The following is a 144,179-nucleotide window of genomic DNA, read 5'->3' on the forward strand; positions in this document are numbered from 1 at the left end:
TTTTTTCGAGTACTTTTGTTGTCACGGGTTTTCTTTTGGTGCACAAGTTTTAATTTCGTTAATTTACTCTCGCTGCGAAGCTTGAGTCGATATGAAAAATTTTACTTTCTCGAAAAGATTTGCCTTTAATATGGAAATTAACTTCGAGACTAGGCTTGGTCGCAAAGTTTCTCCTTTCGCTGTGTACGATTTTCAGCATAGGACTGAACCAATCTAGAGAATAGAATCTTTCATCGTTACTACTCTGTACTAATTCCTCATAAAAATTGAGTTTGAAAGGTTCGTATAATATTACTCCGTCGTAATTTTATACATTAGAAGAGGGAAAAAAATCTGTTCTAGTGCTTGGTTCCGTGCTGACAGTGACTGGTCATTTGTGACTTTGTTGGATCATTTTTTTTAACCACTGTAAAACGTAAAATGTGTGCGACGGATGGATAAAAAGGTAGAAATTTCTTTGTCAATCCCTTGGATACCCTTTGAAAGACAAGAGAATTCGATTGACGATATTTTTGAGGAAGTGTACAATCCACTAACTATTTTTAGAAGACCTGCTAAAAACATCCCAAGAGCCGTTGAAAGGTAAAAAGAGAAAGAAATTCTTGGAAAACTGACATTCTAAGAAAATTATCTGCGAATTTTTTAAGGAATATTCTTTGTCACTTAAAGTTGCGATTATCTGCTTTATTAAAATGCGGACAGCAAAATTTCTGCCAAATTTCTTTTTCATTAGATTTTAGTCTGTCAATTTTTCCATTTCTTTAAATAATTTTGACGATCACTCAACGATCAGTATCAATCAGGACATATTTTTAGGAATTTATTTCATTAAAATGTCTTAAAAATACTTTTAAAAAATGCTTAAAAATTCCTTAATTTTTTTTAGGAATTTAAAGGTTTTTTTTTTTAATTTTTAATGAAATTTTAGGAATTAAATGCGTAAAAATAGGCCCTGGTATTTATACGAAAAATGTCACGTCCGATTTCACAGATCATTTTTTGCTCTTTCTTTTCGTCATTACAAACACTTATTAAATCGTTCAATCGATATTTCCGATATTTTAACAAAAAAACAAAATTCAGATGTGAGGTCGACCAAAATCAATATTGTGACAAATATCGAGATAAGTGAGAGAGAGAGAGAGAAAGAGAAAAAGGCTTTCCAAAGCAAACAAAGCACACGTTTCGTATTTTAACTTTAGTTTTACAATTAATTTCTTTTTGCATTTTAAGTTTTCTTGTTTAAATATCATTATAGCATCACTTCAGCGCTTATTTTTAGTTTTATTTCCATGTAAAAATCAACTCATTAAATTGTTCACTTGGTGTGGATCAGTTTTTTGTCTTCTTTTCTTCTTTTTTCTCAGAAAATGAAAAGAATTTTCTTTTTGGCCACAAAAACAAAATAAAATTTTTCACGTTTCAAACACAAATCAATTTTTTCTCTAAATTTTCATTTTTATCGATCCCATTAATTTTCTTTCAATTATTTTTTTCTTGTTTTTCATTTTTAAACTTTTAAATTTGTTGGACATTTATAATTCATGTTGTTCCTCAACTGAGTCTAGCCTACATCTAGCATCTTTATTCACTAATTTGCTTAATTTACCGTGCCGCAATGGCATTGAAATTATTTGTTACGGACTGTGAGGATAATCAAAAATTTTCTTATTTGTTAGCGGTGATTGGAGATGTCGATGCGGTATTATTTCGCGCTCCGCAGGTAGTGGCCATAATTCCTGTTTTTTTGTGTGTATCGCATTAGGGAAAAAATCAATTGTTTGTTCAAAAAGTAAATTGAAATTTGTACCTGCAGAGATTTGGCCCGTTCTCAGGAGGTGGACTTATCCTTTTTGGATGTGAATGTGTTCATTAAGTTTTTTAACGTTGCACCAATGCCTTTGCTTGGCGTACTGGATTCGGATGATAAACGATTTTCCGGATGCGCATCCAAACACTTTTGGTAGCGGAGCTGCAAAGTTTAGGAAAAGAACTCAATTGTTTGGCGTACTGGCAATCAATCAAGATTAAAGAATTCAAATCCAAAAACTAACAATTTTAACGGCTAACATTCTACCTTCAATCCAATCAATTTTATTACCTTGCAAGCAGCTTCAATTGTCTTGCACAATGCTCCACTGGATGGTTCGCATAGGAACGCATGACAAACAAATTTGTCTTCAGCAGTATGCATGATGAACGCACAATTTTTCACATTTTGACCAATGCCCATAAAGCTTAAGTAACGCACCCGACATTCAGCTATGAGTCGACCTTCATCCTGTAAATTAATCTGTTGAATTTCGTACTGCCACGAAATGAAATGAACAATTACCCCCGAACTGTGTATGCTTATCATACTTGGTGCCACAGAAACATTGACATGTTCCCATTGTTCAGGTTTTGTGTCTCTAAGCGCCGTATCAATAGCTGCATTAAGTACATCCATACCAGTTGGCTGGTTCACTTCTGTCGAACCCAAGTACTGAGCCTTCAGCACTTTTTTCGGTTCCTCCATTGGGGTTGGAAATGATTGAGCTGAAAATTCAAATTCAATTTTAGCAAACAAAAATGCACAACGGTCATTCGACTGCATGTATTGCACACTTACGATGTCTCACCCATCTCCGATTTTCAGTTGGTAAATCTGTTGGACGTGTTGCACATCTAGCACCGTTTACATTCACCCCATTTGCATCCAACTGGAGTGATCGTTCAATCATTATCCGTTTGCATATATCTCTGCATCATGAATGGATAAATGATTCAGTTAACTCAAACATTTTCATTGAATTTTAACACATCCGTAATTGGATCATATACCCACCTTAATGTATTCGCAATTGTCCTAGCTGCTGTATCACACCTGAATACGTGACACATATGGATCCGTGTTAAGCGGTCACGTGCTACATAAGCAAAATCCCTATAATGGAAATTTCGTAGAAATTTTAATTTAAAATCTAAAAAAGGATTATGAGACAATGTTGACTGTAACAGTCGGTTCTTCTTCATTACATCCATTTCGTATGGATTATGAAGCGACATGCACGTGCACACTGCACACAAGTTAAGTAGTTCAAATAGAGAACTGGATGCTATTTTTAGTAACGAAAAATTCAACATAAAAACGCAGGCACGGACGGTGTATCGACAGTAAAGTCAATAAAACGTTCGATTCGTGAGGACTATTTAAATTACAATTAGTCACAGTAGTGGGAGGAAATGCCATGATTGAATTTGTGGCTTAGACGAATTATATATAGACTGGAAATTATGAACAAAATTACGTAAAAATTGTGTCCCCGACATGAAAAACGAAATATTTCATAGTGTGAGAATTGGTGGGCAAATTAGCGCGAATAATTCTAATTTTTGTTCTACACAAATCATTTCAATAGATTGTGGATTTGAGCACTATTTCACAGGACTCTCAATGGTTGACGCTGTCGGCATGTCGGTCAATTCTGTCACTTCATCGAACAATATTTTCATGGACCGATCGATCGAAAATTGAATTTCCTAACAAATGATTTTGATTTTTAAATTTCGTATCTCAAAAGACTGACTCGAATGGCTGATTTTTGCGGTAGTGACAATAACCATTTCCACAATCTAATAGAATGAAAATATCGGAACGATTAACGTGGTGGTGAAGTTGGAAACTTTCAGAAACTGGAAGGGTACTCCAAGAAGAATGATTTTTTCCAATGGCTTAATAAATAAGCAAAAGGTTTTCGTAAAAAAATATTTTTGAATTCACACAATTTTAACACAATTCATAAAAAACACTTGAAAGTTCAGCCCTTTTCACTTCTCGTAAGCCACACTCGAAATACCTGTCTAGGAATAATTCGTCTAACATTTCTTCCAGGTGGATTTTGTGATGGTTAGTCATCTGTTATCGAAAGCGACCGACAAAAATAAGCGATGAGCTCCGGTTAATGTTTTATTATATAGCAAAATATTCGTTTAAACAAACGAAATAAAAGATTTTGTATCAACTACTCAGTGCCGCCACTTCACACGGACAATCCGGACATTTGCCTAGGGCGCAGCGATCTGAGGGGCGGAAAACTCGCAGTTTTAAGGGTGCGAAATCGTTGTAGGAATATTGTTGTGGAAGAAAGTCTGTAATAATAACCCAACTTTGCCTAGGGCGCCAAAAACCTGGTGGCGGCACTGTGGACCACAAAACCGTCGTCAAACAAAGGAAGAAGCAGAGTAGCTAAGCGAAATTAGATTTTTATGTCTTTTTGGTTTTCGAAATTGAAATCATCAAGGAATTGATGAAAACTTGAGTTGATTGCATCTTTTCTTGAACAGAAGCAATGCTGTGGTATGAACAAAATGCATACGTAATTTAGTTAGCAAACTCCACGGGTGATGGAACCGAATAACCTTTCTGAACGGATAATCCTAAATACAAGCCACACAATTGTAATTTCAGCTATGTTCTGTCTTATAATGTCAGTAGGGAAAGCGATATTTTCGATTACAGGAAAGGGCAATCAAAATTCAGCCTTAGTTTGCTTCAGCTGATTTGCAGCTGGTTCGCATATACAAACAAAACTGGTTTTAAGTGTTTATACGAATTTACCAGTTTACTCATGCGTGTAAACATGCTTAGGGGCCATTCACAAATTACGCACGCTCTTAAGGGGGGAGGGGGGGTTTGACAACAGCGTACGCTTCATACATTTTTGAAATTTTCTCCATACATTTTCGCGTGCAAGGGGGGAGGGGGGTCTGAAATTTCGAATTTGGTGCGTGCGTAATTTGTGAATGGCCCCTTAGTCAGTTTTGTTTGTGTGTACAAATTAGCTTAAAATCGGCTGAAGCAAATTTCGGCTGAAATTTGCTTGCTTTCCTACAATAAACATGAAGTCTGTATTCAGTTTCAATTTTTACGAAGGAATCGATGCGAGATTAAGTTCAAGATTACGAAATCCTATCTCACGTAAGCTGAGGATTTATTGCTAATATATCTGAATCCACTTTTCAACACGGTATTCCACCTGCAGTAGCTAACAATGACTATCTCTCTCGAACATATTTATCATATCGCATGAAAGATTCAGAAAATATGTGACGGTTTTTGTGACTCAAAAAAATACGGAATTCAATTACGGGCATGGTCAGACTTATAAATTCGCTATTTTCAATAAATTTATCGTCAAACACAGCACCGAGTTTTCCCTAATATACGACCATGTATCTACGTCAGCGACGAGTTTGCCATAAATTCTCTCTGCAACACTCATAAATTTCAAATAGAAAAAAATTCACGAAATGTGGCATGCGAATTACATTCTCAAGACTCGAAAACAGATGCATTTATGATTCAGATTTTATGTTACCGATTTTCGTTATACGATTTACTACTGACATGCATTATTAGTAAAAATGTTTTTAGTTTTTCTCAACGAATTCATTACGAGAAAGACTGCAATTTTCAACACCATTCACTTAGGATTGTCTACATCAATTTTGTTTTTACCTTTCTCTGTTTATATAGCCAATATAGGGTGAGCATACGGTTCAAAAGAAACATAAATTTGAAAGTTAGTAAAAATATTCTCCATAATATTCAAAATCTACTGTAAATATACTCTAAATCTATGTAATATATCGAATCTAAATTCCAATAAACGATGTGAACCAATCGAAAACAAAATTACTCACCGTCCATTGTCTCTGCCCACGCCCCACACTCGAATCGTATGAATCGGTTGTGTATTTAATATTGTCAAATTTTCCGGATCAATTAATTTTAAAGCACCTTCATCTAAATCCATGAATAAATCTTTTCCCTACGAAAATAGTAAACAAATTTAGACACGGAGTCACCAAATCGAAATTTTATTTTTACATCGCCCCATCGTCCGACAACGTCCAACAAATCGTTTCGTCCCAGGGACAGATCAACGATGCATTTGTTTACAGCCTTTGATGATCGTTCGGGCGTCAGATCATCTTCAGCTATTTCCACCCAGCCTAGCGACCGCACAGCAAACCTAATTGGTCTATCTGATTCGGATTTTAATGGATAGCTACGGCGTCTGGAAATAGTCATTTAATTTTAATTTCCATTCGAAAGCAAACTTCTTTAATCTACGAGATCTTTCTAAAGCGACTAGTCATTTGTTATCGACAGAAACGAAAGAAATAAGCGATGACATTGGTTCAGGAGGTATTATATAGGAGAATTTATGTTAAAACAAATGAAGTAAAAGATTTTCTATCAAAAATTAAGCGATATTTGAACAATAGAAGTAGAAGCTTAAATGATATATTGCGAATCGCTTGCTGCTGTTGATAAAGGAATGACAAAAATCGTCAGGAAAAATAGTTTTTTGTTTTTTTTTTTAACGAAAACTGTCCAGCAATTACATCAATTTCACTCATCTTCATGTGTAGCATGTCATTAAACATTGTAGATTCAGAACAAGGCGAACCCCGGAACGGGTGTAAAGAAAAGTGGGGTGTTGTGTCACATAGCTTTAACTTAAAGCTTGTTTCGTAATGCATTTTCTGTTGGCACTACTTTTACATGTGACATCAGGTAAACGACTAGCACGAAATGGTTCATTTTGTTGAATGTCTCTGCATATTTTCTTGCGAATTTCGTAACGTAATATATGCAGCATTACTGGCACAAATTCTGTCATTCGCGATGCATTAACAACACAGACGTTTCGCTGCTGCAAAATACTTTTGGAAAGATATCTGGTTATACCTTCAAAGCACATAAAACCCTGCACTTAATATCGCATTTTCATTGGACTTTTTAAGACTTTATTTTATTTGGACTTGAATTTTGCATAAACTGCCACCAACGATTATCGCTTGAAAACTACAACAGCTGTGGCATTCAATTCATCGAACGGAAGCCAACAAAAAGGTAAAGTTTCAAATTTATTCGTTTCAGTTGGATCGATACCAAGCACGCAAGGGCACACAAGAGTGCTATTAAAATGTCGTTTCAAATGTACACTCACTTAAAAGCTAAATCCTCTTTTTGTCGTCGGTCCTCATCAAAATCCAATGCTGAGCTAGTATTGCTTCTTGTTACCGATAAACTTTGAGATTCCTGTTGGATTTGAATTTGTGAGTTAAAGACTGAAATGCGATTGTCCGCTGGAAACGTTACCTGTATTCTATTTCCTATACAATCCTTAGATCCGTAAAAATTTGAAAACGAATTATTATTTATTGGACTTTTAATGGCTGTGGTCAAAAATTGTTGTGTCGTAACCGGTGTTTTAAGTTCTTTGGGCGTTTCTTTGCACCAGAGTGGTGGCTCTCTCTGTATAGTGCCCGATTTTATATGCCAGTAATAAGGCCCATTATTATCTGAAAATGGACACACATTTCAAGCAAAAACGTTAACTTGAAACCGTTACACACACAAACCTTCATGTTTTTCCCATCCAGGCGGTAAATCCTTGTTCGCATCCTTATCTTCGAAGCCATCGCTTTCCTCTTTGCCACCCTTTTCCTCCTCTTCGCACTCTTCCTCCGATCCGATTTCGTACACTTTTCCATCACCGTCGTGATGTTTCCGTTTGTTCGGCAATGCATACAAATCATCTGAATTTAAATCACCAGAAATATGTTTTATATTTGCAGTGCTATCGTCTACATCTTTCGATTTGCAATCGTCCTTTTCGGGACGTTGATCTGATTTTGTTTTCGATTCCGATGGGGACGTATCTAGTAGACTTTGCTTGTCTGCCGTACTGAATTGAGACCATGAAATTTAAACATTTTTCGATATTGACCAATAAGCAAAATTACCTAAAATTCTCTTTGAGATCAACTCCCATCGAACCGATGTCCAGTCGGGCATAGTCTTTCCTATTGCTAACAATATGCGATTTCGATGAACGCATTGAATTTTGTTGCTGCAATTCGGATAGGATTTCTTCGTATAAATGAGAGTTACGTTCAATGCGTTGTGGATCCATGTGATAGTTGGGATTCTCGTAGCTGAGAAGTCCGTTTTCTGGTTAAGAAAATTACACAACGGTTACATTGAGGTCGTTGGCTGGGTGGTCTAAATCAAAAATGAAAGAACAGAACGAAAAAGGAAAATAAAGTAAAATGAAATAAACTGAAAAGTCATGAAGAGAACGGATGGGCTATTATTTGATTCAATTTGAATCCGACATATTACAGGTGGTAGAACCTTTCTTACCGGCTTAATCGTCTGTTAAATAGTTTGTTCAACAAGGGAAGAAGAGTTGGAAATTGCATTTCGAGGATATTTTCACAACAAAGGTTTCCAAAGTTACAGCGGAGGGGAGAAAATGACTATTTTCTCGCCTGCGTTGTGAAAAATGTTTTCCTTTAAGCATTACATAACACATCCCCCTCCCTCGTTTCTTAAAGTCAATTTTGCCAACCCATCTACCAATCAATTTGCAATATGAATGTTAGCGACATATCGATTAAAAATGAATCGGTGCGTTCAACTAACGGCTTCGTTCAATCAAATTAATTGCCAATTTAGTACTCTCCAGCGTCATAACAATTTCCTTCATTCTCAAATAATTCGACTCATAAATAATAAACATGTCACAGCACAAGTATATATATGTGCTCGGCTGTGTAGCATTTCCCACAATAAATGAAATTCGAATTGACCTAATTCAGCAAATCATTCAACTCATTTCCATCCAGATATAGATTTACAATGATGTATGTAGAGAGTGTAATGTATATAGAGCGATAGCGAAACAACATACATCAGCTAACACTACAAAATGTTGGACAATTTACTTTTCTGTAACATAGTACTTCGTATCTGTCATCTATATGGCATTATACCCGACGATGTCATGGAAAATTTAATGTGACTCACCAATTTTCCCCATTTAGTATTAATGCTATTATAATCTACCGTTTATGTGTATGATAATATTTTCCATCAAAGAGTAGCTTATTCCAAGTTAAAACAACAACAGAAAATAATTGGCGCCAGACATTCTGCCTGCCAACCCTATTACGTGTATGACTGAATAGATTGCTATATTATACGTTGTAGTAATCAAAAAAGCTTTCCATGCTGCTGACGATGTGTACATGTATATCTATAACGTGTACGTAAACAATTTTAACAAAAACATAAATTTTCCTAACTGTGAAAACCATTTGTATAAACGGAATGTATATATACGAACGTTCGTATCTATAACCGTACCTCCCGTACCTAATGTGTAAGCTTTGACCGATGAATTTTGGTTTTCGTGTTCTCGTGTCTTCACGGTGGCTTGTATATTATACACATGCATTGTGCTAGCGATTACACATTTGTTGTATCGAGACTACAAGGTGAATATCCTACTGTTTTTCGATGTGAAATTGGCAACAGTAGCAACGGAGGAACAGGGTTCATTGTATGAAATTTAATTAAAATTAAAATTTCGACAAGTATAAAGATCGTATCGGGGCGGAAAGTTTCTGAATTTCTGAATTATACATTCGTACTGCATGTTCGCTACTCGGTAAATAATATCGAAAATGGGACAGTTTTTTTCGTTCGGAAAATGCTTTAACCAATTTGTTGATGTGAGAAAATGCAGTTGGAAAGCTTCCAAGAAGTTACAGTAATTTACGCGAAGGAAGTAGACTGAGTCAAATAATTGTTGTAGACATATAGCCGAGCAGAGTTATTGTATGGTAATTACACAGAAGTACTAAATTATTTACGACGGCAATCGATAAATAAAATACATGATGTGACATTAGAGATCGTCCATCAAGTATCTACTCACCGTATATTTAAAGTGTAAACGTACAATTTCCAGCAAATGATAAATTGTCATTGATAATGAAGGTGTAAGTAAACAAGATTTTTATTGTTTCAACACACCCTTCCCCAGGGACTATTTTGAGAAATCGAATTTCTCAAAATTTCTCAATTATTTCTCAATTATTTCTCAAAGAATTTCTCAAAAATTTCTCAAATTTCTCAAATTTCTCAAATTTCTCAAATTTCTCAAAAATATAAAAAATTTCTCAAAAATTTCTCAAAGATTTCTCAAAGAATTTCTCAAGAATTTCTCAAATTTCTCAAAATTTCTCAAAGAATTTCTCAAAAATAGTCCCTGCCCTTCCCCCATGTCTCTGCTCTCTAAAACCGTATCTGGATCACAAACTTCATCCTTTTCTTTGTATACTCAGGTTAGACGAAGACCTCATTTATGTAAGTCAGCAATTACATATCAAGGGTAGTGAAGGGCGTAACTACAAAGCTACAAAACTACAAATCAATTTCGATGAACTTTTTTTTCCCTTGTTAAGGACGAAAACGTTAAACGACGAAAGTGACATAAAAAGAGTTGCAAAAAAAAACACTCGCGGAATTTTGAAAACCGATACATTTCCTGTTTTGGGGTTTACTGGTTTTTTGTGAATTTTGCATGTATTTTTACATGGAGGAATCAGAAACGTAAAACACAGAAACAAAAATTGTGTTGGTTTTCAAAATTCCGTGTCTGCAAGTTCTTTAAGATTTTTTTTTAGAACGTCGTTTGAGAGATGTTTTTGAGGCATTCTTTTGAAAAACAACCGACCGTAATCGGACGAATTTTAGAGTGAAATTTTTATATGTGATGTGCCCAGAAATGTATTCAACCCTACAACCCTACTTTCAAAAAATTTTCAGGAAGCTTGTGTGGCTAGTGTGAGGTGGTCAAAAGCCGAAAACATGCACTTTTCTTACAGAAATTTATCCAGTTACCTCTGTATGGGGTTGGGTGTCATTAGATAGGTAATTGCATGTACTTCCGGGCCAAGCAGGGTCTTATTAGGTTTCAAATTTATCAACACTGAGATATGTGCAGTTGAAGTTTTCAACCGAAAACGTCTGAAAACTTAGGTGTCATTAGAAAGGTAATTTTATGGCAAATATGGTCTTATGGGGGTTTGGATTCATCTACGATAAAAAATGAGAAGTTCAAATGTTAAAGTTCCAAGCTCATATAAAACCCCATTTGCCCTGAAAGAACGTGCAAATTTGAAATGAATTCGCATTGCGTCCGATTTTGGTTGGTTGTACTTCGAAAAATCACTCTTATAAAAATTGCTCCTCATGGCACCTACCTCGCAAAGTGGGCTCACGGCAAAATCTTCATTGAGTGATAATCTACTAATATCAGATACTAATATCAGGTACTAATTTGCGAATAGTGACGAGAAGGGGGTGTCTTCAAGTTCTCCGAAATTTTCAGGTTTTTCGACTATATCTTCGGACCTATTAATCGTATTGACACTGTACGTGACTCAAAAGACCACAAACAACTCTAACCCTCTCCAAGAAAAGTTCATGAAAATCGGATGAGTAGCTCCAGAGATATAGTAGTTACGTTCTTTGGTGATTTTTCCCTCATGTACATATCGCTGTTTCTAATTGAATTGTACACTTAAGGTCTGACAGTAGCCCTGTGTGAGTACACAGGAAGGATGAAACCTACCAATATAAAAGTTCAAACGTTTTCACCCACGTCACTGTAAATCGATTTTAATACCTTCGCAACGAAAACTATTCGAACAGATTGAAGTGAAAAGTGGCGATAAAAGCTCATTGCTTCCGACTATCAATCCGAAACTCGCAGGAAAAGCGAATCCATCCAACCAAAATAATTCCATTTCTCTGTATTTTCTTGAACTTTCTTGCGAAACAGATTTCCATAATTCATACGAAATGAGGAAAAAATTGAAATTCAAACACACAAAGTTGTTGTATTTTTCCAGATTATCGACTTTCATTTGATCTGACTTTCTAAAGGTAAAAATCGCTTGACATCAAATAAGAACGTTATGTTTTACTGTCTTACACTGTTTATGTCTTCGACTCTTTTTGAACCTCATATAACCTTTACACTTATAACGTCAGAAAATTACTGGCTACGAACATAGAAAATATATCAATTTGTCAGAAGTTTATAGTATACACATTTTGGTTAAGGTTAAATTTATCATATAAACGTCTACGTGACTTGAGATTATTACAACTTATCTTGACATTTCCATTCCCTATTAACATCGATGGCATTATATATATACTACTGTATTGTGTCCCTCAAAGGTCACGCTATTCACCCATAATATAAAATATAAACTCCTCAGTCCTCAATAATACACCGCACCTGGTCCCCATACTAACATATAAAAAAAAATGTATAAATAAAGTACCGGAGGAACCATCAGCATACAACACTTTTTTGAAGGATAAAAAAAAATATTCAAGGAATTTTGCGTGGTAAAGGGGCGAAATTGGATAATAAAAAAAATGTCTTAACCGCAGGTATTTTACTGGTTCTCGTCTTCATATTATTGCTATGCAAATAACCAAACTGTTTACAGAACGGAGAGACGATATTCATTTCTGTATCACGAACATTTACATTAAAATAAAAATATCTGATTAACCGAACCTACGACATTCAATATTTGTCATTCGGTGTGGAAAAGAGAAAAGCGAAAAATATTAACAGCAAACGAATTTCTCAGGTGTTTGATTAGGAATATGTCAACAGAATTTACATTCCTTTTTTATAAATAAAGTCCTTGGATGGATGATTCGATTTGTAAAATTTTTGATTTGGCATGGCAATGATTGTGCGCTTAGACACGGTTCGGTTTGACAATTTGTTCCGATCAAAAATTCCCAGTCTAGACATGAAAAAGTGCAACTCAAGTAGAACAAACATTCGTCTTCATTCCCCCTTTCGCGTCTATTCGTCTCGTCCATTATTTCTTGAAAGAATTGAAGAATTGCAAACATGCATGGAATGGCAGACGAGAGAAATAAATAATTCAGAGATGTATGCAGAATTTAATTTCTGTCAATCCTATGACATAATCATATTTTAGCTGGTGCATGGGATGCCAGCAGTGAAAAGTCAACGTTCATTTTATATTTTATGTGATTTCATTTGCTCATGTAAATGGACTTTGTTGGGAGGAGGACGTCGTATTACATATAGAGTGAGAAATTGGTATTTCTAATGAGAAATACCACAAAGTTTTTACATTTTAAAATATGCTTCCGGCAGTCACTACGTTATGTAATGGAAATTTTAAAAATTCCTTCCCTTATCTGGGTTTAAAATGGGAAAAAAAAATGTTTTCGCTTCCATTCTCAGTTTTGGTGTCGTAACTTCTTGAAACTTTAAATTCTCATTTAAATTTCAACGAATTTTCCGCCAAAACCATATATCTCATAGCTCTTTAACGTCTCAAGTAATGTGCTGTGAATCCAATTCGAAATCGTACAGTTTCGTTCATTAATTTCCCACACACATGCTACATCCCAATATAATAATACAATTTTCCACCTCATCACTGCCTAACAGAAAAACAATTGACTTTTCACAAAAGGTTACACTCGATACAAACATGTTAGACGTTTAGACTTAAGCTTGGCTTTCGCAAATAATATTCTCCACATAGAGGTTCGTCTATATGTACTTACTATATACACACACATCAGTCAAGCATTCTACAAAAACAATAGCGACGACGACGACAACAACAACAACTTAATTATTGTAAACGGAAATTGCCCTCCGCTCTTGATAGGAAAATGGTTCAAACGGTGGCAATATTGTAACATACAATTTTATCTGTATACGTTTATGCCACTGTAAAACCGAAAATACATACAAAAAGACTTAGATTTATGGCTGACGGCATGGGGTTCCATTCAGCCCATATATACATAGACATGTTTAACTATAATACAGGGAACGCTAATGTAGCAAATTGTTGCTTTAATTACATGGCGATGTAAGACACCATAAAGATAAATTTATATCCTATAAACTGGTTAGGTACACGTTTACATTCCTAAATATAATATATATTAACACTATGGGATAGATCGTGGGGAGATGGGCAACAGCAACAACAAAAAGACGAAAGAAAGAAAGATTCTTGATTTTCGTTTTTCCTGTTCGATGTACATGTGAAACTGAGATAAATTATTTACTCTGCAGCGACTTTAAGGATTGCGGTGCAATATCGTTCATTCGATCGTTCTAATTGGGAAAGTTTAATAAGCTTCTTTATTTGACGATTTAATGTTATGTCCGAATTAAACTTTATTGTCAACACATATGACATTATGCTGAACCGTGTTAAAGCTTCCCATTATATTATGGTTGGTTTTCTATATAGCGACGCGGGTAATGAGACAAAAAATCGTATAAAATTGATGTTTGTTTGGTTAAAGTTTTATGCAAGTCATTAACTTGTCTGGTTTTGTTAAGTTCGGTCGCATTTTCAGTGACACCATTAGAGATGCGAAGTACTTTCCACTATTAACAGCCAAAAAAAATTAATTCAAAATAAAAAAGCAAGAGAGCAGCTACTCATCTGTAACTGACAATCACGACAAAAAATAAACGATAAACTCTGATTGGCATTCCCATTTATAGGAATATTTGTGCTGAACCAAGTGAAGTAAAAGATTTTGTTTCAAACTCTTGAATCTACTTTAAGTACTGTGCCGCGTGTGCACACATGCTGAAAGGTCTTTTTTTTAGCGAATGAGAGATTTGCAGCACCAACCGGAGGCGAGTTCTGGGATCGAATTCGTTGTTCCTACATTTTTCCTAAACGATACAGAAAATACGCGATGAAGTCAATTTGATTCAACCTTAGCTTCGACTCGTGTTGTCAATTTTCACATCGTTTTACTTGATAGGATAAAATATTTAATCGAGCGAAGAAAGACTCTTGTCATTAAAGCTCCATTATTTTGGCCGGTTTTCTATATAACGACACGGGTAATGAGACAAAAAATCGTATAAAATTGATGTTTTTGCTGGTTAAAATTTTATGCAAGTCATTTACTTGTCTGACGTGTTTAGTTCGGTCGCATTTTCAGTGACACCATTAGAAATGCGAAGTCCTTTCGACTATAAATAATAAAAGAAAGTGAATAATCGAAGGAGCAGTCATCTGTCACTGACAATCAGGACAACAAAAAATAAACGATAAACTCCGATTGGTATGCCCATTTATAGGAAAATTTGTGCTGAATCATATAAAGTAAAAGATTTTACTTTTGAATCTATTCTATGTACTGTTTGTGAAACAAACTTCACGGCTATGACATTTCATAGATATTTACCAGTGTGAAGTTATGTCACCTGAAAATACTCCCGTAATTTGTATAAGGGACTTAGTGACGTCATCGTCCCATTTCAATTACACGTAGCGATGACGTCACATTACAGTCGATACATTTCATATTGATTCATGGAATTGGAGTGTATCCATCATTTTGTATAAGCGTTTCTAATGTTTCGTGAATGAGGAAACAAATTGGGAGCATTTTAAACTTATCACATACGGCTATTCAGCTGTTATTGATAACGACGACAAAAATAGTGACAAGCTCTGGGTAATATGGTCCTTAATATAGTGAAATCCATGTAACAAAAATTGAAGTACAAGATTTGAAATCAACCGAATACTTTGATCGATGGAAGTAATAAACCCGATAATAATACTGGTCATATGCTTGCCGTATGTAACAGGTTAAGGAACCTATTTTTCCACTGGTTCACTTCTAACTTTTTGATCAACAGTTATTTACAGTAAAAGATAAAGGACGAAGCTTCAGTTTAATTATATATTTGATGGCAATTAGTGCAAAAACGTAAGGACAGGAGGTTATCTGCGTTTAAACATGTTTCACTATCAAAATTGATGGAAATGCTTAAGTAAATAACTAATTGAAAATACTATAGACTTTGGTTGTTTGGTTTAATCTGAAATGGCTAATTACTTATGTACTGAATTTCTTGTGCTGCTTAGAGGTAACATAAAATTTTGATTTAAATTTGTATTGTGGAACTTGCCAAAGAAATAAAACGGAACTGCCCCGCTATGTATGGAAATTCTAACTCTATGTTCTGATTCTGTGTTGGAAACATCGACACGGTACTATTTTCGTCATCTGTTATTGAAAAATCAAGACAAAAACTAAACGATAAGCTCTGGCTGATGTTGTATTATGTAGCAAAACGCTTACTAAAATAAATGAAGTAAAAGATTGTGTGATTCAAAGTCCCATAATTTTTACTAAACATGTGAAGTAACAGATGGATTGAATGAATTCCGACATTCATATTAAAAAATTCAACGTTGCGAATAAAATTTAGAGAAAAAAAGCCAAAAACGGAGTTAATTCCTTTGCTTTCTTTGTAATTCAAATTATTTAAAAAATAAATCACACTTGTGACATGAATGATCAATTATCCATTTAGTTCAGTTCATTAAATCCCACTAAAAATGTGTCTATGAATACCAATTCCAAACAAAATTGTGAATTTAGTGTAAAATACTTGAATATAATTTGCCCGAACAACCGAATAAATCGGAATTTAATTCCCATTTATGGTCATAAGTCACGCATACAGACATTTAACAACTAGTTTTTCCATCAAAATCAAACAAATAAAAAATAATTTTATTTAAAAAAAAAGTCAACAACATCAAACCACATGGGGTAAATTACGTTATTTAACCATGTATCAAGAGTCCAACAGCGATATTTTGACAAATCGATCAAATTATTTAACATAACATTTCCGAATTTAAAATTGTTTGAAAATTCAAATTATTGGCAACAAAATCGATACAATTCCGAATTTCGTTCACTATGCGGCTATAAAAATCAAGGTGAGATAACAGCAGGGAATATGAATTTCGGATGAGACATAAAACATATAAATAAAATTGTTGATCGTGTCGTTTCTGTTTAATATTAAAAAATTGTAAAAATTAATTTACCTAAATAAATATCATCATCATCAATATTCTGCTGATTGGCAAGCGTGGCGATAGCTGCCATTGCTTTACACAATTGAATCAACGAGGGAGGCGGCAAAATTGCCACGCTCAATGGTGTTCGACTTAATATTTCGCCTGACAACATTCAAGATACCAACCACCTCTTACCTGGAAAAGAAATAGAAAAATGGAAAATATTAGATTGGTTTTGCTTTCTTAGTCATTTCGTGAACGTGAATTTTCGCTTAGATTGCTTGCCAATGTTATTGGTATGAATGGAAGTATGGAATATATTGCAGTTCATGATGAAAGTAGAAGAAGCTGATGTGTACCGGTTAAATTAGATATTTTTTTTGCATATGAAAGGTAATGGTCGATTTTCATCCAATATGGTTGTCATGAATGTCGAAATTTTTTTAAAGAAAATATGAACTTGAGTGAAATGGTTTCTGGGAAAAGTTTGATTGAGTCGAAAGGATGATTTTCTACGTTTTATATAACAAAACTAATGAAACATCTGACAGGAATCCCTCTTTTTGTGAAGTTGATATTTTGAAAGTACTGAAGAACTGAGGAAATCGTGTAATCTTTAAATGTTGATTCCTAGAATCGGCAAACGAATCGTCATCGTCATATGTAACGATTTAATCTCCTACTTCCTTTCTTCAAAGTATCGGCTCATATCTGATACAAAATCTTTTACTTCATTCGTTTATCTTACATTCACTTTCAATTTTTCAATTGAAATTGAAAAATTGAAAAATTGAATTGAATTGAAATTGAATACATTCAATTTCAAAAGATTACGTTAAACCGCAAAAATGTCGATGATATTTGTTAAATCTGCGCTTATACTGACAAATGTATACTTAAACAAAGGACGTAGTTGATTCTGTATCCATCATTAAGCGGCAATTTGAACTTGAGAAGTAAAAGTTTACATCAAGATACGTCTGCCATTTATTAAAAGGTCAACCGGAGATCTTAATTCGGTTTTTGTTGTCGATAACAGATCATTAGTGGAGTTTCTGAGAGGTTGCAAACAAATTTGCATTTTCACGCCATTTTAACGACTTTTGGTCCTACTATAAATACTTCATTAGTAATTGTTAGACGAGTACGAAGTACTCGGTTATAGTTAAATGACGATATGTATTGCACTATACATCGTCTATCGAGCTGGTTACCAGTGCATGTATCATAAGGGTCTGGTATGAGTGTGGTTTTCAACATAAGAATGCTACACCAACATTCATAAGCCCAACGAGAAGCTTAAACACATTTATCAAAAGTTTTGGTATTTAATTCTCGCTATATCGCAAGTACAACCTATAAATGCACACAGATCCGACCCCATTCATTAAAATGAAATTTCACCAACCTGCGAAAAAATTTGCCTTCTTTAAGCCCATTGTAGAAATTGAATCGGTTGCTATCTTGATGGTTATCAATAATCCCGTCGTCAAAATGTTCAATTTTATTAGGGCTTCCAACAGCACCGTGTTAATGGAACTTATAATCAAGCACACCGAAACCAGAGCAGTTGAATATTCAACCGGATACTTTGAGGGCGCCACTTTGATTGATTTTTTCAATATTACATTTCATCCACTTAAAAAAGAAATGTATAAATATAGCAGTCACAGCAGCGTAGTATATAAACCGGGTACGTTAACTAAATATATTCAGATTTTATGCTGATTCATTTGCATTATAACTGAGTGTCGAGTATTATGTTCTGCTCAAATGCTTTTTATAGCGTCAGTGTGGATATAGCAGCACAATGTTGTGATTTTCACTCTTAATGAAACAAACAACAGCAACAAAAAAAAAACCACCCAGACAGTCAGTCATAAATAGTATTGGCTTGTTGAAATTTAATACGAACTCAATTGAAATTTTTTGTATTGACTTTAGAAACAAAAGCCATCAAATAAAACGACCACAGTCATTTACGCGATCCAGTATTCAATTTTTTGGCATAGAAAATCTTTATCGTTAACTGGCATCAACGACTTCAAGAACAATAATAACAATGAAACTTTCAGAATTAAAAGCGATATAATCAATAGTGTCGTCTGGATTTACATCTATATGTTCGCCGGGTTTATTTACAGAAATTTCCGATTTAATAAACCGCTTTTCGTATTTCGGGACAATTTTCAGTCTCGATATAAAACGACAATTACACAACAAAGAACAACACACAATTTATCTATTCGATATACCGAATCGAAGTCACGTCGTCCGATTATAGAGGGCGTCACAACATAACTAGCTGAAGATTTAATACACCCCAACGTAGTTTGCACTCAAGGATAGACTTTCGGCGAATATACATTCTCTTCAGATGAACTAGCGCAGAAAATGTTATAAAAAATGTATTCGGAGAGTTGTGTATACACAAACTCTTTGTTGAACGAATTCTGAGAGAAAATTTCGAGCATAGCTAATTTCACTGCCGAAATAGCTTGTACCGTAATCTATATACGTACACAATTTCAATATATAATGCAAAAAATATGGATGTACATTCGCGAGAACACCGACCGAAAACTACAAAATGAGCAGAGCTTTCCGATATAGGAAAACTTTATATGACTTACTCGTGATGTTGTGTCGTATTATTTATACACAGAGCTTGTTGTATGTAAACTAAACACCCCAACAAAAAGCCGGATGAGTCACACATTTATTGGCAGTAAAATTCGGGTTGTCTAATAAAAAAATTTAATGGAGTGTCTGCCTTGTATTATGTATTACGGCTGGTGAAATGTTTCAGACGTTAAAAGTCAGAAAATTTATTTTTTATGTGGAATGTTTTGCAATGACCGAAAAAAAGCCCGGAGAGAATGGGTAAAATTGAATCGTTAGAACCGGGAAGGAAACGTTAAAATGGTTGTCATGTCGCTGCTAAGTATATATTGAAATGGATGCCATGTCTATGCGTAAAAGGTGAACATAAATGGACCGATGAATTTTTAATCGGAGAGAGAGTTTTGGCTTGTGAAGTAACCAAATGGAGTTTTGAACCGAGCACATTGAAAATGAATGAAAGCTCTTGCAGCCGAATAAAATCTTAGTTATGATCAATAAAATTTCACAAGAATCCACTGCACCTCGCAATGCACTAATTAACAAAACCGTTCACAGTAACCATTAGAAGTGTTATTACACCAGTATACCTCAGTCATACGATACACTACGACCACACACACCTCCTTCTCAAGAATAAAGTTTCTTCTCAACAATGTTGAATCATCATATGCATGGAAAATGAAGTGTATTACCCTTTTAGTGATACTACCTTCAGTAACATTATTTCATAATAATGACTGAGGTGTTCATTACCATGAAATTTATTTTAATTGGCATCCTCAGCTTCAATGGTGTGTGTATGTGAATAAATTCCATGTATAATTGGACCGAAAAACCGGGCATCATGATGGTGTTGGGCTGTAGATTATTACCCCATCATGGAGCTCCTAAGATAATATTTATTTATATTTTCATTGTGATACGATGAATTTGAATGAAATACAATTTTCTTTACCGGGTGCAAAAGCAATTTCTTTTGGGACACATAATTTTGGGGAGGAAAAGTTTAGCATGTGGCTATGATATGGAGATAGAATACAATTTTCTTGCTGGAAATTTATGGTTTTTATCCATTTTAAGTTATATATACAACGCCTTCGTCTTCATCTCTTCTAGCCCCGAAAGTCTTGGAACAATTTTTTTTCCAAATAAATTTCATTCCAAAAAATATAATTGTATGTAACATATTTGTCTTCATTAGGGCAAAAAAAAGGAGAGAAGCAAAATATATTAATGGAACTTTATTGTTGAATCAGTTTTTTGTGTTCGTTTTACTTTTTCGCCGACAAAACTTTTATAAAATTTCTTCAACAACAAGCGCAATCGATGCTCGAAAACCAACGACACACGATACATGCTAGCGATATTATTGTGTAGAACAAAAGAAGTGAAATAGCAATTCGGATTGGATTAGGGATTACACATCTAGACAGATTTTATCATTGTAATGGAAAAGTTTAATAAACTGAAGAGAGAAATTCGAAAATTTCGTATTAATTTTAATAATGCAGACGATGCTAGGCGACATAGCAACATTATTTTTACGATGACATTTTGCAGGAAGTAAATTTAAGTTTATTTTTTTGGAATTATGTCGGTACATGACATCTTTGAGTAATTTGGTATCTTAGCCTCAATAAAAGTTTGCGGAATAAAAATGGCAATGAGCTTAATATTTATTGAAGAGCTTTATTGTAAGCCTCACAACAAGTCCTTCGCTTACTTTTGAAATCCATTGATATTCCAAAGCGTTTGCGTTTCACCTGGTACTAATTTCAATTTTTTACATTAACTGAAAACGTTCAAAGAAAGATTGATGTATAGTCTGGTACGGATTTAAAAATTTGAAATGCAAAAACATGAGCGAGTCCGTTTGACTGAAAGTAGCGGTTGCCGAATTTTTAAAAGAATTGTAAGACTTACAGTGAACGACATCTCAAATGTCTCACTGTCATTTTTTTCAGAGAATGTCATTGTGAATTTGCAATGACACAATAAAATTCTCAGAAAAATTTGACAGTGAGACATTTGAGATGTCGTTCACTGTACAATGGGTTTTCTTAGTTCTGTGAACATTTTGGAGATTTTTTTAGAGTTTTTATAAAGTCATCGATATTCCCAGTCAATTAAGTGTACAACTTTTTTGGTATAACTTTTACGATTAACGGCTAAACATCTGTAACGACAGCAATGACAAAACATAAACTTTGATGTACAATTCACCTCGTCTTCTACAGAGCAAATTAACTGTTATAACAAACGAAGTAAAAGATATTGTATCAAATACTACGCGATATTTTGAACAATAGAAGTAACAGATTTGAAGCATTTGAATGGAGTGGACGTCAATTTTCTTGTGCCGTTTCTCAGCTGATCCACTCACACAAACAAAACTGCTCATACAACTTTATATGGTTTTACCACTTCCACGCGCGTGTATGTGGCTTTTTCACCCGTATCAAAACGTTTAAGCACTTTTATTCGTATGAGTGGACGATCTGAAGCAAATTCATGTCTTAATTTCACTGACGTCACGAAACAGATTAATTTCACGTTGGGAAATTAATTCAATCGTCGTTTCAAAAGCGACGGTGGACGAAAGTAGCACGACTACACGACTGTTAGATCGGCAATAGATTTTGTATAAGACGACATGTAAAATAGCAAACGTAAATCTTGTACTTCAAAATGTTTCCCCCATTAACAAATGAAGATCAACTAAAAAATCCCATGTTTAGACATTTTTTACCTCATACAAAAATTAAATTTTAAACCAGGAGTCGGATCACCCTTACATTCACAGACCTATGGATGATCCCTCGTATGCTATTTGAAAATTTCGTATTCATTTTAATAATGCCGACGATAGGTGAAATTGAAATGTGAATATTAACGCTCCATCTTCAACTAACGCCTTACCGTTTCCGTTTCCATAAATGGGAATTTATCTGGACGAAAATCTTTGCAAAAAGAAACGTACTCCTAATGAGTATCGCCTTAAGAGCACTAAATTTCAAATTTTATCCGAAAACTGATAACAATTTTCATTACACTTAACATTTGTTAAGCATGTTACAGTTACGTGTACGAACATTTCCGTTTTAATGATCTTTAATTCATAAACAATCTTCTACGACCGTTTTAACATAATGAAATTTTCATTTGAATCGCACCCTGTTGAGTTGTTGCGAATGAATTTGTTCTTATGGCGTTCAAGTAGTACATTTAACAAACAAAAAATTTCTGTCGAATGAATCGCTATCATCCATGCTTGTAGCTTTCTGGTATTAGCTTATGTATCTTGTGTTTTCGTAACGCATTGCATGTAGGCCGGTAAAATGTATAAAGAAGATGGTTTATTCGCATTATACATCAAGTCAAGAGTTTATATTGACATACAAAGTGGAAAACGTGAAAATTTTGGAATGAGAACACACTTGCCGAACATATTTTCGCTGGTGAAATATACTTGTGAGAAATCAACAAGTTTTTTTTTCACGTTTTTCTACACTTTTGGGTTATATGCAAATCCGAAAACAGTAAATTTCTTGAATCGTTCTCATTTCGGTGACGTCGGTTGATTGATGAGAAATTTTTACGGAGGGAATATCGTTGAAGGAGTTCGTTATTAAGTCTCAAAACATGAAGAATTATTCAAAGGGAGCTGGAAACAACCTACAAACACTTCAAACACAACTACTATCAACGAATGAAGCTAGGTAAAAAGTTCGTTTGTTGAGTAGTGTACGTGAAAGTATCCTTTCCAACAAAAAGCCTTTAAATTGTTTAAGCGAAATATTTGCTCAATTAACTAAAAGCTAGGTGAATTTGACGGCATTAGACGGGGGCTTAAGAACGAAGGAATGAATCAAATTTTCCAAAGTTCTTTAACCTGGTAATAACCATGACAGACATAGTTCGTTGAGCACTACACATCGAACACAGTACATTATTGAACATTAAGAATGGCAAACTATATTCGTTCCATTGCCATTCTCCAAAGAAATTTCCTATCGATAGAGCGAGGAAAAGTCGCACGAATAATGGGAACGTTGCCAAAATCAGAATCCCTTGACGAGGTTCGTTATTTACGAAATTTATTTTTAAAATGGCTCTGTTATCTAACAGTTCCTCTCCTCTAAATTTTCGCTTTTATCTTACTCATTCCGGTAGTAATAAAAACTACGTGAGTGATGATGGAAATGACGCTACGTCTACCTGTCTTTATTAGAAGACAAAGGAACGCTGCTGCTTCGTTAACCGTTTGAAAAATTGAACATTCAAAGTTTCCATTGCAAGCCAATGCAAAACATTTCATTTTGCACGTAGACTAGGTCTAATATGCTAAAATTTGTCATGAAATTCTGCATGTGTGCCATTTATTACCTTATCCGTCTGCAGAAAAATCACCTAAAACTCCGTATTTTGTTTCCCTTAAGGCAACATTTCCTGGCTCATGGAGCTGCTTTTTTATGTTACATTATATGCACCGTCGTTTTTTGTGCTTATTTACATTGTATATTATCACTATCTTTACCGATTTTGCCATTCGACCTCATGCACATACATTTCACTTACGTAAAAGCTTCAAGTATGCATGATATATACAAGGTACACTCAGTATTATATACATGATTCCAACGAAAATATAGATTTTCTCTCTCGCTCGTTCTCTTGGAAAATAAAAGTCATGCGGTGGCTTGCAGGTTCATCACCGATCGATTGGAGAGTAGACAATGTGGCGCCCATATATCGTTCAACTCACATTTATGAAGAACAATTTTTAAGCTCTCTTCAGCATAAAGCTTTTCAACTACATAAGCTACAAATTTATTCCCGACCAACACCAACGAACGTCAACGTAAGCAAGTACATAACGAAGAAATAGTATCCTCTACTAAGTCTATTAAAATTTATTGACAACTATAATAAGTTAAGAACACTGGAATTCGTTCCAGCGAAATGCGAAACTTTGGCTCACAGTTGTTGCTGTTACTTCGTTGTAATAGTCTTAAAAGAGATTATAGTGGGTTATACGCGACATGAACCGATTTCAGTCAGTATATGCTAGGAGTACTTCTCGATTTATTTCGAATACAATTAGTTATATTGGCAATTGATTGTTTTTACGAAATGTAATGTTAAGTGAGTAGGTAGGCATGACGTTGCACAAACTTTGTAGACTGAGTTTAAATGTGGAAGCTAATAAAGCTTCGAAATAAACAGACTACACATACAGTCAATCATATTTTCCGGTAATATATTTGCGTTTACTTCTTCAAAATCAATAAATTTCTGAACTGGGACAAGTAGATTTATAGAACATTCAAATTTTTGCAAGAATTTATGACTTTGTGAGTGAATGTAGATGTAACATGCAATAAAGTTGCCGTCGAACTTACATATGAAAAGTTTTTCGGTAAATGACTCATACAAAAAAGCTACTTTATGATTCTCGTCACTTGCTTTTTTTTAAAAGTATTCAACAAATAAGCTAGAGAGAGTTTTAAATAACTATTTCATGATTCATCACTCTCGAAAGATGATAGTAAAATCTTTTATCCAGATCGTACAGAATTTTTTTTTTATCTACTCCCAAAGTGTAAGGGCAAGTCCAAAGTTAGTTAAGTTACAAATTTCGCCATTTTTGAAGCATAAAGTGAGCTGTGTTGGCTATGTTTTGCGGTAACAAATCAGTCTATTGTTTTTCTAATATTCATCAGCAGACCGAATGCTTTCATACCAACAAGAATTTGAATTTTTAATCCTGCGAAGCGGGACCTGTGCGATCGAAGAATTCGGCCATTAGTTGCGTATTTGTCATATTTCGAGATATTTTCACTAAACCTGAACTGATTTTGGCAAACTTTTTTTTCCTTAAAAGCTATTGATAAGACTCGTAGTTTAAGCATCAAATATGTGTGGTTTGTGGCCACAATTCACCAGAGAAAATGCAATTTCCAACTTTTTTCCCGAGTTAAACACAACGTTAATCCAACAATAAAGGCTTGCGCAGTTTCCGCTGAGGTGCGAAAATGACTATTTTCTTGCCTCCGTTGTGAGAAAATAAGTTCGGCAATGGTTGGATCGAGGTGACTTTACGCTACTTCGCCGCAGAATGAACCAGAAATCTTCTAAAAATGTATTTTCGTGTTAATTGTGCAAGTATAACGTGAGGGAGGATCTGTAGGGCAAAGATATACGCATGTGGCTTCAAGGAAAAAAAATGACAAACGATGTGGACTGTTCCATATCATCTGTTATCAACGGCGACGCCAAAAATAAACCAACAGTAGTGACTTATTTGATTTTATGCAGCATAAAAGGTATTTCAACAAATGAAGTAAAAGATTTTGCATCAGTCTATTGAAAATATTTAGAATGATTGTAGTGCCAGATGCGATAATAGTGTTTGTTATGGTTATGGTCAGCGAAGGCTTGCAAAATCCAGTTACATAGAGCGGTGAAGAATATCTTTTGCAAAAGATTAATACCATTTCTTAAATGCCAAATTAATTTTTGGAAGAATTAATTTTCGTTGTCGTTTTTCATGTTAAATGAATGGAATTTGGAATTCGGGTCGGATTGTGTTGATATAATCCCAAAGTTATGGAGTTCCTTTTTTCAGCTTACATTTTGTTAGTACTTGGTTGAAAAAATGGATTCCAACAGTCATCGCATAATCCACATTTCAATGAAAAATTAAATGAAATTTTCTCTCTGTTCTAGTTAAACTTTGAAAGTAAATAAAGGGATTCATATGAAGTAATAAGGAATCGCTCCAGTTTCCACATTGATAAATATGTTCAGCCGAATTCAAAGGATTTATACAAAAAATATCATTGCGCCCCATTAATTCTTATAAACACAAAGGCAAACTGTCTTAAAATACCATTTGAATCAAAACAGCGGTCGCTATATATTACATTACTCGTAATCGCCTCTTCATTATCTTTCCTGTACAATGAAAAAAAAAATTGAATGGAACTTGGTCCTTTTTGTTGGCTATATTATGTTACAGAATAGATAAATAGAGGATCATTGTCTTAAATACCTGAACCATGGATAATGGTTATTGATATGTTTTGCGGGATAGGGCTATTCTAGTCCATTTTTTTCATTACATCAAGCCGTTCCATTATATTTTTCATTTATATTAATGTAGCCATAAACAATATTCAATGGATTTTCACGCAACAATGTACAAATTGGAGTTATGAGTTAAACGAGTAGAGTAATAATGAGACGGTGATACGTTGAATTGTAGTTCTTCAGAAGTTCTTTGAAGTAGATGGCGAAATATACAGAAAAGAATTCATAACTGTGATGAATCAAGAATAAATGAAAACAAGATGTCTAGAGGGTAGTATCCACATATTTCGCCATAGGTTAAGGGGATGGGTTTACTCGTAAAGTTGCCAAAAATAATAACAATGTATGGGGTCTTAATACAATCGTGTACAGAGCCAAATTATGAATAAAACTTAAAATTTCGAATAATTAGAGAAAAATGCGTGGAAGTTGCCTCTCTGAATCGCTATGGGAATGCGCTGCAAGAGGAAATCAAGCGATCTGTTCTCACCGGTCTTCTTCACTGTGGAGATCATTTATGCATCTATAAAACTCAAAGATCATCTGCTAGCGAAATTCTGGACAAAAATGAATGAGCATATCTAAGTGTTCCGTCATATGTATAGCAAAGCGATGTTGAAACAAATGAAGTAAAAGATTTTGTATCGAATATCAAAAAAATATTTTCAACAAAAAATGTAACAGATCTGATGATTACACCGTGATGCGCTTGCCATTTCTTAAAGGTGTTAATTAAAGCACTGGTGTGGAAACATTTTTGACTTTCAAGCTAAACACACATGGGATGTGCGTATCATAAAATAATTTTGCACGCTTGTGGTTTTTCTTGCCATCAAAAAACTTTTTTTTTTGTTATTTGATGAAAGCGTCACGCACGAAAGTGTACACACAACCCGGCCCGGGCCAAGAAACAACATACATTATTATATATCTATATATTGCTCAGAATTTCTTTTATTTAGTGCTTTGCAGGATATGACTCATATAATACCGTGCTGATTGTGCTGGTGAGCACAAAATTGATTTTCCGATTTCCGATGGTAATCACTGAATATTCTGCTGTGACGTCGCATTTAATAAATTAATTAAATATTTATCACAAAAGTTTTATTATTTGAAACCGAAATGGTTTTCTCGATTTTATATTGTGTGTGATAAAAAATTATGATTGAACAGCCTAATACAACACAAAAACACCATTTGACTGGTACTTTCGTCTCTCTGATATACTGGTTGTCGGTGCCGTTCTTTCACCTTGAACAAAGGGAAAAAAAGGTCAAGGATACTGAATACGAATATAAAAAAAACAAACAGTGTTGGATGAGTCATCCGAACGAAGAAAAAAAAAATAAAATGTAGCGAGCTTTTATTGGGTGGAAGTAAGGAAGGTATATCTCTCAATATACATAATTTGTGTGTATATGCTACACGCATATTTGCGTTTTGTTTCATGTGTATTTACACTGTACACTGTATATAACTATCTACGTATATACGAATGAGGAATTGTCGTAGAGGTGTACTTAAAGCAGCGATGTACGCTATGTAAATAATTCAAACATAATTTTGCTTTTATTTTTTTATGTGGAGAGAAAAGTATACACTTTTTCACTTGTACATAAATATTTTTTTTTGTTCGTTCTCTGCCTGTTCCTCCTTTAGTTTGGCCATTGGGAAAACCGACAGCAAAATTTATTCTCACGAATTTTGATGTAGTTGTATTGAGCGAAGTGTCTGCCTGATAAATTCTTAACAAAGATAAATTGAATTAGGGCTGTTTGTTAAAGGGAATAAAATGGTTTGGCGTAGAGTGAAGACAGTACAAGAATAATACAAATTCGGCAGTTATGTGTGCTGTTTTTAGAAAGAGCGTCGGAGATTTTAGATGAAATTTATTGGCCTATATAAATAACCCCGAAATTGAACTTCTTCAACGTAAATTGCGAACAAACACTTGAATAATTTTCGACGAAAATGAAATGAACTCGCTTGGCTATGGATACCAAACCAATTGAAATGTTCTTGAGACTGACGAAAGATTAGCAGCATAATAACGGTAACCCTAACTCACAATAAATAATGTTAATAAAACGATCCCAAAAAAAAGAACTTTGCTCCCTTTTCTTTTGCTTTATCCATTTTTTTACGGAAAATTAATTTATACTTCCGATCCAATAATATTTCTGCTGTAAAAACAAGAAGAAAGAGACGAACTTAAGACATAGACCGAACCAAACAGCACCCATGGGATACCTGTCATCAGCAATTTTCTTCTCTTTTCTTTATAAAATTCCAAAATTTCGATACGAGCAAAACAAATATTTTCTCTGCTTCTAATGCTCCACATATAATCGTAGATGCTTTGTTCACATCTTCACATATCCATTGTGATGGTATTTTATTTGATATTTGTTTCTCGGCAATATTTGTTCCGAAACGACCAGCATAGAAATCGTTAATTGCGCTCGGTGAAATGTAATTTTTCATAGACATTTCAATAAGATTAATGTAGCGACAAATAATGACACGGAACGGTGTATTGTGTTTCTAGCCACAACGTGTTTCATAAAGAAAAGCGATTATCCAGAAACGGTTAGTCATCTGTTTATCGAGAACGATGTCAAAAATAAGAAATGAGATTCAACCATGTGTTCTCAAATAATAGCAAAATGTACAGCACAGCTAAACTAATGAAGTAGCAGATTTGTTAGAATTCCAATAAGGCTGATTAAGGTAGTAATAGTTGACGGACGTGAACAAAAATATGATTTTGAATACATGGCTCTGTATTCTCTCTAGACCTTTCACTGTTCCACAATGGCTTTGGTTGTCAATTAAATGGAATGAATTGAACAGTGCAATATTAATGGTTTTAATCAAAATGTATCGTTTCGTTACAGTCGACAATGAAGCAGGTAAATAATTAATAACATCGCAATATAACGTTGAAATGTCTAACTTTGCATGACTATGTGACTGTGGGGAACTATTGATCTTCCCAATGATTCGGGGCTACAAACTTATTTCATCTTTGGTTTGACTGGCAAGGAAACATAACATCAAAAAAGGAAACATAGTCCCTTCTCCCGATTCTCCCTTCGTAGGTCCATCAAAAATCTCATTATTGGTAATTTATGATGTTAAAACGACTACCAGCACTGATCTCACCACGGAACGAAGTATGACAGTTGTCAAGAAAAGAGCAAATGCAAATGGTCGATACAATTTGCGAATCAAATAAGAAAAGTGAAGCGAAAGCGTCAGTGAGTCATCCAACGTAATCGAGCCTAATTTTCAATTTAAATCGAAGGAAATTAATTCATAGTTTTGTGTGTGCCGACAAATTCGGTTATTTGCCGTTGTTTCATAATTGTAAGCCATATTTTCGATGATTCATGTTGTCGACGATCCGATAAAATTTAGATTTCATTTGAAAATTGTTTTTCAGTAATTTCGGCATTCGGGAAAAGAATCTTTGTCGTATCAACAGGTCTTAGTGAACGACAAGAACTCGTAACGTAAGAAAAATTTTCCATCGCCTTTAGCGACATGATTTGTAAATTGTGAATTTCAATTTAAGGTTATCGTCGGTCACACACATTGAACTAGAGAACATTGGAGGTTGAGTCGAGGTTTGAAACGTAGGATATTAGATGTAAGATAAAACTATTTGATTTGCTCGGCGCTACATTTAGCTAACTTTTGTATATTATCTAGGAATTTGTAGCAAACAATATACGAAGTGCAATCATACGTCGTATTGGTTTCAATTAGCTGACAAACTATTATCCAACTGCGTTGTCCGCTCAACCGTCCCTTTCCTGTCCAAGTTACAAGCCCAACAGTCTACAAATTCATCTATTTGGAAAGCCAGAGGCTGAGCTGTCAGGAAATGGCACCCAAAAGGAACAAAAAGAAAACGAAAAGCAAGAGATACTCATGCGAGCTGTGTGCAGACATCAATAATAATCGAATGATCCAGTGCGACAAATGCCAAGCAAAGTTTCATCTGGAATGTTTGGATGAATTGCCAAGTCAGGTCAATACAAGTGACAAATGGTTCTGTTTGGTCTGTGAGAAGAGGAGAAAATCGGTATCAATTGCAAATCAAGGTCAATCGAAGAACTCCGAATCTCAAATCAAGGCTACAAATCAAGCAGATGGTTCAAAGAGCAAGAAAGATCAAGATGCGGACATCGTAGATGTTCAAAGTCGAAGCTCCACAACTAAATCGACCGGAAACCGAAAAGCGTTAATAGAATTGCAACGTATCGAAGAGGAACGATCGCTAAAAGCAAAACGCGATGAAGAATACCTCGACAGCAAATACAAAATTCTAATGGAGAACTGTGAAAACAAATCGGATGGGTCAGTTAGTGAGAAAGACAACATCGAGAGAGAGGCGTATACACAGCAATGGGTACATCAACAAGCACGTAAATCGAATTCAGCAAATGTTCCGAAATTTCCGCCAACAAATCAAAGTGAAGATGGTCGAGAACTCTACGATCGATTGATGAAATCGTTCTCGAAAACGATCGATGCCTTTCATTTCGATGAAACGTCACCAATGGATCAACGAGCGAAAACCTCTTTGAGAAGCGAGCATCCACCGAAACGCAGTCAAATGAATGAAGAAAGTCGATCCGTTACAGAACACGATAGAGAGAACCCATCAAAAGGGTTTGAGGGTGTAGGTGAACCGAATTACAATTCAACGTTCGCCGCTCCCCGAGATGGTCAAGCGAAAGTTTCAAATCAAGGTTTTGTCGGCCCATTCAACTTCAACCGAATGGATGCTGCAGCAAGGGAACGTTTCAAAGCATTATTTCCAGAAACTGCTAAAAAGTTGCTGAAAGAAACTCCTAAAAGCCCGTTACTACACGAAGATCACGATGAAAATCCTGTGGGGAATGCAACAAGTGTAGAGTTTCAAGAATTAAATGATGCCAACACACTCGAATGGGATAACTATATCGGATCGCAAAACAACACCATAAATCTATATCGTCAGCTCCAAAATACGATGATGAACCAACTGAAAGAGTTCTATGACGAGCACTACAAATCGACACCAAATCCCCATCGAAATGAGTCAAATGGAACCAGGTTTCACCGATCGAATGCTACAAGCTTAAATGGTGATGAAGACGTACATGAAAGAATTGACGGCGAATTCCAGTCATTCAATAATCCGTCGAATGACCGTCAAAATAATCGTCAGGAATTTCGAGACTCGTTAGAAGATCTTCAAAATCGGTCTATTCCTCCGACCGTAAATAATAGAAGCAACCGGCGAGTTGAATTTGAAGAGCCACCAGATCAATCCCGAAATCAGCCAAGATCCTCGAACACCAGCAAAGGTCCAAGAAACAGTTTCGATATTACGGAACCCGAGGAGACGAATGACGACTTCCAAAGTCAATCGAATAGGCGTAACGGAAATAATCGATCGGGAGTAATGAATCAACCGACGTCAGCGGATGATGGCGGAATCTCAAAAAAGCAGATAGCGTCAAGACAAGTCATCAAAGAAAAACTACATAATTTCTTCGGTGATCCATGCGAATGGCTGATATGGTACCATCAATTCAAAGACAGTTCCGAACTATGCGGTTATTCAAACGCAGAAAATATGAACAGGCTAAGGGGATGTCTACAGGGTAAAGCGAAGAAAGCTGTTGCAGGTTTTCTATTCCACCCTGATGCAGTTTCAACAGTCATCGATACACTAAGAAAATTATTTGGGAGGCCCGAAGTGATAATCAAAGCGATAAGTCAGAAAATCAGAGACCAACAGCCGATTAAAGCCGATAATTTGGAAGATTTGATGAGCTACGCATTTGAAGTTAAGACGATTACGACAACGATTGAATTACTAGAACGCCCGAGCTATTTAACCGACCCATCGCTGGTTGACGATCTGGTGAGCAAGCTGCCAATGCAAGAGAAGAAAGATTGGGCTCATTTCAGTGCTCGGTTACCGAACTGTACTTTAAAAACGTTATCGAGGTGGCTGTACGATATGGCCATGATATTGAGCACCGTATCAACGCCAACAACATCAAAATCCAGCGACCGTAAAGCGGAAAAGGGGAAGTTTGACAAAAATGAAAAGGTTTCAGGCCTGGAGTTAGTCAATGTCCATGTCGATAGAAATCAAAACGGCAACAAGTCATGCTTGGTGTGTCAAAATGAGTGCAGCAACGCTGAGAATTGCTCGAAATTCAAGTCGCTCGATGTCAACGCTAAATGGAAGGCAGTTATCGAAAACAAACTATGTCGAAGATGTCTGCGTAAGCATAAAAATCCTTGCAAAGCCACAAATGTATGTGGGAAAAATGGTTGCACATACAAGCATCACTTCCTCCTACACAACGATGAACGACACTCACCGAATAAGAATTCCAGTAATGGTTCAACAGTAGCCAACACTAACACCACAGCTTCATCGAATTTTCACAATATGCCACAAGTTTCAACAATGCTCCGAATCGTTCCAGTAATTTTACACAATGGCTCCAAATCAATCGCTACATTTGCCTTCCTCGATGAAGGAACAACAGTAACAATGATGGAGAAACGATTAGCCGATTTGCTTGGTTTGAAAGGAACGTCTGAACAAATTTGTTTGATCTGGACAAAGAAAATTCATCGGCGTGAACAAGCTGAAAGAGTTTCACTGGAAATATCCGGAACTGGAGATTCATACAAACGATACGAGCTGAAGGGTGTGCGAACTGTAGAAGATTTAAATCTGCCAGTTCAATCGATCGATAAAGACGAATTAATCACGAAATACCCGCACTTGAAAAATGTTCCCTTCGTGAGCTATAACAACGCCATCCCGGGGATCATGATTGGTTCCGATATGCCGAAATTTGGATCGCAACTGCAAGTTGTAGAATCAGAAATGATGGAAATAAACGGTTACAACGGGCCGATAGCAACAAGAACACGTCTTGGATGGACAGTGCATGGGCCAAGAGATAATTCAACACTAAACGAACATATGAACGTACATCAGATCGAAATTTGCCCTCATCACAATGATTTGGACAGCGACATACATCAACGGGTGAAAGACTTTTTCAGTATTGAAAATTTTGGAGTTCAAGCAATTGGCAAATTCAGTTTAAACTCAAAGGATGAAGAAAGAGCATTGGAAATGCTGGAAAAACTTACCCGAAAAGTCAATGGCAAATACGAAACCGGACTTCTATGGAAAAGTGAAAATATAAATCTGCCGGACAGTTATCCAATGGCTTTGAAACGTCTCGTCAGTCTTGAGAGACATGGCCCCGAAATGGTTCGAACAATGAGTGCAAAGGTCGCCGACTATGTATCGAAAGGTTATGCAAGAAAATTAACGCCTGCAGACTTATTATATGATGGACCTGTTTGGTATCTACCATTGTTTGGCGTAATACATCCAAAAAAACCAGAGAAAATTCGTATGGTTTTCGATGCCGCCGCCAAAGTGAAAAACGTCTCGTTGAATTCAGCATTGTTAAAGGGTCCCGATCTGTACACGTCACTCATCGATATTTTAAGGCGATTTCGTGAAAGGTTGGTCACAGGTGGAGGTGACATTGCCGAAATGTTTCATCAAGTGGGAATAATCCAAAAGGATCGGCATTTTCAACGATTTCTGTTCCGCGAAAATAGTACGAAGAAACCAGATGTTTACCAAATGGAAGTGTTAACGTTCGGAGCCAGTTGTAGTCCTTCATCGGCTCAGTTCGTCAAAAATAAGAATGCAAAGGAGCATATCAATACACATCCGCGAGCTGTGAGTGCTATACTGGATAATCATTACGTGGATGATATGATGGAAAGCGAGCACTCTGAGAGAGAAATGATTCAGCTGATACGTGACGTTAAAATGATTCATGCAAAAGCCGGTTTCAACATTCGCAATTTCATATCAAATTCGTCAAATGTCCTGAAAGCAATCGGTGAAAGTGAATCGAACAACGTTAAAGACATCGCACCGAAAACGGAACTCAAAGTAGAACGAGTACTTGGAATGTGGTATAATACGAAGAATGACAACTTTACCTTCTCGTTAAAGTACACACTGATCGATGAGAAAATTTTCAAAGGACACAAGCTGCCAACGAAACGAGAAATTCTAAGAACGCTGATGAGCATATTTGATCCACTGGGATTTTTATCGAACTTCCTAATCCACCTGAAAATATTAATCCAAGAAATCTGGAAATCACAACTGGACTGGGACACACAAATAACATCAAAACATCTTGTTGATCGATGGAAACGATGGTTGTCAGTATTGCCAGGAGTGGAAAACGTGAATGTACCGAGACTCTACTCGCCAAGAATGTCACCGAATTTGCCTAAGTCAATCCAGATGCATGTATTCGTGGACGCAAGCGAAGAAGCGTTCGCAGCGGTAATATACTTACGTATCGAAGACAACAATGGCATAGACGTTGCTTTCGTGGGATCGAAAGCTAGAGCCGCTCCAATAAAGTATCTGTCGATACCAAGAAAGGAACTCCAAGGCAGTATTCTTGGAACTAGACTGTCAACAAGTATCAAAAATGCTCAAAGATTCGTCATAGACAAACGTGTAATGTGGACGGACTCAGCAACAGTCATCAGTTGGTTGAATTCCGAAAACCGAAAGTACACTCAATTCGTTGCACATCGGGTGGGAGAAATTCTGGAAAGTACGGATGTGAACGAATGGAGGTGGATACCCACCAATGAGAACGTAGCAGATGAAGCAACGAAATGGACAAAAACACCGAATTTCGAGCCGACTAACCGCTGGTTCCATGGGCCAGATTTTCTCCGTCTAAGTGAAGATAAATGGCCAGAGAAGAAACCGATCAAAATCGACATCGAGGAGGAAATGAAAGCGAATTTTCTTCATTCAAGTCTGGTGTTACCTAAGATCATCGATCCAGATCGTTTCTCGAATTATAATCGGATGATCCGATCACTCGCGTACGCAATCAGATTCATCAACCTGTTCACCGGCAAAGCAAAAAAAGGTGAACCGTTAAAACAAGAAGAGCTGCGCAAAGCAGAAAATTTGATAATTCGTCAAGCACAATTCGAAGGATATCCGACGGAAATGGTAACTCTGCTGAGAAATGAAATTCTTCCAATCGAACAACAAAAGTGTATCGAAAAGCCAAGTCTGTTATATGAAAGCACACCATTCTTAGATGCCGATAAAATTCTACGTATGAAAGGTCGAATTGATGGCGCGCGAGAATTATCAATGGATACGAAACGTCCAATTGCCTTACCTAAGAATGGAAGAATTACCGAGCTACTGCTGACCGAATATCACTCCAAATTTTTCCATCAAAATCATGAAACAGTCGTGAACGAAGTACGACAGAAATTCTACATTCCTCGTTTACGAGAGGTGCTAAAAAGAATCCGGAAAAATTGTCAAAGTTGCAAGATCAAGAAGGCTCATCCTATTCCACCACAAATGGCGGATTTACCACAAGCAAGATTGGCGACAAGATTCATTCCGTTCTCATTTGTCGGAATTGATTTTTTTGGTCCGATTTATGTGTCAGTTGGACGTCGCAGAGAGAAGAGGTGGGGTGTGCTATTCACATGCCTCACTATAAGAGCAGTACATATCGAAATAGCGTCAGGATTGGATACGAACTCGTGTATACTGTGCATTCAAACCTTCGTTGCTGATCGAGGACCAGTTGTCGAATTCCACAGTGATTGGGGTACGAATTTCAAAGGAAGCAATAACGAACTCCAAGAAGAAATCAAGAAAATCGACTTTGAACGATTGCAAACCGAATTCACATCAACGTACACAAAATGGATATTCAATCCGCCAGCGTCGCCACATATGGGTGGGAGTTGGGAAAGACTGATACGCTCTGTCAAGTCATCAATTAATGAAATCATGCCAACTCGCACACCGAAGGAAGACATGTTACGCAATCTGATGAAGCAAGTGCAGAACGTCATCAACTCAAGGCCGTTGACATTTATTCCATTGGATGTGGAGGAAGACGAAGCATTGACTCCCAACCACTTCATTAGACTTTCGTCGAACGGTCTAAAGCCACCATGTGAGATCGAATTGGACGGTGCATATTTGAGAAGAAGCTGGAAAGAATCTCAACGGTTGACCGAATTGTTTTGGAAACGTTTCATCAGAGAATATCTACCGTCAATAACTCGACGAACTAAATGGCATCAGAAGGTGGCACCGTTGAAAGTTGGCGATTTGGTTTTGATAGTCGACGTGAATAACCCGAGAAACACATATCCTAAGGCAAAGATTATCAAAACCGTCGTCGGATCAAACAATCAGGTACGTCGGGCAAAAGTGGAATTGATTGCGGGTACGAAGTCTACCTCCGACGGGAAAATTTACGAGGTGAAGAAAGGAAATTTATGGAGATCTGCTCACAAGCTAGCACTGCTGGACGTCGAGACAAAGAATGGTTTAGCTACTCCCAAATTGGATAGCGAAACGGGTGGGAGTGTTAAAACGACTACCAGCACTGATCTCACCACGGAACGAAGTATGACAGTTGTCAAGAAAAGAGCAAATGCAAATGGTCGATACAATTTGCGAATCAAATAAGAAAAGTGAAGCGAAAGCGTCAGTGAGTCATCCAACGTAATCGAGCCTAATTTTCAATTTAAATCGAAGGAAATTAATTCATAGTTTTGTGTGTGCCGACAAATTCGGTTATTTGCCGTTGTTTCATAATTGTAAGCCATATTTTCGATGATTCATGTTGTCGACGATCCGATAAAATTTAGATTTCATTTGAAAATTGTTTTTCAGTAATTTCGGCATTCGGGAAAAGAATCTTTGTCGTATCAACAGGTCTTAGTGAACGACAAGAACTCGTAACGTAAGAAAAATTTTCCATCGCCTTTAGCGACATGATTTGTAAATTGTGAATTTCAATTTAAGGTTATCGTCGGTCACACACATTGAACTAGAGAACATTGGAGGTTGAGTCGAGGTTTGAAACGTAGGATATTAGATGTAAGATAAAACTATTTGATTTGCTCGGCGCTACATTTAGCTAACTTTTGTATATTATCTAGGAATTTGTAGCAAACAATATACGAAGTGCAATCATACGTCGTATTGGTTTCAATTAGCTGACAAACTATTATCCAACTGCGTTGTCCGCTCAACCGTCCCTTTCCTGTCCAAGTTACAAGCCCAACATATGACGTTAAATCATCAGGAGTAAATCTGTCAAGCAATTTTCTGTTGACATTGTCTTTTTTGCAGCGACATCTTTCAGTGTAATAGTGAATCGTACTCTATCGGTAGAGTTGAGATAGAATTGAGAAAAGAGAACTGATGTCTAATCTTTCTCCAGGGAAAATTATCAAGAATTATTGATCGATAAAAACATTTCTGTTTATAAACGTGAATGAAATTCAATCGAAAATACACCAGAACTAAAACTGTAGCTGTTAGTTGATTTACAACGAAAAAATTGGATTCAAATCCGTGGAATTTATAATTTTACGTCCGCATTCATTTGGATATGATTTTTAAATCCAATTTGTTTAAGATCTGCCCGTGTCCCTACAGAACTTTGGCATAAGAACTTGCGTCCGTACTCTTCAAGAGAGATTTAGTCACAACAGTCGCAACACCTGTCTCTTGAAACAAGAGTTCTTCACCTTCTACATAGAGCGTGTAGACAAAAGTTAAAAGTTAAATTACCAAATTCACAAATCTAGGGATTCAGAGTCTAAAAAGTGTAAGTGACATTTGTTATCGACAGCCACGCCACCAAATAAACTTAAATCATTTGAAATGTGTTTTTACATTGGGAAGGCCGAACCAACTTATGTGTGCTATATCTCGGATTGGATAGAGCATGGATTGGATATGCAGACGTGGTTGGTTTTTTCGAGCTGTGTTGTGTCCACTTCGTCAAAGTGATTGAAAATGGCCCATTAATAAATAAAGAAACACTAGCTTCCGGCTAGTGTGGTCTTATATAGCAAAATTTATTTCAACATCAATGAAGTAATAGATTTTATCACATACGCGCGGTGTTCGGATGTCAAAATTACTTACCTAGAAGTTTAATTCAAAAATTACACTTCAATTCTATGTTGTCTCGTTTTCGCTTATGTGATAATAATACATTACTATACCAGTGAAGTTGTGAAGTAATTTGATATCTCGTATCTAGATGAGTAAAAGTATCCGAGGGCTTCAGCCCGAGGTACTTTTACTCATCGTGATACGAGATATCAAATTATTTCACGTGTAAAGTATAACGTTTTACTTTACGAGCGAGGGAAAAGGTTTTCACTAGTGAGGGAATAGCCACTTTACCTCACTAGTAAAGTAAAATAGAGTACACACTTGTCACTATCAGTCTCGGCAAGCCTCGACTTCTTCGTGACAAGTGTGTAATATATATTATATCGCTGCGTGGTTGATCAAAAGAAGTATTAGAAGCGATATTTATTTAATGCAACGATTGAGAGCAAACATCTATTTTCGAAACATACTTCAACAGCTGCCTGAAATCTGAATTTTCTACATCCCATAGAGATCGAAAAATAAATGGAACTTTCGTGCTGTTTCAAAGTAAATTTAATTCACTTCGAATGGGTCAAATGTTCATCTACGCTTCTCCAACTTATTAAATTAAATTCTTCAAGCAATAACTGTTTCGTTTAATTTTCTGTAAAACATGAACGGAATAATTGTTAAATGGCTAAGTAAATGAGAGAATGGAAATTACAATTGTAAAAGCTTGAATGCAAACATCGCCAACATAGATGCTGTTATATCCGTACATAAACGGTATTTCTATATCTACTCAATTGTGGTCCCTCATATATATGTACATTCTAATGAGGTCAATTCGATCGATGTACAATATTAAATATTTAAAATAATTTGAACTTTAGATTCCTCGTGGAATAAAAGCCATTAGTTTTTATGATATGAAAAGCTGGTATGGGATCCATGAACTATTTTGATACAGCACCGTTATGTGGTTAGGAGCACTGGGTATATATATAGCTTATGGATATTTTAGTACATAACAGTTTGCATTCGATATTGTTTTAGATGTTATATACCGAGAGCTTATGATGCTGGTTGTTTTTCGGAGAGTTTCGATTTTCAATTCAACATTTTTTCTCCCATCCATACCACCGAAAACCAATAACGATGCAAATTGCGCGCAATGTTTTGTGGTTTATACATTTTATGTGTTTTAGAAAAAAATACAATAAAATTTTGTGGAATATATGATGAGGTTGATGTGTCAGGTTTTATTTTATGTACAGCAACAACAACCATAAAGCGTTTGAAGCAGCAAATTTTTAATTAACTCGAAACATATAAACAACAGCGACAGACTGGCGTATCAATATTCAATCTTTAATTTGAGCGTTGAAATAGTGAACTGGTAGCTGATTTTATTGATCGGTAAGTTAGACTCAACATTTTGAGCAGAACTGACGTTCGCAAAAAATTGGGTTCGTTGAAAGCGTAGTATGTACCTGACATGGACATTGTGCTAATTTTATGCATCGAACATGACAATGTACAATTGTGGTTGTATCAGCAACACAAAAATGTCTAACATTCTGAACAGGTCAGAGGACATCCTGAATTTTAACTTGGATTTACCTGAAACCTGATTGAACTGAAACCTGATCAAATAAATTTTGACCTCACCTAAATTATGATTTCGGATTTCAGGTCCGACCTGTCATGACGGTCAGGATCCAAGTCGAAATTTTTGACAAATTTGTATGAAAATTCCTTAAACTTTCAGGTCAGCCTTCAAACCAAAAACCTGACCTGAACTGAAATTGCAGGTCCTTCTTCGAGCTTTAAAAGTGTAAGCAATTGTTGAACATGGTATATGAGGACCTAAGTTATTACACGAAGGGACCATCATCGAGAGACTTATAGATCTTAATTTAAACCTCTTATTTGTCCTTTCTATTTTTATTGTTTTGAATTTAAAATTCTTTCTTTTGCTAACGTTGGGGGTTGTAGACGCTAAATAGACGATAGACGATAAATAAATCATGTAGCAACAGCTGTGTATTTATGAATAATCAATTCATCATTTTATTCGGATGCATATATGTGTGTGTGTGTTTCTTGCATAAACTTCACACCCCACCTAATACAACACGTTTGTGGGGTGTAAAATGTCTTCTTTCATCAGAAAACTAAATCGATTCTTCGATCAATTCAATGTTACATTGAATCACAAGCGTATGGATATGAATGCATACGTTCATGTAATGTATACCCATACACTAACCCAACCAAATAAAATACAACAGTATATGATACTCGTCTCTATCCCGTATCCCAATAAAAAAATAAACTGAGGAAAATCAATGTTTCGTATCGAAACCAAACAACAACGCCATATAATACATCCATAACTCACCCACCGTCTATTCGAAAATCCCTGAAATATATATGGAATTTTATACACCTCAGGTCTTTTCGGTTAATGTAAAAGAATCTATTTGTACAAACAAACTTCATAGTACACACCGAAATACATTTTTTTTTTTCGTTTTGAAATGAGTGTTTTGTCAACAAAATATAAAATCTTTTGCACACACACAGCCAGTCACTTTTCCTTTCTTTTTAAACAGTATCTTTCACCCCAAAATTTATGGCGAAGGGAAAAAAAATAGAAAAGTTGATACTCACCTAAATAACATCTAAGGAATTGTGTATAATGTAACTTGAGAACTTCGTCAGTTGATACTGGTAATATGAATGAATGTGCGAAAAGTGTATATATATACAAAGGAAATGAAGAATATTGTTAAATTGGATTAACAAGTTTTTGTGTCATTTTTCTTAATATCTCTGGCCTTCGGCATTAATAAACATGCGTGGAAAAACGAAACAATTTTCCATTTTAAATACAATGTTTGAGCTTCTGAGCAATCAAAAAATTAATCTGTCACATAAGGTAAGCGAGGGTATAGCTGACCGTGCAGGTTTACCTGACCAGCTACATTATTTATCAGTTTTGGAAAATAATTACGAATGATTTCATGATTTCATGAAAATAATTCGATTATTATGTTTACTTATTTGATAAAACCATAAAATGAAACCAGTGCACCATCTCAGTACAAAGTTGCACATTTCTTAAGAAAATCGTAAGATCGGTGTGGTCTAATTTAAGGTTTTTATTGACAAAAGAATTATTAACGGACAAAGTTTTGGTGTTTTTAGGTAGCAAATAGTTCGACAATTAATATTATTAACATAAATAGCGTCTAAAAGTTAATATTTGATTAATTACACGGTGGTCAAAACATTGCATCAAAAATATGCCATGTTTGTGTAGTTGACCGAACCAAATTCCATACATTTTTCTTCATGTGACAAATTCACCTTCCATGTGCATTGTTGTGTACGAAATGATGTGATTAAAATTCGTTGATATTTTGTGTTTTTATGAGTTTTTATCATTGAAATTGGTTAATATCAGTGAATTAAGAGTGAAAATGTGTCGAATAATGCGAAATTATTGCGAAAAATGTGAAAAATGTCTTAATTTTGTAGCGGTCAGCTACTGCAACAAGACTGGTCAGGTATAAAAACATCCGTATTTTAGTGGTCAGCTACTGCATCAAAGTGCTTCAGTAAAATCAGTTTTTTACAATAAAAATTAATTAATTGTCAATATTTCTGATATTCTACGGAATGGGAACAGATCAAATTAAATTCTGACGAAGGAAAGACTTAGCTTCATCGAAATCATCCTGAGATACTGATGACCAAAGTTGAAAAATTGCTTAGCCGGTCAGCTACTACCTCGCTTACCTTACGGCTATTCATCTGTTATCGATAACGACGACAAAAATAATGACAAGCTCTGTGTGATATGGTCCTCTATACAGTAAAATGCATGTTAAAATTGAAGTACAAGATTTGAAATCAACAAATTAAAAATACTTTGATCGATGGAAGTAATAGACACGATAATAATACTGGTCATATGCTTGCCGTCTGTAAGAGTGTAAATAGTACAGACACCAAAAAAACAGGATAAGAGGTCAACGCACTAAAGTGAAAGAAACAGGCATGACCCAAAACTGAAAACAAATCACTTTATCTCGGGTTATCGAGTTCGGGTCTTCGAAAATTGATTTTGGTGTAGTGTCCGGCTGGGATTTGGTTACGGTAAACATATTTGCTACATTTTTACAATGAGAGCAAGAAAATGAACTATAAATTAGTGAAAATGGGTTCAGGGCAAAACAGCATCACCTAAAGGTTCAAATCGAACATAAAAAATGTTGACGTAAATGCACCGTGGACAAAAAATACATAGCCAAGTCATAAATCATACGTAGAAAATAATAACGAATGACGACACCTGGGCGTTCAGATCGCCGATCGTTTTGAAATCGGTTTTAGAACTTCTTTCGCAGGATGACGAACGGAAAAACTCAAATGTTTAGCCTCTGACCTAAACAGAACTCGAACTATTTGAATCGATCGATTCTCAAATTCAATGTGTTCCCGGAAAGGAAAACACTGAAAAGCGAACGTTCTTTCATAGTTCCTTGTAACATCTATAGAAATAGATAAAGCCAACACTTTCATATCGCATATAATATGACAACGATAAAGTTTTGTTAACGACACAATGAATGACCAAATAGTTTCCCGGAAATCACACCATTCTGTCCATTTTCGTCCATAAATAAATTATGACGACGATAGATAATCTCTAACGTCTAAATGCAATGTTCCTCATAACGAGCGTACCGCCATAAAATTTATCCAAATTAATGTGAGATTGAAATCGAAATCCATAGAAACAATGAAAGAACCATTTTCCCAAAACGGACGTCATAACAAGTCTACTCTGAATCTGCCGTTCGTTTGCTCGTAATTTAATCAAAAGTAACAAAACGAAATGCCGCGTCGTTCTATTCGTCGGCTATATGAAAAGAAGCAGTGAAAATATAAAAAAAAAAACTTTTACCAGAGCAACGGCAGCAATTTCCCAAATATTGTAATGCGAAGTATATATAAAATTCGTATCGTATCCTATGCCAGTTCTAAAGGTAATTTTCATATAATACACACAATACATATAACTAAACAACAATAAAAAAATATGGAAAAATTCTCTACAGAAAAATGGAGTGTTTCGTTTGTTTTTATGAAAATTTTATGTAGTTAAGGTCGACAAATAGACGCCAATAATATTATAATGTGCTATATAAATGTCATTGATATATACATGCGTCTAGTTATTACTGGGACGATATAATACACCGATAAAAAATCATGTGAATAGGATGTAAAATATAGTATATTATGAAGGAAAACGTTAAAGAGAATTAATAAATGTTGATTGTTTGTCAATATTGAAACGACGGAGCACCAATTCTGGGTTGTGTTTATAGCACATTGAGAGTTTAATTTGCTAAAATTACGCAGAATATCTACTCGTAAATAAACAATTGAAAATTCGGAACGACAGTATGACGCATTAACGAATTATAAGAAAAATGAAAATATTTTTAATTTTTCCTTGAAGCTATACACGATGTACAGTTCGTTCATTTTTAGAAAACACAATTTTAGGTTTATGAGAGCTTTAAATGACATTAATGTTCCGAGACAATTAAGTGATTCCCAGTCCCAGTTTATGATATTTTGGCACAACATTCGAATTTAATAAGGTGTACAGTTAGAGACAGTGAAATTTTAGCATGACTTTTCTTCAGCTGTTTTTCAGCTGATACACACAAACAATCAAAACTGTTTAAACGTCTTTGTTCAAATGAGCCAAAATACCATAGACTGGAAACACTTAATTCACCGGTAAAATCTCGATAACTTGTACAACTCTAAAGAAAACTGTCAAATGTGTTTTTCTAGGATGAACAGATTGTAAGTAGAGTGCCTTTGGGATTATTGATCGTAAAGGTGAAATTCTGTAGTATAAAAAACCCAACACCGCCCCCAATCTCATTTTCAAAACGCTTCTACGCTTCTTCGACCTACACTATAGAACACAATTCGTGAAAAATGTCTCGAAATTGCATGAAAAATAGACCCATGAAAAATGCTTGCACAATGTTGTCAGAAAATGTATGAGCCATCTGTCAAATTTTTAATACTTGATGTAGGCCTGGGCCTGATTTAAACGCTTATTTTTCAGACAATTGTACTAGCCTTCACAATTAATGTAGATAATATAAATCACAGTAATTGCAATTCGAACTCGAGTTCCCACATATTTCACACTTTACAAACAAGCTGTACATTCTTATAGGCTATGGTAATAATGCATTCTTCATACAAAGCTGGATTGATAGTGCTAAAGGGAACGGAAAATGTAGATTGTTTATAAACGAATTTATTTCAAACGAAAAATAATTACAATTTTGAATTTTCCAACGACCAGTCCCTACTCTACCTGCAAGTGAAAAACATCCTAGAATTTCTAAAGCACGTTGTTATGCAACTGTCTGCACTCCGAAAGTTTCCACTTTCGCTCCGAGTATCTACTGCTTTTCATTAAATTCTAGTTCAGAATAACATCATATTACGTTGCTTTCTAACTGGTTAATTTTTTAATTTAATTGCTGCATGGTCCCAGAGGAGCATTTCCCAATATATATTCCTCATTTTTTATATTAAATTACGTACAAGTTGAAGTGGAATATAACTGTCTAATAATGGTAAATCATGAATTGTTGGAACACTTCAACAAATAAATTTCCACATTTTCTCGTATTATCCTTTTACCCTAAATTCAGTAAATTTATAGCTGGTTGTCAAAACTATTAAATAAACTGTTCCTCCAATTTAAACAATATTCGAAAACTTTATTATCCCGACCTACACAATGCCCTTATTATAAGATGTTAAACCGTATGCTGCTGCTGCAGTGTAGGAAAATTTCCGCTTTCTGTTGCAACGTAATATGTTGAAGAAAATTCAATTATTAATTTTACAACACAAAACTTGAAGGGTTTCCATTGCAATATTTTCGTATTTTATTTTTATGACGTCGATTCGATAAAATTTTGCAACCATGCTCTCCGAAATTTGGTGTAAATTTAAAATAAAGTGGGTTAGACTACGGTATTATACATTGTTTTGAACACACAAAAAAAGTTGAGAGTTGAGCTGAACGATATATCACGAAATATGAAGAATAACCAACAGTTTAAACGAAATGGTTTTTTTCCTCTCCTCTTCGGCAAAAAAAGAACGTCATGGCATTTTTCAAAGCGGTTAAATTTAAGCTTCACATTATTAGGGTATTACAGATAAATGATTTTTCTTTTGCGTTTTTCGTTTAAACGGGAAATCGATCAAATAAATTGTGAAAAGTGACGCTTGATTGTAGCACAGTACTGTATGCCTCGTTTTGTTATGATTTTATCGAGAAATTTTAATTGGAAAAAGTGAGGTCTATCAATTTTGACTAAGACCAAGGCTACATAGTGAAGTGGGTGTTACAGGGTACCTTTTCAAGGTATTTTAAGTTGGTTTTTGCCACGACAAAAAAAAAACGCATCCATTAAAGCTTACCACCCACAAATCTTCATTTTTACAAGGCCAATATTTTAGAAATGGCAGACGCATCGCGATATAATCATTGAATCTGTCATTTCATTTGGTAAGAATATCACCTGATTGAAAAATCAAAAATGTATACTTCATTTGTTAACATACATTTTGCGATACTCATAAGACTAAGCAAATTCAACCGCTCTAAAAGGTGAATTGGAGTGATTTCTTGAACATTGTGAATGGACACGAAACCTTTAAATGGATTCAGGATTCTGTAATTTAATAAGGATTTTCACATTGGAAATTTATTTAGCTTGTCTATGATATTGCACTAAGCATACGACTAATTGGAGTTGAATTCTGAGCAAGAAATTTTTGATTTAAATTTATTTAAAAAAAACGGTTCCTGCATTGTGTGCAATCAGATTTGTTTGTGAAAAGAGAGAACTTTTAGTGGTATTTCTTGCCTGATAAGTTAAAAAAATTCTATCAACGAAAGTGTTATTCGTCCCCAAGCCGATATAGGGCCGATTGAAAAACTGATTACCGTTTCGGAGTCCTGAGATCATGTGATGCACGATCGCATTTTATTTGACTAAAATCCGTCGAGCAAAAAATTTATTATTTTTCTGATGACATTGGTTTTGTTGCAGCGACATCTTTCAATGAGATAGTGAATCGTTCTCTATCGGTAGAGTTTTGATTGAATAGAGAAAAGATAACTGATGTCGTAATCCCTCTTCAGGGCCTATTATTGGTATATTTACTCGCTGAATTTCACAAAATATTCGCTACCGAATTTTTGACAGTTTTAACTGGGCTACCCATATCGCAGATATGGGTAGAAAAGAGAGATGGATAGTGAACTTTGACAGTTCTAACTTACCGAAAAACAATTGCTGTACGCGCCCACAAATTTGGTAACTTTCTGTCAAACACAATATATTGCAACTATACCACCATTAAATTATATTTATTCAACTTACCAGCTGATATCTCTGCATTTAAATTATCATTCATAATCTGTAACGAAAGAGAAGAAAGAAAAAACGAATTAAAATAGAACGAAGCTAGCTTAACAGTTTAAAATGTTTAAATCCTAAATGAAGACAGGCGTATAATATAACAATAAGAAGCTTTTATTACGAGTAGTTTAGCAATAAATGACGGTTTATACGCTGAACAAAGCCATCAATTAATGTTGCCCATTAAACAAGTTTACTTTATGTGGATTTGTGTTAACAACGATTTTGATATCCTTGAAAAGAATGTGGCAAATTATTTTTAATTTTATTAACCTCAGCCCTTCTCTAACCCACGTTTTTTATCTATGCTCTCTGATATAAAAAAGTCTAATTTTTGTCTACTTTCAAAATTATTATCATCCATTAAAGCTTAATTATGTAATTTACTTGGCATTTCGGAACAAATTATCCACGTTATATAAACGAAATGGCTCATTGACGTATAATATTCTCTATACGCTATAAAATAGAGAGATCGTTTGTGTATCCAATGACTCTCTAGCATACACTGCATACACACAACCAACCGACTATATATTTATTGTGTTTATATATAACACAAACAACGGAAAACCATAATTTTTAACATTATCGCGATATTCTTCTTCTTCCATGGTGCAATATTTTTCCATTTTCTTCCGGCACGCTATTATAACTTCCACATAACAGACAGACTGAGTGGCATTATTTTACTGGGAAAACGAAATGAATGTGGAAAAAATGAACGAAAATTAAGTTTAAAAGAAAAACTCGCCAATTAATTACCGCCACAAAACGATCAAAGTATACAGCAAAATCCATTTTAGAATTAAAAGCTTTTCCTTAACACCATTTCTACGATCTCTTATAACACGATTTTCCACACCGCATCAGGGAAGAAGAAGAAAAAAAACCACCCTCCGGTTCATAAAGCTTTTTGTTGTTACTTCATACAAAAACCAGTACATCGTGTACTTAAATAAATACAAGTCAATGGATGGAATGAATACAAAAAAAAAGTGTGTACAGGAACGGAAAATACATCTGAAAAACTTATTCAAACATACCCCAACATAAAACGCGAAGAGGAGAGAGATGATATTGCGTGTGATGAGCCAGCCAAAACGATATTCTATATATCGGTTAGAATGAATTGATATAAAAAGCGCTATGGATTCGGAACACTTTTTTTTGTGTGTGCGAAAATGAAATTTAGTTTGATGGGAGAAAATATTTTTATTGCTTTTAAATAGAGGATTTGTGGCTTGGAAACAGCTTGTTCGATTGAATGGATTTGAGGTTATAGCGGCATTTTCGTGTTCATAAACGTAAAATAAGTACACCCGGAAATAAATGGCAAAAAATTCAGATATATATTTTTAGGTTGGTCGGTCATTATTACGTCGATAGATACGCAGTAATGAAGCGTTAAATTAAATTTGGTGGAAAAATTCTTCGTTTTTTTTCGTATTTAAATTTCTGAGATTCTTTGCTTCTACTTTCAATTTAAGGAAACCATTAAAAGTGTAAGAAATTTGTTGACATTTCAGGACCGTAGCTCAGGGGTTGCTCAAGGTGTGCTGAGCACATCCTGGACTATTAAATATTAACATAATTAATTAATTAATTAATTAATCGTCGCACTTTGTCTCCTTCGAATATGAAAAATATTATTCGTACCACGGACTAAAAGTCTTTTTTAACGTATTCGATTCCAGACCTCGCCTTCGGCTCTGTCTGGAAACCTCTCGCACGCTAAAAAAGACTTTTAGTCTTAGGTACGAAGTAAACTATTTTGACATTGATTATAACAAGTTTTTGTGGACTACACCAGTCTAAACCCTTTATCCATCACACACCTCTAATATTAACCCAATAAACTTTCTTTTCAATAGACTCTTTTTTAGTCTATTGACACACCCAATAAAAGCGGCCTAGCTGCGACCCTGTGACCTTTGACTCTCGTCATTGCGCCTCATGTTCAACACGTTCAACGAAGACTCGAAAAATCTCAATGAGGACTTCTTTTGAAAATGTTCCTACCGAAATTGGACGCCTCCTCCAGCGGGCTTTTTTATATGGACTCTGTAACTTAATGGCCCCTAAAGTCAAAAGTGACCGTCAAAAAGAATTACTTGATGTGTGGCTAGTGGGAGATGCACTTTTGTTATGGGGTTCTTTCCAGAACAGTATGCTAGAGAATTCGTTCGTTGATATCGAAAACGTAAGTCAGCAGCCACACATGCTCTTCAAGTATAAAGGAACCTACTCCAAAATGTACATTTATTGTCTCACTACCCATGCATGTTTGGTTTCTTTGGAAAGCTGAAGCCAGTAGAAATCAGAAAAAGCTGTTTTTGGCTCTTTTGTTGTTTTTCGGTTACAGAGAGACCGTTTTAATTTCGACAAATTAGCCCAATTTGTCCTTTATTTTCAGTGAAGGTTAATTTTTAACCCAAAGGGATTTTATCTGCCCCGAAAGTACTCACAATTACCTTTCCAACGACACCCCTTACAAGAACGTAGCTTTCACGGATCTGGAAAGAACTCCACAAGAAAAGTGCGTGTTTTCGGGTCTTGATTATCTCCCACTACACACAAGCATCGAGGAATTTTTTGACAGCATTTTTGGCTTCTAAGGACCAAATTTTTGTAAGAAAATTTCATTTTTTTCGGTTTTTGATTACCTCCGACCAGCCACACAAGCTTCGTAGAATTTTTTTGAAAGTGGTTTCGGCTTCTAAGGTCGAAAAGATTCCAGACATAAAAAATCAATCATGAAAATCCGTCCGATTTCGGTAAGTTTTCAAAAGAATCTCTCCAAGTGAAAAGAAACCCTTCTCTGGATTTGATGCGCATCATATATGTTCGCTTACATTGACCACGTCATTACGACTTACGACCCAAAGTTCAATCAATTTAAGTAAAATAATTTCACGTTCACAATATGTAGGTGGGTAGGTACCGCATGTTATTACTTTCGTACTTTCGTAATACACCAGCTACACAAATGTACAGACAAATAAAAAAAAGGAAAAACTTTTTCCTTTTTTTTTCTTCTGTAAAACATCAGTGATTTTATATCGATGTAATGAGTTTCACGTGTACAACGAAGACGAGCAACAAAATGCTACACAAGCTGTGTCACTTTATACGTATATAGATAGGTTATATGTGTGTCTCTGCTGTGTATCTGTGCCCAGTTGAATTCAAATAAACTTCGCTCAAAAAATACCATGCCTTTAAGCTGTGTCATGTACAAATTCAGAAGCGTATGTGTGGTAATATTGATTTTTTATATATTTTTATTAAATTTGTTCCATACCGTAATATGTATACGTATATTACACCCAGCGCCAGCCTCAAGTGTATATTTCTCGGAAAAATATGTTTTCCTTTGCTTAATTCGTCCTTTACACACATAAACTGAATTGTTATGGACGAACCATTCCGTCTTTTCTTCTCTCGCTTTTTTTCCCTTGTATTTCAGACCAAATCTGTAAATTGGCTAAACCTAAAATCTATGTGAGGAGCTTGGGAGAAAAGAACAAAAATGAAAACGTAACGATAGAGACACACACACACAATATTGTGTCTTTATTTGTTCATAAAATAAGTCGCCTGGTAATCTAATAATGTTATTTTCGTTAATTTGAACGAAAGTTTCCCTTAGATGAGAAGTGGTTAAATATGGAGATATAAAATTGGAGCCTTAATTATGGACGAAATCTTGACTAAATTGGATGATATGACAATATTTTCATGTTCAGGTGTTGGTTTCATTCGATTTTTATCGTTTATTCATGCTGTCTTATATACCAGTGAGTGTCTCTAATGTTCAAGCAAACATTTTCGGACTAAATCGAGAATCAGTTCAGCACGTGAGATCATAAAACATCCATTGCTTTACCATCAATATTGCAGAAGAAGAAGAAAAAAAATGTGGCAATTCTTAACGCTACATTGCTTTCGGTATAACACAGATTATAGGATACTCTACATGCTATCTGAGATTTACCAACCATCCAACTCAACATTATCTATCCATAAATAAAGTTGTTTCCGATATCGATAGCAAACAAGTTGGAAAAAAGAAGAAGAGGAAGAAAGTACTGTGTGTCGAGGGTTGTAAGGGTTTCTTGAAAAAGTCACCACATGGTGAGGGGGGGGGGCATATTTCGGAATTTCTAATGCAAACATGAAATCTGAACATATTTTTGCTGGTGTGGAAGTGATGTGTGTCTACGACGACACATGTATCAAAAAATATTGTAAAATGCTAAAAAGTTCTTGCATCTTGTTTAACTTACATAAAGTGTGAACAAGTCGAGCTTGTTAGGTTACAACTACGTGATTAAACCAGGAAATGTGTGCGGTCGTTCTGGAGAGAAGTGAACATTACTGTACGATAAATTCTCACACATCATGCTAATGGGCGGTCGGTTATATGAGATATCATATAAAACCAGCCATAATTGCTCAATAAATAGACGTACCCTGGAGCAAATTAATAATGGCTTGGATATTATGGCATATTATGTTAATTGTAATTGGTTTTAATGAAACTTTATTGTGTGTAGGTTTTTCTGGGGTGGGTTTCGAATGTCGTTAGCCGGGAAAGAGATCGAAAAATGTGCTTGTGTACTTTGTGGTGTAATAAATGAAATCCGAAAAGCTTTGTTTTTATTAATTGTAGTCATTTGACCGGAATCACTGACACGCTCGGAATAGATTTTCCGGTTCGGCCATTACCTTTTTTGTTGGGAAAACGTTCGACGTATTGTAAGAATTAAATTCCTTCGATGGATCTTTAGATATACACAGCAGGATAATGAACATATTGTTTTGTTGAAACAATAAGTAACAGTTTTACATCGAGTTGGACCATACTTTCGATGTAAACTCTGCACTGCACGTACGTTCTTGGTTGAAGTAACGTTTTTACAACGGAGAAATTTTTAACTGGAGCTTACGTAACCAACATAATTCGACGAATCGTGATCGAAATTCCGTATGACAAATTTACGTAATGAAATCGATATAGTTCAAAAATGCAGCGGAATGAATTTAGGTCACATACGGTCTGCCAAAATCGAATTTTAATTCATGATTGTCGGTACGAAAATCGCAATTTTCTTGGAATGACTGCAATCCCCATCAATGAACGTTGTGAATGTTTTTTTTTAAAGTTAATTGATTTCGCAGTAAAACGTTTCGTAAATGAATTAATTAAATGGTGAGTCCAGACGAGATATTTAATTATACTGCGGAGTTCACTTATCTTTTCTGAATTTATTATCTCGACAAGAAGCAATTAATTTTGACAAATCGATTCGTAAAGCGTAACTGTTCAACGTAATTAACAATTGTTGATTGACATTCAACGAAACAAAGTTTAAAATTGGATTTCAACGTCAATTCTCCGAACGTTATTGCTGTGTGTGTTTTTTTAAGATTAACAATGAATTCGAAAACCGTTTGCCATAAAAAATGTGCATAGAACCATACCACCATTTTAACTATCAAAAACATTCATTGCTTTCCCAAACCAATCGTAATTGAGAATTTTTATTACAAGACGATGCGAGAGAAAAAAAATACCGTAATTAACGATCAATACCATCAATTATTGGGTCTGCTTATTTTCGTAGACGTTGCAGACGTGGTGCATCGTTTTCCGAATCAATAAAATCGAAAATTTATGGGAGAAAGAGTAATGGAATGACATAAATTTACAGCCTTTTAGCCGGGGTTACAGACATTATGTGTACGACATTTTATGGCAGATTATTGTTGAAAGGCAATATATAGAAGGCTCAGACTGAAAATGAGTGGGAAGACTTTTATTTTTCCACGCCGAAGCTTTACCAGTTCGGTGAAATTTTACTCCTTATGTAATAATGGGATCAACACTAGCTGCCTTAGGCGTCAGTCATGGAGTATGTCACGCCAAAACCTACGTTCTTTTTTTCAGATCCCTTCTCCTGTCACGCAATAATATATGAAAACTTAAAAAATGTATTTGCTGTCACGCAAGGCCAGACCCTCTATACTCACTCGGACCGTGACATAGTTTATAAAACGGGGTCTTATCATTATCATAAATGACACTTACCTGAATGAAGATAACAGTTTATTGGTAAATCCTCAACAGGTCAAATTTTTTCTGACAACGAAACACAATTTACGTCCAAGAAACTTTTATTTTTTTATGTCGATCAATTAACTTAAGTGTTCCAAAATAGCACGTTACCTCTAAAACGTATTGCTTTCAATAAAAATTCACAGAGTCCATTCGGTACAAAAGATTATTTCAATAAAAGTGTTCCAGTATATATAGGCTGTTTCGAACCAACACTTCAATATAACTTCTATCACTCAATCATCTAATAGACTGGTAAATAATGTTCTAATAAAGTACAGCCCTAAAATTACCCAATTTTATTGTCCTTTTTACATCAGTTTCGGAGATGGTATAAGAGCCATAAAATGCCTTATTGTGTGTAAATATGTAATGTGTCTGTGTACAACGAAGAAATGAAGCATTACACGCTTTTCATGACTCTACATCCGTAGAATGAATTTATTTTTCCATTGGAACTGTATGGAGGATATGTTATATATTGTACATCAAAAAGGAACACCAACGACGACGATTGATTACGATACAGTTATATTTTTTCTCAACAAATTGTTGCGAATAACACACAGCTACGAACGTCTATGATAAGATTATCTGATTATACACAAATATGTTCGGTTATGAATGTATTGAAACACTTAACTATAATCACTTTTCTTCGTCAAAAATTGTCTATACGAACATAACATTCGACAACGATAACATTCGAGTCATGAAAATCAAATGTCTCTAATTACGTCACACACAATTTCGTGGCACAAGAAAAAAAAAACAACGACGAATATTCAAGTCACAGGCGGGGGATGATGTGCAATATATATGTAGAATCCTCACTGATCACACATGAAAATTAAAAAAGAAAAAAGAAAATTTATTCCGAGATCCCTTTACGTAATGCTTTATACGGCACGAAAGCTGATGACTTTTTAAAATCAAGTTGCATTCATCGAATAACTCCACCCGACCAGAAAGAGGGAAGGAAAATCGCAGCACGTGTCGTTGAAAAAAGACGTGAATTAATTGTGTGTGTACGAACAAGACAATAATATGACGGAAAAACGAAATGGCTATACGGTTTCAGTAAGGGAATATGACGGTGGTTGAGAATGTGAGAATTTGCGTTAGAATCCCATGCAGGGCGAAGAAAAGGTTCCCGAAAATGTGATGTAATTTTGCTCGACCGATCGAACACATTGAACTAATTGTCAGTGTTCACATTCAAAGCTCTACCTGAAAATATTTTTCTTTCGAATCATTCTAATACGAAAACGTTGCACTACGTTTTTCACAACAAAAAAATATCACTCTCCTTAATCAATAGCTGTACGTACATACTCCACTGGACGAAACCGCACAATTTTACCTATACATGCGATAGGGCGGTGCTTGCATATTGATTCGCATTTGTTCGTGACAGTACTGTCAAAATGAGCGGAAACTAAATACATTGATACGGAGAGACGTCACATTATATCCTTACATAACAAAAATGTTATACACACACGCACAACCACACAGGGAAAATGTCAATGGGGAAAATAGGAAAATTTTTAGCGCATGCGTTTTCGTATGTTCCACCGTTACCACTAACGAAGAAATCAAATGAATTATGTTGTAAGGTAGGACATACGGAATTCTGGGCCACAAAAACGTTTACAGAGCTTACCGGTATTGTTATGAAGTCCAAACATAAATTTATGGTTGTTTGTGATGCAGAAGTAAATTTTTCCATGCTTGTGGTCAGAAAAAGTGTCATTGCCGCCTCCTTAAAAAAAGGATTTTAGAATTTTCTGGCCACAAACATGAAAAATACTGTTCTTCCTTGCTTGGTAATTTGTTCCTTTAATATATGGGTCATAGTCCTCGCACTCGGCTTGAACTACAGACTTCCCTCGCGTCAAAACAATAAATATCGAAGCAAGACAGTAATGTACTATGAATTCGAACTTTTTCTTATTAATATTTACGTCTTTCGTCCATAAATCAGAGGGCACATTGTAAGTTCATTAATTTGTGGGTTAAAATAATTTCCATATTTTCAACGTGAAAATGAGATATTACTGTGGCTGTTAGTGTTGTCTACATTATATATATTTATCGAACTCCACAGTATTGTTAGAAAATGTTCTATCATCGAACTAAATATTTGTTCAAGACGGTCAATAAGTAATTCTACAAAAAATAGAAACAAAAATTAAAACCACGACTGTTTAGAAACACGCTGATCATGATAAAAATTCATAAAATAATGATGAGCTATCAGTGAGTCATCAAGTAATTTAGTCATTTATATGTATACAGATGTATACAGCCGGTAGTATAAGCAGAGGTAACAAAATACCATAGCCAGGCATCCGCTTACATCTTCTGTAAAATAACTTTTGTCGACTCTATATATCCTCCCTAAATGTTAATCTAATTTTAATTGCACACGAAATGTCGCATCGAAAGTTTTCGTTTCGTTAGGAAATGTTTTTAGCCTTTTACGTAGAACATACCTTGTTTAGAGCATTAAGGTATGCCATGAACACATACACTACGACTGAACGAATATTGTGTAACACACAAAGTGCATATTACGTCGCGACATAAAAGTGAAGACATTTTTCCAGCAGAATATGTTTATGGCAACGACTCTTGTATTATTTAAATAAGTTTTCACCCCATAAGTTAGGATGTCATAAAATGAAGTATGACGACTGAAAACATTTAATATTTTTTTTATTGAGATATGTGTATCAGGTTAATGTTTGTTAAAGTGTGCCATAAATTCTAGTGTTAAATTTATAAAGTACGGGAGTAGTATTACGATCATATCATTACATACTGGTTTGTATCTTTCGCCGAATTTGATGATGCTCGTGTAGAATTTAAGCGTCTTTCTATTTTGAATTTATTAAAATCGTTGAAAGTATCACATTTCGAAAGCCTAATATCCCATTATTCACGTCCTCAAACGAGTGAGACAGATTTGGGAGCGAGAGGTCGTTACTAAAAATGACAGAATTACGGGCCTTAGCATTTCAAATGTATCACTGTCATTTTTTTCAAAGAATGTCATTGTGAATCTCAGAAAAATTTGAAATGTTAAAGACTGTAGTTTAATCATTGCACAACTAACGACTTCACATTACGGCCTTTTCTTTCGTTGAAGAAAATACTGAAGTATGAATCGAATAGGAAAGACATTCCTTCTGTCGACATATCAGATTTAAAATTCAAATAATTTTTTTCATTCACATCAAGATCATTGACATTTTCTATTGATTGTTTCTCACACATTAACTGTTCTTCTTACCAATGTTGTTGACGGAAAAGAAATTTTGTATTGCAAAAAGAGGATACTCTGTCTCTGATATACTTTCGGGAAAATTACCTTTGTAACAATTTTTTTTACATCCAAATGAGCTGAAATACTTTGATTTGTAATTATAGTTAACCCCAATCCTCCTTATTCTGATCCTGCTTAACGGTTTCAGTCGTCATTCCGTGAACAGGACTACTCAATGATCTATAAATCTAGTCTTTTGACCTGTACTCCAAAAACACCTTAATTGAACAAGTTTGGTTTAAAATGGTGAGATCTCAGGCTATGAGATATAGCAGGAATTGATGAGTTAGACAGGGCCAGAAACCTTTCCGATGGTGAAAAAATCGATGAAAATTGACAAAGTAAAAATGTTAAAATACTGATTGGTGCATATAGTTCTTCACCATTCATTTAATTTTTAGTCAAACTTCCATACATTTTCTTTAAAAAAGTATCTGTCTCTGGCATATGGATACTCAAAAAAACGTTTTTTAAGATTTTTCGAAAAAAATTGAAAAACTTACTCCCCATTTTTTGATGTGTTAATTGGGATGTGTCAGCCTTTATTTTAAGCCAATAAAATAAAGGAAGAGACTATTGGCACCGGGTGCCAATAGTCTCTTTATAATACTGTTGCTAATGGCACCGGGTGCCAATAGTCTCTTTATCATACTAATGCTAATCGCACCCGGTGCCATTAGCCACAGTATTATAAAGAGACTATTGGCACCCGGTGCCATTAGCCACAGTATTATAAAAAGACTATTGGCACCCGGAAAAATTAAAATTTGAATAAAAAATCCGGACATTTTGAAAATTAAACTTGTTTTGTGCACAATTCTAGGGAATTCATATTTTTACAAAATGTAAGGTAAAGGCTGATTGTTCGATCCTGAGGAACTCATCGTTTTACAAAATGTAACGTAAAGGTAGTTTGTTCGATCTTAGGGAACTTGTCCTTTTACGAAATTTAACGTAAAGGCGGATTGTTCGATCCTAAGGAATTAATCCTTTTACGAAATGTAACGTAAAGACGGGTTGTTCGATACTAGGGAATTAATCCCTTAACGAAATATAACGCAAATGCGTTTTGTAGAATACTAGGGAATTCATCTTTCTACGAAATTTAACGTAAAGGCGGTTTGTTCAATCCTGAGGAATTATTACTTTACGAAATTTAACGTAAAGGTAGTTTCATCGATCTTAGGGAATTCATCGTATTGAGATATGTAATGTGAAGGCGGATTGTTCGATACCTTTACGTTACATTTCGTAAAAGGATGAATTCCTCAGGATCGAACGATCCGCCTTTACGTTAAATTTCGTAAAAAAACGAATTCCCTAAGATCGAACAAACTACCCCTACGTTACAATTCGTAAAAGGATTTATTCCTTAGGATCGAACGATCCGGCTTTACGTTAAATTTCGTAAAAGGATTTATTCCTTAGGATCGAACGATCCGCCTTTACGTTAAATTTCGTAAAAGGACGAATTCCCTAAGATCGAACAAACTACCCCTACGTTACATTTTTAAAACGATGGATTCCCTAGTATTGTGTAAAGTTTAGTTTTCAAAATATTCGGATTTTTTATTTAGATTTAAATTTTTCCGGGTGCCAATAGACTCTTTATAATACTGTGGCTAATGGCACCAGGTGCCAATAGTCTCTTTATAATACTATGGCTAATGGCACCGGGTGCGATTAGCATTAGTATAATAAAGAGACTATTGGCACCTGGTGCCATTAGCCACAGTATAATAAAGAGACTATTGGCACCAGGTGCCATCAGCCACAGTATTATAAAGAGACTATTGGTACCCGGTGCCAATAGCGTATTCGTAAAATGAAAAATCGGTTAGTGCTTATTGCCAAAACACTACATGTGTACTTTGATGTCTCACCCTGATTCACAGTTATAGCCTCCCTGGGAGGTAAGGGAAAACCCGATTTTCTTACAAATAATAATATTTTGTTTCGTCTCGTCAATACACGCACTAAACCAGAACCCTTTGCCGAATCAGTAAGAGCTGAATTTCACCAGCTGATCAACAAACACATTCTACTTCTATAATATACAATCTAAACTCCAAACTTCTTTTCGACAAACACGCCGACTGTTTTGAGACCAAACATAAATAACAATTATGAGCTTTACGTTGCTTAAATCTATTTTGTGTGTCCACCTAACTTTCTAGCGTAAAAACGCTTCCACGACCCGACGGGAAGTGCTCCAAAACAGCAATAGAAGTATGTAGTCAAGTTTCGACATATTCATTTTAACTCACAGTGAATGTTGTTTCGTGTTGTTTTGATTTCTTTTGCGATACATCAAACAAAAGACATTGTCAAGACGAATTCGAATACAGTTTGTCGATAAGTAGATACTGTTTTGCACTAGTTTTTCAAGCATATCTCTGGATGTTTTAACACAAGAATTGTGTGCGATATGTGAAATAAAAGGTATTGATAAGACGAAACAAAATATTTAATTTTTAATAAGATCGAGACAACATTAGCTATTGGTGAGAAAGCAAGAAAAACTACAAAAGATATTTTTATTAGAAACGTCCATCAATTCTCCACGAACGCAAAATTAGGCGCAAAATCGCCCGGGTAGCTTAATTCCAGTGTAAATTTTTTTGAAAAAGTTAATATTTTGAAATTTTTTAAATTTTCCAAGGGTCACCCAAGTCGGAGAGGTTCTTTTTTTTAAGTTCTTTTACGAAATTATTACCTCGAAATTCCCTATCGATGGCACCATAAAGTCCAAAAGCAAAAATTTTGGCACGGATTAATGTGAATCGCGAAATATTTGGCTTTTAAAAAAGTATTTTTACACTTGCAAATACTTAAAAGCTTCTAGAAACAATTAGTCATTTGTTATCGAAAAAGACGACAAAAATTAGATAAGAACGCTTCCAAGTGGTATTAAAATAGTAAATCAAATGTTGAAACAAATGAAATTGAAGATTTTGGTATTCAACACAAGGCGATACTTGAAATTAAATAAAGTAAAAGATCTGATAATACACTTGCTGTTTATATTGTAAACAAAAAGGATATTTGGTGTTCAGTACATACCGTAGGTGGATGGACAACAGTAATTAAACAACTAGCAGTTCAGTTGTTCAGGTAATTTATTGTAGCCGTTATACTTGCCAAAGAGCAGCACCGAGCTGTCAATTGAAATAGTTCTTATCAGTGGAACAAATTATGCAACTGGTAGTTTAACGACCCGAGGCGAAGTCGAGGCGGGTAAACACTCAATAAATCATTTTCATCATTCGTCCCATGTGAGGTGTTTAAAAAAAAAAAAATTGAGGTAAAGTATCACAGCCACTCAAGCAAATTCAACCTCAGCTCAAGTTTTATGAGTTAACTATGTTGCTCTCATGCATATTGCCTTTCTGATCGGAATTTGCGGACGATACCTTAATGTTTACTTTACGGAGCTGGTGCGATAAAATTCATCGACAGGCAGTGGAACGTTCAAAAGACGAATGATGTACACACTTTCAAATTTAGCTACGTCAACTTCAACAGCATCGCGATGGTTCAGAATAAAATCAAAGCGCGTTTCCCGAACGTCGAAAATTTTGTGTTCCGCGAAACAAACATCACGAATCTCGGCCAGTTGAATGCATTGAGCGAACTTCAAGGCATTTCTTCGTTGATTCCCGAGTGAAATTCCGGTCTCATTGGGATCGTCAATTTAGGTCCCTCAACATTCTCGTTTTGATCTCAATTATTCTTTCGTCCAATTTCGGTCTCAATATTTTTTGGATAAGTTAAATTTGCTGTTCATTGCAGTTTGTGAGACTGTTTGAGATGGCTGAGTAGTCTGAATTTCGAATAATATGAAGAAAAAATAAATAACATTTCCAGAGACTGTGTGAGGAGTCCGAGGGGTGACTCACTTCCATTAAATCCATTAAATCCATTTAATCAAAAAAAAAAAAATAGTTTTACCGAAATAATTAGGCTACCCACCTAAAAAATTTGTAAACTAATTACGAAAATTAGATCTGCCCGATCTCCAGGGCGTTTAAGTACTCGTGAGGTATAGAAAAAAAAAATTGGTAAAAATGGTATTAAATTTATTTAATCCATTTAATCCATTTATTCCACTTTACACCAAAAACTTCCAAAAGTGGAATTTTACGCTTTCTAACGTTGTAGTATGAGTTGTAGTACGTCGTTCAATCAAAATCAATTTTTATTCCATTTAATCCATTAAATCCATTAAATGCATTTAATCCATTAAATGCATTTAATCCATTTAATCCATTAAATCCATTTAATACCATTTAATCTAGAAGTGAGTAACCCCTCGGAGATTGTATGTTATCAATATCTATACTACCTCATTGGGGCATTTAGTGACATGATCGCATTCGATACAAAAGCGAGAAAAGCATATATCATCGACCCAACAATCCGATACGAAATCAATGATCTAGATCAAGATTCAAAAATTGTTGAAGAGAAGCGTGTGATTTACGAAAAGTGTGTTCCGTTTTATAAGGAAAAATACAAAGACAATTATGATTATGACGACTGGACCGTGAAAGGATTATGGTTCGGTAGCAGAGGAACGTTTGGAAAGAGTGTTTTACAATTTTTCGACCATTTCAAACTTAACAAGTCAAAATTAAAGTCAATAACCGAAGAAATTTTAAGTAATACGATTCATATAATCCATAACCACATTTATAATTAATTTAAAGAACCAAAAATCTAAATTCGACTTATTGTTAGCAATTCTAATATCTTTATGACCGATCGATATGCTGTGTATGTAAGCAACCTACCTTAAGTGGGCAGCAGATTTATTGTTTCAATAAATATTCTTCTTCATAAACGGCGAAGATGTTACAACAGAGGAAATTGAAGAAGCTCTTGTCGAATGTGCAGGGCTTTCCGACTCGAGACTGTGGTCACTACCGGACTCTTAATTGGAACCACTACTGGACGAATTTTTTTTGAACGTTTGAACATTCACTGGTTTTTAAGGGTTTTGTGGAATGTAAACATAGAATGTATACAATATTGTGAATCATTGACCGTGTATTATTGCAATTTAACACATACATGTAGCTATATCAAAGCAGCAAAATATCTGCTTCATCTTGAACTTTAAAAAATTATCTAATCATTCCGTCTCGAGAAGTGAAGAATAGTTTATCAATTCTACTGCGTCTTCCATTTGAATTAAACGTGATTGCTGGTTCATTCTCTTTCGTTTTGAATCTAAGAACAGAGCAGTTTTTTTCCTAACCAAATGGGATACGAAGTAACGCGTTTCATTCATAAAGTTGATGACGAATTTCGTTGCGCAATTTGCTTGGACATCTTTCAAGATCCTGTGCAAACGGAGTGTGAACATGCATTTTGTCGGGAATGCATAACGAAATCGTTAGCCATCAACAATTGCTGTCCAGTCGATCGACGTCGAATAAGATCGAATGAGTTGAACGCGCCGCCAAGAATTTGGTTGAATTTTTTGAACAAATTGGAGATGAAATGCGATTTCCGTAAGTAAATTTATGTCGTAGCCATTGACCTTACATCGTTTCTTTTAAAGGATCGAAAGGTTGCAAAGACATTGTGAAATTGGAGAATTTTCAACAACATTTGAACAACTGCCAATACGACCCTGATATTATTGTGTGTGATAAAGGCTGTAAGCTTCAGATCACTCGTCGTGAATATGACCACAACAATTGTTTGCAACATTCATTGAACCGAGTGAGACGTTTAGAAGAGCAAATTAACAAGTTGAACATCGACAAAACGAAAAATTCGTCAGCTACTGCACTGGTGGTGAATACACCATCAAACGAACCAATGTGGAAGAGAAAGGTCAATATGTTCATTACTATGGATCAATCGAATTACATTTTGAAAGCCCACGACGAGGCTTATAAAAATATCAGGCCTGTTGCTCAAGCCAATTATTCCCTGACACCAGCAAACTCTTCTTTTCATGTAAATTTTGACTCGCATGGTTTCATAGGACTGGCTTGTAAGGAATTTGAAACTTCAGGCGATTGGTTTCCTCAGTCACATGGATATATCTTTGCGCATATTTATAGGAATTGGGATAAAATTCGATTGTATCACAATACTACCAATAGTCCGCATGAAGACTTTGATAAGTATGAGTTAGATAATGGGCCCGTCAAATGTAGCATTACATTCCAGCACGATTTCGACGCTAGTCGGGATAATTTCGTTGAAGTGTGCTTCTCTATCAATAATGTAATTCATGCGCGGAAAATAATGAAAATGCCTCGTGACGGATTATTTCCAACAATTTATTTAAACAAAGGCAACACATGTACGTATTTTATGAATTAAAAAGTCAGAACTGGAGAAGACGTTTCATTTTACTTAGTTAGTTTTAGGGGGGCTGCTAGGAATCTCGCGCCGGAGAGATTCACAATGATACACAAATTGGCATATTTTGTAAAATGGAGAATGTCACTTTACGAGTGCCTAAGCACTTCGCAGTCGATGCCATAAATAACTCTTTCATTCTTCGGATTTATTTTCGCAACACATTTTCTATACGAAATTTTACTATTTTTACCTTGGGTGGCAATCGCCATAATTTAAAATGAACAGAGGAAAAGTCCTAGATTTTCGTGGCCAAGGATGTGGATAACAAGGACCGTTTAATTGACTGGATCCCAATTACAGCCTCAAGAACTAGAACGACAACGATCGATGTTTGATGCAACAAGAGAAACGTTTAGTTACCTCTTTCTGATGGGTTTTTGATAACTTCAAAAACAACCACTGAGTTCACTGAGTACGCAGGATCACATGTAACCAATTTTCTATCCCAATCGAATGCATATCTCAGGTCGACCATCAGTAGTTGATCTTTAACATCTTTCATTTGTGTAATGCTTTGGCTCGTCACATCGGCTGATACGTTCCGCTGATGATTGGCTGCATTGTCAATTGACAATTCCAACCCATCGGATGAAGAACACTCCACTCGAAACGAAGTTCCATTAAAAATAACACCATTTTTCCAGTGATATTTTCCTTACAGCGATATTGTGTAAAACATTATTTATGTTTCACGCTTGTACGATTCTCAACAACTGTGTGTTGCATGATATATAAATATGTGCGGCGAAACAGTACAATTTTGAAACATTCATATGTTACACGTTATAGTGTAACGGAGGTTGTAAAAGATTCTGGATGAAAACTGCTGTGCAATTTCCTCGAACAAAACAACTGAAATATTTACAGTCACATATTACAGCAATTCGGTGTCATAAGAGAAATGCGTTTTTCGTATTTTGTATCCAGCAGCAAGGCGAGAAAAATACGACGTTAAGGTTAATAAGAAAAATACTTTGCTACAATTTATTTGAGCATTGCATTAGAGAACTGTAATGTAGGATAGAGGAGCAACAAAGTGATTCGTTCTAAAGCCAACGATGAGGAATGAGGAGCTCCTTTTTCAAATTATACAGCTCTTACGTGAACAGCATAGCAGCACACAGTTTGTAATTTGAATACGTACGAAACATTCGACTTTTCGGACCAGAATGCCGACTTCTAAGGAAAAGTGAAGCTTGAGCACCTTGAGCACCATTATACTCGAAGTTTGATTGATACTGGGCACTTGTAATTTTACAGCAAAATCAATGAAAAGTGTCTCGTGGGCACCACTACTCACAAATACAAGTAGTCGGCGCATCGGACAATCTAGGTGGTGTAAAAAACTTCCGATGAGAGGCACATAGAAGGGCCAAGAATAATCAAAAGATCGTTAACGTAATCTGTCAAAAATTATAACCAGGCAAGCCCTACTTTACCCTTTATAAATTAACCTTCAACCCTTATATGAAAGGAATAATGCAGATTGTTCAGAAATTTTAATTGTGCCAAGTGTGAGAATTGCAAACAATTGTAACCGCTCATGCCGATGAAGTAATGACTTTTTAGAGTATCCGAGGCGTAGCCTCACACTAACACAATAAAACTAGGCGTTTCATTTTTATCCCGAGTTATGTAATGAATTTTACATGCTGAGGCCGTCGAAAGTAATGGTTTAAACAAGAATTTCTTATCTAATATGCATCAGTTGTCGAATGAACACATTTATATGTCTGCTGAACATTCTCTGCTACACAGTTGTTATAGTCTCTACTTTTATATCTGTCAAGCTTAGGGCAGCTTAACGCAGCTGGAAAATTCATCCGACAGAGCGACATACATTTTCAATGTACTCTGTAAAAATGTGTCCCTAAGAAACTCATCTTTCGTGGACTTTTCCTTAAGTTTTGCAGACTATCGATTTTCCATTAAAATTATTAGAGTGATACCTACGAAGCGTTTTTCAACCAACAAATCCCATTTTTATGAACGAAATTGCACAAGTGACTAAAGCGACAGAGAATTACCTATCCAAAACACTGTCTTACTCTCTTTAGATTAATTTGACTTTGATATAAAATAGCGTAACAACCTGTACCCAGTGCAATACCAACTGATTATAATCGTAACAAGATTCGTATTTTCCATTTCTGGATCAAAACCGAATTCCATTTACCATCGAGATAAATTTTGAGATATTGATTGAATTTTTCCTTTGTAATGATGTAATAATGAAAGCAACATTTATACATCGGCGATAACACCAACAACACGACGCATACCCACAGGGGATTGTCTCTTTTTCGAGAGCGTAAAAAATGATAAGCTTTTGCGCGAAGCGAAACAATCAACGTGAAATAATATATCGAATCGATTGCTTGGAAAAACTTGGAATTCGGAATGAATAATTGTGAAAATAAAACATTTAATTAGAAACAATTAAGCTAAGATACCATCAAGTTTCCCTTGAGGATATAAAAGTTTTATTGTCCATTATTAAATAAGGGATTTATTTGTAATAAGTTGATGTGTGTTTAACACAAACGCTGCAGATGAATATTGTGTACATGTTATAGATTGCAAAACCCACCGGGCTATAAGTAAATACACTCCTTATATGTTCGTTCCAAGCACACACGCTTTGATGAATCAATGTAGAGTATGGACGTCGTTGTATACACATATGCGAATATTATAATAGACGTCGCCTTGTGCTACGAACGTAAGTTTGCTTAAAGTTCACAAAACAACAAATAAGGATAATCCCTACCCGAACACATCTAACTTAAACAACAAATCTACAGAGCTTTTACGGGGCACGTAGCATTCATTGTTAAGATTTTTATCAATCGAATAAAAGTTTGTTCAGTTTGTTGTTGTTTTCATTATTTATAATTATTTATGTATTGACCGTTGCATTCGTAAGTGGAACACAACCAGTAACTACAGTCCAGCAATTTTCATTTTAAATTTAGGTTAGCAGTAGAAATACCAATCTTGTTTCCTTGTCGGACACGTACGTGATCTTTTACTACAAAGTTCGAAACAGTCATTGGCTCAGATCATCATCTGATATCGACCTATTCGTTTAAAATAAGCCGTTGATATGGCTTGTGGTCTTTTATATAACAAGTTTCATGTGAAAACTAATGAAGTAAAAGATTTGTGTCTAACACTAGACTGCAGATTTTATACAAACGAAGTAACAGATTTGATTATTACAAATTACGAGTTAAGTTTTGAGAAGACATCGACTGGAAAATGGTAATAGATTGACCGAAACTAGTTGAATCGTTTACCCTACTTTCGAACCACATAGCCAAGCTAATGGCCTAGTCCCTAAAACTGTTTACCTGTACGTACCGAACACTCCGACTAATTTTATTACCAACAAAAAGACCTGGAGCGGTATTATGTCGCATCGCTATTTCAAACAAGATGTCGTTGCAATAACCCGGTGTCAGTATAATGTCAACAGAAAAATAATTAAATTTTCACTAGACGGATTTTAGTCAATGTCAGCAGTCAGCGTATAGCGCATGATCTCCGGACTCCGGAATAGTAATTAGTATTTCAATCGGCCGAATAGTTGCTACGCGATAAGAGTTTAGAAATCCGTTTGCTACTTCTCCGTGTCCTTTTTCCAAACTCTTACCGCGAAGCAGATACTGGACCGACTGAAATACTAATTGCTATTCCGGAGTCCGGAGATCATGCGCTATACGCTGACCTTATATTTTATATTCAATAATTCGCCGAAAAAAAAAATTAATTATTTTTCTGTTGACGTTATACCGACACCGGATTGGTGACACCAGTGACACAATTACCAGAGAACGTTGAAAATAAGTTAACTTTCCACCAGTTTTCAGCCATCTAAAAGACTTTATTTGTCTATAAGAAAATCGTTGTTAAAAGAGACATTACATGACGCTCACTGGCCTAAAAAACAAAATTCTAAATTCAGCCTGTCACCAATTCAAAGGGTTCTATTTTGTTACAAAACGCTTTCACTTTTCTTAATAAAAACATTCACAATCGCATCGATTTTGTATAACTTCAAATATTGGATTTCCCACTGAGAATATAAAACAGCACATCCCAGTAGCTATGCCAGTTAGTTTATAGTAAAAAACATGCTAAGCCACCATAAGAACGTTACAATGTATACCAATATATGCTTGATGGTAATATTTCGCATTCAGACCCATAATCCATTTGTCAAGTATTTTCTTCTCCCATCCTATTCCTATTCCACCTACATGCTACATGCATTTGTCTTTATATATTGTGTGCATGTACCATATAAAATGCTTTGCTTGGATGATAAGCACAATAACAGCGAATGAAATTCTTTAAATAAAATTTTAAAACGAACACTGAATTGTGTACACACACTTTTTACAAGAAATGAATGATATTTTAACGAGAGATAAGAGGGTTGCTACTGAAACATTCATGTTCATTAGTGTCATTCTTCCAGACACGGTGGCCTTTTGTTTTCGGTTCCATTTCCATTCCTCTTCCATACGCGAGAGAAAAGTGTTTGCGGGCATCATCCAACGAAGAATATATGAATTTAAAATAAAAATTAATAATGAAAAGCCTACACGCAGTGATTCAGATATTGTACTCAGACGGCACCTACTACCATAGTATATGGGGGTATGGAAACAACAGAACAGAATATTTCACAGACTTTTTCAAAGTTGGTAATTGGAAGACTATAATGTAAGGGAGAACGTACGAACAGAAAAATGAAATATGAAAATGTGGGATGTTATTCGCATGATATAATAGCTCTTATTATTGTTGGTGCTTTTCTTGTAAAAATGTGAACTAGTTCTGTGAAATACACAGTTCGAAATAGCGTTTCCATTATTTCTACAACTGAAGTCTGAGTTTTCAGATTGGTATTTGTTTAGCTTGGGGACATATTGCAAACAAACATTTTGTTGAATTTTCATTTTACAGAACGTTTGTGGAATTATTTCCTCTTTTCGAAAGCATATACTGCCATGTAACGATTATAATCTGATCTTTTGTTTCGAGTTATTCGTTTTAAAATTTTATTGTAAAAACATTGCAGCTTTACAATACGTTTTTGCTGTAGGAAAACACTGGTCAGAGCACGTCGCTTATTTTTAACATCGTTGTCGTTGACTAGTCGTTATGACTAAAATAATAATGATGGCATATTTACGTCGAAAAAGGATTTTTTTAAAACATGGCAGAGCAGCGCCGAACTAAAGCCCTTCTTTGGAAAACGTCTAAAGTACTTTTACTTTGAGTAAAATGACATTGCTCATCGGATTTCCTTTGAATGTCAGCGCCTTCTCAAAGTTTTGGGGATTTTTTTTACATTTATCCGTTCCTCACTTTAGGTCTGTCATCAACTTTCCAATTCCAATTTTTCGTCTCCAGCAGGTTGGTAACTTTATTTACCGAAATTTTCGGAGTATATTAATAAATTTTGGCAAATTTTCGCCAATTCAGTAAATAAACTTATCAATAATAGGTCCTGCTAGAGACGAAAAATTTGAATTATTTTTTAAACATGGTCGAGCAAAGTCCACAGTACCCATGTAATGAACTTCTTGGGAAAACGTCTAAAGGTAACCGTGAGTGAAATAGTATGTTGTGTTACAAGTATTGTAATGTTGATTTTTCCGCTCGTAAGGAAAACTTGGGTCGTGTGCTGAAAAAATCTCATTACAATACGTCTAACACATCATGCTTTGTGCCAACCGAGAATTGAAATAGACAAATGCACAAAAATTCAGAAATTTCATTGTAAACAATCACTCTTCGAATTTGATCGATCACGTTGCTTTGCATTTTTTTTAAACGAATGCTGTAATAACTCATACGAATTTCATTTCAACACTGGTTTGAGTGTTGTAATAAGCCATGAAAACGGGTGTTGTAATTTTGGACATTTCAATCTAGTTATCGATATTGAAATACGACTCTTTTCAGCACTCATTTTAGTGTTGTAAAGTGACTTATTTCAGCACCCATTTGATGTGATATTACAACACTCAATGCAGTGTTGATATGGAATTTGTATGAGTTGTTACAGCATTCGTTTGAGAAAATGCAAAGCAATGTGATCGATCAAATTTGAAGAGTGATTGTTTATAATGAAAATTATGATTTTTTGGGCATTTGTCTATTTCAATTCTCGGTTGGCACAAAGCATGATGTGTTTCACATATTGTAATGAGATTTTTTCAGCACACGACCCAATTTTCCTTACTCGCTCCGCTCGTAAGGAAAACTTGGGTCTAGTGCTGAAAAAATCAACATTACAATACTTGTAACACAACATACTATTTTTTAATCCGTACAGGAAGCTTATAGGATTTCTTTTGAATGTTAGCGGATTGCCTTCGCAAAGTTTTTGGGGATTTTCTGCAACTTTAGTAGGTTTTCTGGACAATTTTCAGATTTTCAACAAAGGACTTTTTACATTTATACGCCCCTGACTTTAAGTCTGTCATAGACTTCAAATCCAACTTTTCGTCTCTACCTGGGTCTATTGTTGGTAAATTTAATTACCGAATTTACTGAAATTTACCAAAATTTTCCGAAATTTCTTGTTGGTGAATGCAATTATTTGAGTACGTTTTTTTGCATTTACTGACCAGAAGCATGCAAAGCACTGTACGTACGAGGTTCCAAATTTTCATTTTGATGAGTGGAAATACAGTTCTCCCCTTCGGGTGGAACCTCGGACGAAATGTACTATTACCAACAAGATGCTCTGGTCTCTAGTTATGTAACTGACTACTTCATTTACTGTTTTCACAATGAAAGTACAAAGGTAGCCATTGAAACTGAAAATATTTTTCTTTTCAATTTGCTGTCGACTTGTACAGCATCAACATTTCTTTTTGTTCGTTAATTCAAGTCATCCAACTGATTACTTAAAATCAAATTAATTTTTTATATTTTCCTCGCACAATCACAGATGTACACTGTTCCCTATAAAAAAAAGGGTCTATGATGCCTCTTTGTCATTCAGACACAGTTCAAATGAGACGGCATCTGGATTCTAATTACGTTGCGAGAAGAATTTTAAATTCCATAGAGTGTGCATCTGTGGAGTAATGTTTTAATTAGAATTCATGTAGTTGGCAGTCGGTTTTATGAATGTTAAATTAGGGAAAAATGGGAATCTTTAGTTTTTTTTTTTTAAATAACTAAACAGACTCAGACAGAATACTATAGAGCCAGCGACCAGCTCAAGTGAATGGATTTTGATTAGAATATGAATATTGTTACCATTCATTACGAACGTAATGTCTCACATTCAAATTCATACAAAAAGAAACAACAGAAAGACGGACCTCTAACGAATATAGAGGAATGCTGTTTGGAAATTGTAATAGATTTTCGTATTTAATGTCAGCGCGCTATTTATTCGTGAACCAACTTCACAACTAAAACATTTCATGGAATGTTTTACCAGAGTGAAGTTATATCACTTGAAAATAGAACTCAAGGAATGAAGTATAGAAAAAAAAATTGTGGTCCCTCCACAGGCCAACCGAGGTTTCTTATAGGTGGTGTAGGGTGGTCTACTCCAATTTAAAAAAAATTATTTCAATTTTATGAGAATGTTAATGACATTTTGTGGTGGAAATATTTTTTTGAAAATTCCCTTTCGGTCTGTGAAAATTTACGATCGTAAATGCCCTACAATTCATTTCATGTGTGAAACGAATAATTGCACCACAAAAGCATTACCCTGGTTATAAAGAAGAAAAAAAAAGTTATTTTGATATCACGATTTCGAAAATAAAACGAAATTATGGCTGGATGGAAAAATAAATCTTTTTATTGCGAAAAAACTACTGCAATAACCGCAAACAAATCCAGCGCTTACCACATCGAGCCATTGACTTTGCTATTAACAATAATTACGCCCAAATAATGGGGAAAATCATAACCAAAAGCCGCAAATGGGAAATGGAATTTTCATCGTTCATCATATCAATTTACTGATACATAATGTAATAGTTCGCCTCGAGGCTCATCTTAATTAATATTTTCATATATGCAGATGGAATGTTTTGTAAAGTGCTTTGTGTGTTTGTGTGTGAAACCAGGATTCTTATTTGGCCCGAATCTAAAATTCTAATTTACAAAACAACCAACAAACGGCTTTACACAATACACTAAAAGTTTTGTTTCATTCCGTTTAATATTGAAACATTTTTTGTTATACACTTAATACGTATATATACATTATACACTTGTTCGGCTGTACAAAGTATTTCCCAGAGCTTTTTTTTGCATTTCCATTTTTATTTTTATCTTACCTGAATGTATTCCGAATTCTGTGTTTTTTTGTTCCTTCTTCATCCACATATATAAATTCATTTCATCGTTTATATACCACGTACCTTTATACAGAATTTATATTTTTTTTATACATGTTCAACAGAGGGCTATGTTCTGAACATGCGATAGTATTTTCTGTTATGTTATTCGGTGTATAAAAGAGACTTAAATAATGCATTGACTGACATCAAACTTTGTGTTCTTCCTTTGGCATAACATAACGTCTATTCCTCCCTCGATTCGACACGACCAGAGCGATTCCATAACCCATATGTAGCAGTTAGATCACACGTACTCGGATACACGTCGATATATATGTACAGAAAAAGCGTTGTGTAACGTTATATTTTTTGTGTTTGGATGCTATGGCTCCGTGTGTCCCAAAGGTTTTATGAAGGTTAATTCAAAAACGATATGTACTATGGGCTCTTCGTCATGATGTGTATGGGGTAGGTTTATCTTTTGGATTTTGTTTTTATTTGATTTGAGAGCATTTTTCTAGAAGTCGGGAAAGGCAAAAAAAAAAGAAGTTTTGCTGCTTAGTACATGTTTTATACTTCAGATGAAATGAAATAATAATAAAAATCTCATTGGATTTGGATGGTTTTGAATTTTTTTGAATGGAATTTTTCGTTTGGTGATTCTATAAATTTGATGAAATGATGAGTGCTTTGATATTATGGGTATTATGTCCTCAAGGTTGAAATGTATGAACAATTTTTTTTTATTATTTTAGACAGAATAGATGCTCTCCATTTCAACAGTCGGAGCCGTTTGGAATAAAAAAAATATTTTTATGATCGGGCAAAAAAAAATCAGTGACTGGGAAACGGAAGAGTATGTTGACTGAGTATCGTCTCGCAAAAAGTTTTTTCCCGGCAAAGTAATCTTTACGTTTCGAGACCAATTCCTGAGCAAACAATTCTTCTGTTCAAATTTTACACAGCAGAGCTGTAATTAAAGGATACAACATCCTGTACAATACAACACAATGTAATCTAATATATCCAATTATATTCGTTGATCCATTTCTGCCACAAAGCACACATGAAGTTTAATTTAGCAAACAATATAGCAAATCATAATACCATAATTTCACCTTGCTAATAAATTCGGTCCGTGTGGTATTTCGCTTCAGGTATTGTTTGTTCATTCCATACGATTTTAGCAACATTATACTCAAGAAATGTATTTGTGAGTCTTCGGTTTACGAAAGTATTCGAAATTTTACTATAGTTTTGTACATAAGGTTTATGGTCAAACGTACAGTGTTCCCTTGAAATATTTTTACTGACATATTAAGCGTCTTTGTTGTAAGACTACCGGTCTCAGTGAGGTGAAATATCTAGTAATCCCAAGTAATTTAAGTTGTAAAATCGGTTGTGAAGTCAGGGTGGCTAGTAGGAATCTCGCGCCGGTGTGACTCACAAGGACAATATAGTATTACCATCAGGGTGAATTCAGTATTGAATGACCAGCGAAGTGAAATGATTGCAAATCCGACAACGACTAACGAAAGAAACTTTGTTTCTAATCTATACCAAAATGTATGTTCAAAGTAATGAAGTAGTAGATTCGATAGATTTGATACCTAAAAATACTTTGAACAAGTGAAATAACAAATTCAGTTATTTCAAGGTGAAACGTCTGCTGTTTCTTAAAGGTTAAAAATCAATATAAGGGATCATTGTGACGGAGCCTATTTGAAACCGGGTCGAGCTGACTGTCCAAAAACCCTTCGTGTGTTGAATGACGAATATTTGTAAAAGACCCTTTTGTTCATACAAAAAATCAAAGAGCCTGATTTGTAACACAATCACTCGATGCAAGCAACCTAGCGCTTTCGTTTTTTGAATGCATCTGTTAGCAAAGCGAATGTTACTTCAGTTCAGTAGGAAGTAGTAGCATCAGCCACAACAGGCGATAATTAAAACAAAGGAAGGGAAAGATTTAGTGACAAAATAGCTTTACTTATTGAAGAAGATAAGACTTTTCAATTTCGAAGGTTTATTTATTCTGACGATCAGACGATAAATTATAGATTACTTAAATTCAGTATGCAGGTGTCTACGCACGATGGAACTTCATAATGAATATGGTTTTATGTGTAATGTGTCTTTTAACAATGCTAATTTTCACTTTATTAGGTTTCGATAGTAAAACGGAAGAGGAGTGATGACCTAATCAAGGTACCGGTTTTATATTCGTAAAAAGTCAGAAGCAAAATTTATGAAATTGAATGAAATCATTGAGCTATTTAGTTACATGATTTGTTCGAGATACGAGTAAATAATATGCCATTCCCATCCCAACATCAACAAATAACACCAGCACACACAATGCATACCGATACTTAATGCCAAAAATTTGCAGGTCTTCGTATCATTTCTTCAATGTCCGTATTTCGAAATGAAAGAAAACCGTTGGGTGTATTCACCGATATTCGATATCCTAAATCGATGCTCTATAATATTTGTTGAGCTTTGTATTGAATATCATTCGCAAATATCATGATGTGAATAATACATTTTGGATTTCTCTGGATATTTTTGCTAGGAGAAAAGGGAAAAATTTATCGAAAGAAAATCGTTTCAACGGAATTCCGATAATTCCCATTTGCAATTCTGGGGCGATATCTGTGCTAATGAGATTCGTAGTCTTTTTCCTGGACATCTCAAGATACATTTTGGCCCAAAAGCATTTCGAAGCTTTTGCTCAGACATTAGGTTATGATGGCGCACAAATGTATTATTAGAATTTATAAGCTAGCGATATATTCTGTCATTCACTCTCCATTGTTGTACAAATCACACGAAATCTGCAAATATTTTTGAAAGGTCAATCAGATCTTAGCTTAATATAATGCCAAAACTTATATTCTCTCAGTACAACCTACAAACTCTAATGTTGAAGCTGTACCTAATTATGCATGAAAATCGATGAAAATTCTTAAGAGAACTTCACCTGTTACAGACGGCTGTCATCTGTTATCGACAACGACAGCAATAATTAACGACAAGGTCCGACTAATAAGCAAAAACCATGTTCAAAACAAATGAAGTAAAAGATTTCTGAAAATCTTCTATCAAATGATGTAATAGATTGAATAGTAAAACTGTTAGTATGCTTGCCGTCTGTGACAGGTTAAAAGTCATTGTCATCTCGATAATGGCTATGCTCAATTGTTGCTTAATTACAAAGATTGCTTGAAGTTTGGCTTCGTTTATTGTAAAAACACTCTTCATTCACGTAATTTTAACTATAATTACACGCAAGTCCGTGGCAGTGGTAACTACTTTTATTGTATGAGTGAACCAACCGAAACCAACCGAAAGATGAAGCAAAGTCTTAATTTCACTAACGTCGACTGTAAGAATATCGACAAAGTAATTATTTAACGAACCGAATGATAAATGCTTTTTTTAAGCGCTGGATTACAGAACGACTGTGACAATATACGTCTAGGGTCTAAAAAAATCATCCATGGTTTGCATACAACGTTTTTGTCTGTATTGGCAACGAAAATTTTACTTTTCTCAACTCAGTGACGAAAAGTAAAAGTTTCGTTGCCATTGCTGAGTTAACCCGATGAGACCGACTGGGATACTTGTTGTCCCAGCTTGCATCCCTTTGCATCTTTGCTGCATCCTGTAGGCATCTTTCACAAGATTTTGCATCCCAAAAAAATTTTTTAAAAAGAAATGAATTTATAGGGTTAAACGTTGATAAATGCTTTTTAGGCTCGAAACACTCAAAATGTTGTTCATACCTCGACAGGAAATGGATTTTTTCAGCACACGTCCTAATTTTCTTTACTCGCTTCGCTTGCGCTGGTGCTAAAAAAATCGTCATTTCCTGTCTTGGTACGAAAAATACTATTTTATGCTACTGAGTAACAACTGCTACTCGAAGCCACAGGCTATACAATACAAAGTTCTTTCAGAACCTTGATACAATCAATACACATAGTGTGCCGAAAAATCAACTCTGTGACGAAAGGTACAACTTTCGTTGCCATTATTGAGAAAATCGTTTTATGCAACTTGGTGATAAATACACACTTGGCCTGCGGCTTCGAATGTCAATCTACACATCTAGTGCCTAAAAAAAGGATTTACCTATCGGTGGTATAAATAACTATTTTCTATAATTGGTTCGGTTCCTACATAAAACCGTAATGAAATGCCATATATCTCCATATACCTTTTAAAACGAAAACTCGGAGGAAAATTCAATATTTACGTCTAGCCAAATTAAATTGTTAAATCAGAAATTTCTAATATCCGTCCAACGATAATGAAATTTTGATTTTCATTCTGGTTAACAAATTAAATCCGCTTTTGTATGTAGGATTGTAGGAAATGTAAAATTCGCGTATCGATATAGAACCAGCACCATATATATTTGCTGTAATATTGGCAAATACCAAGCGCTGCTATATAAAATAGAAAACACATTTGTTTGTGTTGAAAGCTACGTGTAACGCATAATCTTACGCAACCTTTTGAATCCTTGAGAGTACAAAATGTTAGGTGAAATATAAACGTGGTCGATAAGATATATATGTGTGTAGAGCTGCGTTATTTATGAATATACAGCGGCAATACATTGTCATGATTCATGCGACAGAGAAATTATAATCAAATTATTCCGATTTATCGATTTTATGTCGTCGCTAAGCTTTTGTACTCAAAATGACATTATCGGTGATAGAGGGAAATACAACAAATGAAAGAAGCATACGTTATGTACACGGTATAATTTTCCATTGTTCCACAGCAGGTAAACATACTATCGATACTGCACCTTTAACGCAGAACAAGATTGGAAAAGCTTATTCATTCATACGTAGTGTTTTATGGCGTTTTTGTCACTCAGTCTATCGAAAGTCTGCTTTGCAACACGAGGGAAGCTGGAACGATTTCTAATGAAAATATTAAGCGTTCAATAAACATACTGTGAGAGGGAACACCGTTTGATGAATTGTTTATTTTGGAACAATTAAGAAGTTCCAGCGAACGATTTTATCTTCTCGAACATTGAGAAAGTTTGAACTTTTCTCGTTGGCCTTATCAAGGCCATTGTGAGCGAAGTGTGCATTAATTATGTAATTACCCTTATAAAAACATAATGGCTGGTTTTTACGACGAATGAAATGCAATCTACTTTTAGCACAATATGAACTGTGTGTAGTAACGTTCTGATTCAACAGAGGTTATGATACGGTAAAATATGTATAAAAAAACAGTCGTAAAAATGTACTTGAAAATATTCACCATAAAAAGTAAAAGTTAAGTTTATTAATCATTCAAATTACGAAAAACGTAAATCGTGATAACAATCCTCTAAACACAACCAAGTATCTACCAATTCATTTTTTTGATCGACGTAGGAATGCCGCATTTGTCGAATTTGCAAAATGAATCCCAGTCGTTTAAAAACGAGATACGATCGCAGATCGCCTTGATATTAGTAGTCTCAATTCGGTTACCTAATTATTTTTCGCGATATTTCCAAGAACATCGTGAGTTGTCGACAAGAGGTTAAATGTGTAGATTTATTGACACTGATGCTACCCTTTTAGAACTGGTCATCGACCACTAAAATAAGCGATATGCTGTGGCTAATGTCTTTTTATATAGCAATGTGTTATGGAAGAAGTGACAGATTTTCTATCAAATATGAGACAGTTCTTTTTGATCAAATGGAGTAACAGATCAAATTATTATATTGCAATAGATTAAGGTTAGCTCTTTTAGTATGTGTTTATTACGTAGGTGGAAGCACTGGTTTTTAGGGGGTATTACGTACCAATGTATGTGTGCAAACATGTAAAAATAACATATTACAATCTATTACTGACTGGTGAAGACCGAAAAAATGCGAGAGCAAAATCCTTACTCTATTCGCTTTTGATGGCAGAAAGGCTAAAAGCTCGATGTGACGAGTAAATATTTCTCAGGGTTCGAAACATTTGTTCATCGGATAAGTCGAAAATGTGAAGAAAACGAAAGTCTATTCGAAATTACTGATGGAATGTGGTCTTCTTATTGCTTGACAACGAACCAATATTAACCGATTTCCTGACGTCTTCCTTGTAGAGAAAAGAAGAGGGTATGGAGATAACAGGTCCAAATGTTCCTAGTGTTTCGAGAATTAGTTAGGCATTGCAACGACAACAAGTTGAATAGACAATTCAGTGAGTTATTGGAAAAAGCGTTTCACCTCCATCCTTACATTACTAGATTTTCAAGATACTCTTCTATCATATGTTATTGACAGTGATAAGTAAAATGTAGTCGTTTATATTAAAATGCGTCCTTGTCCAGTCCAGTCTATCGAAAATATTTGGAACAAAAGAAGTAACAGATCCAATAATTACATAAGAAGACTAGCAATGTGTATGCCGTCAGTGGAAGGTTAAGTATAGTCTCGTTTCTTTGTCCAGCGAGAAGAGAAAAATAATTTAATAATTTAAAATCTAGTCAAATCTCTTCGATAAATTCATAAAAAAATTACTTACCACGCAACATTGAACATTCAATAGATTTTTACACTTATGTCGTATTATCTAATGATACGAATTTAAATGATGATGGAATTCTAAATACACCAAATGAATAAGATCTTTCAGTGATTAATAATTTCCTTCCTAATACCAATAAGATTCAAAAAAAATTCAAATCGAAGCTTAGTTTGTTACAATTCTTCGTGATAATCAGAGACATTTTGCTGACAGGACACAAAGGATTTTTATCAATGATGTAGTTTTAGTTTGCACAACACACATAAACAAGGTCTAATCCCTGAACAGTTCGCTCTATCATTCTATTCTGTTGCAATTACGTCATTTTAAAGTTTATTTGAAAGACGACAACATCTTCACATTTTTGACGATTGATACAAATTGAAGTTTAGGAATAGAGACGAATGGAAAAGTCATAAATCATATTAGCCTCCCGGTACATAGCATGGTATATTATGTTATGTTAAATTATGTGTCTCGAAATTGTTGAATAACCATTTTTCCCAAGCTTTTTAATTTGATCCATTCATAGCGGGTCGTCATTGTAGGTACTCGGTGGTACGTGAGTAAAATGGTTAAAATATATATTCGTAAAGAGCATCTCTAGATGAAATGGAAAAGGACACCGTAATATCCTTTTAACATAGCTAACCAACATTTTATGTATATAAGTGACGAGCACTCTACGAACGAACATTAATTAGGGACTACTGACTTAATCAATATACCGCAACAGAAAAACTTTGGTAATTTATTTGAAGCCTCCAATTGGTATGTTCGCTGACAAAATACATTAGGAACATTTTTTTGAAGGAATTAACTTTTTATTTATGAAAAGTCTGGTTAATATTTTGGGGTAATATTTAGCGATGATTGCTGGAGTGTACAGTATATTACGCCCCCTCCCAAATTACACCAGGAAAACTATATTGTATAAAAATCAATAAATGGAAATTTGAATTATTAATCACTGAAATGGTTGATCTTTTACGAATTTTCGTTACTTTGCTAGATTGTTCTATTAATTCACACTTTGCTGTCCATTTATTTTAAATGTTTATTTGAAATTTTACTTTAATTTTTTCATAACATACACTTCATCACTGTTTGAGCTGTCACTACTTCAATCCAAAAAAAAATATGTTCAGTGACTGTACTCACCACGGCTCAAAATGGATGGTGCGACTTCAGAAATTTTTTGTTGGAATATTTGAATTTTTGCGCGGGAAATTAGAATTGTGAATAGTCAATGTATTGTTCCAACGAATATCTGTCTTTATTTTTTGGAATATGTAGCCTTCCCTATTATTTAATTGAATATGCCAACGACAGCAATTACTATGCTTTTCCGTAAAATGTTATATTCAGTAAAAGATTTAGCACAATACTTAAGTAACCAGATGAAAAGAAGAAACGGAGTCGATACTTGTATTTTGTTAATATGTTTGCCTCCCAAAGAAGTTATATGTAGTATTACTATAAATAACTTCTTTTGCTACTACCTGTAAAAAGTCAGCCGCTGCTCATATTATGGAAAAGACGAAAAAGGAGAGAGATTACCAGAAAAAACTGTGATTATAGTAAATAAATGTTGTCTTTATTATTATTGAGGATAAACTAGTCGAGCTTAACCTTGTTGTGGGAATTGTCCTTGTGGTGGGAATTGTCCTTGTGGTGGGAATTGACCCTGTGGTGGAAATTGTCCTTGTGGTGGGAATTGTCCTTGTGGTGGAAATTGTCCTTGTGGTGGAAATTGTCCTTGTGGTGGCAATTGACCTTGTTGTGGGAATTGACCCTGTTGTGGGAATTGACCCTGTTGTGGGAATTGTCCCTGTTGTGGGAATTGTCCCTGTTGTGGGAATTGTCCCTGTTGTGGGAATTGTCCCTGTTGTGGGAATTGTCCCTGTTGTGGGAATTGACCCTGTGGTGGGTATGGTGGTCGTTGTCCCCGCGAACATGGTCGTTGACCTTGTCCATTAACGTTGGTGACCTGTTTAGTTTTGGTTAAAATTTGCATTTATTACTTATCAAAATCCATCGAACTATTTTAGCTCAGCATTACCTGTAGTAAAACTACGGCGAGAGCGACGCACAATATAAGTTTCATTTTTAATTACTTGTTTTGTAAACTGTGCCTCATTTGTAGATTCCACTCCCTTTTATACTCAGAAGAACATTTAATTTTCGTTATTGTTTATTCAACTTGAATTATTTTACTTGGATATTTCTTGAAAATTTTGAATTACAGAATGGCATGTGTATGCTAATTAAAAATTTAGTACGCACGCAAATGTTTTCGGATTTTTCTGATGTTATTGTTTGCAAAATGACAAAGCTTTAATCCTATCATCCTCAGAACTCATGTTCGCTTCATACCTAGTACGGGCGTACGTCATTGTCTGGTTTCTAGAAGTACTACCCAGATTTGCTTCTGCTTATGATAAAACGGAATTTTAACTAAAGTTGATTTTTCTAATGATTACTGGAATATTTGTCTTTTGATGATTTTCATTTAATTTTTTAATTTTGATTAAGAGCAATCACCACTTGCCAATTTCATTGCCTACATTTGTGCGCGAAAACATTCGTTTTTCGATGATAATTTTGTACTCTTTACGCGTGTGCAAATAATGTGTATCCTTGGTATCCAGGATACCGGGAAACTTTTTTGCCGAAAAACTGGATACCGGGAAATCTACCTGGCCTAACGGGAAGAAATATGGAAAAATAGAAACAGGCAAATGACAAGAAATGGGAAATGACCAGGTCAGGAAATAACCAAAAATCAGGAAATGACCAGAAATCGGGAAATGTCTAGAAATCGGGAAATGTCTAGAAATCGGGAAATAACTAGAAATCGGGAAATGACTACAAATATGGAAACGGACTGAAATCGGGAAATGACTAGAGATCAGAAAATGACTAGAGTTCCGCAAGTGACCAGAAATCAGGAATTGGCAAAAATCCAAAATTACTAGAAAAATGGAAACGGACATCGGGTAATGACCAGAAAATTGACAAATTATCTAAAAAAACGAGCCATCAGAACAGTCGGAGCGTTTGCTGCGACTGAGCCCCGTACAAACCCGTATATCTATTGCGTACGTGACCCTAGTGCGTCTGTCACCCTACTTTGACCGTTAGCCTATTGCGCCGGTTAATGTAGTTAAAGTAAAATTATTATGTAATATGTACATCTTACAAATTGCGCATAGCGCAATTACGAAGCCCCGTACGACGTTCCTTTCAAATGAAACAAAAATTTCAAATCGCCCTAAAATTTTATTTTTTTGAAGGGCCTAGTATCGGCCTCAGTCCGAGGACCCAAATTTAAAATTTTTTTCAACTACATTCTATTCGGCCTTTGATTACCTTCCAAATGAAACAAAAATTACGAAAAACGGATGAAATTTGCTCGAGTTATATGTAAAATATAAAAATGAGATCGATTACATCATAACTGGCTGTAAGTCAACCGTTAAGAACGTTACGGTCCTAAACAATTTTTCAACCGGTAGTGATCACCGAATGGTTCGTGCAAGAGTCACGTTAAATACCAGATTTCAAAGATCACAACTAGTTCAGAAAAGTGAAAGGATTGACGTACAACGGCTTTACACACAAAATGAAGAATTTGCTACGAAAATGACTGCCGAATTAGATAACGTCAACAATCAATGTGAAACATTGGACGAATTGAATACCAAAATCGTCGATACAATAATGGGTTTCATGAAATCCAAATGCAAATCCGTCCAAGGGAAAGAATCAAAACTAAGCAGAGAAACATTAGACCTGATCGCAAGCAGAGCAGAGTTGGTAAAAAACGGAGGACGAGATTCGGTGGAATACCGGAACCTGTCTAAAAGTATCAACAAAGCAAGGAGATCAGATGAAAGAAAATATAATGTCCAATTGGCTCAAAACATAATTGAAGCTAACTGCAATATGAAAGTCCTACGGAGAAAAATGACAAACGCCAAAAAAGAAATCTTCAAATTACGAGACAAAACAGGAACGATCCAAACGGATCGAAATGCGATATTAAACATTGCAACAGAATTTTATGAGAATTTGTTTTCTTCAGCAAGACAGAGCCCAACGGAAGAAACCGAAGATAGACCAATAATAAGAAACGTGGGATCGGAGGATATGCCCGACATAACTGTTGATGAAGTCAAAGCTGCAGTAGCCGAGATGAAAAACAAAAAGTCTCCCGGAGAAGATGGTGTTCAAGTGGAAGCCATTAAACTAGGTGGAGACTCATTATTAAAGGCAATCACGGCTTTGTTTAATCAATGTCTCCAATGGGAAGAAGTACCAGAAGCCTGGGAAAATGCGGTAATTACATTGCTGCATAAAAAAGGAGACATAACAAAGCTGGAAAATTACCGACCCATAAGCCTATTGTCAACACTCTACAAGTTGTTTATGAAAATCATTACGAAGAGGAACACTAACAAGTTCGACTTCTACCAACCTGTTGAACAAGCTGCTTTCAGATCTGGTTTCAGCACAAACGACCATTTGCAGGTGATGAGAACGCTTATTGAGAAGTGTCGTGAATACAACATCGACATAGTCTTGCTATTCATAGACTTCGAAAAAGCTTTCGATTCAGTGGAAACATGGTCGATATTGGACGCATTAGACGAATGTAGAGTAGACTCAAGGTACTCCAACACAATTCGATATGTGTACAAAAATGCTACTTCATGTATAAAACTTCATAAGAGCACGGAGAAATTCAGAATCGGCCGAGGTGTAAGGCAGGGTGACACTATTTCACCGAAATTATTCACGGCGATTCTGCAGAGTATTTTTAGGAAGTTAAACTGGAGTAAAATGGGAATAAATATAAATGGAGAGTACCTGAGCAATCTCCGCTTCGCTGATGACATTGTACCGATAGCAGCGAATCTAGGTCAGGCTCAGCTTATGCTACAACAGTTAAGTGAAGAGGCGAGCAAAGTTGGCCTCAAGATGAACTTATCGAAAACAAAAATCATGACCAACATCGGGGACGATAGAGAAATCAAAATTGGTGACACTGTCATTGAACGAGTCGACAGCTATGTATATCTAGGACATAAACTGAAGTTAGGTCTGGACAACCAAACTGCAGAAATAAGACGTAGGATTGGTCTTGCATGGGCAGCGTTCGGAAAACTCAGACTAATTTTCAAAAGCAGAATGAATAATAGTCTGAAACGCAAAGTTTTCGACACTTGTGTCCTTCCAGTGCTCACTTATGGAGCGGAAACGTTAACTTTAACGAAAGCATCCGAAGATAAATTGGGAGTGACACAAAGAGCCATGGAACGGAGTATGCTTGGAATAACACTCAGAGACAGAATGACGAATCAATGGATTCGACAACAAACCAGGGTCGTTGATGTCATGGAAAGAATAGCATCTCTGAAATGGAGCTGGGCGGGACATATTGCAAGAAGGACAGACGAACGTTGGACCAAAAAGATCATGAACTGGCGACCATATAAAAGACGAGCTATAGGTAGACCACCAGAGAGATGGACAAACGGAATTAAGAATATTGCAGGTACAAACTGGCAGCAAATGGCAATGGATCGTACGAAATGGAAAGAAAATGGAGAGGCCTACATCCAGCAGTGGATAGAAACAGGCTGAAAAAGAAGAAGAAGAAGAGATATGTAAAATACACGTAGAGCCCTAGTATCGGCCTCAGTCCGAGGACCCAAATTTAAATTTTTTTCAACTACATTCTATTCGGCCTTTGATTACCTCCCAAATGAAACAAAAATTACGAAAAACGGATGAAATTTGCTCGAGTTATATGTAAAATACACATAGGGCCCTAGTAGTGGCCTTAGTCCAAGGACCCAAATTTAATTTTTTTTCAACAACATTCTATTCGGCCTTTGATTACCTTCCAAATGAAACAAAAATTACGAAAAACGGATGAAATTTACTCGAGTTACATGTGAAATACACATAGGGCCCTAGTAGCGGCCTTAGGCCAAGGACCCAAATTTAATTTTTTTTCAACAACATTCTATTCGGCATTCGATTACCTTCCAAATCAAACAAAAATTACGAAAAACGAATGAAATTTACTCGAGTTCTATGTAAAATACACATAGGGCCCTAGTAGCATTTCACTTCTAAGGCCCTAACTCACGGTCCACTCACCCGATTTTAAAAAACTTTTTTTTCCTGGATTGGTATTGACAATATCTATCATTTGCCGTGTCATTTACATTTCCATCGTTTATTTTGCCATAAATATCACCAAAAGACTTTAAATCACTTAGGTGGCCCTAACTCACGAAGGGCCGACCCGAATATGCCTATCTTCGAACTTAGCCTCACTATTTCGACTATCTTTCAGGGAAAAAAATTTTTGAAATCGGGTTTGATTTACTCAAGATATCGACGTGACAGACGGACAGACGGACAGACAAAATTTTTATTGCAGATTCGTCATCTATGAACATAGGCAAACACTTTGCCCTTACCGTCTGCTTCGAATTCCATCAATTACACACGGCATCGTAATCCTATAAGCCCCTTTCTAAAAACAGAAATTGAAAAACTAGAAAATCGTAAAAACAACGAAATGAGTGGTAAACGATCAGGAATTAAGATGATTAGTTGATAACATTTGGGTTGTTGAGTACACAGCGGGAAGCGAATCGCGATCCTTTTTAGGAAAATGAAAAAAGGTTTGTCATTGCCCGCTTCGCTCGCGATTTCAGATTTTAAAACGTCGGTAATCAATTTTCTTCACTTCGGAAACGTTGAAATACTTAAGTAGCTTTAGTCAATATACTCTTTCCTATGTACTCGCGTCATTTCAAATGAACAGAATTCAAATGTCTGGACAATTTACGAATCCATTTAAATCGATCGCTCCGCTCGCGCTATTTCTCTTGATTAGTACATTTCATTTATCCGAAAGGCTTCATTCATAAATTTTTCGTCCGCTCCGCTCGGATTATATAAAGAAAACATCATCGAAAAATTATGATGAAATGATGCACGGAAAAAACGGAAAATGTCAATGTACGTCTGATTCGATCACGATTTACGTGTGAGTCGCAAATACTACATCTCCTACGTAGTATGTACATCGAAGTCGTGAAATTTTACGTCTAAATCGTACAATAAACGACTGAGTGAACCGTATCCAGATGAGTAAAAGTATCCGAGGGCTTCAGCCGGTACTTTTACTCATCGTGATACGAGATATAAAATTATTTCACGTGTAAAGTATGGCGTTTTACTTTACGAGCGAGGGAAAGGGTCTTTACTAGTGAGGGAAAGGCCACATTACCTCACTAGTAAAGTAAATTTTCTTTACCGGGACATCCCAACATTTGTACCGCGGAAAAACCTAATATTACTACTGGGAAATTTCGTCGAATTTTAGAGGATACCGGGAAAAATCGGGAAATCGGATCTGGATACCGGGAAGAAAACATTATTTCCTTTTTGGAATAAGTTGGCTTTCAGTAAAAAATAGAAATGTTTGTGGAACATAAGTCAGAGATAATCAGAGAAAACTTAATATTCTACGAAAATTTACACATATTTTGAATTTTGTCATACCCAGGTCATCGAGCACAAATGTAGGCTATAAATTTGGCAAGTGGTGATTGTAATTATATTAATAATTATTACCTGTTGCTTTCTCACATCGTGAAGAAAGGGGTGAACAAAATTGCTTAGTAGTGAAAGTAATCGTTGTTGTTGGGAATCTCACAACAGTTGTATTTAATTGTATTTATTTAACATCACTTAAGGATGTTGTCACTGGGGATTTTGACGCTATTTAGATGGGTCTTGTGACTGTTGTTGTCCCTGAGAACCTTGTTGAGATGATGCTTGTTCTTGTGAACTTCGATTCTGTGACCGTTGCTCTTGATTATTTTTAGCATGTGGGGGTGGTCCTTGGGAATATGAATGCTCCGGACGTTGTCCCTGATGTTTCGTTTGTCCTTTTGACCCTTGTGAACTATCTTGGTCTTGCCCATAAACGTTGGTGATCTGTTCGGTTTTTGTTAAATTTTTAATGAATTTATTTATATCAAAAATCCATTGAATTATACCTGTAGTACGACTACAGCGAGAGCGATGCACAATATTATCTTCATTGTTACTGGTTTAATAAACTGTGTATCATTGGTAGTGCAATACTGCCTTTTATACTTCAAACAACATGGAATTTTTATGTCACTTGAATTATTTTAATTAGACATTCATTTGATTACAATTTTTAATTGAAGGATGACATGCACAGTTCATGGTATGTTAAAATCAGGTGCGCGTGCAATTTTTTCCAGATGTTTTTATTTACAAAATTGTAAAAGTGTCTTCAAACTCATAATCATTTTATAACTAAAACATCAATTATTTTGTGTCGAATCGATATTACAATGAATGCTGATTATAATGGTTGCATTTTGAATACTATTTTATTTTTCGCCACGGCTTTGAAAAATTTCTCAAGTTAAGAAGACAAACTAATAGCAGACAGAATATAGAGATTGCGATTTTCAGTTATTGTAATATAATAAGGTGACAACTAGAAAATTTGAAGTGAAAATCGTATTCTCCCTAATAACAATGTCCAAACGTAAATTAATTTTCTCAACTCAGTAATGAAACTTTTGATGTTTTTTTTTTTAGAAAAGCTTTGTGATTAATGATTTTCTAGGCACGATAGGTGTAATCCACACATTATTAGATTAAGGATTGATAGCTGGTTGAACATCTCAAATGTTTAATGTGACATCTGGCTTTCTTCAAGGTAGCCATCTCGGACCCCTTTTGTTCTTATTGTTTATGGATGACGCTACGACAGTTTTCTCATCTTCCACTTATACCTGTTATACGCGAACGATCTAAAAATCTTCAAGGTAATTAAAAACGGCTCTAGGGCACGTGCTTGATACCAGGGCGACGATTCTCAAAACATTCGTAATTTTAAGAATTTGTAACTTGACACAAATCACCATACATTACCAAAAAATTACAACCAAATCGACATTTTCGCATTCTCGAAAAAATGTTCGTAACCATACGATCAAAATTTTGAACTTAAGAGTGATATCGGCAAAACTTGAATCAATTTGAAAACAATGGTTCGGCGATCCAGGCTAGCTATAGCTCGTCTTTCAATTCTAAGAAATAGGTATCTTTTAGTTTTACTGTTAGTTTCCCATTTTCGGGGTAAACACGTGAAAAGTGATAGCATGTCAAGGGGTGGTGGAAACAGTTTTTTGGTGATAGCTCGAGATAGACACGTTTATAAAAGTTGAAATGTTGTAGGAATATAGGCCTTTGACAGACTTTCATAAAGAGTATAATCATCGGTATGGGCCGCCACCCGTTCTGGATTTATGACTCAAAATATGGTCATTGGACAGTCCTACTGGCTTGCAACAGAATTTATCCGCGGAAGTGACTATAGGGTTTTGTAGCTGGACTTACCCTCTTTCGTTCCACGTATAAAAAACCCCAGATAAATTCTGTTGCAAGCCATAAAGTTAGTCGATGTAAAATGTCGCTCCAGGAGACCAGCATTTTTGAGTGTTTTCAACTTGTTTTTGGTCTTCAAACAGGCTGGAGCGATGGGAACGAAATAAACTTAGGGGCCATTCACAAATTACCAACTTACCTAAGGGGGGGGTCAGAAATTAGACATTTTTATATGAAAAACGCGTGCGAAACGGGGGGGGGGGTCAAAAATGACACGTCCACCGCGTGCGTAATTTATGGCCCCTTAATCAAAATTCATGTTCAGCTCGAAATTTTCTTGAGCCGAGTTATCGTTGGCCTTGAAAATGTTGCTTTCCACCTACTTCGCAGTAGGTGAAAACCTCATTTACTTGACTTCACAAAATGAACAGAAACTGAATTTTTTGCTACGAATATAGGTTTATTGAAGGCCGCTGCTATTTGTCCGTCGTGCAAAAAGTGCCTCTTGGGTGCCATTTACACATCGTAAAAATCTCTGCTATTAAGTACTGGACGATGATATCGTCAAGATTGTTTTTAAAAAAATAAATTTTAAATGATATTATTTGTTCTGGATTATTATTTTAGTGAAGACGAAATTTAAATTTGCCAAAATGGAGCACGTTTCTTGACAAAAAAAATTTTTGTATGGAAATTTTAGTGAAGACGAAATTTAAATTTGCCAAAATGGAGCACGTTTCTTGACAAAAAAAAATTTTTGTATGGAAATTTTTGTGAAGACGAAAACTTAAAATTTGCCAAAATGGAGCATGTTTCTTAAAAAAAAATTTTGTATGGAAATTTTTGTGAAGACGAAAACCTAAAATTTGCCAAAATGGAGCATGTTTCTTGAAAAAAAAAATTTCTATGGAAATTTTTGTGAAGACGAAAACTTAAAATTTGCCAAAATGGAGCATGTTTCTTGAAAAAAAAAAATTTGTATGGAAGTTTTTGTGAAGACGAAAACTTAAAATTTGCCAAAATGGAACATCTTTCTTGACAAAAATTTTTTTTATGGAAATACTAAAATGTCGGCGGTATTCTTAAAAACTACGCTTTAGCGGAAATATTTCAGTTTAAATGTGTGTACGTTTCATGAGAAAATGGATACAAATAATTACGTTTTTTTGTTGTAATAGGATACCGCGACTCGTGAGAATTACGACCCTCGCTTCGCTCGGGCCGCAAACTTCGCTCTATCTATCCCCCAAAAGTTTTAGTTGTTCGCCCTTATACCCCGCAGTCCGCTCATGGTAAATTTTCAAAGCCTTAAAAAATCATTCATTAGCATGAATTTTAGTGGTGGACAACTTGCCTGAGACGATAGAGCATAAAAAACCGTGGAACAAATTCGTTTCCGCCCATAAAATATGTTGATTGCAGAAATCGTCGTAGAATATTCAAATAGAAAATAAGGCCTTCGCCTCGTGCATTAGTGTTGCATGACCGGTTCACTCAGATCAAATTTACAACAAGTTCAGAAAATAAATAAAGGATCACTTTTTTGACAGAACTACGTTATTAGCGGGACTTACTAAATTTAGTAGAGGCACAAATTAAATTCGGAATATCCGTCAATATAGGAAATTTATGAAAAAGACCAGGTCCGGGCCTGGTACAATTAAAAGTGATGTTTTGTGATTTTACGACGTAATTAATAAACCAACATGAGCCCTTTCAATCTAGGAAATAAGAATATTGTTGCATTCGATAAATAAAATTCTAAATTTTGTTTTTTGTTTGGTTTTCCACATTACCATTGAAATCGTTGAAATAAATAGAGTCTTGCATGCAAATTCATTCTATTTTTTTTTTTTGGCAAAAAAAATGCTGTTCAAACAGCACAGCCAGTAGCTTAGATAGGTTATAAAGAATTTTTGGATTATATGATATTTACGTCCATTCTTTGGAAATTTTCATTTGAGAGTCATAACTTTCCTTGAAAATTCAAACGGATTCCAATTAATTTAAGAAATTTAGTGAATTCCCGAAATCTATCTCACTGATGTTCGTATGTCTGCTAAATATAATTTTAATCGGAATTTTTCAGCCCTAGAACCAGTCGATAAAATTTATATTTAGTGAATATTGTTCTTTTTACCAGTAAATAACAAGTAGATATACCAGAAGCAGGAGAACTCTTCAATCATTTTTTTTTACTTTCCAGTCAGACACTGAATGAAATTCACTATTTTTTCTCACGTATCTCGTATATTTTGACTAAATGTCTTTCTTCACTCAATTACACAAACAACTTATTTAGAAATGGTATCGTCCCCGATTAGCAATAGATTGCCGGTATGTTTGTGGCCTGCTAGTTGTAGCGAATGGTGATCTGTAGACTTGTGGTTTGGCAAATGCTTGATAGGTGGATTTGACTGGTTTCGGTGTGTAAACCTTTGTCTCATAGACTGGATCAGGTTGGTGCACATAAGCGTAAGGATCGTTTTTGTTTGGGTGCGATTCAATGTAAGCTAAAGCTCTCAAGATATAATCTGGAATTGGAGGAGCTACGGGAAGATGAGCGCCTTGTGGATGATATCCATTTTCGTCAGCAGTGTAGGTCAATTCGATGGGTGTTCCATCGTTATCGACCCATTTGGCTGAACCGGAAACTGATACACCGGCAACTCCTGACTCTTCGACTTCGATTCCATTATCAGCTTCGTATCCGTACTGATAACTGCCGTCTGGGTAGATATCGTTGTCAGATCGTAAAATCCTGGCATTAGCATCACGTTCACGCGCAAAGCTGAATGCTTGCGTGGAAGCGACCAATAACATACAGCAGACCAACTATCGAGATATGGAAACCACAGTTAGACTAATATTTTTGCACTGCTTTTGATTTTAGCACAGATTTTTGTTCCACTTACCAATTTCATTTTTACTAAAGATATGTTTACTTTGAAGCGTTTGAGCACTAAACGTGAACTGATTTGTTTAACCACATGCGATGCTCAATTTATATACTTTGCCATTTTGATGATGAAAATAATAAATCTCATTGGTTTTCGTATATACTTTTTTAAAGGTTGGACCACAAGACAATCATCATCAAACAACAGTCAAGGCCGTTAAATAGTTTAAAATTTGAAAAAATTGTCTTCTCTTTTCCATTCCAACTGTGATTGGAATGGTGTGGTATAATTTACAGACGAGAATAATTTGCATTTTATCTGTCGACTAAGGATCATATTAGACAAGATTGCGTGAAGAACAAGCTACAGATAATCATTAGCCCACAAACCGAACATAGTTATGGCACCACTTATGTCGGCATTGCGTATAATTTTCATGTTTTCTAGAAATGGAGAATTCAGAATCAATTTACTATACAAACCGATTGTCTGCAGCCAAAATATCTTTGGGCATTTAGTGGAAATTATTCAAAAAATCGATTTTAATTCATTTTTGAACTGGTTTCCCGAATAATCAGAAACCCATGAGAGTATGCTTTATATTATACACGTTGCCGCGCTAGTCTACATACTGAAAGTGCACATAGTCTGGTCACTGTTGTAAAATTCGGTTTTCTTGTCGCTGAAAATGATCTCGTGAAGATACAAGTTCTTCTGATATTTCTGGTAATTTTTTTTCGAAATTTTGGGTAAATAAATGTCTTGGAATAATTTGAATTGAATTACTGGTCGGTATACCTCAATTATGAGACACACTTTAATTTTCCAGACACGGGCCGATTAGTAATCGATTGTAATATTATTCAACAAAACCCCCAAAATGAGTTATGTATCTAGTCTAGGTATCATAAAAATTCGAATTTTATTCAGCTACAATTCGTAAGCTTTTCTGATTAACTCATTAAAATTCAATTGTTTGTATTTCAAACGACGTTCGAGAATAACACACTTCGCGAAAAAGTTGCAGATACGAAGTTAAATTTACATTTGTCTGTTTTAAAAAAGGCGTCTGGATGATTAAATAAGGCAAAACACTCATGAAACAATAACTATTCACAGAAGAAAATAGACTCAATCTTTCGAATTAATATTGTCTTTTACTGGCAAGGCTTTATGTAAAATATTTATCTTACCTTGGGTGCCGTGCCATAAACAAATGATGTCACGTTATTTAATAGAATTTTCTCTTATTTTCTTCCATTGTCACGAAAAGAGGATCCAATTGAACGTTTGTTAGAACCGTCACATATTTTCAAACATTCCTCCCTAATGTCATAACGTCATTTCGGTTTGCTTATCGATTAGAAACTTAAGAGTCATAGGTGCTTAGCTAAAATTGTAGCCTACATAAGCGTGTTTCGTATTTCATTTTTGGTGATATCTTTTCATCAGAATCCTTTTCGAAAAATGTACGACAACTACAACACTACAACTACAACAACCAAATCTATTTTCTTCTGAAAGTTTTCATATTCGTGGTCGTTATTGTGGTCTTTATTGTGGTCTTACATTATTGAAAATGAATTCTGGTTTAAATGATACACTCGGAATTTTGAAAACCGACACATTTTCTGTTTTGTGGTTTATTGGTTTTTTGTGAATTTTGCATGTATTTTTATATGGAGAGGAGAAATCAGAAACTCAAGTGAAACACATGAACAGAAAATGTGTCGGTTTTCAAAATTCCGTGCTTGTATCTTTACACCAAAATTCATTTTCATTTTCAAAAGTAAACTAAAATCCAGTATTTAAAAAACGCCCAAATGTACGCTTTTCAGCAAAGCATCGATGAGGAATCAATACATCGCTAAATTGTAGCCTAAATTTGTGAGCAAAAATCATATATTTTCGATGATAACTTCGTATGCGCGTCCTTTCTGGAAAGGGTGGGATTGTCAAAATGTGTTGACTCAGAGTAAAAATAATAAATGTGCGTGATGGTGTAACCTATTTCGAGAAAACGCAATACTTCATAAAAATTGGCTCAAATTTTGAGTTTTTTCGTAGCACACTAAATACATCACCACAAACATTTATCACTGTTACTGAAAGTAAAAACTTCTTGACACAAAACGATGATCCCATTATTAGACTCGTACGAAGTACTGGGGTCTTATAGGTTTACGCATACGTTTGTAACACGTCGAATTGGACTCCCTGAGTAAGGGGAAACCTATTGTGGTTGTCTAGAGATGCCAAATTAGTGAAGAAAAAAAATCCGTCTGTCTGTATGTCTGTCTGTCTGTCTGTCTGTCTGTCTGTCTGTCTGTCTGTCTGTTCTCTAACTTGAGTAAAACACATCCGATTTCTAAAATTCTTTTTTCCCTCGTTTGGTAATGTCAAAAGACAGGCTAAGTTCGAAGATGGGTGATTTCGGATCGACCTCTCCGGAGCTGGGGCCCAATAAGTGCCTAAGTGTTTTTTGACGATATCTCCAGACATTTAAGCACTACACTTGTCAGTGATACGTCAAATAAAAGGTATTTACAATACCGATCGACAAAAAAAAGTTTATGGAAATCGGATGACCGACTCGTGAGTTAGACCCCTTGGTGTGAAACAGGCACAGGGCGGCAAGCAGTTTTAGCTTGTAGGTCGGCCACATTTGAACATATGTCGTCTGTTTTAGCTTTATTAGATAGGTATTGACCGTACCAATCAGGGAAGGACGCGCATACGAAGTTATCATCGAAAATACACTACGTAACGCCCAAATGTAAGCTATAATTTCAGCTAAGTTATGATGCCTCTTAAGGACGATGGACCCTTTGCAACTTTTTAGCCTACATTTGGGCAGAAAAATATTCGTTTTTTGATGATTTCTCCAAAACCAAAACCTTTTTTTTGAAAAAGTAAAACCATTAAAGCACGCAAAAATTTGTTACTTTTAAAGGAAAAATTGGCTTATGGGTGATACCTTATCCCACTTGGAGAAACCTTTGCAAACGTGTAAAATTATGTGCTTTGCAAAGGTTTCTACACAGAGCCGGATTAACCATATGGGCTTGGGGGGGCCCGGCCCACTGGCGCTGGAAAAAAGTGGCGCTGGAATTTTAATCATGATGACAGAAAATTGTACTTTTGTGTACAAATTCGTAAGGCTCAAATGTGAGAAAAGATTGGGTTCTTCCTGAGTATAATCGAAATTTTGGTCAGTCTGTCACAAACTCGCAATCAAAATGTATATGGTAGAAGTTCTGACCACAGAGCCTAATGTTAACATTCAAATCCATCTAAATTATGTCCTCCGCAAAGTATTGTTTCGACGTGAAGCTATATATGTTGAGATGAATCGTTGTTGTGTAAAACGCCCAGCCAACATTTATGAGGAAAACAAGTAAACTTTCGAAAATATTCGAGTAACATTTGAAGAAAAATAAAACAGTCAGAACCATCATTTGGTGTCAAAGTATGTACTTTGCAAACGTACTTCCAAGGATGAGAACTGAAAGTGAACAGTGCACGGTGCGGCTGAACAACTTTTTTTTGACAAGTTCGTAAACATTGGGTTTCTCGTCGGGAAATTGTTTTTCTATATCGCTCAAATGAAGTACCGAATTCTACAAAAATTGCAGACAGAATTAGTGATATAAAAAAAACTACGACTTTTGGAGGCATGCCGTAGAACAATTTTTTGTTTAAAATGATGTTGTCTATCGATAAAAAGAAAGCGTTTGTACGCAACAATTTTTTTTCGTCACTTTCAGCAACACAAGGAAAATGTATGGAGAAACGTCGTTTTTATCACTTTTCTCGAACATGCACAAGCAGCCGATTTTGAGCCAGAACAAAAAAGTTTTGTTTGGTTCCCAAAAACAATTTCCCGACGAGAAACCCAATGTTTACGAACTTGTCAAAAAAAAGTTGTTCAACCGCACCGTGAGTGTAGCAAACAAATTTATGACACTGTAAAAAAATTGGGACGAAAATTTTCATTCAAAATATCACTCTATTTGCCAGCTGTCCCTATGTTTGACGTTACACTTGGCCAAAAAATACAGATTTGCGTTGCAAAGCAGTCCAATCCAAAGAAACTCAAACCGCGAACTGAGAAAGTTTTCGAGGACAATTGAGTTTTCACCTAAATTTTTCAGTGAAAAACAATGCATTTCGGCATTAAAGGTTGGTTTCATCCTTCCAAGAAAGGCTCAACTGCAAAATTATTCTCGAAAGCATACTTGTCCTCCACACAGATGCAGCCTAATTCTTTACACTGAGATGACTCGTCCTCAACCTCAACAATCAAAAACACTCTGTCTGATGATAGGCATTTTTGACGCTACATTCTCACCAAAAAAAATATTTTATAAGAAAAAGTCGAAAAAATTATTTTAGCCCATAGAAAAATCGAATAGCATGGAAAAGCAACGAAAATGACTAAGTTAGAATTTAAAAAATGTTAAGTGGTCGCCCTTCTATATGCTCCTCGGTTATTCTAAGTTTAGTAACCAATAAATTTGTCAATTGGTTGTACTTCACTTCATTACGAAATTATTATCGTCCGAATGGATCGTACAATTAGGCGTTTTTACTGTTTAGAAATTTGTGATTTTCTTTCAAGTTAACATTTTTCATTTGTTTGTTTGAAAATTTTACATCGAAAGCTAATTTTTCCCTTATTTATCATCATTATCAATTAGAACTTCAAAATTCCTAATTTTCTCCTTACTTTAGCTCGAAATCCTACTAAATTCCTTAATAAGGTGGCTTAATGTTGCATGTGAGGCCTGATCATGAACCAATTTGAGGGAATACAAAAACACAATAGATTTCCGTCAAAAATTTAAATTTTGGTATTGGCGCTAAATTATCACTTGGCCCATGGCGCTGGAAACGATAATCCAGCCCTGTTTCTACAAATGGGTTAAGTTATGACTCACAAACCAATTTTTCCTTTAAAAGTAAAACTTTTTTGCGTGCTTTAATGGTTTTACTTTTTCAATAAAAGGTAAAGATAAATCATCAAAAAACGAATATTTTTCCGCCCAAATGTAGGCTACAATTTTGCAAAGGGTCCATTCCTCTTAAAATCATTTTGTCAATACAACGAAGAACTATGCTCGTATCATTTAAAGTGTGATATAAAGCTTGTGTGGAATTAATTGGACTGAAGCTCAGAGCGTTGATTAGCCACCACTTTACAATCTCTCTCTAATTGTAAACAAATCTTTAAAGCTCCCAAAATAATAGCTATTTTCATAACAGGTGCCTAAACGGAATTATTTTTCAATACTTGTCAAAATTGTTAACTCGAGGCGAAGCCGATCATATGCGCAAAATTCCAGCTAAGGCACAAGATTTGATGTACAGGAGGACATCCTCATTTTTCCAAACGTCACTTTTACGCACTAGTGCGTACATGAAAAGCAAGACAACAACAAAAATATTTGTTAGCCTCGAGAGGATATCTTCTTTCTCCGAAATTTTGTATTCAAACAAAAACCATTTCGCTGCTAGACTATATATAATAAGAGAGATGGGACTACGATGGCATAGCCAAAGATATAACATGCAGGATGACATATATACATATATGTATAACGTAACATATTCAAATTCCGAAATACACATTTCATACTCATACTATACAGTGTATAATGATCTATACACCTACCTCCATATAATATAAATTAAATCCCATTGTTTACGTTCGGTTTTGTTCAAAAATATTTCGCAGGAAATCAATTTCCATATCATTTTGGAAGACCCATATTAACGGCTGCAAATCATCCAATTTTATCTCTTATCTTACTTGAAAATCAAGATTTTTTTCGTTGATAAAACGGCTTCTAATGTGAGCTGAAACAAAACACTAATTCTTCTACTTGGTCATTTACATCGCGTGTGTTGTGATATTCAATACCCAACAACGGGCAACATGATGTATGGTTATCGGTTTGGAATCGAATTTTAATTAATTGATATTTGGCGGTTAATCCGATTGTTTGTTGGATTTTGGATGGACAATAAAATGGTTTTTTTATTTGAAATCGCGAAATTTATGTAACGAAAATTAATTACCCGAAGTATGAAAGGATTATGATTTTGGAGATCGCTCAATAAGGCAAATCATTGTTTATCTTATCATCAGTGTTGTGTGGGTAGGTGCGTAAAATTAGTAACATTTACCACATTTTACAGATTCCAATTGTAAAGTAGTGAACCAAGAAAACAAATCAATAAATTTTTACAATTGAGACGTCTATTTTTTAGCAGTGAACGGGTGGGAGTATTTTCTGCCTCTGCATGTGTTAAATGGAATGGAGGAAAAGGTGAAATGTTCATCTGATGTCGACTAAAAGGCCATAAATAAACAATGGACAATAGCTGTTATGATAATAATCGATGCAACATCACTTCAGGGCGTAACTACCGTTAGAGTTATTTGTGATTTTGTGAACTTCATATAAAGTCAAGATATGTTTGAAAATTCGAAAAAAAAATATTCTGCGAACGTTGGGGACATCAAATTCCCGTAACTTAAGTAATTAGTTATTTATGCCACCCAGCATCATAATATGCAAAATTTGCAAACTTTCGATGCCTCTGTGGCATAAAACGTTGTATGAATCTCGGTGCGAAGAACTTTATTAGGCTCACGATCAAGATTTATTAGGCTCTAGATGTGTAATTTATTAATTATGACACGAGGCCAGAGGGATCTAAAGTTCGTATTTTTCGAAGATTATGATCTCGAGTTGCATAAATAAAGTTGTTCAGCCCCACCGTCGGTTTTTCCTATGTGTGATCTCCTGTTTTTTTTCCATGAAGCAAGAGTTATTTACGTATTTGTTATGGACACTTCGTTCGGCCTGCAACTCGCGAAATTGCCCAAAACAACTTTTCCTGTCGAAGCTTTAAATTACGAGAAAAATTCTGAAACTTATGGCCCAAAACATGAAAAAAACACGAATTCACGATACCATTTTTGAAAACATAAACAAAGTGACAGGTCCAGTGAAAAAAAGTTCTTTTTTCTCACCACTGGAGAGAAAGTGCTGCATTTTTCACGAGCCTGAACGAAGTGAGAAAACGCAATTTTGAGGGGAGAAAAGAAAGTAAATCACACCGATGATATAGTTAATTGTTCGATGAGGGAAGAAAAGTTGGAAATTGCATTGGAGGTTGTTGTTGTCAGCTCTCTTCCCCGAAAAATCGTGAAGTGGGTCAATGTGGAATGATGAATTTTTCAAAAATATCAAAATGTTATTCTAAACGACATCCTAACGACTCAGAAAATGTTTTGAACTGATTTTTGGTTTTGAAAATCCTTTTAATCTTGCTTCACCCTCCAGTGCGCCAATATTATTACTTAACAATGGGGGTTTGTTCGACCATATCTTTCAGCCTTTATTTTAGGCTCGAAAAATCAGAAAGAAGTTTGGAAGAAATCAAGTGGTTCGAGAATTAAACACGGCAAGATATTAAATTCAAATTAAATATTTTTTAAGGAAGTCTCCATTTCAGTTTTCCACTTTTGTTGATCTGCCGGACATCTGAATGCAACACTATATCACTAAAGAATTTCCGTGTAATTCAATACGATCACTAAATTGAAATTTAAAATAATCGCTCGGCATTGTGTTTGTGATATCATGCGTCTATTGTAATGCGATGTGAAAAATGCGATCTAACCGTTTTACTTCACCTTCCTCTTTTCCTTTTCATATCTTTTTTATTGGAGAGCAATCCGATCGAACTCATTACTATTCAAAAACAAAATTAAATCAATGCAAATGATATGTATATCAGGCAATTTAAATTGATGTAATTATATGGTCTACGATCTTCAAGCAATTCTTTTATTTATATTGTGACTTGACCATGGCATTATGACACTTCTTTTACGAACAGAAAAAATGTTGAATTTTATTAGACGATTCGTTTGGTATTAATAGCGAATTAATTCAACGGAGAAGAATCAATATTGTAATAAAATTTGACATAAATGGGCGGATCATTTCATTAACGTGTACTAAACGCTGAGGGAATGTGAATTGATTAAGTTCAATTTGTGTACAAATATATGCAGTCATTTTATGTGTGTGGAATGGACGAGGTATATAGGCATATTGCTTTTTAATTTTGACACTCTCTGCAGCCAGAAGTTAATTTATTGGAGTAATAATTTGTTATGCTTAATGTGTTATTAATGCTCAGTCAATAGACATTTGAAGCATAAAATGACATAACCCGGGTAAAAAAAAAAGTGAATGTGAGACCCCTTTTGAGACCGTTTTTTTTGTATGGAGGTGAGACGTCTCTTTTCGAACCTTTGAGACTGGTTTCTTCTCATATACTGATGAATTGATGATGATGATGATTGCGAAACCGATGAGAAGTCTCGTTTTAAATGTTTTAATAGACTGTATGAGACTGACTGAGTGGTCTCTTCTGCTGTATTTTACGAGACTGACCGAGTGGTCTCTTCTTCTGTATTTTACTAGACTGACCGAGTGGTCGCTTCTTCTGTATTTTACGAGACTGACCGAGTGGTCTCTTCTCCTGTATTTTACGAGACCGACCGAGTGGTCTCTTCTTCTGTATTTTACGAGACTGACCGAGAGGTCTCTTCTTCTGTATTTTACGAGACTGACCGAGTGGTCTCTTCTTCTGTTATTTACGAGACTGACCGAGTGGTCTCTTTTTCTTTATTTTACGAGACTGACCGAGTGGTCTCTTCTTCTGTATTTTACGAGACTGACCGAAAGGTCTCTTCTCCTGTATTTTACGAGACTGACCGAGTGGTCTCTTCTTCTGTATTTTACGAGACTGACCGAGTGGTCTCTTCTCCTGTATTTTACGAGACCGACCGAGTGGTCTCTTTTTCTTTATTTTACGAGACTGACCGAGTGGTCTCTTCTTCTGTATTTTACGAGACTGACCGAGTGGTCTCTTTTTAAATAATTTGCGAGACTGACTGAGTGGTCTCTTTTCAAAATAGTTTACGAGACCGACTGAGTGGTCTCTTTTTTAGATTTGACTATGTTTGAGACTCAAAATATTTTTGAGACTCTTTGAGAAGTCTCATGTCAGTTTTTTCTAGATCCTTTTAGAGGCCACCTGAGAACTCTCACTTTCTTTTCGACGTCTTTTGAGACTATCTGAGAACTCTCACTTTCTTTTCGATATTTTTTGAGGTTATTTGAGAAGTCTCATTTTAATTTTTTTTTCTATATCCTTTTGAGGCCCATCTGAGAACTCTCACTTTCTTTTCGACATTTTCTGAGACCATCTGAGAACTCTCATCTCCATTTTCCATCTGTGAGATATTTCATTTTCTTTAGGCTGTAGTTTCTTCCCGCATTCACAGATGGCACAGTTTTTTATTTTTCCTTATAATTCGCTGAAATGATAGAAATTTTAGTGATATTTGATTTTTTTTTTACCTTTTTTTTATTTCGTAATGTATTTTCCGGTCACCACTCCAAGTACTAACCGCGCCGAATGATGCTTAACTTTTGGATTGGACTGCCAGCCACCTTACGCGTGTTGCTAAATTGGATATATCTTCGATAGGTCTTATTTCGAACCGTTGTTACAAAAACTTTGAGACCGAACGAGTGGTCTTTCTTGGATTATTTTTCGTTGGACTTTGGGAGACTGACCGAGAAGTCTCGTTTTGAATATTTTACGAGAATGTAAGAGACCGACCGAGTGGTCTTTCTTGGATTATTTTTCGTTGGGCTTTGGGAGACTGACCGAGAAGTCTCGTTTTGAATATTTTACGAGAATGTAAGAGACCGACCGAGTGGTCTTTCTTGGATTATTTTTCGTTGGACTTTGGGAGACTGACCGAGTGGTCTCGTTTTGAATATTTTACGAGAATGTAAGAGACCGACCGAGTGGTCTTTCCTGGATTATTTTTCGTTGGACTTTGGGAGACTAACCGAGTGGTCTCGTTTTGAATATTTTACGAGAATGTAAGAGACCGACCGAGTGGTCTTTCTTGGATTATTTTTCGTTGGACTTTGGGAGACTGACCGAGAAGTCTCGTTTTGAATATTTTACGAGAATGTAAGAGACCAATAGAGTGGTCTTTCTTGGATTATTTTCGTTGGACTTTAGGAGACTGACCGAGAAGTCTCGTTTTTGAACATTTACGAGAATGTAAGAGACCGAACGAGTAGTCTTTTCGGATTATTTTTCATTGGACTTTATGAGACCGGCCGAGTAGTCTCGTTTTGAATATTTTACGAAAATGTAAGAGACCGACCGAGTGGTCTTTCTTGGATTATTTTTCGTTGGACTTTGGGAGACTGACCGAGTAGTCTCGTTTTTGAACATTTTACGAAAATGTAAGAGACCGACCGAGTGGTCTTTCTTGGATTATTTTTCGTTGGACTTTGGGAGACTGACCGAGTAGTCTCGTTTTTGAACATTTTACGAAAATGTAAGAGACCGACCGAGTGGTCTTTCTTGGATTATTTTTCGTTGGACTTTGGGAGACTGACCGAGTAGTCTCGTTTTTGAACATTTTACGAAAATGTAAGAGACCGACCGAGTGGTCTTTCTAGGATTTTTTTTTCGTTGGACTTTATGAGACTGAACGAGTGGTCTCATTTCAAGAACATATTTTTTCGAAATGCAGAGACCAACTGAGTGGTCTCATTTCAAGAACATATTTTTTCGAAATGCAGAGACCGACTGAGTGCTCTCATTTCAAGAACATATTTTTTCGAAATGCAGAGACCGACTGAGTGCTCTCATTTCAAGAACATATTTTTTCGAAATGCAGAGACCGACTGAGTGGACTCATTTCAAAAACATATTTTTTCGTAATGCAGAGACCGACTGAGTGGTCTCATTTCAAGAACATATTTTTTCGAAATAAAGAGACCAACTGTTTCAATTTTTGACATACTTTGACTCTGACCCACTGCAGAGACCTTTGAGAGTTCTCCTTAGAACTAAACTTTTATTTTACCTAATTATTTAAATTATTTGTGAGACTAATGATACAGTAATGATGAGAGTAACAAAATTTTTTAGAAAATAGTTACGAAACCAATACCAGCTGATCAATATAAACACGCCGTCGAAATGGCTACTTGTTCACAGAACTCGATGCAAACACAGCAGCAAAACATGATAGAAACAAAATTGCGTTTATAATTAAAAGTTAGGTTCAAAAGAGAACTCTCATAGGTCTCTGCAGTCGGTCAGAGTCAAAGTATGTCAAATATTGAAAAAGAGACCGCTCAATTGTTTTCCATTTCAAAAAAATGAGACCGCTGATTTGGTCTCTGTATTTCAAAAAAATATTTTCTTGAAGTCCACTCGGTCGGTCTCTTACATTCTCGTAAAATGTTCAAAAACGAGACTTCTCGGTCAGTCTCCCAAAGTCCAACGAAAAATAATCCAGGAAAGACCACTCGTTCGGTCTCTTACATTCGCGTAAAATGTTCAAAAACGAGACTTCTCGGTCAGTCTCCCAAAGTCCAACGAAAAATAATCCAGGAAAGACCACTCGTTCGGTCTCTTACATTCTCGTAAAATGTTCAAAAACGAGACTTCTCGGTCAGTCTCCCAAAGTCCAACGAAAAATAATCCAAGAAAGACCACTCGGTCGGTCTCTTACATTCTCGTAAAATATTCAAAACGAGACCACTCGGTCAGTCTCCCAAAGTCCAACGAAAAATAATCCAGGAAAGACCACTCGTTCGGTCTCTTACATTCTCGTAAAATGTTCGAAAACGAGACTTCTCGGTCAGTCTCCCAAAGTCCAACGAAAAATAATCCAAGAAAGACCACTCGGTCGGTCTCTTACATTCTCGTAAAATATTCAAAACGAGACCACTCGGTCAGTCTCCCAAAGTCCAACGAAAAATAATCCAGGAAAGACCACTCGTTCGGTCTCTTACATTCGCGTAAAATGTTCAAAAACGAGACTTCTCGGTCAGTCTCCCAAAGTCCAACGAAAAATAATCCAGGAAAGACCACTCGTTCGGTCTCTTACATTCTCGTAAAATGTTCAAAAACGAGACTTCTCGGTCAGTCTCCCAAAGTCCAACGAAAAATAATCCAAGAAAGACCACTCGGTCGGACTCTTACATTCTCGTAAAATATTCAAAACGAGACCACTCGGTCAGTCTCCCAAAGTCCAACGAAAAATAATCCAGGAAAGACCACTCGTTCGGTCTCTTACATTCGCGTAAAATGTTAAAAAACGAGACTTCTCGGTCAGTCTCCCAAAGTCCAACGAAAAATAATCCAGGAAAGACCACTCGGTCGGTCTCTTTCATTCGCGTAAAATGTTAAAAAACGAGACTTCTCGGTCAGTCTCCCAAAGTCCAACGAAAAATAATCCAGGAAAGACCACTCGGTCGGTCTCTTTCATTCTCGTAAAATATTCAAAACGAGACCACTCGGTCAGTCTCCCAAAGTCCAACGAAAAATAATCCAAGAAAGACCACTCGGTCGCTCTCTTACATTATCGTAAAATATTCAAAACGAGACCACTCGGTCAGTCTCCCAAAGTCCAACGAAAAATAATCCAAGAAAGACCACTCGGTCGCTCTCTTACATTATCGTAAAATATTCAAAACGAGACTTCTCGGTCAGCCTCCCAAAGTCCAACGAAAAATAATCCAAGAAAGACCACTCGGTCGGTCTCAAAAATCTCGTAAAATATTGAAAAAGAGACCACTCGGTCAGTCTCGTTCAGCCAAAGTTCAACAATCATCAAAGAAATAAAATATTGAGAATGAAATGAGACTGAAAACGTAATGAGACTGAAATGAGACCGTTGATCATGCTCATTTTACAGTCTCACTGAGACCTTAATTTTCACCCGGGAACCGATAATATTGGACAAAAAGATGGGCTGAGTTTTTGACCATTTTTTTTAATTTTTTTTTTATTTGAAATTTAAATGATAACGATTTATGGCTATTTCTGTATAATGTTGTGAAAATAAAATCATCGCCGGTGAATCTATAATATAAAAACGATTTGCATATTATCTCGTTTTGGGTTCGGTTGTTAAATTTAGGATTGTGACAAAGTGACTCGTGCAATATGGTTAATTTATTCCGTGTGAATCAGAGTATGAACCCGGAAAAGAACGCATTATTGGCGCGATCTTGAACTATATCCTAATAAAAAAGTGGTTCTAGCTATTTTAGAGATATCAATCAAAGTGCGAAATCATGTTTTTGTCTTTTATCGTATAGGGTGCGGCCAATTCGACTTACTTCATTTTACGTGAAATGGTTGGTCGTCAAACTGAAACGATAATAATGGTAGTGGCATCAGTAATAATATTTTCATGCCTTGGGCATAATTTTCTGTATTTTTCTCGTAATTTAGGCCCTCAGCGTGAAATAGTACTTTATTGGTAGGCGAGACAAATTCGAGAATTACTTCGTATGTACATATTGTATATAACAAGTGAGCGTAGCGAACGCGTGTGTATACAATATGTACATAAGAAGTGATTCGAGAATTTTTCTCGCCTACCAATACAATGCTTTATCTTCCATGTGTGACTATTTCATACATTCAGCGTTTCTGTATATAAACTCGAAGCCATACAAACACAAACACCACTGAAATATTTGGTGTATCTAGTACACAAGCATCATGTGTGACAATCAAGCAAAATCATGGCAACATCGAGACGTAATCGTAAGTCTCGGTGGCCGAATCGGCTAGAGCGCGTCAATTTTATGCACATGATCGTGAGTTCTATTCTCACAACGAACATTTTTGTTTGTTTTTTTTTCAATCTTCTATCAAAAAATTGTAAATAAACTGATCTCCGGTATCGTAGGTAGATTTTCATTCGAATGAATATCTGCTGTAAACCGAGACCTTAGCCTTTTTGTCATATTGATTTGCAATGACACATTTCTCGGCAGATATTTGTACAATTGAAAAACTAATAACGTTACAGAAATCCTGATATAAAACACTAAACAACGTAATTTTGAATAACGAGAATCCGTTTAGTCAAAATTTGATTATTTTTCGTTCTAAACATACACACGCGACATTTTGTCGTGCACTTTTTAAATTGATCGGACTACCTGCGACAGACTTACTAACACATCTATGCGAGCATCTATGTTGCTTTTATGTTCTACATACATGTGGGGTTTCATGACAACAAAACTAAGTGGAATCATCAATCTCAGTGGCCGAATTGGCTAGAGCGTGAACTTTTTATGCATGAGGTCGTGAGTTCTCTTCCCGCACCAAACATTTTTTTTTATTTATTCATTTTATTAAAATAAATTGCAAATAAACTATGCTCATCTCTTTATCGTAAGTTGATTTTCATTCGTACGAATTTCTGCTGAGCACTGAGACCCTACGCTTTTTTACACATTTTTACACCACATTTGCGATGGCATATTTCTCGGCAGATAAGTTCAATCGGAACACTAAATAATTTACAGAAATCTTGAGGTAAAACAAAAAAAGAAGAAATTTTTGAATGAAGAGTATCCGTTTCATCAAAATTTGATTATTTTTCGCTCTAAACGAATTCCAACATGGCATTCACACATACACGCGACACATTTTGCAGTACATGTTGCTTATATACTTTATAAATTGAGTCGCACAATGGCACAATGCGGCATAAGACAATCATGAGGGTATGTATATCTGATATACCCGAAGACTCTGTGGTCAAATGGTTAGCGTAGTTTGTTCATAAGTCGGAGGTTCCGTGTTCGAATCTCCGTCGGGTCACTGGTTTTTTTCTTCAAAATAAAAAAAACGGAAATAAAATTTACCCTAGAAGAGTAATAATAGAATTATATCCCTAGAAAACCAGAATTAACGTATGTCTTAGAGTTTATATACAGAAACGAGTAATGTATGAAATAGTCACACATGGAAGATAAAGTGTTATACGCATATGTTGTGGAAGGTAGATTTTAGGAATCTACCGTCCACAACAATAGTAATAGTTATTTACCAGTTGAAATATCACTCTATTTTTCTATGATTGGATTTTTAGCGAGAACTAGTAGAAAATTACCTATACAACACAGAATTCTGCTATACCAATCGATTATTGCATCGCATTTTGAATATTGTCCATCAGGCCTCTTCACATGCGATGAGAACCAGTTTTCAAAGCTTCAAAAACTACAAAATAGAGCGAGGCGTGTAATATTGTGATGCAAAAAAAACAACATCAATTATATCAATGGCAGATGCGCTGTGCCTAATGACGGTGAAGCAGAGAATAATTTTCCAAACGATGCTGCTGGTTTTCCGAGTAAAACATCAGATGGTCCCGGAATGCATGAGCAGAAACGTCAAGTACATCCGAGAAACCCATGGATATCCGATTAGAAATAAGAACGACTTTAAGTTACCAAGAGTTAAAAAAAATCAACAACGAAGACGATATTTTACAAAGGTCTACAGATGTTTAATGAGTTACCGAGTGAAATTAAGGATGAATTAAACGCGAATCAATTTAGGAGGTTGTTATCGGTCTATGTTAATAGTATATTACTTCCGAGGTTCCAAGTTGTGTATTTGATAAGTGGGGTGTTACAGCCCGACCCGAAGGGGAGGGCTGTATTCCCCACTTGTCAAATAACAACTTGGAACCTCGTAAGTACAATGCTTTACGTGATTAGGCAATGTAAATGAAAATGAAACATGCCGTAGAGGGGCACCCTAAAAGTTTCGGGAATCGGGTATTTCCGATGCATAATAGTATTTAATTTGAACATATTCGTAAATTTCAACATTTTTTAAGGTAAATAGCCAACTCAGTTCGAAAAAGGGGTGTACTCAGACATTAGGGCTTATCATTAAAAATTGAACTAAAATTTCACGACTTTGGCAAGTTTAGACCAGGGTTTCTGTTGTTTGGGTCTCAGTATCGATGTAATACCAGCATAGTTCGATAAAAGAAGCCTAAAAATATGTATCTAAGGAATCCTAACAGATTTCATCAGAAATTTCGGGAAAAATCGAAAGAATTAGATTCACATGCAATTTCACTGCGAGAGCGGCCCTACAAAATGGATCAGTTTATTTCTAAAATTTGAGATGTAACATGACCTGTTTCCTAGTGAAACAATAGCTTATGTTTCAGTTATAAAAGTCCATCCCTTTCCAGGCAGAACGTTTTTCCGCTTCTGAGATATTAGGGCCGAGAAATTTAAATCACGAAAAAGCCTGATACTGAAGTCTCACTTTGAGATCACATTTTTTGTGCCTTAAGGCCTATATCGTGGCTGTTTCTTGGTTAATTTGGTTTGAGTAAAAGTGAGGAATTTATAATCGAAAAAAATACAGTAAAAATATAAGTTCTCGGAAAGTTTTTAGCGAAATTGTTCTAGGACTACACAATTTGCCAAGGGACACTGACTAAGACCAAACTGGTTTTATCTGCGTATATCAAATTATTTCACATGAATTATGACTTTTCTGATAGCTGAGAGTCCAATGCAACAGCAAAGTACTTTCAATTATCAAAACCTGTTTTTGAGGCAGATCTGTGGAGCTCTGAATCCGTCAGCAGTAGGTGTTTTTAATTTATCGCATTACGAAGTGTCAACATTTGAAGGCCGCGTATATGACTTATTACCATTTAGATGGACCATACTTTACATGAGAACATAAAAATACTTTAATAAAAAATAATTATTTAAGAAAAAATAAAAAACGAACAGCACTTCAGAAAATGAATTCATCCATTTTCAAAAATGGCCGACAAGCCTTTTTATAAATGTTTCTCAACTCATATCAAAATCTTTTTTTTACGATGTTAAGACGCCATTTTACTTAAAAAATGTTGAAATTTACGAGTATGTTCAAATTAAATACTTTTATGCGTCGGAAATACCCGATTCCTGAAACTTTTAGGGTGCCCCTCGTAACACGTAAAAATAATTATAAACTTAAAAGTGTTAAAAAAAAAGGAGAAGAAGGTAGTAAAGTAAAATTTAATTTAATTTAATGAACGATAGAGCGACAAAAGAAAATTGTTAAAAGTGATACTTAGTATATGAATCAATTGTAAATGGTGAAAAATAGCAAATGCTTAATAAATATTAATCAATCAAAAAAAAAATGAGATAGCTATTACAATCGTAACTGAATACTTGTTTCCACTGGACAATGTGAAAGTTCCTAATCGCCAGTTATATGTTATTAACAGCAACGACAAATATAAGGGATAAAAACGAGCTAATCCGACCATTTATACCAAAATAGATGCTAAAACTAATGAAGTCAAAGACGTGAAATATATTTAGATCAAAAGAAGTAACAGATTTGGTAATTATTTTGGTGATTGTAGATTATGAATTTTCACTTGGATTCAGAATTCGAGAACGAAAAATCTGATTTATGAATTTTTTGAAGTTTTTAGAGCGTTTAAGATTTTAGTCCTTAAAATAGGCCTGGTCGCTACCCTCCTCGTCAGAATTGTTTTCAGAATTCTCAACAAAAAATTGATGCAAAATCGTTTACTTCATTTATACAAGACCATGATTTTCGTAACGGTGGTTGATTAACGATGATTAAGCTGAGGCAGTAGGATTCTATGTTTGTTACGGGTTAATGTAGTTTTGCATGAAAATTATGAATGTTTTCACTAACAGTAGAAAAAATCTTGTTGCTAACACGTTAGTAAATGGGGTCGTTTTGCGTACACTATGTGTTGCTTAACTCGCTTCGCTCGTATTGGCAATCTAGTGCGCAAAACGACCCCATTTACTAACTAGTTAACAAAAGAGCTATTTCAGTAGCCAGAAAAATAAATGTTAAACCTAATGCAGCTATTTTATTCATCTCTTAAATTAGCTTATATTAAAAGAAGTAAGAGACTTGATAGGTACTAAAAATGCTTGTCGCCTGTTAAAGGTTAAAATACAAAAAAAGAACTGATAAAAGTACAAATAAATATTACCACAACTAGTTCGGACGATCAAACATAAAATCGTCTTCGATTGTAGTTACATTCATCGCGAATTTCTTAAAAAACGACTTATGCAGTTTCTAGTTTTTTTTTGCTATCCAATTCAGATTTATTATAGCATTTTGTCAAGATAGTCGAACATGACAGAAAACACTTGTATTGCTACCAACAAAAAACAAATCAAGAAATTTAAATAAATGAAAAAAACGTGAAAAAAAAGTTTTAAAAAAAATCCTCATCCGCAGCAATATTGTAATATCATTAATCAATAGGAATTTAATTTATAAGATCACATCGATTGTGGCTTTTTTTTCTTCATCATCTTTTTATTAGTCGGTGGTTATTATATGTTTTAAATTACATTAAGGTAATGACTTGATTTCTGAAGATTTATTAATAAATTCATAATTCGATGGTGTGGCATATGCAATAAATTAATCTTAAATTTTTCAAATGGATAGACACGCGTAGATGATTTCGTTGGTCGATTTGAATTTTTATTCTGTTATTGGTTTTTGTTATTGGTTTTTGTAATTTGTTTTTGTTCATTTACTGAAAGGTCATCATTTTGAATAAAAAAGAGATCAAACATTATCCACGCAATAATTGCAGTAACAGATAACTAGAGAAAATTTCGCCAGCGTGTTATTCTTCAGTTTCACTATCAAAAGCTCAGGTGATAATTATGCAAAATTCGAAGTGGTTTTAAGAGTCGTTTGTGCATAATGAATTAATGTATACAGTAAGACTGTGATTTCTCCACCTTTTCATCATTAATTATGCTTACGCACAACTGATAGTATGTTAAGTAATACGTTATTTTTTCTGTCACTTTTGATGTATCCTTATTTCGTCTTTCGCCGAACAAAGAACCGTAATACTGAAAAACTGCAATAACAACCACCAAAAATAATGTGGTAGCTTTCAAATTGAAAGTTTCAATCACAAAAAGATTTGTAACTGACGATTTTTAGCTAAAAAGTCAACATTTGTTCGTTTCGTACTTTATTTTCGATGATACCAGAACTCTTTTTGAAAAAGGTAAAACCGCAATAACGGTCACGAACGTCCAGCTTCCACAGATCCGAGCAGCAAATTTAGGTAAATTGATCACTTTTCTCGTAAACAGATATCATCGAAAATAAAATACGAAACGCATAAATGTAGGCTACGATTTTAGCTACACTAAGCATCCATGCCTCTTCACAGTCTAACTTCCAAAAAAGAAAGAAGAAATTTTTTTGAGACTCGGCAACTATGTATAGCCGAACATTTCAGTTTCTGCCCTGTGGACTTTATCACCACAATAGTATTTTACATGACTAGGGATAAAAAGATGAAAAGTAGAGTTTTCGTGTGAATTTTGATGATCCGAGGCGAAGCCGAGGTCAATAAACACACGAAAACGAGACTTTTCATCTTTTATCCCGAGTTATGTAATGGATTTTACATGCTGAGGGCGTCGAAAGACGTGCTTCAAACATGAAAAGTACGGTTTTCGACGCATGTAGCATGTAAAACCTATTTTATCATATTTTCGCTTCAAATACGAGCAAAACGAGCTATTACTTGACTATGTAGGTTTAAAATTGCCGTAGATACATCGTTTTGAAGTTGGTCATTTTTCTTAGAAAATGCACCAAATTGACTTTTTCCAAACAATCAAAATCTTTCAACTTACTCTGTATGTATGTTTCTGTCTATATATCTATCGACGGTCGATGTCGGAAACTAGTCAGCCGATCTCCATGAAATTTTGCAGGAGCCTCAGGGAGGACATAAAAATAAAAATGTGATACGCCACTACCCCAGGAAAAATCAGAATTTTGTTTTATTGGCCTCGAAGTGGTTTCTGAGTGTGGTTTTCGAGGGTTGGGAACGCGTTTTCGGCTGTAGCTCAGCTGTATTGAAACCGACTGAGGCGTGAGACCCATCGCATGAGGCAGATAAATTTTCTTGCAGGTCTGTTCCTGAATATCTGCCACTTTGCGACGCAGACTTTTTTGGTAAAATTTTTGTTGTTTCCAGTCAAATTGTTTTTGGTAAAAATTATTTGGCAGATGATGCGATAAAACTAAGCCAGCTTGTTTGAACTAATTAGGTGTAAAATTTAATTTTTGTGTAAAGAAGCTGAAAGCGACAACTCTAACGATATCATTCATTTTAGAAATTATACTTCCAAGACTGCGTCACAATTTTCTCGAAGAGATTTTTGTTGGGATTTTAGTTTACTTGTGATGATATCTTTCCATCAGAATCCTTTTTCAAAAATGTACGACCGCAATTCCACGAATGTGGTAGCTTTCAACAAAAAATACATTTGGTTGTAGCAGTTTGACCGGTTCTGAAAAACGTGAGCAGTTTATGAAAATTTCGTTAAACTGCTCACTTTTCTCAGAGCTGGTCAAGCCACTACAACCAAATGTATTTTCTATTGAAAGCTAACACATTTGTGGTCGGAATTGCGGTCGTACATTTTTGAAAAAGAATTCTTATGGAAAGATATCAAAAATGAAATATGAGGCACACAAATGTAGGCTACAATTTTAGCTAAGGACCGGTGCCTCAACGCTAAATTGTAGCCTAAATTTGTGCGAAAAAATGATATATTTTCGATGATCAATTCGTATCCGCGTCCTTTATGGAAAAAGTGGACCTTCGTTTTGTGTTAAATTAATTCTGAGTAATAAATGTTTGTAGTGGAGTAACATACTAACACAAAACGAAGGTCTCCCACTTTTTACAGAAAGGACGCGTATTCGAAGTGATCATCGAAAATATATCATTTTTTCGTACAAATTTAGGCTACAATTTAGCGTTGTGTTGATTTGTTTAAAGATGATAAGATTATACAATTTGTATGAAAAATTTCGATTTTCGACAAAATATAAATCCAACAATAAATTGTCTCTCTATGTATAGTTCCGTAATTCCTAAATTAAGTAGTTTTTTGAGTGTCTAATCCACTAAAAATTCACAGACCATTAGAACAATAAATTGACTCATTCCAATTAGAATTTTATGCTGAACAGCTGAACGTCAACGCTATAATATATGTCTAATGAAAGCGCAAATGCGAATGATTAGATAAGATTACGGATGTGACAAGAAGATTATATTAACCTTTTACGGACGGTCATAACATCTGTTATTGACAACGACGACAAAATAATGTTAGACAATGTTGCTTTGTGAACTCGAGTGGAGCGAAAGGGAAAACTCAAAGGAAAAATCCCTCATTTTCGTCCCGTCACAAATAAATAAACAATGAACTCCAGCTGACATCATCTTACATCCAAATATATGTTTATGAAGTGGAAAGATAATATTCCGATCTGTCGAAAACACCAAGATCGAATAAAGTATTCGAAATTCGAAAGTATTCGATAATTATCCTATCAGTGATATGCTTGCCATCTGTGAAAGGTTAATCACAATACAATGTCTATATAAACACACATTGTTAACTAATCTACGTAATGGCATTATCATGTTAAAATTATTATTATATCTCGAGCTTCTTTTGCTCTTTAAAAAAGGAAAGCGCACAATACGAACTTTATCTCAGCCAGTCAGTTAGTTGGAAACATTCGATGGTAGAACTCATAAAAAATAAGTCAAGCTCTTCATTCAAAAAGCGCAACGATGAGTGAAAAGATTAAGTACACTGGAAGTTGTCACTGTGGAGCAGTGACATTTGAAGCATTGGCTCCAGCTCATTTAAAAGTGATTGATTGCAACTGTTCGCTGTGCAAAAAGAAGCAGAACCGTCACTTCATTCTACCAGCTAGTGACTTCACTCTATTGACTGGTCATGATGCTCTCACTACCTACACCTTCAATACCAACACAGCCCAGCATAAGTTTTGTTCAAAATGTGGCGTTCAGAGCTTCTATCATCCGAGATCTAACCCGGACGGAGTTGCTGTGATGCCGCATTGTCTGGACTCACCGCAGCCGTTATCGGTGATAATGGAGGATTTCGATGGTAGCAATTGGGAGACCAGTATCGAAACTAAATCCGATATTAAATATCGGTCCTCGAAATAACAACTTGTTTTGAATCTAATTTTGGAAAATAGTTACAATTGCTAAAAGTTTCCTATGTGCAGAATGAGCACCAGCTGAATATCACCAGCTGGTGAACAAACAAAAACACTTTGTATTGTAAACAATTCAAAGACAACCTACACACAGTGCATTTCTACATTAACGTCATCTATGCGCGCACATAACACGTATGAATGAAGTAAACACATTGTTAACAACGTGTTTTGATTTTTTATCATACAATAAGTGTGTGTTAGTAGATCCAGCTGGTGATATTCAGCTGGTACTCATATTCTGCATATAGTAAACTTTTAACAATTATATGTCGATTAAAAGCAGAGTATTTTCAGAATGGAATAAATACAAAATTAACTAAATTAACTTGTGTAGATTTTCAGAATCCTATAGAGTGTAGAATGTCTGGGAATAAAAGTGTAAAAGGAACTGAGGAATCACAATTAAATGGACTTCATTCGTCTTCTTCTAAAATCATACATATAAAGGTGACGAGTGACGATTTCACCTCTCCGATTTAATTTTCTATAAATGCTTATCCCCATATCCCCATTTTGTCTTCTACTTCTCGTGTTTCCACTTCTCTTGGTTTTCCATACGGTTTGCTTTATAAGAAAACACTAACCGAAGCACATCTTTAATTTTTGTCGTCATGGTCGATAACAGATGTCCTTGAATTTAGCACAAGATTAAAAACACAAGATTAGTAAATATCTTGATATATCAAGATTTGATGACACGAATCTTGATATATCAAGATTTGGTGACACGAATCTTGATATATCAAGATTGGGTAACACGGATCTTGATATATAAAGATTTGTTTGACCGAATCTTGATATATCAAGATTCATGTCACCGGTTCTTGATATATCAAGATTTGTTGGTAAAGGACTAACGTCGCCGTGCACAGAATTCTCACTGTCAGAGCTTATGATTCCTTACGAAGAATAAATAACGTCTCAGATACTCTACCGTCACTGTAAAATCAGCGAAAAAGGATGATAGATTATCTGCATATTTTCACTGGCAGTGATTACGATTCCAGCCTGACCGAGAATAGTCCAATTTGATGAATACCAATTTCATTCTATACAAACAGCGTTTTAACACGACGACCGATCCAGCCTATTGCCCCGGAGCGAAGCGGAGGGCCGCAATGCTAGCCTGGCGTATTTTTGTCAACTCAACACTCCATATACCAATTTTTGCCATTATCTTGTATTTTTATCAACTCAACACTCCATATACCCATTTTTGCCATTTCCTTGTATTTTTGTCAACTCAACACTCATCAATTTTTGCCATTTCATAGTATTTTTGTCAACTCACCATTTGACAAAAATACAAGGAATTGGTAAAAATGGGTATATGCAGTGTTGAGTTGACAAAAATACAAGGAAATGGCAAAAATGGATATATGGAGTGTTGAGTTGACAAAAATACAAGGAAATGGCAAAAATGGATATATGGAGTGTTGAGTTGACTAAAATACAAGGAAATGGTAAAAATGGGTATATGGAGTGTTGAGTTGACAAAAATACAAGGAAATGGCAAAAATGGGTATATGGAGTGTTGAGTTGACAAAAATACAAGGAAATGGCAAAAATGGGTATATGGAGTGTTGAGTTGACAAAAATACAAGGAAATGGCAAAAAAGGGTATATGGAGTGTTGAGTTGACAAAAATACAAGGAAATGGCAAAAATGGGTATATGGAGTGTTGAGTTGACAAAAATACAAGGAAATGGCAAAAATGGGTATATGGAGTGTTGAGTTGACAGAAATACAAGAAAATGGCAAAAATGGATATATGGAGTGTTGAGTTGACAAAAATACAAGGAAATGGCAAAAATGGATATATGGAGTGTTGAGTTGACAAAAATACAAGGAAATGGCAAAAATGGATATATGGAGTGTTGAGTTGACAAAAATACAAGGAAATGGTAAAAATGGATATATGGAGTGTTGAGTTGACAAAAATACAAGGAATTGGTAAAAATGGGTATATGCAGTGTTGAGTTGACAAAAATACAAGGAAATGGCAAAAATGGATATATGGAGTGTTGAGTTGACAAAAATACAAGGAAATGGCAAAAATGGATATATGGAGTGTTGAGTTGACAAAAATACAAGGAAATGGCAAAAATGGATATATGGAGTGTTGAGTTGACAAAAATACAAGGAAATGGTAAAAATGGATATATGGAGTGTTGAGTTGACAAAAATACAAGGAATTGGTAAAAATGGGTATATGCAGTGTTGAGTTGACAAAAATACAAGGAAATGGCAAAAATGGATATATGGAGTGTTGAGTTGACAAAAATACAAGGAAATGGCAAAAATGGATATATGGAGTGTTGAGTTGACTAAAATACAAGGAAATGGTAAAAATTGGTATATGGAGTGTTGAGTTGACAAAAATACAAGGAAATGGCAAAAATGGGTATATGGAGTGTTGAGTTGACAAAAATACAAGGAAATGGCAAAAATGGATATATGGAGTGTTGAGTTGACAAAAATACAAGGAAATGGTAAAAATGGATATATGGAGTGTTGAGTTGACAAAAATACAAGGAATTGGTAAAAATGGGTATATGCAGTGTTGAGTTGACAAAAATACAAGGAAATGGCAAAAATGGATATATGGAGTGTTGAGTTGACAAAAATACAAGGAAATGGCAAAAATGGATATATGGAGTGTTGAGTTGACAAAAATACAAGGAAATGGCAAAAATGGATATATGGAGTGTTGAGTTGACAAAAATACAAGGAAATGGTAAAAATGGATATATGGAGTGTTGAGTTGACAAAAATACAAGGAATTGGTAAAAATGGGTATATGCAGTGTTGAGTTGACAAAAATACAAGGAAATGGCAAAAATGGATATATGGAGTGTTGAGTTGACAAAAATACAAGGAAATGGCAAAAATGGATATATGGAGTGTTGAGTTGACAAAAATACAAGGAAATGGTAAAAATGGGTATATGGAGTGTTGAGTTGACAAAAATACAAGGAAATGGCAAAAATGGGTATATGGAGTGTTGAGTTGACAAAAATACAAGGAAATGGCAAAAATGGATATATGGAGTGTTGAGTTGACAAAAATACAAGGAAATGGTAAAAATGGATATATGGAGTGTTGAGTTGACAAAAATACAAGGAATTGGTAAAAATGGGTATATGCAGTGTTGAGTTGACAAAAATACAAGGAAATGGCAAAAATGGATATATGGAGTGTTGAGTTGACAAAAATACAAGGAAATGGCAAAAATGGATATATGGAGTGTTGAGTTGACAAAAATACAAGGAAATGGTAAAAATGGATATATGGAGTGTTGAGTTGACAAAAATACAAGGAATTGGTAAAAATGGGTATATGCAGTGTTGAGTTGACAAAAATACTATGAAATGGCAAAAATTGATGAGTGTTGAGTTGACAAAAATACAAGGAAATGGCAAAAATGGATATATGGAGTGTTGAGTTGACAAAAATACAAGGAAATGGCAAAAATGGATATATGGAGTGTTGAGTTGACAAAAATACAAGGAAATGGTAAAAATGGATATATGGAGTGTTGAGTTGACAAAAATACAAGGAATTGGTAAAAATGGGTATATGCAGTGTTGAGTTGACAAAAATACAAGGAAATGGCAAAAATGGATATATGGAGTGTTGAGTTGACAAAAATACAAGGAAATGGCAAAAATGGATATATGGAGTGTTGAGTTGACTAAAATACAAGGAAATGGTAAAAATGGGTATATGGAGTGTTGAGTTGACAAAAATACAAGGAAATGGCAAAAATGGGTATATGGAGTGTTGAGTTGACAAAAATACAAGGAAATGGCAAAAATGGGTATATGGAGTGTTGAGTTGACAAAAATACAAGGAAATGGCAAAAAAGGGTATATGGAGTGTTGAGTTGACAAAAATACAAGGAAATGGCAAAAATGGGTATATGGAGTGTTGAGTTGACAAAAATACAAGGAAATGGCAAAAATGGGTATATGGAGTGTTGAGTTGACAGAAATACAAGAAAATGGCAAAAATGGATATATGGAGTGTTGAGTTGACAAAAATACAAGGAAATGGCAAAAATGGATATATGGAGTGTTGAGTTGACAAAAATACAAGGAAATGGCAAAAGTGGGTATATGAAGTGTTGAGTTTACAAAAATACGGCCGGCTCGCATAGCGGCGTCCGCTTCGCTCCGGGGCAATGGCTGGATCGATCGCCGTGTTAAAACGCTGTTTGCATAGAATGAAATTGGTATTCATCAAATTGGTCCTTTACCAATAAAATCTTCATATATCAAGAATCGGTGACATAAATCTTGATATATCAAGATTCGTGTCACCAAATCTTGATATATCAAGATCCGTGTTACCCAATCTTGATATATCAAGATTTTTACTAATCTTGTGCTAAATTCAAGGACATTAACAGATGAATAGTCGCGAAAATTGGTTGAGGAAGTCCGGAGATCAAGTCGAAAACATTCGCATCAAACACTGGGCGATGCGTTCAACAAAAGAAGGAACTGAACTGATTAGTGAAACGTTTGCCGTGTGAGGTATAGGCGTATGCGTGAGCCGTGAGCGCGCAACTCTAATAATTTTTTTAGACATTTTCGAGGATAGTTATCTTTGAAAGTTGACTAGAAAGACACCATCTGCACTGCATACTCTTGTAGAACATTGTATGCATTCTAGGACTCATCTATAGACTACAGATCGGTTCAAATGAATTTTATTGAATTTTTGACTCTACCTCCCTGTAGTATAAACTGGAACTTTTTGTTGAAAATTTCCCGTCCCCCACTCTATCTCTGCAATTGTTAAATTCTTACGGATAATGTTGTATTTCGCATTCTCTGGTTCTACTAACGTCAAAGTGAAACTTTTTGAAACGTAGAACTCATGAGCCTCACAACCTAGAGGTAAACCAAAATTCACTAAAATAAAAAAATTAAAAATTTCTTTGCAATATGTCTTGAATGTTATCAAATATTAACATTTCCTGCAACTCTCTAACCTACATGGCATTAAGGCTGTAAATTCTGAGTAGGTTATGCAGATACGGGAGTACGCTTGACGACAATATGGCTGATTGCATCAGCAAAATTCACCTCAGGTGATGACTACCGTCAGCGTGATGATGTGACGAATTTTTTTAAATGTATAAAATCAGCAGAAGTGGAGTGATACGCGGGAGTCTATTAAAATCATTTTAAATGGTGATCTACGTGGCATATCCCCAAAGTTCGCTGGCTTAGCATAGCGTGACGTCATTTTTGTACGAATACGAACCCAATTTTAATACAAAATATTCCGTGTTTCTAATGGCCTTACTATACCTCTCTTGCCTTATAAATTTTTTAGATAAGATTCCAGTGCTCGGTACAGTCGCAGTATTTGTGTAGTGGATGTCATAATGACGAAAATGCATCATCTGATCAATATAGTTTCCATCACCTTGCTTGAGATTCGAATCGGTGTTAACGGTAATTTTTTGAATCTTGAACATCTCTGTTCACATTTTAAATATTACATTGAACGCACTCATTATTAACTGTCATCATTAGGAACCCAACTGTGCGAAAAAGACCATTTGCACAACGAATCTTATAAAAATCATAATAAGTGGATAGGAGTTAAACTGAAATAAATGGATGGAATTTGCGGCAATTGAGAACTAAGTTTTCGCACAAGGCACAAACCGCAAAATCTGGCAGAAAAGAAGGCAAAATACTGTTAAAAGTAAGTTTTATCGATTTTTATTTCACTGTTCGAAAACGTACAGAGTCCATTTGTAGTTTGATGCTGTAGTTCTAACAGCTGATTTGTGTCACTTGCATTTTGTTTACATTTTTGTTGGAGTTGTTGATGGAAGATGGATTAACCGTTGAATTTTCAAACTTTTTCAGAAATGTCTGGAAAGAAGATGTCAAGTTCAGCTAAAGGTAGAAATAGTCTACCGAGCACGAGCAGCATGTTAGGCGTTCGTACGACTCAAAAAACTGCGCCAAAGTCACCGGGATCACCCGGAATAGTCATCGCTCACATCAAGGCTCATGACAACTACAAACTTCTTCCACGCTACAGTGCTGGTAAGTACCTGGAAACATTAGTGTGGTCGAACATTACCGGTTATGAACTGGAATTCCATCTGCAGCACTAAGCCGTCCTCATGATGATTCAATGCCGGCCGAAGACCTTGATGCCATTCAATTGGAATTGGAATTGCTGCTGTCTACCGTGTCGCAGAGGGCGAGAGCTTTAAAAAGTGAATACGAGTCACTGGATCGAGAAGATAAACGGGATCGCAAAGGAAAATACATCGAGAAACAGCCATCGTCGCCATCAACGAAACGAAAACGGGATGAAAAGAAGTTCAAAGACGGTGCAAAGTACTTTGGCAGTCAGGCGAAAGTGGCCCGTGTGAAAAATGCTTCCTCACATTCTCGAGTCGTCGCTCAACACACCGATGACAGTATGGACTCGGTACCGTATTTTCCGACGAACTATGCCCTGCGCGAAAATCCTAAATTGGTTATGCCCAAGAATGATACTCCCAATAAGTTCTGGTTATCCGTCGAGCCATACTGTATGCCAATATCACATGAGGACATTAAGGTTGGTCTATCGCTGTCGCTTTTGCGTGGATTTTTGTGTCTAATTTTTGCTTCGGATTTCAGCTTCTCGATGATTTGATTGAAGAATACTCTGGAGCATTGGTACCACCAATACCAGACTTAGGCCCACATTACAGTTCGCAATGGGCGAATGAGGATCTCAAAGATGAACAGGATAATTCCAATCCGAATGCTAAAACAAACAAGCGATTTACATCGGGTAGCAGTGCCGACGTGATTAATATGTTGAAGAAAGGCGAGAAGCTTATGTAAGTATTTGACTGCTGTTGGCGATACTTCTCTTGCTCTCAGTATTCGAAGTGATCCGATCATTTATGGGATTTTCTTTGTTGTTTACAGAGGCGAAAGTGTCACAGGCCCGTTAACTCAAAGGCTTGTGGCTGCATTGCTGGAAGAGAATGTAATGCCGGATGATCAATCAATCGACAATGTTGACATTTCGGCTGAGAATTCCACGAACAACCAAACACTGTCGATGCTGAAGAATGGTATCAACATCGAACGTAGGGTCAAGAAGGAGTTAATTGAGCAAGGGCTCTTAGATCCGGAAGATTTCCAAAAAGAATGCGAAGACGAAATTCTTACCGAGATCAAGAAAGTTCGCACCGAGTTAGCATCGATTGCCGAATACAACTATGAGGAGCTGAAAAAGTTGCAAAAGGCTGCAAAGGATGAGATAAAGCGGCTAGAAGTCAAGCGGAAATTAGATGCAGTCGATCAAGAGGTGAGATCACAAGCTCTAAACTACCTTTGCAAACAGCGATAACAGATGATTTTCTCGTTAATTGCAGATAATCGAAATGTACAAAAAAATCGGTTTAATCAAGCAGAAACGAAGGCCGCTAACCAAACAGGAAAGAGACGAGGTGTTTCGATTGACAGAAGAACAGAAACGAATATCGGATCAACTAGAAGCGATGAAAGTTCCTGGACCCAGCTTTATGGATTAGTGTTCCGTTGGTCGACCCGTTTCAATCGATAGACAGAATTTGGGTATTCTACGTTATGTAATCCTAGTTACGTATTTACTAATACAATCAATGGTCAAAAATTGTCATTGTGACCGTGGTTTTCATTATGCAGTCATCTGCTATCGGCAACGATTATCCAACTGAAATGAGAGGGGAATTTTATGATTATTTTAGAGTGGCTGCTGAAACGGTGAGGCGACTTTTCTACACGGTCAATATCGTCAGGAACGATAATATCGTTTTTTAGACCAGTTTGTTTTAAACATCTAAATTTTAAACGATATTATCGATCTGGACAATATTATCGTCCAAACAATTTGTAAAAGGAAAATTACTCAGATTCGAATGATTAGTTCAATTTTTCAAAGAATTCTTGAAAGGATAATTACTCTGATTCGGATGAAAGGTTTAAGAGTCAATTCGCCAAATCTTCGAACCGCTTATATGGAATCAGGATTCAAGCCGACGCCGATCCAAATGAGCTATAGCTCAAACGAATCGTCATTCCATTCTGACAATTTCTTGGAACAACTTTTTACTCTAAAAATTTTTGTTGGTCTGACATGGCTCTTAGAAAAATTTTCTCCTGAGTTGTCGCGAAAATTGTATTTTATCAATAGCTCCAACATGCGTGATGTGAATAATGTCAAATTGTGTACGTATAAGAAGGTCAATGAGGCGAATATTGTTGACCAACAAACGCCGATATTCAACCCACCCAGCCGCCACAACAAGTGAAAAACCTCGAAAAAACTGAAATCTGTGAACGGCTCTGAGCGGCTGGGGAAGGAAGTAGCAGGAAGTTCTCACCTGTTGTTTTGTAGCTTACTTCACGCCCTATCCATTGACAACCCACACGACCATACCCACCGTCACAGATAGAAATGGAGTTGATTTTTCACAACCCATTAATTTCGGGAAAATGGTTGAACTTTGACGTTCCCCAAATAACGTTTTTTCGTGCGACTTTATCAAAATTGTATTTTTTTATCGTTTTACTAGATGATAAATAGTAAAACTAACGTGATAGCGCCAGAAGATGTGTCCTAGATTTTTTTGTAGGGGACAACATATGGGAGGTAAGTGGAAAAGACGCAAAAATTATTTTTAGATGGATATTGATTCGAAAACGGAAGCTGTCAAAAGCTGACTCACCCAAAATAATTAATATAATTTTTGTTTTGGCTTTTCCACTTACCTCCCACATATTTTGTAGGAATCTGTAGGGTTTTGTAGGGTCTGTCAAAGTTCGCCGAAGGAGGAAAATTTGCAGATTTTAGCAGATTTCGACTACTTAAACTTTTTTTAAAAAATCGAAAAACTATTTTGCTTTCAGATAATGTCTAGCATTTCCAGGACTAGTCTCATTAAAAATTGCCGAAAAAAATTGGTAATGCAAAAGGGTCCAAATCTTCGATGAAAAATGAAACTACTTGCGTCTGTTGCGAAAAATCCAAAAACTTTTACATCGTTAAAACGTTGGAAAATGAACGTGCAACGATAATAGCGAAGAAAAAATAGTACATTTCCAACCTAGGACTAAAAGTCTTTTTTAGCGTGTGAGAGGTTTCCAGACAGAGCCGAAGGCGAGGTCTGGTATCGAATACGCTAAAAAAGACTTTTAGTCCGTGGTACGAATATTATTTTTCATATTGGACAGAGAAAAAGTGCGACAAAGTGGCACTTTTCGGGTCCTAGGTATGAAAAAACTTTTTGAACCCATTTTAAAAATTACTTAACTTTCACCTCACTTTAAAAATATTATTTTTAAGAAAATTCGGAAAAACTGACGAAAAAACGGAAAATTCTGGAAATTTTTTGCATAAAAAAACTTTGAACCTTTAGCTTTCGTTTGAGCTCAATACCACCTGTGTAGCTTCGATTTCCGCTACACAGAAATTCATCGAAGTTACCTCTGCATCTAAAACTTCAACCGGATGTAGATAGCGCTAGAGGTCACTTTTTCAAAGTCTCCTAATCGTTTTGGAATACCCAAATGCATATTTATCAATGGTAAAAAATTCACGCTTTTATACCAAAATGCAGCTAGTAGTACCTACTAAAGAATTCTAAATAATATCGTCCTGGGCGATATTGTCGTGTTCTGAACAATAATATCGTCCTGGGCGATATTATCGTTTTCTTGAACGATAATATCGCCCAGTACGATATTATCGTTTAAACTCGTAGAGAAAACGAAAATATCAATGAAAGTTTTTAGAACGATAATATCGTCCAGAAAACGATAATATCATCCAGACAATTTTTCATTTTAGACAATAATAGAGAACTTTAGCAAATCACACAATAATGACAAAACCAATAATTTCCAACAATAACGAAAACGATATTGACACGGAAAAATTTTATCATTGTGAATCACAAATCATGGTGTTTTATGTAGTGGTAGAATTTCAACTTTCTTGTGAAAGTACTTTAACAAAAATTAAATTTAAATTTGGGAGCTATGAGGGTTCCGAGCTATATGTCAGCCATAACTAAAAGGATATCCACACTTTCTAAGCCGGTATACTGGCATCCGTGATACAAAATGCGTGTATCTCAGTTGGAATACAGGTATCCCAGTATAAGTAATAGGAAAATCCACATTTTCTAGGTCGGGATGGTATCTCTGATACGAAAATGCGTGTATCTCAGTTGGGATACCGGCATCCGTGATAAAAATGCGTGTATCTCAGTTGGGATACCGGCATCTGTTATACAAAATGCGTGTATCTCAATCCGGATACCGGTATCCCGGTATAAGTCAAAGGAAAATCCACACTTTCTAGTTCGGGATACAGGTATCATTGATACAAAATGCGTGTATCTCAGTTGAGATACCGGTATCTCGGTATAAATAAAAGAAAAATCCACACTTTCTAGTTCGGGATACAGGTGTCATGGATACAAAATGCGTGTATCTCAGTTGGGATACCGGTATCCCGGTATAAGTCAAAGGAAACTCCACTCTTTCTAGGTCGGGATACTGGTATCTCTGATACGAAAATACGTGTATCTCAGTTGGGATACCGGCATTTGTGATACAAAATGCGCGGTGCGAAATTACTAGCTATCGCATTGCCACAGTGTATATATAGACATTCGAATTTTTTTTTTATTTAGTTTTTGTTAAAGTACTTTCACAAGAAAGTTTGAATTCTACTATCACATAACACACCATGATTTGTGAACATATTTAACCATCCCGCCTCATTCACAATGATAAAATTTTTCCGTGTCAATATCGTTTTCGTTATTGTTAGAAATTATTGGTTTTGTCATTATTGTGTGATTTGCTAAAGTTCTCTAATGTCCTGGATGAAAAATTTGCGAACGATAATATTATCACTATATAACTTGCTAATGTGTTACCCTAATATGGTCCGTTGCCAAATCGTAAAGTTAAAGATATCGAATGTCCTATGAGGTCCTATGTGTTCGTTTGTCCGGGAGAACAAAGAAAGTTGTACCAGATATATATACAAACGTTCTGAACATTTATTAATTTCATTTTAATGTAGTTACATGTTAAGCAAAATCACATATTGATCATATAGTGTAACCAAGACTGCCTTGGTGTAACGCAAAAACTGGGAGAAAATTAGTTGTCATCATTTGTAAAGCTGGTAATCCAGTTAATGTAAGAGCTAATTCTTGTATTTACGGTCGTCTGTCCTGCAACACAAGGCTCTACCCATGAAATAATACCAACCACTGCGTTGTTGAAAATAATAGGTCCACCAGCATCTCCTAATACAATAAAATAGCGAGTCATATTAAATGAAGGGAATCAATGAATAGAGTGTATTGTTGTGTCTACCTGGACAAGTGGCACCGACATTATTCCAAAAGCAAATATGTCGTTCGGTGATAAATCTCCTGACAACTACTGGAAATCTGCTCAAACAAGTCGCTCGATCTACTGTAGTGAACGGGTGCATTCTCATAGTTTCTGACAAACCACCGGCCGCTGTTATGCGCCCCCATCCGTACATATTTGCGGTATAACTAGTGAGAATGGGAGCACCAAGAGGAATCATCTGCACGGCTGCTGTAAAAATAATTTCGGTCTCTGTTCTCAATAAACCAATATCATCTGCGAACGTCACCGGCTGAAAGAAACCGTCACATGGTAATATGCATGCATATTGGAAAATACGATTGTGCTCACGTCATAGTTTTCGTGCATCACTATTCGATCTACCGAATGGATTGTCCCTCCAGAGATTGTTGGTCTTCCGACAGCAACAACAGTATTGTGTACTGTTTGTCCCGTTAAACATTGAGCGGCAGTTCCGACCCAGTGTCTGTTAATTATAAACCCTCCACCAATATGTTGACTCAAACCAGAAACTGAATGTCGAACCGAAGCCACTGAATTACTATTGGTATTGGTTGGTGCATTCGCGGCGCCTAAAAGTCGCTGTTCTATTGATTCCCGCAAATCATTGACACGACTCGGTGAACAACACGCGAATATCGCTAATAAACACAAGACTGAGAAGTGGCGGTAGAACATTTTTATTAAACGTTTCTCACAATAATGACAATTTGTTTCTCGAATACGAGACTTATATACCAGACTAATATCCGGTTGGGTGCATTTTGTCTTGCCATAAAAGACGATAAGTAAAGAACCGCGGATGCAAAACGGTAAATTTCAAGGAAAGGAGATAAAAATTATTTATTGGCTCAGTTCACTATTGGAACGGAAAGAAACACTCGACGTAGGTAATTACGCAAAAGGCTAAGTGCAACATAAGATAAATGATAAAATACAAATATAAGAAGCTTATCGATGGTTTGTGAAAAGATTAGTTAACACTTAAAATAAATATAATAATCAAGGATTAAAATTGGGAAATGCCAAGGGCAGCCAAGGATGCTGCTCTATCCTAATGAGTTTAAATAAAACTTACTCAAAAAAAGAACCGCCATTCCAACACATAAGACGCTAAAAAAGTTTGATCTCAGCGACACTTTTTTACAACAAAAAAATATTTTGGGTAAAATTGAGGGACAGTAGTATAAGTAAATTATGTTGGCAAAGGATTGAAATATATATTATACCGAATTTACCTAAATATACAGAAACTTAAATTATCTATAAATTTCAGTAAATTCAGTAAATTTACCAATAATAGGTCACGTTTCTGATTGAAGGATCTTGCTTCCAAAAAATTGCAAACGATCCCAAAGATTTTTCTTTTGGTAGGCAGAGGTTTGTTTCTCCTTTGGCTCGACCAGCAATACCCACACGCCACACGTCTCGATAACATTTTTGGCAAGAGGTGTATAATCTTATATAATTCATTATATTTGTTATATCTGTTATTTGACTTGAAAGGCATCGGGGAATCTGGCAGACGCGATGATAGTATACGTCCTTTTACAAACATGTAACGAAAAGTCATTTAGAAGTGAATCTGGCACGCCATCAGTTTGTATGGTGTGCCAGATTACCCCACGCTGCCACCATTATAATTAATGGAATTGCCGTTATATTGTTCCGATATTGGTCAAAATTGAGTTAATAACAGTAAAGAGCTTCAAAATAATTCTAACGGGAAAAATTCTATTGGTATACTCAAAATTTCCGTCGCTGGAATATATTTTCCCACTAGGAAAAAGGCATGAGCATTCAATTCTTAGATAGTAAGTATTACCGCACAGATCATATGCAATTAGTCGTTCTGACGGGTAAAGCCGATGTTCCAATTGATATTTGGATGAAAGCTACTAGTGCTTCACTAGTCGGTTCTGCAACTCAAGGCTCTGCGCATCTCCTAGAGAAAACGATAGCAGTGAACCAACCACGAAGAATTTTCAAAAGAGGCCTCCTCGACGCAGTAGTCGAAATTTCTGATATAATTTAAGTTTGCGCTATGAGTAGAGCAGGCACATTCGTAATTATTAGAAGGTCATTCAATAAAAAAAATGAATTTGAAGATTTGAAACATACCGTTTTTTTTTATTATTTTCTACCCCACATGGTGCATCTTTTTTATGCAATTGAGCGAGCGAATTCGATACTTACGCTGAATCAGTTTTATTTCATCAAAAAATGAGTGCGAAAAACAATTTACTGCACGCTAAATGAATGCGAAATAGTTATTTACGTAACAATAATCGTTTGGAGGTATATTATCGCATTAGATCTCAGATTGCGAAACCGAGGCGAAGCTGAGGTTGGCAAGACATCGTGATAATATACCAGCATACGATTCGTCTTGCATACAACGTTTTATGCAATAAAGAAAATCGAATAAATACGCGTCGATGAGGCCCATCTTAAAAATTCAGTTCTCGTGCTTGGTTCAGTGATATTACATAGGAAATTGTGTTCGTCTGTCCGGGAGAACAAAGAAAGTTGTACCAGATATATATATATATATACAAACGTCCTGAACATTTATTAATTTCATTTTAATGTAGTTTCATGTTAGTCAAAATCACTTATTGATCATATGGTGGAACCAAGACTGCCTTGGTGTAACGCAAAAAATGGTAGAAAAATTAGTTGTCATCATTTGTAAAGCTGGTAATCCAGTTAATATAAGAGCTGATTCTTGTATTAACGGTCGTCTGTCCTGCAACACAAGGCTCTACCCATGAAATAATACCAACCACTGCATCGTTGAAAATAATAGGTCCACCAGCATCTCCTAATACAATAAAATATCGAGTCATATTAGATGAAGGGAATCAATGAATAGAGTGTATTGTTGTGTCTACCTGGACAAGTGGCACCGACATTATTCCAAAAGCAAATATGTCGTTCGGTGATAAATTTTCTGGCAACTACTGGAAATCTGCTCAAACAAGTGGCTCGATCTACTGTAGTGAAAGGGTGCATTCTCATAGTTTCTGACAAACCACCGGCCGCTGTTATACGCCCCCATCCATACATATTTGCGGTGTAACTAGTCAGAATGGGAGCGCCAAGAGGAATCAGCTGCACGGCTGCTGAAAAAATAATTTCGGTCGCTGTTCTTAATAAGCCAACATCATCTGCGAACGTCACCGACTGAAAGAAACCGTCACATGGTAGAATTTATACAAATTGTAGAATACGATTGTGCTCACGTCATAGTTTTCGTGCATCACTATTCGATCTACGGAATGGATTGTCCCTCCAGAGATTGTTGGTCTTCCGACAGCAACAACGGTATTGTTTACCGTTTTCCCCGTTAAACATTGAGCGGCAGTTCCGATCCAGTGCTTGTTTATTATAAACCCTCCACACACATGTTGACTCAACTGAGAAGTTAAATATCGAACCGAAGCCACTGAATTACTATTGGTATTGGTTGGTGCATTCGCAGCGCCTAAAAGTCGTTGTTCGGTTGATTTCGACAAAACATCTGCACGACTCGGTGAACAGTACGCGAATATCGCTAATAAACACAAGACTGAGAAGTGGCGGTTGAACATTTTTATTGAACGTTTCTCACAATAATGACAATTTGTTACTCGAATACGAAACTTATATACCAGACTAATATCCGATTGGGTGCATTTTATCTTGCCATAAAAGACGATAAGTAAAAAACCGCGGATGCAAAACGGTAAATTTCAAGGAAAGGAGATAAAAATTATCTATTCGCTCAGTTCACTATTGGAACGGAAAGAAACACTCGACGTAGGTAATTACGCAAAAGGCTAAGTGCAACATAACATAAATGATAAAATACAAAAATACAAAGCTTGCGCTTATCGATGGTTTGTGAAAAGATTAGTTAACACTTAAAATGACTGTGATAATCGAAGCATGGCAGAAAAGGGGCAAATATCAAGAGTATCAAAGGATGCTGATCATGGATTTCCAAGGATTGGTTTTATTTTGAGGTAGTCTGTGAACATTTATTAATCTTCGAGTTTATATTAACTGGTTCAGCAGAACCTTTATTTTATTCATTTGCCGTTTGGCTTGAAAATCCGTAATTGCAGTTGAACAGAAGGCTCGGACTTTCTATTCTTAGATACCATTCCGCACAAATCACAATACAATTAGTCGTCCCGACGGGTGAAGCTCACGATCCAATTCAGATAAGTGCTGATTCTTGTATGAACACTAGTCACTCCTGCAACACAAGGTTCTGCCCACGAAATAATACCGACCACTGTATTATTGAACACAATAGGCCCACCAGCATCTCCTAGAGTATCACACACACAGTCATTATTATTTGCAGGTCATTCAATACATAAAACAAATTACTACATAGCACTAAACCAAGCACTAGAACCGATTTTTTCTCCTCTCATATATAAAATTGCGACGCAGTAGCGTTCTACCGTCAACCTTATAAAGATAGTTTATATTCAATTTTTTTTAATTGCGTCGAGGCGACTTCTCTTGCAAATTCTGTTCTCGTGATTGGTTAAGTGCTACCATCGCTGTTAACCTGGACAAGTAGAACCTCTACTACTCGAAAAGCAGATCTGTCGCTCAGTAATAAATCTCCTGGTGACGACTGGAAATCGGGCTAAACAATCGGCGTGATTTACGGAACCGAATGCTTGCGATCTCAACGTTTCTGAAAAACCACCATTCGCTGTTGTGAGCCCCCATCCATACATATTTGCGTTAAAATTAGTCGCTACTGCAGTGCCGAGAGAAATGGGCTGCACGGCTTCTGTAAAAATTATTTCTGTCAAGGTTCTTAATAAACCAACATCATTGGCCAACGACAACGTCTGAAACAAATTGTACAAAATGTAATACTATTCATAAAAGTTGGCGAAAGCATCCGTGCGTACATTATAGTTGGGATGCTTCACTACTTCATTGATTTCATGGATTACACCTCCTGTAATTCTAGGTCGTTCCACAGCAACTACAGTATTGTTTACTGTTTTCCCCGTTAAACATTGAGCGGCAGTTCCCACCCAGTGCTTGTTGATTACAAATCCTCCACAAACATGAACACTCATCTGAAGATTTCGCAATCGAACCGAAGCGACCGAATTTCTACTAATGCTACTGGTCGGTGCATTCGATGCACCTAAAAGTCGTGGTTTTATTGATTCCGGTGAACAACTTGCGAATATCGCTAATAAACAGAAGACGGAGAAGTTTCGATTAAACATGTCTGTAGAACGATTCTTACAACAGTGACAATTTGTTACTCATAATTCGAACTTATATACTAGAGATTCGAGTCCGATTGAGTTCACGTTATCTACTCATCGAAAACAATAATTAAAAAAACGATGCAAATTGTTGAACGTGGAGGTGCAATGAAATACTTTAGGCACATAAAAAATTGCTGCCACCAAATGTTATCTTTCGGATGATCGCAATGAGTACAGTAGAAAATTACCTAGGATTATCCGTACATTTTTTGGGTCTGAAGATTTAGTTGTCTCAAAATGCGACACTCTTCCATCTCACTTCCGCTTTGAATGTCCTATGGCTTTGTATCAGTGTTTTACTTACGGTAATAGAGTGAGTTTAACAGTAAACGGAGAGAAAATGGAGTACTTTTTCCGGGAGTGGAAATCAAGACTTAGACAATGCTTCACTGCTTATCGGTGTCGCCATCCATTTCTTTTCATAGTTGAAGGAAACGTTTATGGAAAACACTTTTAATTTCCATGGTAGGTATTCATGATGTGACAATGTTTTGATTACCTATGCATGCACCTCATGTTATCATTGTGCGTTAATTAAAATTTTGAATTTTAAATTTCAATAAAAAAAGATAATTATCTCTACCAAGCCATTATCAACGAAATTTAAAAGCAAACTAATTTGTAGGTCATGTATTTTGTGCATCGGACATGGATCATATACGTCTTATGCGTACGATAAGCCATCAATATTTATTTTTTATGTCTCTGTGTGTTAAAACTAAGACATTATGCATCAGCTCGGAGAGGGAGTTTGGGTATATCTTTGCATCGACACATAAAAAATGATATGCACCTATGTTTAAACGTTTATTTTGGCAAGTTGGATTATGACCCGCTCCTTCGGCTTAGGATCACACTCCCCACTTCGTAAAAACTAGGCCCCACCTCTTGGGTGGGTCCGATCCCTTGACTGGCTTTTTCTATAATTCCAGTCTTAGTTTTCTAACCATTTTTAAATGAGATCACAAAATTAAAGTCACATGAAAAGGTGATGTCTCTTTTATTCAGAAAACAGCAGTCATCACATGCTTCATTTTACTCATATTTATTTAATTTCCTGAAGAAACAAAAAGAGCTATGAGTTGAAGGTCCAGCGAGCGATGTCTTACTCCTAATATGAGTCTCCTATATAGTCTACTAAAAGCGCTGAACAGGTGGCGCATTTTTTGCCTACCTCTTAAAAAAAACTCATGTGAATTACGGCCCTCGCTTCACTCTGGCAAAATTCACACTCGTGCAAACACTTTAGGAACGAAAAATTTCTTTTAAGAACACGATTTCACGCAAAAATTGTCGTATATCGCAGATTACCAGTCCAATAAAGTCCAAGGTTCGAATTTAACCACATGAATTACGATACTGGTTGAAAACACTTAATATTTTCAAATCTGCGATTTTTGAAGCCTCCCAGAATTACTCAAGTTATCGAGTTATCAAGCAAGCAAGATTGTTCTAGACTTCTAGATTGCGTGACCAGGAATCCATATTCACTTACTCGTGGGAAACATTTTTTTTTCTGGAAATCCGTTGCAAAAATGTCGTGGTAACAAGTTGTGTTTACAATTATTCTCCAACCTCACTACTCCAATATTACCCTTTTTCGAACTTAAAATCGGGTAAAAATTACTTAAGTTATCACGATAACAAGGAAAAGCGTCTGAGTATAATTTCTCCCATATCTTGTAACAACGATCACAAAATTATATTCACATGAAAGATCAATGTCTCTTTTATTTAGAAAACAGCAGCCATCACATGCTTCATTTTACTCAAATTTAATTTAATTTTCTGCAGAAAAAAAAAGAGCTATGAGTTTCTGGCCCAGCGAGCGATGTTTTACTATTTTACTCTATTACAAGTCTTTTTATTGTCTCCTAAAAAGCGCTATGAGTGTCAAATAACAGAAAACATACAAAACATACGCTATGAGTGGAAGATCCAGCGAGGCGAGGTACGTTTAACACCTAACATGAGTCTCCCATATAGTCTACTAAAAGCCTGCCTACCTCTTGAAAAAATATAACTCGTGTGTAGGGATGAGCGGGTTGGGGTTTTTTCAACACCCGACCCGACCCGTTTTTTCATTTCTGAAACCCGACCAAAGTAAACCCGATAAACTCTTAACCCGCCCAAACCCGACCCGACCCGATTTTTATTTTTGAAACCCGATCCGAAAGCAACCCGAAAGTTTTATAACCCTTCAAAATTTGTTTAGCAAATTAAGTTCAAATTTATGTGAGAAATGCGTGAAACTAATTTAATATTTTCAGATTTACGTTAAAACCGTGAAGAAACAACTTATATTGATACTTTTTATAAAATTTTAAATACTTCTGGTTGGAACTTTTAAATACTCCTGAAACCCGCCCAAGCCCGACCCGACCCGAATATTATTTTCGAAACCCGATCCAAAGCAAACCCGAATTCTCTACAACCCGCCCGCCCAAAACCCGACGGGTCGGGTCGGGTTTGCGGGTTACCCGAATCTTCGGGCCAACCCGCTCATCCCTACTCCAGGCTTTGTGGGGTGTCGAGTGCATAGATCAGGGCAGCATCATGTGCAAATGTGCAAAAATGGGAGTTTTCTAGCGGCCATAAAAAAATTCCCAGAAAATGTGCAACGCTTATATAATGATAAAAAAGAATTACCATAAAATGTGCAAAAAATGGGAGTTTTCTACCGGTCATAAAAAAAATTCCCAGAAAATGTGAAACGCTTATATAATGATAAAAAAGAATTACCATAAAATGTGCAAAAAATGGGAGTTTTCTACCGGTCATAAAAAAAATTCCCAGAAAATGTGAAAAAATTGGAGTTTTCTAGCGGCCATAAAAAAATTCACAGAAAATGTGCAAAAAATTGGAGTTTTCTAGCGGCCATAAAAAAATTCCCAGAAAAAGTGCAAAAAATGGGAATTTTCTAGCGGCCATAAAAAAAATCCCAGAAAATGTACAAAAAATTGGAATTTTCTAGCGGACATAAAAAAAATTCACAGAAAATGTGCAAAAAGTGGGAGTTTTCTAGCGGCCATAAAAAAAATTCCCAGAAAATGTGCAAAAAGTGGGAGATTTTTAGCGGCCATAAAAAAAATTCCCAGAAAAAGTGCAAAAAATGGGAATTTTCTAGCGGCCATAAAAAAAATGGGAGTTTTCTAGCGGCCATAAAAAAAATTCCCAGAAAATGTGCAAAAAGTGGGAGTTTTCTAGCGGCCATAAAAAAAATTCCCAGAAAATGTGCAAAAAGTGGGAGTTTTTTAGCGGCCATAAAAAAAATTCCCAGAAAAAGTGCAAAAAATGGGAATTTTCTAGCGGCCATAAAAAAAATTCCCAGAAAATGTGCAAAAAGTGGGAGATTTTTAGCGGCCATAAAAAAAATTCCCAGAAAAAGTGCAAAAAATGGGAATTTTCTAGCGGCCATAAAAAAAATTCCCAGAAAATGTGCAAAAAGTGGGAGTTTTCTTGCGGCCATAAAAAAAATTCCCAGAAAATGTGCAAAAAGTGGGAGATTTTTAGCGGCCATAAAAAAAATTCCCAGAAAAAGTGCAAAAAATGGGAATTTTCTAGCGGCCATAAAAAAAATTCCCAGAAAATGTGCAAAAAGTGGGAGTTTTCTAGCGGCCATAAAAAAAATTCCCAGAAAATGTGCAAAAAGTGGGAGTTTTTTAGCGGCCATAAAAAAAATTCCCAGAAAAAGTGCAAAAAATGGGAATTTTCTAGCGGCCATAAAAAAAATTCCCAGAAAATGTGCAAAAAGTGGGAGATTTTTAGCGGCCATAAAAAAAAATCCCAGAAAAAGTGCAAAAAATGGGAATTTTCTAGCGGCCATAAAAAAAATCCCAGAAACTGTACAAAAAATGGGAGTTTTCTAGCGGCCATAAAAAAAATTCCCAGAAAATGTGCATAAAGTGGGAGATTTTTAGCGGCAATAAAAAAAATTCCCAGAAAAAGTGCAAAAAATGGGAATTTTCTAGCGGCCATAAAAAAAATTCCCAGAAAATGTGCAAAAAGTGGGAGATTTTTAGCGGCCATAAAAAAAATTCCCAGAAAAAGTGCAAAAAATTGGAATTTTCTAGCGGACATAAAAAAAATTCCCAGAAAAAGTGCAAAAAATGGGAATTTTCTAGCGGCCATAAAAAAAATGGGAGTTTTCTAGCGGCCATAAAAAAAATTCCCAGAAAATGTGCAAAAAGTGGGAGTTTTCTAGCGGCCATAAAAAAAATTCCCAGAAAATGTGCAAAAAGTGGGAGATTTTTAGCGGCCATAAAAAAAATTCCCAGAAAAAGTGCAAAAAATGGGAATTTTCTAGCGGCCATAAAAAAAATTCCCAGAAAATGTGCAAAAAGTGGGAGATTTTTAGCGGCCATAAAAAAAATTCCCAGAAAAAGTGCAAAAAATTGGAATTTTCTAGCGGCCATAAAAAAAATCACAGAAAATGTACAAAAAATGGGAGTTTTCTAGCGGCCATAAAAAAAATTCCCAGAAAATGTGCAAAAAGTGGGAGTTTTCTAGCGGCCATAAAAAAAATTCCCAGAAAATGTGCAAAAAGTGGGAGATTTTTAGCGGCCATAAAAAAAATTCCCAGAAAAAGTGCAAAAAATTGGAATTTTCTAGCGGCCATAAAAAAAATCCCAGAAAATGTACAAAAAATGGGAGTTTTCTAGCGGCCATAAAAAAAATTCCCAGAAAATGTGCAAAAAGTGGGAGTTTTCTAGCGGCCATAAAAAAAATTCCCAGAAAATGTGCAAAAAGTGGGAGATTTTTAGCGGCCATAAAAAAAATTCCCAGAAAAAGTGCAAAAAATGGGAATTTTCTAGCGGCCATAAAAAAAATTCCCAGAAAAAGTGCAAAAAATTGGAATTTTCTAGCGGCCATAAAAAAAATCCCAGAAAATGTACAAAAAATGGGAGTTTTCTAGCGGCCATAAAAAAAATTCCCAGAAAATGTGCAAAAAGTGGGAGTTTTCTAGCGGCCATAAAAAAAATTCCCAGAAAATGTGCAAAAAGTGGGAGATTTTTAGCGGCCATAAAAAAAATTCCCAGAAAAAGTGCAAAAAATGGGAATTTTCTAGTGGCCATAAAAAAAATCCCAGAAAATGTACAAAAAATGGGAGTTTTCTAGCGGCCATAAAAAAAATTCCCATAAAATGTGCAAAAAGTGGGAGATTTTTAGCGGCCATAAAAAAAATTCCCAGAAAAAGTGCAAAAAATTGGAATTTTCTAGCGGCCATAAAAAAAATCCCAGAAAATGTACAAAAAATGGTAGTTTTCTAGCGGCCATAAAAAAAATTCCCAGAAAATGTGCAAAAAGTGGGAGATTTTTAGCGGCCATAAAAAAAATTCCCAGAAAAAGTGCAAAAAATGGGAATTTTCTAGCGGCCATAAAAAAAATTCCCAGAAAATGTGCAAAAAGTGGGAGATTTTTAGCGGCCATAAAAAAAATTCCCAGAAAAAGTGCAAAAAATGGGAATTTTCTAGCGGCCATAAAAAAAATCCCAGAAACTGTACAAAAAATGGGAGTTTTCTAGCGGCCATAAAAAAAATTCACAGAAAATGTGCAAAAAGTGGGAGACTTTTAGCGGCAATAAAAAAAATTCCCAGAAAAAGTGCAAAAAATGGGAATTTTCTAGCGGCCATAAAAAAAATTCCCAGAAAATGTGCAAAAAGTGGGAGATTTTTAGCGGCCATAAAAAAAATTCCCAGAAAAAGTGCAAAAAATTGGAATTTTCTAGCGGCCATAAAAAAAATCCCAGAAAATGTACAAAAAATGGGAGTTTTCTAGCGGCCATAAAAAAAATTCCCAGAAAATGTGCAAAAAGTGGGAGTTTTCTAGCGGCCATAAAAAAAATTCCCAGAAAATGTGCAAAAAGTGGGAGATTTTTAGCGGCCATAAAAAAAATTCCCAGAAAAAGTGCAAAAAATTGGAATTTTCTAGCGGCCATAAAAAAAATCCCAGAAAATGTACAAAAAATTGGAATTTTCTAGCGGCCATAAAAAAAATCCCAGAAAATGTACAAAAAATGGGAGTTTTCTAGCGGCCATAAAAAAATTCCCAGAAAATGTGCAAAAAATGGGAATTTTCTAGCGGCCATAAAAAAAATCCCAGAAAATGTACAAAAAATTGGAATTTTCTAGCGGCCATAAAAAAAATCCCAGAAAAAGTGCAAAAAATGGGAATTTTCTAGCGGCCATAAAAAAAATTCCCAGAAAAAGTGCAAAAAATTGGAATTTTCTAGCGGCCATAAAAAAAATCCCAGAAAATGTACAAAAAATGGGAGTTTTCTAGCGGCCATAAAAAAAATTCCCAGAAAATGTGCAAAAAGTGGGAGTTTTCTAGCGGCCATAAAAAAAATTCCCAGAAAATGTGCAAAAAGTGGGAGATTTTTAGCGGCCATAAAAAAAATTCCCAGAAAAAGTGCAAAAAATGGGAATTTTCTAGTGGCCATAAAAAAAATCCCAGAAAATGTGCAAAAAGTGGGAGTTTTCTAGCGGCCATAAAAAAAATTCCCAGAAAATGTGCAAAAAGTGGGAGATTTTTAGCGGCCATAAAAAAAATTCCCAGAAAAAGTGCAAAAAATGGGAATTTTCTAGCGGCCATAAAAAAAATTCCCAGAAAATGTGCAAAAAGTGGGAGTTTTCTAGCGGCCATAAAAAAAATTCCCAGAAAATGTGCAAAAAGTGGGAGATTTTTAGCGGCCATAAAAAAAATTCCCAGAAAATGTGCAAAAAGTGGGAGTTTTCTAGCGGCCATAAAAAAAATTCCCAGAAAATGTGCAAAAAGTGGGAGATTTTTAGCGGCCATAAAAAAAATTCCCAGAAAAAGTGCAAAAAATGGGAATTTTCTAGCGGCCATAAAAAAAATTCCCAGAAAATGTGCAAAAAGTGGGAGATTTTTAGCGGCCATAAAAAAAATTCCCAGAAAAAGTGCAAAAAATTGGAATTTTCTAGCGGCCATAAAAAAAATCACAGAAAATGTACAAAAAATGGGAGTTTTCTAGCGGCCATAAAAAAAATTCCCAGAAAATGTGCAAAAAGTGGGAGTTTTCTAGCGGCCATAAAAAAAATTCCCAGAAAATGTGCAAAAAGTGGGAGATTTTTAGCGGCCATAAAAAAAATTCCCAGAAAAAGTGCAAAAAATTGGAATTTTCTAGCGGCCATAAAAAAAATCCCAGAAAATGTACAAAAAATGGGAGTTTTCTAGCGGCCATAAAAAAAATTCCCAGAAAATGTGCAAAAAGTGGGAGTTTTCTAGCGGCCATAAAAAAAATTCCCAGAAAATGTGCAAAAAGTGGGAGATTTTTAGCGGCCATAAAAAAAATTCCCAGAAAAAGTGCAAAAAATGGGAATTTTCTAGCGGCCATAAAAAAAATTCCCAGAAAAAGTGCAAAAAATTGGAATTTTCTAGCGGCCATAAAAAAAATCCCAGAAAATGTACAAAAAATGGGAGTTTTCTAGCGGCCATAAAAAAAATTCCCAGAAAATGTGCAAAAAGTGGGAGTTTTCTAGCGGCCATAAAAAAAATTCCCAGAAAATGTGCAAAAAGTGGGAGATTTTTAGCGGCCATAAAAAAAATTCCCAGAAAAAGTGCAAAAAATGGGAATTTTCTAGTGGCCATAAAAAAAATCCCAGAAAATGTACAAAAAATGGGAGTTTTCTAGCGGCCATAAAAAAAATTCCCATAAAATGTGCAAAAAGTGGGAGATTTTTAGCGGCCATAAAAAAAATTCCCAGAAAAAGTGCAAAAAATTGGAATTTTCTAGCGGCCATAAAAAAAATCCCAGAAAATGTACAAAAAATGGTAGTTTTCTAGCGGCCATAAAAAAAATTCCCAGAAAATGTGCAAAAAGTGGGAGATTTTTAGCGGCCATAAAAAAAATTCCCAGAAAAAGTGCAAAAAATGGGAATTTTCTAGCGGCCATAAAAAAAATTCCCAGAAAATGTGCAAAAAGTGGGAGATTTTTAGCGGCCATAAAAAAAATTCCCAGAAAAAGTGCAAAAAATGGGAATTTTCTAGCGGCCATAAAAAAAATCCCAGAAACTGTACAAAAAATGGGAGTTTTCTAGCGGCCATAAAAAAAATTCACAGAAAATGTGCAAAAAGTGGGAGACTTTTAGCGGCAATAAAAAAAATTCCCAGAAAAAGTGCAAAAAATGGGAATTTTCTAGCGGCCATAAAAAAAATTCCCAGAAAATGTGCAAAAAGTGGGAGATTTTTAGCGGCCATAAAAAAAATTCCCAGAAAAAGTGCAAAAAATTGGAATTTTCTAGCGGCCATAAAAAAAATCCCAGAAAATGTACAAAAAATGGGAGTTTTCTAGCGGCCATAAAAAAAATTCCCAGAAAATGTGCAAAAAGTGGGAGTTTTCTAGCGGCCATAAAAAAAATTCCCAGAAAATGTGCAAAAAGTGGGAGATTTTTAGCGGCCATAAAAAAAATTCCCAGAAAAAGTGCAAAAAATTGGAATTTTCTAGCGGCCATAAAAAAAATCCCAGAAAATGTACAAAAAATTGGAATTTTCTAGCGGCCATAAAAAAAATCCCAGAAAATGTACAAAAAATGGGAGTTTTCTAGCGGCCATAAAAAAATTCCCAGAAAATGTGCAAAAAATGGGAATTTTCTAGCGGCCATAAAAAAAATCCCAGAAAATGTACAAAAAATTGGAATTTTCTAGCGGCCATAAAAAAAATCCCAGAAAAAGTGCAAAAAATGGGAATTTTCTAGCGGCCATAAAAAAAATTCCCAGAAAAAGTGCAAAAAATTGGAATTTTCTAGCGGCCATAAAAAAAATCCCAGAAAATGTACAAAAAATGGGAGTTTTCTAGCGGCCATAAAAAAAATTCCCAGAAAATGTGCAAAAAGTGGGAGTTTTCTAGCGGCCATAAAAAAAATTCCCAGAAAATGTGCAAAAAGTGGGAGATTTTTAGCGGCCATAAAAAAAATTCCCAGAAAAAGTGCAAAAAATGGGAATTTTCTAGTGGCCATAAAAAAAATCCCAGAAAATGTACAAAAAATGGGAGTTTTCTAGCGGCCATAAAAAAAATTCCCATAAAATGTGCAAAAAGTGGGAGATTTTTAGCGGCCATAAAAAAAATTCCCAGAAAAAGTGCAAAAAATTGGAATTTTCTAGCGGCCATAAAAAAAATCCCAGAAAATGTACAAAAAATTGGAATTTTCTAGCGGCCATAAAAAAAATCCCAGAAAATGTGCAAAAAGTGGGAGTTTTCTAGCGGCCATAAAAAAATTCCCAGAAAAAGTGCAAAAAATGGGAATTTTCTAGCGGCCATAAAAAAAATCCCAGAAAATGTACAAAAAATTGGAATTTTCTAGCGGCCATAAAAAAAATCCCAGAAAATGTACAAAAAATGGGAGTTTTCTAGCGGCCATAAAAAAAATTCCCAGAAAATGTGCAAAAAGTGGGAGTTTTCTAGCGGCCATAAAAAAAATTCCCAGAAAATGTGCAAAAAGTGGGAGATTTTTAGCGGCCATAAAAAAAATTCCCAGAAAAAGTGCAAAAAATGGGAATTTTCTAGCGGCCATAAAAAAAATTCCCAGAAAAAGTGCAAAAAATTGGAATTTTCTAGCGGCCATAAAAAAAATCCCAGAAAATGTACAAAAAATGGGAGTTTTCTAGCGGCCATAAAAAAAATTCCCAGAAAATGTGCAAAAAGTGGGAGTTTTCTAGCGGCCATAAAAAAAATTCCCAGAAAATGTGCAAAAAGTGGGAGATTTTTAGCGGCCATAAAAAAAATTCCCAGAAAAAGTGCAAAAAATTGGAATTTTCTAGCGGCCATAAAAAAAATCCCAGAAAATGTACAAAAAATGGGAGTTTTCTAGCGGCCATAAAAAAAATTCCCAGAAAATGTGCAAAAAGTGGGAGTTTTCTAGCGGCCATAAAAAAAATTCCCAGAAAATGTGCAAAAAGTGGGAGTTTTTTAGCGGCCATAAAAAAAATTCCCAGAAAAAGTGCAAAAAATGGGAATTTTCTAGCGGCCATAAAAAAATCCCAAAAATGTACAAAAAATGGGAGTTTTCTAGCGGCCATAAAAAAAATTCCCAGAAAATGTGCAAAAAGTGGGAGTTTTTTAGCGGCCATAAAAAAAATTCCCAGAAAATGTGCAAAAAATGGGAGTTTTCTAGCGGCCATAAAAAAATTCCCAGAAAAAGTGCAAAAAATGGGAGTTTTCTAGCGGCCATAAAAAAATTCCCAGAAAATGTACAAAAAATTGGAATTTTCTAGCGGACATAAAAAAAATCCCAGAAAATGTGCAAAAAGGGGAGATTTTTAGCGGCCATAAAAAAAATCCCAGAAAATGTGCAAAAAATGGGAGTTTTCTAGCGGCCATAAAAAAATTCCCAGAAAATGGAAAAAAATTGGAGTTTTCTAGCGGCCATAAAAAAATCCCAGAAAATGTGCAAAAAATTGGAGTTTTCTACCGGTCATAAAAAAAATTCCCAGAAAATGTCAAAAAATTGGAGTTTTCTAGCGGCCACAAAAAAATTCACAGAAAATGTGCAAAAAATGGGAGTTTTCTAGCGGCCAAAGAAATGCTTATATAATGATAAAAAAGAATTACCATAAAATGTGCAAAAAATGGGAGTTTTCTACCGGTCATAAAAAAAATTCCCAAAAAATGTGCAAAAAATTAGAATTTTCTAGCGGCCATAGTATGAGAAAATTTTCAGTGTGTTTTGGCTCAAAATGGTTCACATCAAGTTTTCGCCCAAAATAGCTGAAAATGTTCACAGATCAACTGTTTGCCCAAAATTCATGCAACAATAGACTTGCAAAATAGTCAAAGTTCATTGTACTGTTGCATGCACAATGAATTCTGACTATTGTGCAAGCCCTCTTTTTGATGCTCGGGCGCCTGAGCAGCACATAATTTTTAGATAGCATCATTCGAAAGCACAAAACCTTGCTCATAATAATCAGCAACGAAAACCACAGCCCAAAAAGGTGCTAAGGTACCTATAGAACACGGCTTATTATTCGGAATTTTAATTATTGGATAATTCAGAAAAAATTCTGAAAAAAATTCTCAATAATAAGCCCTGGTCTAGAAATAAGCAAATGACTAAAATTGAGCTAAGAACTTTTTGCTAACTTTGGGTGACTACAACACAATTTTTTTGGGTAGATCCATTTCCAATGCTGCAAAATCGGCCATACGTTGGTTCTACTGAAACGAACAATACGAACTTTGAACGAAGAAAATCAATCAATCAATCAAGAAATATAGATTTCGTAGATATTGTAAAAAGAAAAATTTGAGTTTTATGACTTGTACAAATAGCTCGATCTGGTAGCATTTGTCAAGTAAATTTAAAATATTGTTGAAAAGTACATTCTTCCCAGCGACCGAAAGCCCCTAGAAATCTCCTACAAACCTCCTCAAACTCATAAAATAGGAGGATTATGAAAGCGTGAGTGAGAGGTTTGTATTTCTTGTAATGATACAATCCTGATTGGTTGTGGACTTTCACTACAAGCTGATTTGGTGTTGCTGTCATGAAGTCAATTCGTAACTTCTTTTTATTATTCAGAGGAGGACTCAAAAGGAAAAGGCAACCATTTCAAACGACTTTAACAGCACTACGGCTAGCAAATCAGATTCACTGACAGAAATAAAAAGACTCATTGGACACAACAGTTCAAGCTACTCTTCCACAACTTCCACCTTTATTAAATTTTCAAAATTTCATCCTCAATGATTTGTTATTCTTTGGCAAATAGTCGACTAACATCATGAGTCCTTCATGGAACGCTTGAATTAATTTTTTTAATCTAAGGCTTTGGTAAAACTCTACCGTAAAACGTTCTATCACTCAGGGGAAAAATTTATCTCTCAGCTTCTTGGCTTCATCGTAGAAAAGTAAGACCCTGGAATCAGAAAATTATTAGAAACTAAATTCCTGATACAAACAACAGTCCCAATTACAGTATGGAATGAGGCGCCTGACGTATATAAGCGGGCCAAAATCCTTTATACAATCCAGAAACGCCTTCCGTTTTGACAATTTTAACAAAACAGTCACAGACTCCGCTGTAGTATTTCCCTCTGCCAGCATCGTCCAATGGTTGATTATATAAACGAGTCAGTATGACATCTGGTGGATTCACAGCAATTGCCATTGTTGTCCCGGCAATGCATGAACATATAAATGAATTTACCGTTGAATTTGAAAAGCTCCAACCACTTCTTTTCATATAATCCTTTAACGGTTCGTATGTTGCCAGTTGAGCACCATTCCCTAAGTCCAAAAAGCAAGTGCATTTATTTCTGTAATAAGCTCGTAATGAAGAGCTCTATCACCTAAGCCAGCTCTTGGAATGTTAGCAGAAGCACCACGGTATAAACCACGAATACCTCGTGCTTTATATATTTTTTTGAATGCTGAAATCATTCCATCGTGTTTTCTCTGGAAGCCAACGGCCTCTTTAGCATCCGAATAAGACTGCATGTGAGTTTTAACTAAATAAAACGGACTGCCTAAACATGATCCGATTGAACCACCAAATGCTCCCCATAAGTATCCACGCCATACTGACATATGACCCTCACTGCTTTTCGTCCATCCAAATGTAGTAGCTGTATCAAATATTCCTAAACTGGAGCAGTGAGAAATGATAAAAATTTCACCTTAATGAGCAGAACAATCGACAAACGTTCATGACTTAAGTCGCTTTACCGTATTGAATTTTGGCAAAACTTTAACCCAAGAGCTGGTCCCAAACCTTTTTGCAACGCTTTAACACCCTCATCACAACCAATTCGGAACAGTCCGTGAAAAAATCCCCGATAAATTCTCTTATTCGGATCGATTTTAATCAATTCACCTTGCAGTTGTAATCGAATTTTAACAACCTAAACAATGGCACGTGATATTTGTGTATTATTTGAGATGAAACTTGTTTGATGAATTAAAAGTGCTACGTACTTCTAGTGGATTGGTGAAAACAGTTGCGAAACAGGTTGAAATGCCGGCTACAAAGAAATTCGAGTAACGAATATCTTGCAGCGACATTTTATTCAAAATCAAAGAGATAAACTCTTATGGGAAAAAGATTTTTTTATTTATAAACAAACCTGACAGTGACGTTCGAGTATCTACTTTGCAGTGTAGAATAAGATCAAACGAAAAACAGTGTAAGACGATCATATCACAAGATTCAAATATCCAGTTTAAAAAATCCAAGGTTATGTTGCACGGAGAGTGAATTTAGGAAAAATTGTGAAGCGATTTGTACTGTTAAAGGGTGTGGCGGCTTTATTGATGGTTCTGGTAACTTGCAAAAGTTGTAACGAACTGTTCACAAAATTTGAATTGAAAGAAGGCATTATTCTTTCATAACGAATCGTTACCATTTTTGTTTGATATCATTTTTTATGATATTGAACATATGTTTTTACATAAAAACCACAAAAATCCAAAAAATCAAAGGGAAATTATATTCGACCATTATTTTTCTTGTGAATTTTTCCTGTTACAAATATTTCAATTCTCTCTACTATACCATTAAATTGGTACCAACTGTTCGTTCGTTTATTAAACAGCGAACTCACGAACCACCAGTGAACCGTGATAAATGTGGTAAAGTGCTTGCTGCAGGAGGTCTCACACTACACAAGAAGTCAAGCATTCAAAACGAAATTCTTCGATGTGTGGCAAAGGCTCGCTTCGACACAAACTCTTGTACCCCACACAAAATAGAAGATTTATTCTAGTAAGGGTTGTTCCAGTCAAAAGAGTAAACAGAGGCAGGCAAGTAATCACCGAGGGGGAAAATACTTCGAGGAACGCAGATCTTCAAATTTCTCCCCGCATAATGTTTTCAATCTTAGGATCAAAATTGATTTATCGACTCTCTGGCTAACTCGTACAAGGGAAAATTAATCTGCCTCTAATGCAACTCCAAACTTTTACTATAATTTGTACTAGGAAAACATTATTTGTTAACCGAGAGGAGAAAATAGGAAATCCCAATTTCGCTGGAGTTTGAATTTCCTATTTCTCCCAGAGGTTAACACAATGTTTTTCATGTGTGCATGGTGTGAATAACCGTTTTTCTAGGCGATACGAAAACATTGATTTTTTTAAAGTAACAGTTCAGATGAGAAAATACGATTCGCCCAATCGTCAATAAAACGAAATTTTCCACAGCCCTGCTACTAGCGAGGCTACTAGCATGAACATAAAAAATATTCGGAAGCTGATGAAATCAAAGTAGGTATTGCGTTTCTTTTGTATAGATAGATAAATAGATGATTTCGATGTGTGAGTTAAAACATACAATAGAGTGTTATGATGAAAGAGAAGAAGATACTTTTACAAGTACCTTAAGGCAAGTTATAATAACTAGTCTTCGGTTTTCTCGCTCTGATCATAACAGACTATACAAACAATCGTAAGCGGTAGCTCTTATCACTAAAGTCTCCGACACTTGTCAATTCAGTGTTCATGCTAGGAGCAGTGCTGTGAATTTTCTCATAACGTATTACGCAGAGAAAATAAGGTTAATCACACCACACGCATGAACAATCAAGTCTTTGTCGTCGCATTAAGAATCAAGTCTTTGTCGTGACATCTAATTGACAGGCTAACTTGTAGAAGGAAAAATCATTTTAACCCCAATGCAAATGCAATACCTAATTGCTAATTTGTAGAACGAAATATAATTGTGTACCTGTTTTACTTATAAAATTCTTGAAAATTGCACATCGATGAAACTTGGTGCTATACCAAAACAACGGTAAAACATTTTTTAACTTTTTTTTATTTTTGTATGTTCTACTAGACCCTCTAGATGCCGTACAGAGTGAGAACTCTGCAAAAGCATCTGTAGATTTTTTTTGGTTCGGACCCACAATCCAGCTACCTCGTTTAGCTAGAAAATTTTTAAACGAGCCATCAGAACAGTCGGAGCGTTTGCTGCGACTGAGCCCCGTAAAAACCCGTATATCTATTGCGTACGTGACCCTAGTGCGTCTGTCACCCTACTTTGACCGTAAGCCTATTGCGCCGGTTAATGTAGTTAAAGTAAAATTATTATGTAATGTGTACATCTTACAAATTGCGCATAGCGCAATTACGAAGCCCCGTACGACGTTCCTTTCAAATGAAACAAAAATTTCAAATCGCCCTAAAATTTTATTTTTTGAAGGGCCTAGTATCGGCCTCAGTCCGAGGACCCAAATTTAAAATTTTTTTCAACTACATTCT

At 35.5% G+C, this 144,179-nt stretch overlaps 8 protein-coding genes and 3 long non-coding RNA genes across 19 annotated transcripts; 4 read left to right on the forward strand and 7 right to left on the reverse strand.

Annotated features, from left to right (window-relative positions):
• Positions 1 to 1,238: 1,238 nt before the first annotated feature.
• On the reverse strand, positions 1,239 to 78,935 carry LOC119072373 (protein Fe65 homolog). 9 transcript variants are annotated; one of them, XM_037177569.1, is made up of 17 exons: positions 78,807 to 78,935; positions 77,800 to 77,879; positions 47,053 to 47,089; positions 16,813 to 16,980; positions 7,801 to 8,008; positions 7,417 to 7,742; positions 7,154 to 7,356; positions 7,002 to 7,093; positions 5,873 to 6,062; positions 5,686 to 5,813; positions 5,501 to 5,506; positions 2,828 to 2,926; positions 2,612 to 2,742; positions 2,336 to 2,538; positions 2,102 to 2,281; positions 1,811 to 1,972; positions 1,239 to 1,739 (listed from the first exon to the last, which is right to left on the reverse strand). In XM_037177569.1, the coding sequence occupies exons 4-16, from the start codon at positions 16,955 to 16,957 to the stop codon at positions 1,832 to 1,834; spliced, it is 2,052 nt and encodes a 683-aa protein (XP_037033464.1). In that variant the 5' UTR covers positions 16,958 to 16,980; positions 47,053 to 47,089; positions 77,800 to 77,879; positions 78,807 to 78,935; the 3' UTR covers positions 1,239 to 1,739; positions 1,811 to 1,831. The 9 variants fall into 9 exon arrangements, with proteins under 9 accessions (XP_037033464.1, XP_037033470.1, XP_037033468.1 ...); XM_037177575.1 differs by lacking the exon at positions 16,813 to 16,980; XM_037177573.1 differs by lacking the exon at positions 5,501 to 5,506.
• Positions 29,962 to 30,337, forward strand: LOC119072374. The gene is made up of 3 exons (XR_005086851.1): positions 29,962 to 30,020; positions 30,083 to 30,157; positions 30,220 to 30,337. It is a non-coding gene; the product is annotated as an uncharacterized LOC119072374 (long non-coding RNA).
• LOC119072375 lies at positions 37,327 to 37,702 on the forward strand. Its single transcript, XR_005086852.1, has 3 exons — positions 37,327 to 37,385; positions 37,448 to 37,522; positions 37,585 to 37,702. It is a non-coding gene; the product is annotated as an uncharacterized LOC119072375 (long non-coding RNA).
• On the forward strand, positions 61,733 to 62,885 carry LOC119072131 (TNF receptor-associated factor 5-like). The gene is made up of 2 exons (XM_037177272.1): positions 61,733 to 62,059; positions 62,110 to 62,885. The coding sequence occupies exons 1-2, from the start codon at positions 61,807 to 61,809 to the stop codon at positions 62,883 to 62,885; spliced, it is 1,029 nt and encodes a 342-aa protein (XP_037033167.1). The 5' UTR covers positions 61,733 to 61,806.
• A 447-nt stretch (positions 78,936 to 79,382) lies between the features above and the next one.
• Positions 79,383 to 80,020, reverse strand: LOC119072376 (calcium-binding protein P-like). Its single transcript, XM_037177578.1, has 2 exons — positions 79,865 to 80,020; positions 79,383 to 79,792 (listed from the first exon to the last, which is right to left on the reverse strand). The coding sequence occupies exons 1-2, from the start codon at positions 79,907 to 79,909 to the stop codon at positions 79,430 to 79,432; spliced, it is 408 nt and encodes a 135-aa protein (XP_037033473.1). The 5' UTR covers positions 79,910 to 80,020; the 3' UTR covers positions 79,383 to 79,429.
• A 5,487-nt stretch (positions 80,021 to 85,507) lies between these two features.
• Positions 85,508 to 86,032, reverse strand: LOC119072377. Its single transcript, XR_005086853.1, has 2 exons — positions 85,893 to 86,032; positions 85,508 to 85,830 (listed from the first exon to the last, which is right to left on the reverse strand). It is a non-coding gene; the product is annotated as an uncharacterized LOC119072377 (long non-coding RNA).
• A 3,462-nt stretch (positions 86,033 to 89,494) lies between these two features.
• LOC119072379 (pupal cuticle protein Edg-78E-like) lies at positions 89,495 to 90,336 on the reverse strand. The gene is made up of 2 exons (XM_037177579.1): positions 90,180 to 90,336; positions 89,495 to 90,099 (listed from the first exon to the last, which is right to left on the reverse strand). Exons 1-2 carry the CDS (start codon positions 90,186 to 90,188, stop codon positions 89,563 to 89,565), a joined length of 546 nt encoding a protein of 181 aa, XP_037033474.1. The 5' UTR covers positions 90,189 to 90,336; the 3' UTR covers positions 89,495 to 89,562.
• A 27,429-nt stretch (positions 90,337 to 117,765) lies between these two features.
• On the forward strand, positions 117,766 to 119,910 carry LOC119072380 (transcriptional adapter 3). Its single transcript, XM_037177580.1, has 6 exons — positions 117,766 to 117,953; positions 118,121 to 118,303; positions 118,369 to 118,829; positions 118,892 to 119,097; positions 119,189 to 119,573; positions 119,641 to 119,910. Exons 2-6 carry the CDS (start codon positions 118,123 to 118,125, stop codon positions 119,797 to 119,799), a joined length of 1,392 nt encoding a protein of 463 aa, XP_037033475.1. The 5' UTR covers positions 117,766 to 117,953; positions 118,121 to 118,122; the 3' UTR covers positions 119,800 to 119,910.
• A 3,406-nt stretch (positions 119,911 to 123,316) lies between these two features.
• Positions 123,317 to 124,352, reverse strand: LOC119072381 (chymotrypsin-2-like). Its single transcript, XM_037177581.1, has 3 exons — positions 123,995 to 124,352; positions 123,644 to 123,935; positions 123,317 to 123,573 (listed from the first exon to the last, which is right to left on the reverse strand). Exons 1-3 carry the CDS (start codon positions 124,340 to 124,342, stop codon positions 123,425 to 123,427), a joined length of 789 nt encoding a protein of 262 aa, XP_037033476.1. The 5' UTR covers positions 124,343 to 124,352; the 3' UTR covers positions 123,317 to 123,424.
• Positions 124,353 to 126,227: 1,875 nt separating this feature from the next.
• LOC119072382 (chymotrypsin-2-like) lies at positions 126,228 to 127,433 on the reverse strand. Its single transcript, XM_037177583.1, has 3 exons — positions 126,910 to 127,433; positions 126,559 to 126,850; positions 126,228 to 126,488 (listed from the first exon to the last, which is right to left on the reverse strand). The coding sequence occupies exons 1-3, from the start codon at positions 127,255 to 127,257 to the stop codon at positions 126,340 to 126,342; spliced, it is 789 nt and encodes a 262-aa protein (XP_037033478.1). The 5' UTR covers positions 127,258 to 127,433; the 3' UTR covers positions 126,228 to 126,339.
• A 13,305-nt stretch (positions 127,434 to 140,738) lies between these two features.
• LOC119072383 (solute carrier family 25 member 35-like) lies at positions 140,739 to 142,089 on the reverse strand. The gene is made up of 5 exons (XM_037177584.1): positions 141,897 to 142,089; positions 141,648 to 141,823; positions 141,272 to 141,567; positions 140,897 to 141,209; positions 140,739 to 140,838 (listed from the first exon to the last, which is right to left on the reverse strand). The coding sequence occupies exons 1-5, from the start codon at positions 141,981 to 141,983 to the stop codon at positions 140,784 to 140,786; spliced, it is 927 nt and encodes a 308-aa protein (XP_037033479.1). The 5' UTR covers positions 141,984 to 142,089; the 3' UTR covers positions 140,739 to 140,783.
• Between the last annotated feature and the right edge of the window lie 2,090 nt (positions 142,090 to 144,179).

The sequence above is a fragment of the Bradysia coprophila genome (assembly GCF_014529535.1).
Source record: "Bradysia coprophila strain Holo2 chromosome IV unlocalized genomic scaffold, BU_Bcop_v1 contig_81, whole genome shotgun sequence".
Classification (NCBI taxonomy): Eukaryota; Metazoa; Arthropoda; class Insecta; order Diptera; family Sciaridae; genus Bradysia; species Bradysia coprophila.

Bases quoted from the DNA above. Each gene is read 5' to 3' on its own strand.
- LOC119072381 (XM_037177581.1), bottom strand. From the start codon at position 124,342: ATGTTCTACCGCCACTTCTCAGTCTTGTGTTTATTAGCGATATTCGCG. The intron at 123,936-123,994 runs GTGAGCACAATC...GGTTTCTTTCAG, and splicing joins TGATGCACGAAAACTATGAC to CCGGTGACGTTCGCAGATGA. The intron at 123,574-123,643 runs GTAGACACAACA...TTATTGTATTAG, and splicing joins TGTCGGTGCCACTTGTCCAG to GAGATGCTGGTGGACCTATT.
- LOC119072131 (XM_037177272.1), top strand. From the start codon at position 61,807: ATGGGATACGAAGTAACGCGTTTCATTCATAAAGTTGATGACGAATTT. The intron at 62,060-62,109 runs GTAAGTAAATTT...TTTCTTTTAAAG, and splicing joins GGAGATGAAATGCGATTTCC to GATCGAAAGGTTGCAAAGAC.
- LOC119072382 (XM_037177583.1), bottom strand. From the start codon at position 127,257: ATGTTCAACCGCCACTTCTCAGTCTTGTGTTTATTAGCGATATTCGCG. The intron at 126,851-126,909 runs GTGAGCACAATC...GGTTTCTTTCAG, and splicing joins TGATGCACGAAAACTATGAC to TCGGTGACGTTCGCAGATGA. The intron at 126,489-126,558 runs GTAGACACAACA...TTATTGTATTAG, and splicing joins TGTCGGTGCCACTTGTCCAG to GAGATGCTGGTGGACCTATT.
- LOC119072373 (XM_037177569.1), bottom strand. From the start codon at position 16,957: ATGTTGTCAGGCGAAATATTAAGTCGAACACCATTGAGCGTGGCAATT. The intron at 7,357-7,416 runs GTTTGTGTGTGT...GTCCATTTTCAG, and splicing joins TGGATGGGAAAAACATGAAG to ATAATAATGGGCCTTATTAC. The intron at 2,743-2,827 runs GTGGGTATATGA...TTCATGATGCAG, and splicing joins ACAATTGCGAATACATTAAG to AGATATATGCAAACGGATAA.
- LOC119072383 (XM_037177584.1), bottom strand. From the start codon at position 141,983: ATGTCGCTGCAAGATATTCGTTACTCGAATTTCTTTGTAGCCGGCATT. The intron at 141,210-141,271 runs GTGATAGAGCTC...TTTTGGACTTAG, and splicing joins CATTCCAAGAGCTGGCTTAG to GGAATGGTGCTCAACTGGCA. The intron at 140,839-140,896 runs GTAATTGGGACT...TTCTGATTCCAG, and splicing joins CAGGCGCCTCATTCCATACT to GGTCTTACTTTTCTACGATG.
- LOC119072376 (XM_037177578.1), bottom strand. From the start codon at position 79,909: ATGAAACTTATATTGTGCGTCGCTCTCGCCGTAGTTTTACTACAG. The intron at 79,793-79,864 runs GTAATGCTGAGC...AAAACTAAACAG, and splicing joins TCGCCGTAGTTTTACTACAG to GTCACCAACGTTAATGGACA.
- LOC119072380 (XM_037177580.1), top strand. From the start codon at position 118,123: ATGTCTGGAAAGAAGATGTCAAGTTCAGCTAAAGGTAGAAATAGTCTA. The intron at 118,304-118,368 runs GTAAGTACCTGG...TTCCATCTGCAG, and splicing joins TCTTCCACGCTACAGTGCTG to CACTAAGCCGTCCTCATGAT. The intron at 119,574-119,640 runs GTGAGATCACAA...CGTTAATTGCAG, and splicing joins TAGATGCAGTCGATCAAGAG to ATAATCGAAATGTACAAAAA.